The sequence below is a fragment of the Megalops cyprinoides genome, chromosome 2 (genome assembly GCF_013368585.1).
Source record: "Megalops cyprinoides isolate fMegCyp1 chromosome 2, fMegCyp1.pri, whole genome shotgun sequence".
NCBI classification, from domain to species: Eukaryota; Metazoa; Chordata; class Actinopteri; order Elopiformes; family Megalopidae; genus Megalops; species Megalops cyprinoides.
Window position 1 is genome coordinate 7946590 of NC_050584.1, and position 112995 is coordinate 8059584.

Here is a 112995-nt window from a genome sequence, read left to right on the forward strand (position 1 = left end):
TTCCATGGCTGCATGTCACACAAGGAGATTCATACAGTACAATCAGAAAGTATTCAGACCCCTTTACTTTTTTCACCTTTTATGTTGCAGCCTTATGCTAAAATCATTTAAATTCATTTTTTTCCCTCATCAATCTACACTCAATACCCCATAATGACTATTTAGAAATGGTCATTTTAGAAATTTTTGAAAATGTATTAAAAATAAAAAACTGAAATATCACATTGACATAAGTATTGAGACCCTTAACTCAGTACTTAGTTGAAGCACTTTGGCAGCGATTACAGCCTTCAAGTCTTCTTGGATATGATGCGACAAGCTTTACACAACTGGATTTGGGGATTTTCTGCCATTCTTCTCTGCAAATCCTCTCACGCTCTGTCAGGTTGGATGGAGACAGTTGGTGGACAGCCATTTTCAGGTTTCTCCAGAGATGTTCAGTTGGGTTCAAGTCCAGGCTCTGGCTGGGCCACTCAGGGATATTCACAGACTTGTCCATAAGCCACTCCTGCATTGTCTTGGCTGTGTGCTTAGGGTCATTGTCCTGTTGGAATGTCCACCTTTGGCCCAGTCTGAGGTCCTGACCGCTCTGGAGCAGGTTTTCATTAAGGATATCTCTGTACTCTGTATCTCCGTTCACCTTTTTTATTGTTAATAAATTTGCACAAATGTCTAAAATCCTGTGTTCACTTTGTCATTATGGGGTATTGAGTGTAGACTGATGAGGGGAAAAAGTGAACTTAAACAATTTTAGCTGCAACATAACAAAATGTGAAAAAAAGTGAAGGGGTCTAATACTTTCTGAATGCACTGTACATTAGAAACAATTCACTGGTGGATTTCTGATGGAACGGTGGTAAATAAAAGCTGCTTACATCCAGAGTGGTTTACATGTACAAAGCAACAACATGCACATTATTCAACATGTAAGTGAAATGCAATATCTCACAGCATTAACTCACTGATCTCACAATTGGTATACATATCAGCTATGGTCTCTGGATCTGCCCACACTTATTTTTGTGGCTCTTGGTCCCTTGCCACACACAGCCATGCCTATTATGTTTGTAAGACGTGATTTTTATGAACCTTTCACAATGTTGATTTATCAGGCTCAGTTGGCTAATGTTTTGTTTTACAGCATCTAGATGTGTGTGAAATACGTTTTGTTAATCAAGGTTATAAGTAATGTCTATTGTGGCTGCCAAGTGTGTTTTTACATGTTAGTGTATGCCAGGTGCATTATGTCTTTCATGTGATATTTGTCATTCTCATCAGCGATGGAGGGTAGATGTGTGCAGTCTGCTTATCACAGTTATTGGTCCATGGGCAAACCCAGCCCCGCCCAATATGGTACTGCTGTTATATCTAGATATGTATAATTTAATTTACATTACATTACATTTCTAAACAAAATTATTCTTTTTATTTCATCAGCATTCACTCATTTAACCAATACTTTCATATTCTTAAACACTATCATTAGGCCGTATTTGAAAGCTTTGCGGCTGCCTGCAAACTCAATTTGAATTCTGAATTATGTGACCTTTGACTTGCACTAAAACAAATGCTGGCTTAAATCATTACATCTTGGGAGGTAATTGAACAGTTGCTTCTACCAGGAACGTTAAAAGCCTAATTTCATAATAATTTTTGATGCTTTTTCTTAGGAATGGACTTTCTTTCTGACTCCGGGAAGCTTAATGCTGTAGGTGGGTATGAAATGTTTGTTTGCTTGTAACAGAGGTCAATTCATTATACTGCACATTTCAAACTAATGCCATGTTGCCTGTGTAGTTGGGTGTTACTGTTGCTACATTTACATGTACATCATAAAAAGGAAGAGATTTAGATTTTCAAGCCCAGATGAGATGCACATTAGACAATGAATCACCCTAACATTAAAGGTTTTTAATGTAAACTAGTGGGTCAATATCATATTTGGGGCATTTTCTTATCCTGTTTGTTTGGTAGTTAAACTGATTTGAAAGTACATTCACCAGTGACACAATTGCACCAAAGTACAAATCAAAACAGAGAAATCAAGATAAGATGGCTGTTTGAATGTGTACTTTGTTTGAGATTCTTGGATCGTGAAAGCAGGCACAATCAAATTCACTGAAACTGACCACCTCAAATTCCACACTAAAATTAAATCTTAAAATGATGGCTTGTGGCTATTTCGGTAAGTGCGGCCCTGTGCACGGCGCTCATACAAGATTATGTGTGTCTGTGACAGTGATGCAGCTGAGCGTCACCGAGAGCCAGCTTTGTATCAGTGTGGAGGCCAGCACTGTCCGACTGCCACCAGCCACGGTGAGCACGGCTGCACCACACACACGCCGAACATACAGGCCTGCCTACAGGGATAAACTGTGCTACACCACAATTAATCAACTTATGAAAGTCATTTGCTTCCCTCACTGAAATGAAACGCAATGACACTATTCATTTGTTTGTTTGTTTTTTTTTGTAAAAATCTATCATATGATGTCCATGCAGACTTTCACAGTTATGACACGTAAAAAAGAAATTAAACATGCGTCATCAGTCCTCCCCATTCGAGAGAGGAGACTAAGCTGCGTGGCATAAACAAAACATGCAACTTGATTAATTAATTTGACAGTACGTTCTTGCTCTCTGATTGTGATATTGATGGCTGTGTTTGTCTCTGGTCAGCTGGAAGACCTTGACGTGGCTCCGAATGTTGTGAGGAACTTCTACAGTCACAGGGATGCAGTGATTAATACCCTCTCGTTGCCCACTAACTGGTGCTACATTCTGCCAAGGTGCCCCCATTGACACCACTCTCGCTAGCCACCGATCATTATTGCTCTGGGTGCTACAGTGCATAAGTCAAGCGTCGTGAGTGTGTGGGTGTGGAGGGGAAGTGTGAAGACATTGATATTGTGTAAAAGGAAAATATACACCTCGCTGTGTCTTTTCTTTTTGTTGATGTGCTTAAAGTTAACTTCATTTCACTGTCCACAGTATGAAAAGGGGTCAGATCATTAACATCAGTCACCAGATGTCCCCTGAGTGCCCCTTCCAGTCCTACACTGACATGCAGAAGCATTGGAGCAGCCTGGTACAGTACGCTTACATTCAGCAGAGCCGTAACAGACATAGATGTGACGGCACTGTTATAACTCTGCGCTGGGACAGGGACAGCGTCAGTCTAATAAATGCCTGAGCATGGCAGTAAAACACACTTTATTCTCCTTTTTTAAACACAAACGTACATGCACTGCATTTATAAGACCTCATTGGGTATCAAAATTTCAGGTCTTTCAACCATAAATTGCAATAAATGCGTAAATCGGTCTACACTACAAACTCCAGCGTACCCCGATGGCAGCTGCTTAACAGATCAGATGGATGCGTCGTCATTGTTTATCGAAACCTTAAGGGTGGGAAAGGTGGCATCTGCTTTGGATGAAATGTTCAAATCCGACGTCTGATCCCACCAACAATCAAGACTTCAAACCAAAGGAAGAGGAGAACAGAGAACTTTTCACAGCCTCCCTCTGTGTTTCAGTATGGGTACCGGCTCCCCCCGCTGGAGGAGCAGGATGTGATCTACTGCAGCGTGTACTTCAGACCCGTGGGAGAGAGGCTCTTCACATATCCTTTAGCGTGTCTGCTGATACAGGCGTCACAGAGAGGCAGATTCTCGATTAGGAGAAAGGCTGCTGATACAGCACCGCGCAGTGCCCTTCTAAAACAGCGGAAGCGCAATTCTGTCTTTTTCACGCACTAATGTAATGGAGACCGGGTCCACATATTAGAGAAAATCTAAATCCTTACCCTAGTACTTGGTCTAAAAATCTAAAATGACTTGCATTTTTGACTATACTGCTGAGTAATTGTGAAGGATTGTTGTGCAGGATGGGCCAATAACCCCAACAGCTTTTTCATTATGCATATTGACCTTTTGATGTTTAGATGCATTTTGAACGTGACCCTTACTTGAATACAGTGTGTGATGTTTAATGAAAAACTTATACCAAAGTTATGAAAACTGTTCACATTCTACAGTCATTACATTGTGTTGATTGTGTCACCAGAAGCAAACTTTGACTTCACCTGTATACATAGTAGCACACTGTCCATGTAACTGCCAGTAGTGTACAGCATCCTTGGGTCTGGGTTCTAGTTTCTAGTTTTGCTAGTAGAAAATGTGCTTTTTGCAAAACAGTACAATATTTTAGTTAATTTCTTGTTTATCCACCCATGAAGTGACCAATGAAATAAAAGAAACCAGAATTTTTGATCAAAGATATTAATATAACTCATGGGGAGTGGATGATGTATGTGAAATAGAGGAGGGACACCTAGTGGCTAAAGTGAGAGTGGCCCAGAGTCTACAGTTTCAGACTAACACAGTCAGTCTCCTCAGAATGTGGTTTTCATTATGAGAGAAAGAGCAGAAATGTTGTGAGGTCTCTTAAGGGGCTGATTTTCTCTCTAAGAACTAAGATGTGTTTGTATGAGAAAGACTCTGCAGACTCAGAGTGGATTAAATTACGATTTGTATGTAAGTTTAGATGGAGTGGTGCATGTACATAGCAAGAGGAAGTTTGATCATGTATTAGAAAAATGACTGAGGTTATTTAGAAGGACAGTTTTCCCCTGACGGTTTCTCGCCCCTTGAACCATATTCTAAGATATACCTACTTAATTTCTGGATGGCTAGCTAGCTGGGAATGATAGATGGATAGGTAGATAAGTAGGTTGATTGATTTGGTCATTCACTAAAAATGTCTTGTATAGATTATAAGAACAGACATGTTACAGATTCAAATAACAGCCCTATCTCAGGTCCTTAACCCCTGTTTAGGTATCCCCTGAGCTGCATCAGGACTCAGCCTGTTCAGTGCTTTCACAGAGTTGACCTGCAGGGGGCACTAAGTTCCTTCCTCTTAGATGTGAAGGGGACACTCCAGAGTGTCTGTGGCTTCCCTGTCCGCATGACCAGCAAGCCCTGCTACTCAACTGTCAGCCTCATCACCCCTGGCTCACAGGTACAGCACACACACACACACACACACACAGACACACACACACACACACAGTAAAGTAAAGTACAAAAAAACCAAGGCGCACAGAGATGGCTGCACTGTACTATGTCCGATCAGGTGAGGGAACAAGTGAAAACATTCTTGTTTGGATGATCTGGTTCTTTGGTTGAAAGTAAGGAGCCATATATTCTGTAGTTATATCTGTCAATGTTGAAGATTAGATGTGTTATTCACCATCTATATTCTGTAGTTATATCTGTCAATGTTGAAGATTAGATGTGTTATTCACCATCTATATTCTGTAGTTATATCTGTCAATGTTGAAGATTAGATGTGTTATTCACCATCTATATTCTGTAGTTATATCTGTCAATGTTGAAGATTAGATGTGTTGTTCACCATCTGCAAACTCTGAGTAAACACTAATAGAGCTAAACAGTAGTTTCATATTCTACTTTTTCATCGTAAAATTAACAGATACTTTTGTATTGCAGCTATGCATTTCAGACCCTTATAATTATTATATATATTATATATTACATATATTATTATATATTATATAATTATGTCATTGCTAGATCACAATGTTGACATTCCACAAGAACATATGAAACAGGGCAGCTAAACAGTAGACTCATAATCTGCTGTGCTATTGTACAATTAGCAGATGAATGAGCAGATACTCATATGCTTTTGTTTTTGTGGAGAAAGAGCGCTTCGCCCTCCTCTTGGCTGTGTGACATATGAGCAGGGTGGCTTTGGAGGATTTCTCAGAGAGTTCCCAACTTTCTGAATACAGGCTGTTCTCCTCTTAAACACTTAAGTGATTTATCTCCCTAATCTTGGTTAACAGAAATGAATTTCCAAGTGAAACAACCCTAGACGTTACATTAGGTCATTTCCTGCCATCTATTACAGTATACAGCTGGGAAAGCACTCTGCCAAAGTGAAGAGTATTTTATTTATATTGGATCTTGAGGACAGCTACGTTTTGAAGATTCAACAAATGAAGTGCCATATGATTGAACGATAAATTGCCTCTGCTCTTGAGCTCTTGCACAGATGTCTAAAAATAATTTTGTGCCATTCATCCTTGTATGTTGCTTTTGCAGACTTTGATAACATAAATTAAGAAAAAGACGAGGATACGCATGTTTTGCATGAAGAAGTAATCTGTTCATTCAGACGGCCAAATGTTGCGAGTTGATGGCATCTGCTTTTTATATAAATAATTGGTTTCTCTTATTCTCCCGATAGCTCATTGAATCAGTGTCTACTCTGAAAATGTGCAATTGTGTAAAACTCTGGTATTGCTTATTTCAGACCTGTCACCAAAAGAGGTTTTGTGTGTTTCTCCTGACATTGTTGTGTATTCCTGTCTTGTACCCATTATTGTGGTTGTAAGGGTTCCAGTAACAGGCCAGTGAATCTGACCGCCAAATCCGTGTGCAGGCCTGTGTTGACGCAGCTGCCCCGCAGCTTCCCCCAGAACCGCTCGCTGGGGGGGGCTGTGCTGGAACGCTGTGTCAGCCAGCCCGTGGAGCCGAGCGGGGGCAGTGAGTACAGCGGGGAAGGGGAGGCGGACCAGCCTGCTGGGGCTGCCACAGGGCCACCCCTCGCTAATGCCACGAAGAGAAGCAGGCCTTCCCCCACCCCTGGCTCCACGCTCCATAGGATCGTGCCCTCTTTCAAAAGCAAGGCGCTCCCTCGACGCGGCAGCATCACCAAAACGCTAGCGGAAAGGCAGCGGACCCACCTGCGGAGCCTGCCTCACGATCCAACGCCCCGACCTCGCCCCGCCTCTCAGCCCAAAACAGAGAATCCCCCACGCCGACAGGAGGGAAGCAAGCGCCCTGCGAGAGCGTGGGGGCTCAGCGGGACTCTCACACAGCCCACGGCCCTCAGGCCAGAGACCTCCTCACAGACGCCCAGCGGCGCAGGAGTGAGTTAGGACATGGGGATCGCTGGGATTCCTGTCATACTGTGCCACCGATCACTCTGTTTCTGGTGGACATCGTCATGCTCTGGGTCTCACTACGTGCTCACTTTACACCTAGAAAAATTTTAATTGATGTTTCAAAAAAATATATTCTCGGTATTTATTTATTATCTACTGTATAAATATTAACTGCTCTACCTTAAATAATTTAGAATTTGTTATGAAACATTTCATTTGATGTAATTTCTTCTATATGTGTATATACTTGTATATATAAAACATACATGTAGTAGAAATGCAAGAGAACGTACAAGCCAAGTAAAATATGTCCTTTATTAGCAAGGAAGCAGAATGCCTTGTCTCTGCTGGGCTTTGTATATAAAGCAATAAATACCACAAGGTCACTTTATTTACGTTAGTGTTGTGTAAGTATAAACCATTTCTACAATCTCATGCCATTTTGACGTCTCTCAACTCTCTATAACTACTGTTAATGGAGTCAAACTTTTGTTTATTTTCAGGGAGACTGGTTTGAGTCTAAACTGAAGAAATCAAAGGTCAATGCTCTGGAAGTGGATGTGGAGAAGTATGCACGAAGCAATCAGGTACTGGAACTCGCTTTGCCAGGCCACTTCTCAGTGGGGGTTGTTGTAGTGATACACAACACTGTATATTGGCAATATTGGTCTTTATGGTTCACTTTGTGCAATGCTGAATGTGATTTAGGTCCCCTTAGATGCTGATGTGTTGGGTGACTCATAAGTCAGTGCTTATCTTGAACATCAGTGTTTAAAAAAACAGCTTCGCGGGGCCATCCTTGGACATTATGTTATCATCTCTCCTAAATCATCTTGTTTTGGAAAAAAAAAACAGTACATTTTGGATCTTCAAGGTCAACATGCCCAACCCATGCTTTAGGGCATAATATATCAGATGGACAATCTGGTGCGCAAATAAATTTGTTTTCCCACTGCATTTATTGATGACATCTATTGTACGGCAGGAATGTGTTTGTGGGTAAAAGATTTATTGAGGCACCCTGGATCATTTCTGTGATAGTAAATAAAAACAAGCCCTGACAGATTTACGTTTATGTCAAAACAACTTAAAAAGCAATTTATGAACCGCTCACGTAAGCATTGAGCACAGTGACGCTGTTAAAATGATCTCTGATCACGACAGCCATAAAACTAAAGAGTCAAAAGAAACATTGAAATTACTTGGCGTGTGTGGGCAACATATCAAACTGTTCATGAGTCCATTTAAGGTAAACTTTATAAACGTCTACCAACCTTTCTTAGTGCAAGAAGCCATCAATATAGTAACCGCTTCAAAAACATACTGTCTCAATGTCTTCTTAACGATGGTTTCATTAAAACTATGGACAGATTGCCTGTCCATAACACAGTGTCCTGAAAATAATATCCATATAATAATGACTGCCAAGGTCAGGAGCAACTGCTGCTGTACCATTTTAGAGATGATCAAATGAATTACTTCCAAGGTAACCTCTAAGACCCCTAGGTTACCTCTAAGATTCTTTTGGGTCATCACAACCTTTCTGGTGTCAGAACAGACATTAACCTCAAGGTGACTTAATCTTTCACCCTTGGTTCATTTATTGTTCACTATAAAGTCCACTTATCTTTTCTACAGAAATTCAGTACAGAACACTGACTGAACCCATTCACTTTGTTTTCTAATACTATAATGTGTGCCTAACATAACAATTTTGGTGTTGTTTGAAATCTCAGGACAGTTCAGTAATCAGTTTGCCACGGGTTTGCGAAAGCTAGCAGCTCCTAAAACAAACGGAAACCGAAAGGAGCACGAATTAGTTTTGATTCGTTGACGCAGCTGATCAATTGATTGATGGATTACACCTCCACTCCTGTATCCAGTTGCTGAAGATCAATGCAGCAACCCTGCAGGCCTGGCTGAAGAGGCGGGGCGTCCCTGTCCGTTCGAAGGACAAGAAGGAGGAGCTGGTCACAAAGGTCATGCAGTGCCTAAGTGAACTGTAATCAGACTACGTCAGTTATATCTGACGAAGGAGGTGTTGAGTAATGTATTCCAATGGTAAATGTTAAGTGTTTATTGTTGTGTATAATGAGCTGCTTTGTGCCAAACCTTCAGACTAAAGCAACAGTTCTCTTGAGGTAAACGGAACTGCATTTAATTTATACAGTGCAGCAGTTTTGTGAAGTTTTATGAATACAGCTTTATTTGATTGTTTCACTTTTGTTGTTTGTGTGCTTTATTACAATCTCATTTGACAATTTGAGTTGCACTAAATACTGTTATTCTGTATCTTAATAAAGAATAATGAAATATTTGTTTGTCTTTCAGTATCTTTACGGTCAAACTGCCTGGAGTAAAGTAGCTACATTAAAATATATGACTTAATTTGTATTTGATAAATGATTTGTACTATAGAGCACAACTGAATTTTATGCATTGTGAATAGTACTGTAAGTTTCTGTTACTCACCACTTAAAGGAATCATGGCGCAAGAATTATTTATAGAACAGGGTGAGTGGAATTCTCCTCAGAGTCCCTCTCGGAGAGGTAAATTTTGCGTCCACTGTGCAGAACTGCCGGTGAAAGTGAGACGTAAGCACGTTTTATACCCTTATGTGGGTGTCAGAGCTAGTTTTAATGATACCCCTGACTAAATTGAATGTAAAATGAGAGCTATTTGAGTGAAATGTAAATGAGTTATGGCATCTTTGATCGCAGATGGCAGCAGCCAAACTGCAGAGCTTTCGATCTTTCAAAGGCAAGAGATACATTGCTCATTTTTTTTTTTTTTTCCTTGCAGTTTATGTAGGGAAAAACTTAATGACCCGAAAGAATCTGAAATGCAAGGTCCTTGCAAGGGTAAGAATCTCTTTTTCCTCTCATGGCTATTTAGCATTCTTGGAGGTAGAATGCGCCATGCATCAAAGTTTTTAATGTGAACCAGACTCTTGTGTTGAATTTTTTTTTTTTCTTGTTCTTATGGGTAACTGTTATTCATTAGCCTGAGAGGCTCAGCTACACGCAGTACCCCTGGTGCGCATTCTGCTTATGACAGCACTGCCTGTGTTACTGTTGTAAGCTGGATTTGCGGTTGCTTGCAGTAGTTGCTTGTGTCTCCCATTTGACACAGGGGGTAGCGAGTGAGGAGCCCAGGGTATATATTTGTATTCTGGTGTTATTCTTAGTCGTTACATAAACAGCAGCAGGGTCTGTAAAAGGGCCAGTACGATGCCGGGTGAGACTTCTGTGTTTGTGCAGATGCAGTTGGATGTCCCTTTGTTTTGCACACATCTTATGTGTACACGTTCTGTCATAAGGGCTCGCACAGTTGAAAATGTTTATTAAACATTGAAAATGTTATCACGAAAATATATTGGAATGAATTCACAAAGCCGGCTTGGGGTGGCGAGGCGCAGACTGTTGCCTATTAAAGGGTTTAACAGCGTGCCGCTTCTTAGTCTCCAGACGTCACCCGCAAGTCCCGCTGACTGATTTACAGCTACGGGACACCTTCTCTTACTGTAATTACAATCGGCATCGGCTTTGTGTTCGGCTGTTTCCATAACGATGTGTGTTTTTATTAAGCTGGAGCGTTAGCGCTGTGGGACTTATTTTGGTGACTCTGTTTTTGGAAGCGGCTGTGTAGTCAGGGAGGGGGGAGCATGAATGAGTAACGCGGCTCTTGAGGCAGCGAGAGTGTTTAGAGGTGCTTAGAAGTGCTCTCCGAGAATGTCTTGTCTCGAGGTTCTGTCACCTGGGGGCACGGTCGGGAATTCCAGTGGTGGAGGCAGGCTGCGTCATGCGCTGGCCTGTCGCACCGAACAGCGGCGTTGCTGCTCTGTTTACCTGACCTCTGACCCCGCAGGGCACGGAAAAACAGTCCTTTCCAGACGAACAGGGGGATAATGGGTTACCGCGGTGTTAAAGTTTATCAGACACATTGCCGGTCCACTGAGTTTTCACCATAAATGGAGCTTGCTTTTAATTGCACGTTGTAGTTACAACTTCAGTTTACTGCATTACATTACGTTATCGGCATTTGGCAGACACTTATCCAGAGGGACTGACATGGGTTACGATTTTTACATGCTTTCCATTTTTACAGCTGGATATTTACTCAGGCAATTCTGGGTTAAGTACATTGCCCAAGGGAACAGCAACAATGCCCCAGGGGGAAAACGAACCAGCAATCATTCAGTTACGAGCCTTGCTCCTTACCAATATGGTACACTGCCGGCCTGAAATAGCAGCCTTGTTAAGCATTATCATACATTATTTTCATATAGGAGATGTTCTCATCCGGACCAACTTACATAGGTTACATTTTTACGTTATCCATTTATACAGCTGGATATTTACTATTTATTACATGAACGTATGCTCAATTTTATGCTCCATCTAAAGTATGACAGGGGTGAATATCAAGAGGCAAAACTTTAATTTCAGTTTTTTTTCTGCTTTCACTTTTTTGCATGCAACAGAAAAATTTTAAAATATTCCCAACGATGCCCAACTTCATTTAGATCATATGATGAGAAGAATAGCTGGACAGTGTACACAGACAGGGATATTGTTTTGAAATTAAAATCTATTACAGAGGCATTCTTACATGGGTGTTATTTTCCCTCAATGCCTCATACAGTTGGATTGTTGTCAGTCTCAATTTACCGTAGGCACATGTTACAAAGGGATGACAAATGGTGTGGCAATCTGGACTAGTTTTATGTGATATAACTTCAGGGAGAGCAGCTTGGACCTCAATACCATTGGGCTCTCCAGCCTTTGCATGAAGCAGTAGTTGTATGTGTGAAATCAAACAAGATTAAAAAAAATATATAGTCTTCCTGATCATTAGAGTAAGAATATTTTGCACAGATACAGGAAGTTTTCCTGCTTCAGTAACACTGGCAGTTTGTCCAGATATAATACTGTACAACAGCAGCTTTATAATGTCTTCTTAGGCATGGAAAGAGACATCAAGTTCCAACATGCTGGAACATTGATCTGGTGTTATTAGAATTGATGACAGCATTTTCTGTAACGACTCAGGCAAGGACTCAGTCGCAGACCAAGAGAACTTCAGGTTCCAGGCGGGTTTATTAATGACGACAGGCAAGTTGCGAAACAAAAGCAGGCAGGGTCGAAAACCGGAAGGCAGTCCGCGGACAAAAACAGGGTCGGTAACAGAAGCAGGCAGGGTCAGGAACTGGGCAGGCAAATGATCAGGCAACGGGACAAGACGGCAGGCAGAAAACGAAGACGAAGGGCAGGCAGAGTCAAACACGGAGAAATCAGAAAAACTACAGGAACGAAACAGGTATGAAAAACGCTGAGTCAAACTGGCAAACAAGACAGGAACAAGCAGGGTAGAAATAGGGCTGGGCTGATGAGGAGATGGGATGCAGGTGAGCAGGCAGGCAGGTGAAGGTAATGGGGCAATCAGGTGGGCGGGGACCAGGCGGGGAGCGGGGCGGGGCTGGAACACAAGGAAAAACAAAAAGCACATGGACAGGGAGAAACAAAAACACCACAGCTAGGGGGGTGGAGTCCTGACATTTTCATGATTGATTGTTGATTATGGGTCCCTACAATCCATTACTGCTCTGTCCTTTTTTCTTCGACATTCATTCTTCTCTTGTATTTTTTCTTTCAGTCTTACCATTTAGACTAGTTGGATTTTAATCTACTATACTCAGAGAATCAGTGAATGACAAGTGTAGATTCATGTTGTGGGAGCACATATCCATTGTTTCTCAAATGTAATAAACAATGAGGACTTGTGTAACACATAGTACAAATTAACTTTCTGGCTAAGATACATCATTAATTTCTTCCTTCCTATTTAAATACATCATTAAACACTTGCAGGAAATCAGAATGGAGGATTGTGGCCATTTATTCCATCAGGCCAGCCAGAAAGCTGGCCTTCTTACAGATTTTAGGTAGGTGTTCTTTTTTGGCCATTGCAAATTCAGTGGGCAGTGAATTGTATGATCTATGACCTATGACCTATTTATATTACGATGGCCAAAATACTGTAAGTGCTGTGCAACCAAAGTCAGATTTACTGAGAGCAAAACACCTGTGTTGAGAATACAATGTGAAATGACAGTGACAATGTAGAAATGTGTCACTTCTTGAACAAGATTGACAGAGAATAATAAATTATGACCCCTCTAATTTCCAAGAATTTCCTCATTGGGTGGGTTTTGAATGGAGACTTTGTGGATTCTGGCCCAAAACATTACTTCACCTGATTATGTCTGGTAAAATATGTAGGAAAAAATCTGGGTGTTGTTAAGTTGAATCATGGGGAGGAATCCGCCTGAGCCGAGAAAGTTTTGGCTCACTGTATTGTAAGACAATGGACAGCGGATTTTCACACATGAGGGAATCAGATGCATTCAGCCAAGCCTTATCAGGACTACTTTCCTTTCAAAACGCTAGGGATCCACCGTGATTCGGATGCACTAACAGACTCGTTGCGGTGATGATTGCCAAAGTGATATGAACTCCATTGAAATTACCTCAGCGCTATTCCTTTGTGTATGTCTGTTTGTATTTCAGATATGGGAGTGTCTCTTTTTACTGGAGTTCATAAATTTTGCTAAAGCCTCATTTCTGTCTCCTGACAGGCCAGTCTCTTTTGGCTCCAGATAATTCAACAGAAAACAAAATCCTTTATGAAAACATTGTGCTTATTGCAGAGTTGATTTCTGTTGCTTTGTACTTTTAAAAAACAATATTCTCAGAATATTGTTTTGATGACCATCCAATGAAACCAACCCTTATTGATCCAATGTGTTAGGCAGTCTGAGATCAATGGAGATAATTTTACTGGGTGAGCTACAAGTCTGTGGGTTGCATTTTGCCTAAAAGACAATCCAGATCTCTACTGCAGTTGTTTACAGTAATCCATATATATGTATATATATACACACTAGACACTAGATCGTTTCTTCATGTTACAGTTGTGGTTAACATCTCCATATTATTCTCTTCACTTTTTTCAGCTGTTTTCTTTGAAATATTCTCAATTCAGAATGGTACCTACCACTGTTTCTTGATGTGATGTTGCAATAGGATATGTGTGTAACTCTTGAAATGAGGTGTCAAAAATAAATTTGTATGAATTTTTTTTTCCTAAATGTTGTCATGCATTTGACATGATAACAAAAGATGAAATGACCTAAAAGCATGAAATTTCTTTTTTTTTTTTCTCAAATATGTGCAATATGTAACATTTTAATACTACCTAAAGCACTCAGAGCAACAGTTGGGCAAGTGGAACGAGCAAGTGGAGTCCTGTTGAAGTGTCCTTGGCACAATAGGTGGACTGTGTCTCAGCAGTTCAAAGTGAATGCTTCCTTTGTCTGACTTCAGTCTGCTTCAACTTTGCCTTTCAGTCACAAGATGGATTGAAAAAATGAATGAGAACTGAAGGAAGAAAGTGTGTGTGTGTGTGTGTGTCTGTGTGTGTGTGTGTGTCTGTGTGCCAGTGGTTTTATGTCTGTGTCTCTGTTTGTCTTGGTTTTCATGATTTTATGAGTGTGTGCCACATTGTTTTCTGTGACTTGGTTTCTACAACAATAAAAAGTATTTCAGTATTAACCAATGGGCACAAATAGTTCCGTCTGCTACTCATAAGCAAAGCAAAGCAAACCGTATGTAGTCCCCCTGATCATCATTAGAGTAAATTATTTTGCACTGATGCAGGGAATTTTCCTGCTTCAGTAACACAACGGTAGTTTGTCCAGACATTATCACTGAACAACAACAGCTTTATAACCTGTTATTACTCCCTGAAAGGCCAGGAAAGAGATGTCAACTTTCAAGATGCTGGAATATTCATCAGGTGTCATCCCTTGATCATTTTAGCTGTGTTAAAGGTCAATGACCTGACATACTCTGTAACCTTGATTGAGAGTGTAACTATTGATTAATGTCTAATGCAATAAAGTGGAAGGTCGAAATGTCACAATGTTTGAAATGTGGAAAATCAGTGTTGGGATCAGTTTGACACATGTGAGCTTGCATACTGATAAATGCATTCAAGTACTCCATTGCTAACAGATGTCTGAAAATGGCTCCTGTAAGCACAATGCGTTAATTTAATAGAAATTATTTTCACGTTATGTTCCTTTAGTGTAATTTTCCTTATTTTTAATATCTGGTGCACCAATTGCTCTTCTTTAATGAGCTGGCTTTGAGAGAGCTGAAAGTATATATTACAGTCAACATTTTCTTTTGAAGCTGAATCGAAACTGTTGTACCCCAAAATATCTTCCTTGCATTGATTCTGTTTCTTACCCTCTCTGAGATGACTTGCCAGGAGGAACATGTGGTTTAGCTGTGTTTGCATAAGAAACAAACCTCCTGAAATGTCAGTGTCAGCAGTGGAATGGGCAGATATGTCTGAGCAAAACTGAAATAGGTATCAGCCCAAGAAATCTGTCTATGCTTCCCTAATTAATAACCTCTCCTTCTTCTTTCCTGTTTTAGCAATGTTTCTATGCCAATAGACATGCACGAAAGGGTAATTGTTATGCTCTATACTTTTTCTGTGATGTGCTGTTATTTTGGCACTATGGTTCAGATTTATACCTACTTTATGTAATTATGGCTGCTCTGTACATACCATACTGTTCTTCTTGCTCTTGTGGTATGTATTTGATATATCAAGTATCAAGTTATATTAGCCATGAGTTACGTCTAAAGCAATGATAAATACAATTAATGCTAAAGCAATAATAAATAGAGACTTGATATTCTCCGTTGTATGGCAGGATTTAGAGGATGCTGTGCTGGGCAAAGGAAGCTACAGATGAAGTGCTGTGGTGTTATGAGCGGAGCTGCAGCATCACAGTATCACTGAGCCCACAGGCCTAAGAGTGGCTCTCAGGTGAGGTCACTGTAGCCTAGGGTTGTGACCCCTGCCTCCTGCCAGCACCTTTACCTCCTCAGTTGCAGCTATTCTGATGGCAGCCTAGCTGCACGGTGCTCTGTGGCATGACATGGCTTGCTTTCCTAATTGGGCGACGTCCCCTGGTGTGATCTCATCTCCCCTACCCACACATCCCCTTACAGGGGGTGAATGGAACAGCTCCCACCTCCCGAAATTAAGCATTGCAGGCTAGGGATTTGCGCGGAGATGCCTCCCATCACAACTCAGCCTGTCACTTGCGGATCTGTACTGTGAAAAATACCATCACACGCATTTTGGAGCTGAGGTCCTGGGAATAGTTCACAGCCCCGCGAACCGTCTGACCTTTAAAATCTGCTTCAGACCTCAGAGCTCAGAACATCGAAAGACAGATAAGAAACAGCTCTTGGCTCAGCGCAAAGAGAGGGTGACACCTCTGGCACCCCAACAAGCTCCATCCTCACGAGCCACTGTCTGCCCCTCTGTATCAGGTAATAGGCTGATCTGCTCCAAAAGGCGTTTTTAAAGATATAGGAAAAGAGAGAGACATACCGCATGATTTATTAAAGCATTTTTTCCAAATTAGATCCCAGGGCCATTTGTTTTAATCAAGCCGCGTCTACCCTCTGTCATGACTAAGGGCCTTGTATTCCAACTGCGCTTCGGGGCACTCAGACGGAATCTCATCCATAACCCCCCCCCTTCTCACAGCGTCTCAGACAGCACTGTCAGCTGAAGTGCTCTCCCGTCTGCATTTCCATCTACGTCTGATAGAAGCACGGGGTTCAAGTTTCTCCTGCCACGAACCATTTAGCCTGTGGTCTGATGGTGGGAGAATAACAATGCCTAGGGATGGTTACAGCCAGAGAATAGGGAAAAAGTTTTTTAGATCTAAGTTTTTATTAGGTCGGGTGAAGGCGGCTCCTGTGCTATTTGCCAGCTGTGAGTCACGAAACTGGATTAACTTATTTTGGTCTTTAATTGTTCGAAATAGCTGTTCAGTACATGAATAATGTGCATTATTCATATTCATATGGAATCAAACAAATAAAGCTTTTTACTGTTAGTCTAGAGATCTTGGAAAAAGTCTTTGGCTCAGAGCGGGGTTCCTGACTGTGGTATACACAGTAACTGTTTCAGCCTTTGTTTCAACAAAATCTTTATCTGCCTTCCCTCTGACTGTACACGTGGAAACTCGTAAGACAAAAATTGATGGATTTATTTGAAAATCCAGTCCATAAAACCCAGGGCATTACAATAATCTCCTGCTGCATTATGTAGAATGCCTCCGGTTTATTTTCGTTTCCAAGAAAACTGGCATCGACCAATATATGAGAGGTCCTTATCCTCAAATATCTGGTCTTGTTTGAAGAGTGATGGAAGCCAGGCTGTTTTTAATCTGGGGGTATAATGAGGGAACTATCGTTTCAAACCTGTAATTACCTCAGTGATGAAAGACGGTCCTCTCCAGAGGCAGAAGATTTGAAGAAATCATTCAAATGCAAAGCATTTCAGAATTGCATTAATGACAGGACTGATTGGTGGGCGATTAATAGACTCTAAAGCCTGATGCACAGCTGACTGAGTCTTGCTCCATAGCCTTGAAGAGATTAACGAAGAGCGGCAGTGTGGGTAGAGTTTCACTGGTTTGAGCCACAGTGACTTAATGTTATCAACTGAGGTCAGTGGTAACAAAGAAGATTTGGGCTAAGAGCGGGGTTCCTTCATACCCCCCACTCAGATACTGAGAAGAATAGACTGATGTTGCCTTAAGAAGTTGACTAGATTTGTCAAATTTTTACAAGTCACGTTTTAAGGCTGTTGGCTGGATTTAAGCAGCAAGGTTTACTTGACCTTGTGGTTGGCTTGGTTTGTCCAACCACTTCTTTCCAGATCGAAGGTATGGTTGTTATCTGGACCCCAGAGCGGTAGGAAACTCACAGAAAATGTGGGAAGAGGGGCTAATTCTTTTGTTTCAGCAGTTAAAACATATTCTACTCACTTATGTAAAACAAATTCTACGAGAATGTGCAGTACTACATTAAAAGCAAATATTCCACACTTGTTTTTACCATGTTTGACCTCCTCTCTGACCTTATATATTTTGCTCCTATATATTTTTACCCTATATATTTTGCCACGTCTTGTTTTAGGTTTATGCACACAGAGCCACTCACACTATACCTGAATGAATATACCTCACACTACATTTGTGAGGTATATTCATAACAGCAAAATAAAAATGCAAATCTGTGAGCAGGAAAGTTAAAGACCTTTGCTCATCGGTTGCAGTGTGCTGACCATGCAGAGGGCTCCGTTTGCCAAGTCAAAAAGCCCTCAGGCGTACTTGGAGGTGAATGTCGTTGTCCATGGTTACCAGAGCGCCATGCCTCTGCGAAGCACACAGCCTCCCTCTGAAAGCAGTCTTTTGCAAGACATTTCGGAACAGAATCCTCCGTCTGTGGTTGGGGGGGGGGGACTGCCTCATTCAAACTGCAGTCACTCAGCAGTGCATTTAATGTTTGTGTTGGGGGCATGTTTTATGCTAACTTATATTGAATTCACTACTTACAGTGACTTCCAGAAATGACTCTGTTCACTTGAATTGACACCATTCTTTTGTCTGTCATGTTACTTTTTTCTCTTTTTTTTTTCCTGTCATTTACTTTACTAACGCAGTAGGTACAGTATTTCTTCCTACTGCTTGAATCTGCCCGTGAAGTGTTTTCAGTTCCCATGAATGTATTATTTTTGTTTTAGCGTAAGGTTATCTGTTTAATCAGAACAATGCACAGCTGAATGTACAATGTGTCATAAGGTAATTAACACTAACTTAACACTATGATTAACATACTGGAATTAACTGTTTTACTGTTTTCCAAGGCTGTCCATAGTACAGTAAAAAGCATACAGATGTAATTTTCATTTCATTTCATTTTTTCTAAGTTTTGGCATAGTCGAGATCCATCCAAGGATAAAATAAGTTATGAAAGTAAATTTTGCTTCAGAAATTGTAATCAGTCTTTCCAACTGAATGGATTCATTTTGACTCATCTTCACAGCTTTACACATGATCCTATTCTATTAAACATATTCTACTAGAAAATTACATTATTAAGAAATACATAATTATTATTAACAATTATATTGATATATTATTATTCATTAACACATCAAATTGAATGTTGTTTTTACTGTTGTAATCCTATAAAACATTGAAAATTAATGTTAAGTAGAAATCAAAAATGTAAAAAAAAAACTATACAAAAGTTCCACCCTGAGTGCACAAAGCCTTGCTCATGCCTTTGTGGGGTGACATTTCTCCTACACCGCTCCAGTGGGTTGTCCGGGAGACTCACTGTTTACACAATGAGTCAATTGTTGAGAGGGAGACCATCTCCTCAGAATAATAAATCAATTTTCAATTCGATTCTCTCCCCTTTTCTCCCTAGTGATATTTAACACCCTCTGTCTTTGCCAGAAAACACTTGTTTACTTTGCTTGCCTGGGAAGTCTGTGAGCTTTAGTGGCGAATGAACTTCTTTCAGTACATTTTTATATTTAGGCGCCAGTGGAGATCGCAAGGATAGAGGCCATCAAAGGATCTTTGCAATGTTGTGCTGTTTCACTCCTTTTCAAGGGAAGGTCCCCTTAGATTTCTCTTTCAAACGAATACCTTGATGAAATTTTCACGCCTTTTCATTTTTTTTTTTTTAATTTATTTGTAACTTGTTTTATTTTTTTTTTATGCCATCTGCTTTGCACTTTTTTGGGGGGGCATACCACTGCTGAAATACGAGATTCTCTGCCATTTTCTCCCGCTGATTACTATTTCTCTCCACCTGTACTTTTTCTGACTGAAGTTTTTCTAATTGTAGAATCTCTTAAAGTTCTTTTCTCTCCCAACCAGACAGCAAGTGGTTGGGGAAGACCATGAATTCATTACTTAATTCTTGGCACCTGTATTGCATCAATGATAACATGTTCCCATAAGGAAAGATGGCAGATCAATCATATTAATAATTACTGTGTTTTTTAATTACTTTATTTTTCAAGTTGATTCTGCTTGGCACCACATGAGTCACACGGCTGTCAGAATTTACTGACGAGAGTGCTTTGAATGCCTGGTGCAGATGTCACCATTAATGTTAATTACGATCTCATTATTGAAGAAGTTGCCTTTGGTGAACACTCAAATAGCTGTGTGCTATTTATATCCATGGGTGGGATTCCTGTGAATTACAAAGGACAAATTATGGCCTGCACAAACAGAGCGAAGTAACAGCTCTCCCACTTGTGGAAATAGGTGGAAATTGGCACTTGCATCATTTTGAGATACAATACCCTAGCGGTGTTTCAAGTCCATCAGTCAAAATATCATTGGTGAAAATCCAACTCAATTTCAAAGCACTCAGTGTTTTCAATTTTCCAGTATTGGGCATGTTATGACAGTTGTAGTGATGTATCAGAGAGAGTTCCAAATGTGACATCATCATAACATCTTGGCTTGGAAGTAATCAGTAAATCAGTGTCAATCGGCCTTACTTGAGTACCGCTATTAGCATATCAGGAACAGTAACACAGTAATGTTACTGTGTAACAGTAAACGCACTAAATATGGCATGTAAGGCCGAGTGGTACAACCTGGTGGTTGCAGTTACTCATTCTGTGTTCCTTACAAAGGCATGAAACTGAAAATATGCTTTATAATGCACAGCAACTCGATTATTTTAGAATTGTAACATGCTCACTGATAACCACAGGAGAACCAACTGCCGAGAAACTAAAATGTGAAAAACGTTTTTCAGAGGTCTCTGCTTTCCTTTGCATTTAAGTTTGATTTGTTTGGTTCTGCTGTTTCTCTAAAACTCTTCCATGATTTTGTGATGGAAAACCTCTGATGCATACCAAAAACCCACTGCGCAGTTATATCACTTTTTGTGTCCTGGGGTACGAAATACAGCCGTATTGCGTAATGACACGAAGTTGTTTACCGAGATGTCAGCATACTGAATAATTTAACAAAGCTCTCTTTTTGGCCTTTAAAGTACCTCCAATTTACAGGATAGCCCAACCGCGCAGCTGTTGCACATTTTCCCATGAACATTTTTGGGAAGTGATGTGGAATGGTTACGCTCGGGAACTCCAGCTCATTCATCATAGCCTCCCTGCTCTGCGGGAAAAACGAAAGCACATTAGGCAGCCTTCGCTGTCGTCAGGAATCTGCTCCCGCTGATCCAGTGAAACAGACAGAGCACAGCCAGACACCGGGGAGCAAACGGGCCGCAGTCGCTGAGGTATCTGCTCGGTCATAGCTACAGCTGCTCGTTCAATTAATAATCGTCCCAAAGGAATTTTGTTTTTCAGGGCGCCCTTTTGCCCAGCGCTGGTCATTTATGTGTGAAAACTGCCGTGCTCTCTACGTACTCGTTATTCGTGTGACTTACCTCGATGCACCGTTGAGTTCTAACAAGTTGTCCTGGAGGATACTGTCTGCTGAGTGTCAAAATGTAAATGAACCATTGTCGTCCTTGACGTCCTTTCCGAAGTCTGAAGCACGTTAATTCAAGCTGAATCCATCTATTATTCACAGTGAAATGCATGAACTGGAAAGTCACCAAAAAAGGGGAAAAAAAAGAACAATTACGCAGTACAAGTAAAAACTTTAGTACTGTTGGTCCAACTTCCAGCTTCCCTGCAGGATTTCCCAATATTCCTATAATTCTTTTTTTATAGGGAAGGTATTGATTAAGATGTGGCGGTTCCCCACGGGGTCACTGATGTTTACAGCTTGAGTTTGAAGCTTGGCACAATACCAAATGATGAATATTGTCCTTTGGTTTTTATTATTTGTAACTGTAATATTATCAAAGCCAAGCCTTTGATGCTTGGATTGTTCTACTATTTATTACGGTACCTAGCTGTATCTTTTGTAATTAAAAATTGCACAGCTAAGGGCCAGTTGTCAAGAATAACTTACGTCCTTGTGTGTTACAAAATTACAATCACCAATAAATTCAAAGCACATATTTAAATAAATGTTACTCATTCACAAAAAGTAGTAAGTTCTTCCATATATATTTGATATGCATAGTTCACATAAATAATTATAAGCCATTAAATGTAAAAAAAGACCATAACCTGCATGCGGTAACCACAATTACATTTATTATTTATGAGTCACAATGTCAGTCCAGGACAATGCTCTTTGCTGTGTGTAGGTAACAATGGTTTCTTTGAGTTGTGGTATTAATCTTACACAGCACATCAGTACTAAGCTTAAAGCATACATTACATCCCTAAAGCAACCATGCACTGAATGTGCTGTCTGTCCAGGGTCAGAATTAGGTCTGAGTTTATGTCTATAACTCTGTTTAAATACAGAGTTCATGTCAAAGTTAGATAACAGCATGCTATGCTCAGTTGTTATGTATTAAATATGCATTTTATAAACAAGTTGCAGTTTCTTCAGATAATGTGCAGTGGTATAAAAGGTATTCTGTTTGGCCTCATAAATAGGAGGTAATGTTCCAACAGGAATATGTGCAATCTGTAAAGGCCTGTTGAAGAGAAGACCTCTAGGCCAATAAAAAACACTGTACTTACAAGCCAAACCTAATGACTCTTTGGCTCAGCTGAATCCCCTTTCACTCGATTAAGGAGTGGGATGGCTTTGTGAAGGGATTGTTTTCACTGCTGTCTGGAAGGCATATGGCTTTGGAACCTGTGGGTTCAGCTATGAAACATTAAGAAATTGGCAAGGTGTTTTACCAGGGTTGAAGTTCCAACTCCATAATAAAGCCATACAATGCCTGGCATCAAATAAAAGTAAGCATTGTTGAAGATGGGGACATCTTTTAGCAAAATACATGATCATTTCTTGCTTATGGTTATTAGTATGACACTTTGAGTTGTACAGTCTTTGCACAGGCGGCATTACAGTGAATATTTGATGTGTATATTAACTACATTTATTAATTTTATTAGAAAGAACTGTGAGTTCATTTACCCAGCAGTCTTAGCTCTCATTCATTTAAACCTTCTTGTGGTAATTAAGATAAACCTGACAGCAGTAGCCTCCTCCTGTCAGAGTCAGGTCCTGTGTCCCTGTGATCAGAGAGATCCTGTGAGATACAGAGAGACAACCTTTGACCCTGACATAAAAGAGCACAAGGACAACCTGGAAGAGTCTTTTTTTTCCCAGATCTGAAGGGTTATGTGAATCAACAGCAGCAGTCATCAGTAGCAAGTGATCTGTTGAAGTAGAAGGAAGAAAGGAAGGGTGTGCTTAGTGATTTTGGGGCGCATGGCCCACATCTCATTCAGACCCATCTTTCTCCCAGACAGTGATGTCTCCCAGGATGTTTTTCTCCTCTATCACATTACATAAAGGCTAAACAGTTAGCCTGAAATATAGCCCAGGACTGGCAAAAAAAAAATGTTCTGCTGCATCGTTGAGCTCTCCGTTTGCTTCCAAAGTAAACAGGTTACTGAATTCCTCATGAATATGGATTGGTGAAACCGTCTGCTTTTCCTGGACTGGAACTGCCATGAGAAATTCCCAGGCCTGATTAGTGTCCATCTGGACCAGGGTATGTCCCATTTTTAGTCCCACTTGAGGATTGCAGGAATGGAGACCCTCACCAGCCAGTCAGAGCAGTGCTCTGCGTGTAGACCAGATGCAGGAACCAATAGGGGCAGTTCAGTTAATGAAGTTGTACTGTACTAAAGATGCGAGGAAGCTTGAAACACGCAAAGCTTGATGGCTTTAAAGACAGACTTGTAGCTTATCTTAAAATTTCAATATAACTTATGATTGAATTGTTGAATGAATAACACACAAACTAGAGAACCATTGCAGACACCCCCCCCCCCAAACAAATCAGTTTAATTCAAGTTATAATACTTTATAATACTCCCACAGTTCCAAGTGATGTATTGTATATGTAAGAAAGAAAGTACTGTACTATGCAGTATTGTCAGTGGGCACTTCTCTTCTGTCAACAGTCTTTTGTCTTGCCCTGATGGCCCCTGGTCTCCAGGATTAATTGCTACCTGGTTAAACAGCAAAAACAAGCCCCTGTTCAAATGCATCTGTAAATATTTTTCTCAGAAACAATACAAAGTACATGCAGTTCAGTACAACTATGAAGCCATTATCCTTTGCCCAAGGGGACTCTCTCCCTCCCCTCTCTTTCTCTCTCTCTCCCTGTCGTGTGCATGACAGGTATTAATTACATAAGTTGGCTATTTCTAGTGAGGTAAAAATGAACTTTTTTGAATATCCTGGTGAATGACGGGAAAAATGTAAAGATGTAAGCTTCGTAAATCACCCTGGATTAGTTGTCCCAACTGTAAATGATGACTCACAGGTAACCACTGCAGGAATGAAACAAAAAAGGGAGCCTGGAGATACATGGAAGACCCTCCACCAGTTTCTTTCTGTGTGCGGAATTCTAATCTGGGCCAAGATGGTGGTTTGTATCCAGACTGAGTGAGTTTTAGCTACCCCTGTAATGTTGGATTGGGAACATATTTAGGGTAGATTCATCCAGCACTAACAATACACAACTGCATGACCTTGGTGTTGTTGATACTCATCTTGTGACTGGAAGAGTATTATATGATTGTAGTGAATGATTGTGATAATATTCAGAGCTTTTTTAATGTTTATTTTTTTAAATTGCTGTATGCAGATTTTATGTACATGGAGGGAATTTTTTTCAGTGTGAAAACCATGCTAATGTGGATAAACACAACTGCTTCTCCTTGATTTACTTGGGCAGAAAGCCAGCCTGCTGAGATTTGGAAACACCTCTGGATTGCCTCAGGTACAGCTGCCCTATATAACTAAGGCAGGTCACTGGAAACATGTCTTTGAGGAAAAGGTACTGGAGCATGGACTGAATTCAGGTCGGCCCATTGCAATGTCTTGGCAATGTTTGATAGCAGCTCTCAGTCACATTACTTGATCAATTTATACCAAAGAGATCTCTTGTCCTTTTCTGTGAATTAAAAACAAAATGGAGAGAGGTTTAAAGACTTGTTTTGTCTTTCTTTGTAAAATCTTTTCAAAGCTTTCTTGAAAAAAACTCAGCTAATTGAAGAATCAGGTGGATTTTAGCTGTACATTGAATTATTACATTAAACTAGATTATCAAAACTACTGTGAAGATTTTAATCTTGGCATTTGACATTGACTTTCTCCTCCTTCAAATTATGCATTCATTACCTAGCCACCTCATTTGTTAGTACTTTGGCTGGCTCCAAGATTGAAACAAAAGAAAAATATCTTGCTATTACTATACATAGAGAGTTGTTAATGAATTATTTGAATGATAATGTGGTTATGCTTGGTAGCAAATTGAGCAATGAATTCCTAGTACAGTGCATGTTCACTACCACAGCAGGCAAGCACAATCCATTTCTCCCCCCATGGCATTTTTTGCTAATCTAACAATGACATCCGTTCTGTTTTAGTGACAAAAGTACCTATTAGGACTGTCAGACTGCTGTCTGCTGTCTGCTGTCTACTGTCATTGCCTCTGAAATCTGGAGTCTGGTTCAATAAATGCTAAAATGAAAATGAAGTTCTGAATATGACAACACAGTGGCTGCATGGAGGTGGTCTGTGATAGACCTTGGCTATTTGAACGAGCTCTCTAAAAAGCAGCCCTTTGCTTGCACACACACATCATATGGAGCTGCATTAGAAAGTCATTTCAAGTATTATTTGAACTAAAGAATTTGCTGGAAACCAAATCTCATTAAGTATTCCTTTTCATCCTTGGGGCTAGATTATGTGCAAGACCAGACAAATTTGTCTCACTCCAGCTGATCCAGTGCATTAGATTTATTTTCCTCTGTGAGAAATGATGCTAAGCTTTTTGAGTACAGCACTTGATGAAACCCTTCAGATTAATTACATATTCTTTCATTTAGGTGATTTAACTGCCACAGGACAAGTGACCTCTTGCTATGCTGTATTGACATCTGATAGGTCTGATGGCAAAGTATAATTATTGGCCATTACTACCCATTAATACATGTCTGCCTAAGTGTTGAATGTAGTGGCACTGTTGCTTTTATGTCCGGTATGCCTTACATAAAAGGAGCAGACAAAAAAAAAAAAAAAATTCAAATGACTTTTCAGTTGCAGATCTTTTTATGTGGCAAAGATTTTGGAGCATGTTGATTTTAGACTCTCCTTTGGTTCTGGAAAAGGTGCTTGTGTATGCAAACCTAATACACAGCGACTCTTACAATTTTAATAACCTCCTTGGGTGATCATTTCTATATTCTGATAATTAAGCCTCTGTGTATGATTTATTAGTGTTCAATTGTATGAAATTTTCAAAGCCTCTGATCCTGTAACAGATGTATTTTCTCCTCTCAAATGAGTTCATTACACCTCCTGTTTTTATGATAAATAGCAAAAATACAATCAGAGATTCCAGACACTTGTTCCTTTGATTCAAGTTATTTTTTACCAGGCTGTGACCAGTAGGGAATTCATGATGCAAAAAAGCCTTACAAATATAGTGGCAAGACAATATTTTGTTTTGATACAGTGGCTCCTGGTTGCAGATGCTGGTGTTGAGGATGGACACACTCTTTATTCCATGAAAACTTGAAATGAAACAAATCATTCTTTTGTTTTATACTCCCAGACATGCATACGTAAATCAGACAGACAGCCAAATCAACTGGAATGATACATTCCATAAGAGAGTAAAAGAAAATAATAATTTGGTAAAAAGGCCTGCAATTCATGTGTGTTGCAGGGTTGTCAGGGTTCAGTACTTGCTGCAGGGCAAGGTAACATTATTCCACCAGTGTTTTGAACTTTTGACCTTTTGGTCAGGGGTCCAGAATAATTGCTACTATGTGCTGGTGTGCCACAGAGGACAAAATGGGTTGCAAAAATGTCAACATATTATCATAGTGATGTTCATATTCTGTCTTGGGTTCTTAAATCTGTTTCTTCCCAAGAGTAAAAGTCTTTTCACAGACCCAGAGTAAACAACTGTCCAAATGAAAAGTGCCATTACATTCCTTATTGTAGTGCTACTTCCCATTGGCCTGCTTGTGTACTTAGTGAAAAAAAGTTCTCCAGTATTTGTAAAGGATTGTGAGTTCAGATTCTGAATAGAATATTATACAGCTGTAACAGAGGAAATTTCACCCACACTGTATGGCAAATATGGTCCCATTTACATCAGTGCAACATAAACGCAGCTATTTAATGAGTAAGTTAATTCATGTCCTTGTTCTTCATATTTCTTATGAACATGTCTCAGATTTGTATAGTTTGATGTATGCTAATTATTTTGTTTTAACAGATGCATACCCAATAACAAGGCTTTCATGTTAAATACGTCAAACTATTGTACATAGTATGCTCAATGTGTCTTTTCAGTTCAACAATATCTAGATATTCTGCATCAAAGCTAATCCCCTCTCCCCCAATTGGCGTCTAATGTTAGTTCCTTTGGATTCCTCTTTCATATTGCTTACCTGTTCCATTTAATTTTTCTAATATAATATATGTGCTGACATACAGGTTTCATTTACGGGAGTATCCGTTTATATTGCATTTGTGTTGTTGATTTCAGTTGCAAATCTGTCTTCCTAGAATACATCCAAAATTTAAGGAAGTACAGTGCGTGGTAGAGTTAAAATCACATCTTGTGGTCCCCTTGTGGAAAATATAGGCATTTCTTTTTCCAAATGCTAGAATTTGTGGCTTTCTCTATGGGACAGCATTGTGCAAACTGAGGGAGAGGAGTCAGTAAAAAGTAGTGACAGTGGCCTAGCTGATGACCCCAGTGCACAGACTGCAATGTGGTCCCAACAAGAGAATGCCTCTCCCTCAGCGCAGATCAAAATCAGGCTTTGCTGTCTCCGTGGAGACTTTGCACGCAGTGACCTCCAGCAGTTCAGTAAAGAAGGCACAAGGACGTAAATCATGGCCAACAGGCTGAAGTTCAGCAGCAGGTGAAGTGTCGCCATTCCGTGTGACACTGATTGCATGATGTGTTTAGTCTTCCCCCTTGCTCCTTCTGCCAGGGCAGTGTGTTTAGTCTTCCCCTCCGGTCTTGGAAATGAGCTGGAGGCCAGCTGGAATCTGATCTGTGTGTGTGTGTGTGTGTGTGTGTGCGTGTGTGTATGTGTGTGTGTGGTGGGGGTAGAAAATTATCAGGAAGAAACTCTAGAAATGCTAAATTTTGGGGAGGGAGGGCAAATTCTGCCCTGAGATGGGGGAGAGGTGGAGAATCAACGTGACCCCCTCCAGTCTGAGGTGCCCCACCGTGAAGAATGCAACACAGATGCTGATCTCCCGACCATCCCCCCCTGCAAGGTGTTGACACGTTAGGTCAACGGAAAGGTGATCCAACTGTATGCATTGTGGTTTCATGTGATGCAGCACATGTGGATACACCACCGCTGTTCGTCCTGGTTAAAAAATACAGCCTCATTAAACTGACAGATGAACGTAGATGGGATATCAAATGTGCTTGTCAACAGAATACATGGTAACTATAGTCAGTCACCAAAATACTGTTTATTAGTCACAAATGTTTGAAAATGAGATCATATTATCATTTGCAGTACAACATATGAGATTTAGCTGTTTCTTGGACAAAGCTAAAGTTAATGTCTTAGTCTCTTCCTTTTTCAAGGAATGAAATGTTTTTATTGTAGCAACATCTATGAAAAGTAGTATGGTACATATATATGGTTTGCCACCATTCTTCCTCTTCCTTCCATTCCAAACCGCAGACAAAAGAGCCAGTCTGAACTTTAGAACAATGTGTGCTAAAATCTGTTGAAAAGTCCCACTCTTCTGTTACCATGGGAGACTTGTCACAGAGAGCAAATCGGCCCCGCAAGCACAGCGGAGCGAAGCCAAGTCTGTTAGGCGATATTAGAAATTTAGTGCAGTGTGATAACGTCCCTCCGTGTCTCCTTGCCCTGTTCTCCGTCCCGGGCCATCCTGGAGGAGCTGAGTGAGCAGGCTGAGGAGGCGGTGCTGGATGGCCTGGTTAAACTCGGCGTCCTCGCCCCCCGCTGTCTCCGCGCAGTCTTGCACTGCTCGCTGCAGTGATACCTGCAGGGGAAGCCCCGCCCTGGCTCCCAGCAGTGTGGGAGAGAACCAGTGCCTGAAGATTTTGTCACAGATTACCTGAGGAAAGAAGAAGAAGAGTTAATCGTTAAAGGAAAGCCAGTATTATGGTGCGCCTGTGAGAGATGAATAGGACAGCGAAACTTCATAAGCTCTAAAATCGGCAGAGCTATTGTATGGGCCACAGAGTTGAGCTGATTGTAACGTTTTGCTGTGGAGAGTCTCCTGTAAAGTGTTTTGACTGGTTAATACAAGTCAATGATTGGCAGACGGAATGGTGGTTCCTCCCAATAATTGGGCTCATGAAATCGCACTTTCCCATCACTGCATTTTTTTCCATGGCCTTTCTGTGAGTCTCATAAACACTAAACTGTGCTGGCCTAGGTTTTTCCTTGTTAAATTCTGAGTTTCTTCTGAAGAGCTTATGCCATGTAATATTCATGTGTTTTGAAAGCTTGAATTATTTGTTATCACAAAGATTGTGCTGATTATTCACTGTCAAGAGCTGGGTGTCTGAGTCATTTTTGCATCGTTGTCCTTGCAGAACATGAATAAATAGAGATCCGTGAGAAGAGAGTCGTGATAAGAGTTTAAATTTCACACACTTGTGGCATATGCATGTGCACTGATGTTTAAACCACACTTAGTTTAGCCCCGGGGGATTTAGGTCAATGCTAAAAACAAGGCACTGAGAAAAGTGTTGCGGCTTTGCCCTTAGAGGTGAATGAATTAACCACCCTCTGGAAACATATGTGACAAACTTCACGGTTCTTCCCGACTGTGTGTAGGAATTATCAGTTTCTGACATTAAATTGGCATGATATCCTTTAACATAATATGCTAATGTTCAGAGCAAATTCTTGCATGTAATACTGTGAAAGAAATGAATAGCTCCAAGATTCTTGTTAAATTGTGGTGGATCCCTTGGACAAGGGTTGGCAACCTGCAGCCCCCGAGCTGCGTGTGGCTCTTTGACTTCCTCTTTGCAGATCTGAAGCAATCTGTAAAAATGAGCAATTAGCAGTCCTACAAAATTGGTCTAAACAGCCAGTGGGTACATGGCAGTACATCAGGACATTTAGCCCACATACTGTATATATCTGATGTGTAATTATCTGATATCAAGTAACTTTTTCCAAGTAGTAAATTCAAATGTCAGTCCACTGTATTGCCAGCTGCAATCCCTGTCTTAGGATATCACTGTGTGAAAATTTAATTAATTGGGAGATAATAGCATTGGTAAATCATGCAACTTGATGTGATGTACCTCAATATTGCTGTAAATGACAAAATTCATGCAATTGCTTACAGCCATGAAAACAACATTGTACCACTTTCTCCAGGGACATAATTTTGTTATATTCACAGACCTGACATGTCTCAGTCTATACATGACCTCAATTACATAAATATTAAAGTTTTATTATTTTGACTTACGCATAAAATAAGGATGAAAATATTGCACAATGGTGATTGATGTCACCATTTCACAAATTACTTCTTCTCATTCTATCCAATTGCAATTTCTCTGTAATTAGCTTGCACAAGTGGGCTTCATTGTTTTGATGTTACCACTAAGTCAGGCTCAATGAATTATGCATAAGGTCTTTGTAAGTTTAACTGTAACTGATAACTGTAGACCCTGTTGATTTGATAAGGATGATAATTATCATAACCATAACAACAATATTGAGACGCAGTGCTTGTTTCACATGAGAAGCCTACGTAAACAGTAAAATGACATACTGTTTCTCTGTTTCCCTGTTTGCTTCACCACCTACCTGTAGGTTGCTGTTTATTCGTCTCGAGCCGCACTTGTTTTTATTCGTGTCACACTTTGAGATGCAGTCAAAAAAATTACAGTCATCATCGCTGGTGCAGTTCTGCTCCAGAATGTCCCGCATTTTTGGCTCGAAGAAAGCCATGTCTACGTCAATGGCCACAACCTGCAGCAAAAACACGAGGAGAGGAATGGAAACCGGCAAACACACAGTGGAGGGAACTGAAGGAGGACTGTTAGAGTGTAAACGGATCAATATTTAAAACTGGAAGGGCACACTGGGCAGCAATGTATTGCTTATTTGTACATATGGACCTATATACCTGGTCTGCTGTGAAATGTTTTATGAAGAAAAAACGTATACAGAACCTGTCATAAATATAGAAAATAATATAGAAGGTTTAATATAGAATATAGGTTTAATATAGAAAATGAGATAAGTGTTTTAAATATGGATAAGGCCATTATTTTAAAGTCCCTGCGGTTAAATTCAAACCAATGATATCAGGTAACCCAGTTCCAGAATTCATCATGGAGGACTAAATGAAAGTTAGAGGCTTCATTTTTTTTTGTTTGTTTGTGATGCGTGCGATGTGCACTTTGGGTTTAATTGTGGACATGCCAGCAAATTGTTACCATGGATAAGGGCTTTTCTCAATGACATCTACTACTTCTAATTATAATAATGATATAATCAGTCTCATGTATTTCTTAATTGAATTACTGAAGCGTGAAATACAAGCATTCTGTAACATACTAAAATCACGTTTTATTGTGTTAATTCTAGATTCAATACCTCTTTTCAAACGACATTTTTTGACTTAGCTTTGGATACAGGAAAGAGAAAATTAGAGCTCCATTTCCTTCCTCAAAAGTTGTTATCAGTATCATTACAAATGACTTCAAATTATTTTAAATTGGCAATACTGTGAAATAAATTATGCATTCTGTGGGGGCCAAAAGGCATTCTACTCAAACATAAGTTTAAACAAAACAGAGGTTAGGTATATAATCTCATTTCCTTTTAACCTCACACTTAACAGATGTAACAGTCTGTAGTGACAGTGCCAATTAAATATTCTTTAGTCAACCACAAAAGAACCACAGATGTGCTATAGGAAACTCTGAAAAAAGTTTTCATATTTTACAGTCATCACACACAAACACATTTGTAAGGCAGTATAATGCAGTACTATTGTATGAATACGGTTTACCACACAGATGTCAACTGGTACGCACTGTGAAGAAAAATTGGATCATAGTTATCAAATATTTATAGAAATTTTAACTCACTTTGTGTTGGCACCAGTTTACTGTGTATGACACAATGAGGTTGTGAACATTGTATTGAAATGTCAGGGGCTTGTTGCTTCATTTATGAGACCCCTCAGGTCCATTTGGTACAATTACTACATTCTGTGTTAGTGTCTGTACTGAACTGAATTTTTTTCATTTAACTTTTAGGGTACTTTACATACAGGTCAATACAGCACAGGATCAGGATTTCTTTATTTTTGGAAAATGGATAAAATTGCTTTAAACATGTAGATTTACCTCAAGTCAAATTTCCAATTCATTAGTGGAGACCAAACTTTAAGGTGAGTGTACCTATTTACGGATAAATATGAGATGTAACATGACAATGTGCTGTTGTTGGTCCCACACTCATTGCTTCACTCATCGTTCTTTCTTTAAGCTATAAATTCACTCAGCTTTCATGCTTTTCAGCTGCAGTTAACCACTTGCTAAAATTGATCTGCAGAACGAATTTTGATATTTCTCCTCGAAGTGAACATTTTATGAAAGACTGCGTGTTTATCATGGTTGTCTGACTTTCTTTGGAATGTAAAATAACTGTAGGTTAGACACTTGTTAGCCTGTTTCCGTGCATACCCACTGGTACAAAAGTAGATTTTCATTCTTAACAATAAGCCATCTTAGTCCAGCTTAGTATCAGCCCCACCCCCTCACAAAAGATTTCCCACATCAAGCAACACAGTATGCTTAGTTAAATAAGCAAATGTTTAAAATAAACACACATCATGACATGTGTTTTATTTGGGACATTTGGGACATTTATTTTGGGAATGCACAAGATGACCATTTAATAATGTCTAAATCAAAATAAATAAAGACTTCACAGTTCCTCCTCATGGGTTCTCCACACAAAACTAAAATGCTAAAGAGAAGATAATACTTCAAACTAAAACCCAAAATTCCAGTGACTTCATGTCTGTCTGCCTCTTGCTCACTCCCACTCCTGCTTCTGTCTCTGGGGTCACTGTTGGTTTGCCATGACTCCCTTAGTAACAAGGCCTCCATTATGAGAAAATGTCTTTATGTCCATAGTAATTAATGAATATTGAAACTTCTGATAGAAACCTGGGTTTTTGATCTCATTTTTTCCCAAAGGTTAATGTTTTTTGACTTGTAATATAATAATTGCGCCAGATTGCACCAGTATATAATTTCAAAATAAACCATGTTCTGCTTCTACCAGGATCCTCCTGTCGTAATTATGAATAATGAGACCATTCACTGCGCCATTCGTGGTAATTTGTCTGTAATTGTACTTTGCAGTACTTTCTGTAAACCATGCAGAATAAGAGAACCAGCTGGATGAATAAGTGATGATGATTCATTTAAGAGATTATTTTTTTAACAATATGTTCAGAATTCATCTTCAACATGTATGATCTATTTATCTTTACACCTATTATTTACTGCTGTAAAGCTTTTTTCTGTAGTTCGTGAAAAACAAAAACAAAAACAAACTGAAACTAACTGAAACTATGCTGATGAGGGTTAATGATGAATTGGAAAACAGGGAACCACTCGGTCCAGCTCTCACCGTGAGATCCTGCCTGATGGCGAAGTTCTCTGGCTTGATGTCGCAGAGGTGGAGGCGGTGGGAGAAGTCGTTCTCAAAGTGCCGGACCATGTGGAGGAAGCTGAGGGCAATCCTGTGCACCATGTCCCTCTCCGTCACGCCCCCGCGCCCGGGGGAGGGCGGGGCGTCGCCCCCCGGCCCCGGTGGCCCCGGCAGGTCCTCTAGCGAGAAGAGATTCTGGTTCCAGGCGTGGCCAGCGATGAGGTACTCCACGGCGTAGAAGTGGCCACAGGAACCCAGCACCTTCACCACGTGCCGGCTGAGGCCCTGCAGCACCTTGAAGAAGGTGTACTCCTCCTGCTGCAGCAGGGACCAGAGGGAGGCCAGCTCGGCGCGGGAGTACGGCCTCCCGTGCTCCCTCAGCTGCTGGCTCCACAGCCGCGGCACCGTGGCGTTCCTCACCTCCAGTCCCAGCGAGTTCTTGATCTCCAGCGTGGCGTAGAAGACGATGTCCATGGGCGAGAGCTCGGGCGCGTCCTGGTACTCCAGCAGGCTGAAGCTCTCGTAGGAGGAGAAGTTCTCCAGCTTGGACTTGAGCACCACGGGCACGCCGCGCCACTCCGCCTCGATCACCTTCTTGCCGTTCTCATAGTAAAGGCAGCGCTTGTACGCCACTTGTCGGGCCACGCACAGATCCTCGCAGAGGTCCCCTGTCAGGATGCCCTGTCTGTAGTCCTCGCACTGCAACAGACAGGAAAGTGAAAGTATGTGTGTTTTACGTAAACCATGAAACCCCATCCCGTGTATTACGACATATTCGTCTACAATTTACATAGGGTATAAATAACTGTCACTGCACCCACACACACATGCACACACATGTACACCCATACATGCACACAGAAGTTGGACATGATTAATGTTTGCAGAGGATTACATTAAAATCATTTTCAGTAACATTCCAATGTAAACAGCTGTCCTCTTGAGTCCAGAGGGATGGCTAATGGCCTTAACTGTGTAGCATTATCACATTAACAAAACACATGTTTCCCCTTGCACCATCAGTCATGATGTTTTATTAGCAGAGTGCTTCTCTCTTTTTTTCCACTCTCTCTCTGTGTCCCTCTCTCCCTCTCTCTTCTCTCTTTCTCTTGTCTATTCCCTGTGTCACTTTCTACAAATCATGTTGCACAAGCATACCTACAGTGTGGTGATTACACCAGAACTAGAACCTTGCTGATGCAAGCATCTACCAATCTTGGAAAGAGAAGTTTGTTTAACATGTTGAAAATGCATGCAAAAATCAAAAATCAAAGGCAACACTGTATGTCTGATATGGATACATTTCCAGAGCCTGCTATACTTGAGCTGCACTCTGTTAGCCAGGGATGAAGCTTTATGTGAAAAATGCTGTATTCAAAAACTGCTGCCCAAAGACTAACTGTCGCAATCCTATCACTATCTTCAGTTGCACAGTCCTCAGGCCTCCCATCCTGGCCTGCTGAGGTTTTCTCATCATCTCTGCAGCTTAGTCTGTGCTTTCCCTTTTTGCCCTGCTCCCAGACCCAGCCCTCCGCTCTGGCAAAGTCTTTTTTTGAATGTTTGCTCAATTGCTAAATTCCACACATCCGCTATAATTGCCTGGATTTCCTGGACTTGCGTCATGTTTAACAACAGCTGTCTCTAGCTTCTGAATGCATGGGAACACTCATAATATTACATGTACAAAAAGCTCATTTATGATATCACGTAGCATTTTATTAATGTGAGTTACCAGATAAATATCAAGTCTTTATCACCCTAAATAAGACTGATATAAGACAATATGTCTGTGAGGAGAATGAGTTATGATTAATAGCAACAATTTCTCCCATGAAGCAATGGGCTGAGTTGAAAGCTGTGGTCTGAAGGACACTTGTTCCAGAAGAGCCAAAAATTCAAATGATTTTTATAGCCTCCAATCATTCCTGGCTTATATCCTACACTATGTTCATGTGGGATTTTATTGCAAACCAAAGTGCAAAGATTGAGCAAATGACTTTCATGCCTGTTTTGAGAGAAACAGGCATGTTTCTTTTTGAAACTCTTTCAATGTTTGAAGTGTTACAAGAACTGAGTGCACTTGTAGGTGATCTGCAAAGCAACAGAGCACTTGAACTGCTGTAAAGAGTTAGCAAGCTGACATTTCAAGATTGCTTGGGTTTGTGCTTATTCTAAGAAATTCCACAAAAGGTAATGCGGAAGACAAGTTAGTCTTTTGTATCAGATGCGGTAATGTACTTGTGGTCAGTTAGAATCAAAGGCAGTCTTTGTTGGTCAGCCTAGGCTTTGGGTCAGAAACATAGGCACATTCCATATTCTTTTAGCTCAGATGAATTCTGCTTAAAGAGCACACACACACACACACACACACACGCGCACACAAACTCACATTTAGCCTCAATTTACATGTGGTACTTCAGGGGACATTTGGTGAAATAAAGCAGAGTGGGTTTTATGGGTTTCTAATTTTGAGGACGAATATGGTTTAGAATAACACCTCTTGCACAACAGTTCAAAGTGTTGGGTGCCACTGACTAAAACCTGGTCTTATTTCTCTGCTAGTTATGAATGTGTAAGGAAATGCAGCCCCTAAATACGATTAGAACAAAAATGAAGTGCTTGAAAATGACACAGTGGATACCATTCTTAAAATATTCTAGTATACTAGTTTTCCTTTGTAGCTGGACACTTTTGCAGGGAGGATACTGGCAGTGCAGCAAGAGACAATATAATGGTATGTCTACTGCTTGTTGCTCAAAAAAATCTACTGTGTAAGAACTGGTCAGTATAGGCATGCCAGGAATGTCCTGAAATGGTCGTCCACGGTCTTAAATTTCTCGTACACTGGATAAATTAGTGCCTGTTGAAATGCAAAACTAAGAAAGGATCCTTTGTGTCAGACCACTCCGTGGACAATGCCATAAAAATATATATGATTTTCATCACCATTTTTTGCATTTGGCAAATGTGTACCGGACTTATTTTATGTCCCCCAACACCAATGAAAACCACTGCAATAAGCGACTGTTCAAATGCACTCTAATTGTATGGAATGCAAATGTGGAATGGCATGCACAGCATTTTCTCATTTTGTGCTGAAGGAAAAAAATACAATTTAATGCATTCATCCCTATGCAGACAATGGTACACTGAGCATTGTGGGTGGCCTGATTTATAAGTAGAGGCCCCATCATGGTTCAAAGCTGTAGCTTGGAGTAAAGTCAGTCAAAGTCAAGTCAAATCCCTCTGTGATCCTCTCCATGCATATTGTATATTGTAGCGCAAGCTTTAAACATGTGACTCTGTACACAAAAAAGATACCATAAGATCCTACCAAAATCTTAATGAGAGAGGACTTTTCAAGGAGACAATGGACTAACAGACAGTAACCAAGGTGTACTTGTGTAGCCAGACCATAAGAAGGCTCATCTTTGATGTAGGATTAAAAATGGGTCACATGGATTGTATGAATATATATATACGTTAAAACTGTTGGCAAGCATGTGGTGCATGCTGGTAGTACATTTCATGAAACATTAAATTCACAAATTTGTAACAAACAGTAAATCTTTAGCTTAACAATGGGGAGGGTTGAGGCTATAGTTCATTTATATACTAGTATTACATGACTGCAATGCCATTTCCAGTTGGGGATGACAGTTGGAAACATTAATGAGTTCAGTTCTGTCTCTCTTCCCCAGAGGAAAGTCAATTTGACCCATGTTGCCTCAGACCCCCTTTGCAAAATCAGTCTCTCACGCAAAGCAAACCCTGCTTCTGTCACCTGGCTCTCAGAGGGTCCCTGTGGTAAACCACTGTATCTTTCCAAAACATCCCGGTGGAGCCGTGCCTAGGACACACGCAGATGACCCTGTCTGCTTGTCTCCGCTCCTCTTTGTGTGGCTTGTGTTACATTGCTCTGTCAGAGTTACATTCGCAACACGCTGATGCCCTATTCCGCCTGACGCCGGCATCCTCAGAAACATCCAGCTCACTGGGTACCGTTTTGCTCCGACAGCATATAACCATCAGACTGTCACAGACCAGGTGTGAATGTTCACCACCCAAAAAAAAAAAGGAGCCCAAGGGCATCATGACCAAATGGGTGATTGAAAGACGGGCATCTCCTGAAGGCAACAAATTCAGTCATCCATGTTATACAAGCGAGTGTTGTTAATTCTAAGAAACTGATAAGCCAGCAATGTTCCAGTAATAAGGTTTGTGCTCCATGAAAGAGCTGTTCGTTTATTTAGACTTAGTCAGTGTTTACAATATCAGCGTGTCAGGATATTTAAGGAGATCATTCCAATTGTGACACTTTTAAGGTCAGCAGTCTTCACGTATTCCTTTCAGGTTTTACTTTCAAATGCCCGACTTTATGACAGATTAAAGCTTCAGAGACTTGAAGCATGTCAGGATTTAGTCTTTGCATGAACGACTTCATGACTGACTGACTCTGGAGAAATGTTACAATTTAGATCATATGATCCAGAGCTTTGGAGTAGAACAATTTCCTCTTTCGTTGGAAATGTGTCCAATGTGTCTCCTTCAACGCAATGTACTTTTTCAGAGTCAAATATTATAAACTATTGTATGTACCATATCCTGGAGTACTTTTCTCAGATTACAAACAAATCTATGTTATGAAAAACTACTGCAACGTACACTAATTATAGTTTTTATAGTTTGAGGTCCACTTGTGGCAATAACTGAGGTGTTTCATATCTGTATGCCTTTGACTTTGGGTACACATGGTAACTGCATTTACCTTAAGGATTTAATAGTTTAGTCTTCTCAAGTCATAAACATTAACAGACCAACAGTGTTAGGTTGGGTCAATGTCCTCACAGCATACAGAACCCAATGGTGGAGGGCTATATTTTCCCGCTGAAGGATTTTCACAGGCTCGCTATGGCTTGGCAGGCTCAACCACCCATTACGCATTCAGCAGACCTGTCACAAATAGAGTGAGGAATTCCAGCTCCAGCAGGATTTTTCAGGATGTGTGGGTGTACTTTTCCCTCAGCAAAAAATTTGTAATGCACATACCATTGAAATATTATACTTTTGAGATATATGATGTGCATTCAATTTGATCAGTGTTGGCAGCTGAAAACAAATATTGCACGTTTGTGAATTCCCATCAAATTTGAGTAATGTAAAAGGAAACTAAAAGCATGAAAAAGAACAACGCTGACCATATTCTCAGTGAAATAGCACGGTCCCACTAAGCTGAGGGAAACCCCCTCTTGAATCCTCTTAAATGTTACCCAACCTTTGGTTCTTCACTTTGAAATCTTCACTCTCTGTAGTAAGTGAATAGATTAATAAATACATACAGTCGCTGTGCTAGAGCCCTTCAGCAGAAAGCCATTAATGGACGCAGCAAAAAACTTTGTGCCACAGCTCAAGAAGAGGGAACAGCGGCCCAGACCAGAGAACAGCACCGGGTGCTCGCACACAGCTGCCGCAGTCATTAAAACAAGGGCAGGCTTCCTCTCGGCTCCATCTCTTCAAAATTAGGACGTTGATTATGCTCCCAGCAGAACCTCGGCTCTAAATGTGTTTTCGGGTGACACGGGCATGGTGCTCAAATTAAAGCGCCTGTTCTGCTTTCTCCAGCTCACTCTGTAATTAAGGTAAAACGCTCAGCCGCTGTCCTCACCCACACTCTTTGCTCCCGCATGGGTCTCTTTGCACGGCAGGTAGCCCCAGGGCTGCTTTTGTTCAGCAGCACAAAAGGGGCAAAATGGCCGTTACAACGCAAAAAGAAAACGCTTATATGAGGCTACACAATAGACTACAAAGCAGTGAACAAGGTGGTGGAAAAAAATGACTGGTGATATCAAGGGGACAGGTGTGTGGCACATAAATAGTACATAAATCCCCTCTAATCACAATGTGTAGTGGGCACTACACATATATAATGAGTTTTAACTGCACAGAGCTACCACTGTACCACTCTGTACTATTGTACCATTCATTCTGGTGTTTGAACTGAGGTCACAAGTAAGTGAAGATCTAGGTTCACACTTAAACACCCAAGGGCTTAAAAGCAGTGCTGCTTGATTACTACTTATTGTCGTTCTACAAACAGAGTTCAAAGTACAACCATCAAGTTTAAAGTAACATCATGTTCAAAGCGTTACACCACCAGTTGAAATTTACACACAAGCTATTTACATTTTTCATTTCCCTAGAGCGCAGTTGTCTTTATCTGAAGGTATGCTTACTTAACAATTGAGTATCCCTGACAATGTTGACAGGGAAAAAGTGAATCACATTACTTTTTGCTTTTTCTCAAGCTATGTGGGAAGGCAGCTGTTTGTTCTCTCTCTCAAGCTGGCCAGCTGCTTTTCTTCGACCATTAGTATTATGTGTGGGAATTTTAATGGGTTTTAGGGGTTTCAGAGCATATATTAGATAGGAACATCTGTTTTTTTAAAGAATGTATCCTCCACAATATGTTCTGCCCTTCTGGTAAAGATCTGTTAAGGTACATCGGATATAAATTAAAAACAGAGTGGGAAAAACACTGGTGTAATTTTATTATTATTATTATTTATTATTTTGAGTGAAGGTCATTTTGGCAGGTGTTTGACTCTGGGTCTTAGTATCTAATAGCTCTCCAAGCCCTTGACAGACTTTTTTGTTATCCTTTGCCTTGCCACACAGGACACATTTTGTATGTATAGCAGCAGATTTCATTGATTCACTCACACTATGTAACCTGCTGTGTGTGTGTTTGTGTGTGTGTGTGTGTGTGTGTGTGTGTGTGTGTGTGTGTGTGTGTGTGTGTGAGCGTGTGTGTGTGTACCTATGAGAGGGAGAGAGGGAAGTTAACCTTGGATTTACAATCAAAACCTTACTCAAACAAAATTCTAAGGATGAATTTTCACCATATCGCATGTCCCAAAGCAATCATTTTGTATGGTAGGTTTTATGGAAATGTCTTAACTGCAATGATTGTATTCCGAATGTTTCCTTCTAAATCTACGTTGTGTTTCATACACAATGTATATTTCCCTTAAAAGAGGGCTCCTAAATTGAAGAGGAAGTCAAGGTATGTAACCAGGGCAAGGTACTTGCTTTATGGTTATATGTAGAACTAGTGTTAGGGTTAGGATCAGGACTGAAATTAGGGTTAGGCTACGTGTAGGGTTAGAAAAACTGTAAGGGCTATGGACATGGCAATGGTTGTGTTGCGATGACAAGCTGGAACAAGGATCACGATTAGTCTCAGATTTATTTAGGGTTGGAGCTTGGATTAGGGTTAGGTTTCTCATTCCAAATTAGGAAACATAGAATTCCTTGAATTAGAAAACATACTGTGATCTGACCTGCTCTGGACCTGCCACAATTATATAAAGGTAGACTGACACAACTGGAAGCCCTGCTAACCTCATTCTCTGATGACGCTAATGCATGCACTCTGTGATTTTGCACCACACAGAAACTGTACCCAAGGAAGAACTACTTAAGTTTAAATGCTCCAGGCAACACCCTGCTGGTTAAATGTCTTTCACAAGGTGTGAAAATGTATGCAGTTAGAGTCACTTTGGGTGAGGGTGCATGCCAAGCAGATAGTATATTAAAACAGTGCAATTTACCAAGACTGCTCTTGATCCTAGTGGGACCGGATCAAAAAAAAATTTGCTTAAATTCTTCATTCAGACTGAGTTTCAGTTTAATTTAAAATAGAGCCTGGCTGTTCTCATGAAATTGTGAAACGGTTTCACTTTTTACTGGTTCATCACAACAACATTTGTCTGTAACACAAATAGCAAAGCCCACGACGCCAACATTTTATATAATGTTCGTTGCACTCTCGCATATTTTTGTTACTGGCAGACTCACACTGGCAGTTTTTTTCTGTGAAACAGGCAGAGAGGTAAAGGAAAAGGAAGAGGAAAAGTAAAAGGAAAAAACAAGCCCCAGATTTCATTTCGTCCTGCCACAGTAGAAATTACAGCATTCCCCGGCAGTAAATTCCTGGGCAGTTGACCTACGCCGAGGAGGTTTTTAAATGGGCTGAATCTGACAGGGCTCTGCGGTGCCTCCAAGCCAGAGGTTATGTGTGGGAAGGCCCTGCCTGGCTGCAGCTCTGTAGAATCAGGCACATTGCCAACAGGAGTCAGAGACGTACATGAGTCTCAGTTTGCAGTTTGACCTATTTGTCTGTTACATGCAAATTTGTCATCAAAGTACTCCGGAGGATGATCATGCCAACTGGAGTTGCACACAAAAGTTGGCATTAATCCTTTTCGCACTGTGCAGGGGCATGTTGGAAGGAAAATGGATTGGTATCAGTTAAATCAAGTACAAATTCTGGCAAGTGTGGTATAAAATGCCATTGTACACAGATTTCAGCTGGTTCAGTTTGGTCACTCCACATTTTTGTTCACTCAGTATTTCCCCAATCAGTTTTGCACCTGCATCACAGAAATGCAAACCCCAAGGGTTGGGTTGTGTAACCCGCTTGAATCTTTTTTTAATTACTGCACGACCCTGGCTTCTGAATACACTCTCTCTGCATTGTATTTCCTCATGTGGTCCTGATCCCGTGCTTGTGGTTCCTTGCCCAGCCTTTGTTTTTGTCATTCTCCTAATCTTTTCAACCACTGTCTCCAAGATTCAATTGTACCATGTCACCAAACGGATTGCCTGCAATGTTTAGGGATTACTTGCTTTCCTTGCCTTTCTTTCCTCCTTTTCAGTTTTTCTCTCTCTTTCTCTTTTCCGAGTTCTTTCTTTCTATAGTTATCAGACTTTCATGGCTGTTATTGGAAGGAAAAAACATTTTTTCCCTCTCTTAAAATTCTGTAGCTGTTTTTGCGATTCCACATTGGAGGGAGTTCACTGCTTATGAGCAATGGTCTGCACCTGGGTTGTTGATATGTCTGTGCAGTAACTCTTACTGGGTCCTATTGAAATTAAAGTTAAAAATATGAGCCCACTAATCAGAATATAGCTCTTACTTTATTGTTCATGCATGTGAAAGGTAATCACACCCTTATGATACATTACCAGGTATTAAAATCCCAGATCAGTTTACAGTGAAGGCCTGAAATCAGCGCACTAAAATGTCACCCACGAATGAATCTAATGCTGCTTATCTGAACATTGTGCTTTTGTTGTGCTTGTAGTCGCATTGCATGATTTCTGGTTCGAATGCCCTGTTTTCCCTCATATACTCCCTGCCAATTAACCTGCCAGACAGGCACATAAAGATGCTGCCGTTAAACCAAATGCATGCATAACGAGAGGACAGGAGGGGACACTAAAAATGATGCGGTCTCCTCAGTAAATAGCACAGGAGTCGGCTTCTGGAACAACTTGATTAAAGACATAAATCTTCCACCCAGGATTGGAAGGAGAGTATTTCAAGTGGTTTTACTACCTTTGTTACTGATGTATTTTAAATTAAACATCTGAATTCAGCTGAATGTTTTATAAAGTTTTCTGTAGAAGCGCAGAATCATGTTGCTGTTTAGCTCTGTATCTTTAAGTTCCCCTGACAACTATCCGTATTTCAGTCAGTGGAAGCTTAAGCCACTGAAAATAATTTCAGCATGGGATTGTGCAAGAGTGTTAATGTTCCTCTGTAAGCACGTAAGCAGGAGTGTGTTTATACTTCTGTGTGTGTTTGTATCGGTGTTTGGATGGTATAAAATATAAGCGAAAAGAAATATCATGTGAAAGCCCCTACCACTCTCTGGAGAACCTGCTTGCTCTTGTCGTCAGTGCAGAAATCGGAGAAGATGGTCCTGTGCACGAAGACCAGGCCGTTGAGGAACACCCAGAACCCGAACCAGAAGAGAGCAAAGAGGAATGTGGTCCTCCTGCAGATCCGCTGCCCCAGCCACCTGAGGACGCAGCCTCGCCTGGGCGGCCACATCGCCCTGGGAACGGCCACCTCCACCTCTGCTCCTGGCCCTGCTCCGGTGGCCACCCGGGTCACTCAGGAGCACGACGACGCCGGCCTCATGGCAGCCAGCGCGGGCGTCTTTAGGAGAAGTTGCCATCCAGCCTCCAGGAGTTGGGGTGCAGCGGCTCTCTGCTCTTGGAGCAGGCTGTCTCGTCTTTCCTCTCTCCCTCGCTGCTCATGCTTGCTCACACTTGCCTGCTCTTCACACACACATGCACACGCGCGCCCTGTGCCGGCCCACTCCCACCCCTCCTGGCTCCTCCCCTCCCCTTGTCCCTTCCCCTTTTTCCTGAATGGATGTGGTGCGCTGCTGCCGTGCTCTGAGCCCTCAGCCAGTGAGATGGAGAGCTGGAGAAGCTCCTTTTTTCAAACTCTCTCGCTCTCTCTCTCTCCTTCACTCTCTCTCGCACGCATACACACTCGCACACTCACCCCACCACATCGGTCTGTCTCCCGCCCCCTTGAGCTCGCCTCTTTTGGGTTGCCTGGACGGCCCCTTTCTGTTTCCAAGGCAGCAGGTACTCTGGTTTGCCCCGGCACATGTAAGCTGCATCTGAATGACAAAGTTCACTGAGCTTCTTTTTACATTTCCAGCATTTTAAGGCGGCATTGACAAGTGGCATGACTATACTGTTCTGTGCCTGAATGATCTTGTTTGAAAATGTGTTAAATACAATAAAAAAGGTCAAAACATTTTTTTTCAAATATTGACAAATTGATTTGGAAAATTCGGTGAGTCCTAATGGAATAGATTCTGGGTGTTGAACATACACACTGAGTCCAAAAGGACAAACAAAACACTTAAAAATGATGAAGGAGAAACTATGAATAGACAGGCTTTAGGTTTTAGTTCTGGCCTCAGAAGAAGTATTCCATAGAGGAAGGTACTCTGTTTGTGTGAGTGTAAGGGCAACCACTGACTAGAATTCTAATCATTTTCCAAAGAAGAAGCCAGAGGCTTGCCAAGTGCAGTGAATATTTATACATTTTTAAGCACTTCATCCAACTTTAATTCCCAATTACACAAGACCATGTACTTTGTGTAGATATTTGCGAAAGGATGAAACATTCTGCTCTCTGGACTTCTTAATGATATCGACTCATCAGTGCATCTGGAGGTATTGATGGTGTGACACCATTCTCAAATTGCTGAATTAACTGTTGGTGGGGGTAGGGGTTGTCTTGAAATGAAAGTGTTTTCATTTTATTCTAGAGTTAGTTTAAATTCCAGAGGAGTTTTAAAGTAAGGTATTATGAAAGGAAAGTATGAAAAATATAGAGGGAAATACAGAAAACAAGAAATGTGACCATTTTGCAAAAAAGCTGAACATTCAACTCCACAGTTCTGTTGTGGAGAAGCTGTGTAATCCAAGGCGAAACATTATTCCTCAGTGTGAGATGCTTTTTTCAAATACATGAAATATTACAATTTTATTATACAAGATTTTGGATAATGGGAATGTGTCACTGGCAGTGAGCCTTACACACCAGTGCTTTAATATAGCAACGTACTATGTTCCCCACTCCTCAATATAAACACCGTTTGTTCTTTTTGTAATGTTTGAATAGTTAATGTTGTATTTCATGTAATACCATTCTCTGAAGCATATCTACTTTTAAAGTAGCTCTTGTTTGATACAGTCATAACATCGTTGTAACGCCATACCTTACATTTTTGGGCAAATGCTGTCTTTGTTTCAACCTGTTACTTGTTACCAAGTTTAAATTACAATTTGGAGGAATGTGATCACGTAATTAAATCTCTGTTTTCCCCCCTAGAAACGCTGTTGGGAAGTCAGACTAATTCGCATGCTGCTCGTTGTACAGTATCTCAATGTTGTCATCTAGCGGTGTCTATGTGTAATTACATAAGAGGCAACTAGTTCGAACAAAACGTATCCTGTGGATTATTCTGTGGTGTCATATGCATTTTCTATATATATTATATAAACAATACAAAACTACGTATTGAATATAAATCTAAAGGAAGCCGTCTTGTTAACTCTGAATAATACTCTGAATTTTTCAATTGTAGTTGCAATTTCAAACTGTCCCACCATTGCAAAGTAGCCAGAACTTTTTGATGATCAGGAAATCGTTTGCTCTGCTGAAATACGATGAAGTGATTGTTACACAATTATTGAGACTCTGAGAAACCCCTCACAAAATGACCGAGGGGTACAGCCGGAGAATGGGAGGAGATTAGTTTTTTTACTGCGTATGTTAATTTAGGGCCGACGTGATGACGTTATGCACAACAACATGGCTGATGGCAGAAACAATAATATCTCCGCTGTTACAGAGCGAACGGTTATCTCAGATTTAAACTGTGTAGTATTTTAGACCAGGGGGGATACCAGCGTAGATTGTAAATATGGCGCACCGATATCTGTTCCTGACGAGAAGCTGTAGGAATTTATTCAAAAGCATGTTATCACCAAACAACGTCAGAGCGAGCGATGCACGACTGGTGGTATGTTCAGTAGATACAAGTGCACTTCAAGCTAGCCAGCTCATCGGCTGTAGTTTGTGTGGTTAAGTTGTTTACTCGTGCAGTATAAAATTTTGAGTATTTCTACGGCTGTTGACTCTTTTACCATCACTGTCTGATTTTTGTTATAGCTAGCAAGCAGTTCCAGTACCATGAATCGGTGAATAACTAGCAGACTAAAACAGGCCTACGCATGACATATTTCACAGTTCCACAGTTAGCTAGCCAGCTAGTTACACTTTATAAACTGATACTGGATGCATAACTAGGTAGCTAGTTGCGCACATATTAGTCAGCTAATTAGCCTCTACTCGCTAATCGTTTCCATCTCTATGACTTGGTGTATTTATCCATTTTAATTACTTTGCTAGCAGTTAATGTTGTGTGCATTGCCTTGCTGACACGTCCCAGGGCAGTGATAAAGCCGGCAAGCCACTCGCCATTGGCATAACTAATGTCATTACGGCATTGTCTGTCAGTTCTCCATCATTCTGAGAAAATACCCCGACATCTCTCACCCCCTTACATTCTGTGTGTGTGTGTTTTTAGCCTGTAGCGTGGCAAACAATGTCAGTTTTCTCTCCATGTAGACTGTTCTGGTAGGTTCATGAAGTCAGTGTTATATCATTGGAAACTGTAGACACACACAGGTAACACTCACACTCACTGGTCCGGGAGTGTGGTGAGCCTGGTTTGACACTGTTGCTCGTTCAAACTGAATGGATACACTGATGTTTTACTGTGATGGAAATCGCTCTGGATAAGAGCGTCTACTAAATGCATGTAATGTAATGTATTAACTAGGTCGCTACTTAAGTGAGCATGAGTTCCATAAGGGAGTGAGTAATGTAAACTGTAAGTGTTGTTAAGTTTCATAGGGTACCATTTTGATGCCTTACTGGTGGACTGCAACAGTTCCAAACTAGAGCTTCATTAGACTTAGGAAGAACGTGACCTGCTGTAATGTACTACAATAGCTGTATCAATAAAATAATAATGATACAATTACCAATATTTTATAATAATTACAAAATAATAAACTTCATGTCATAAATGGTAATAATCATGACGGTGAATATCTGGCGGATGTCTCAATCAGCAGGTGCATGCATTAAAAGGATGCAACCTGTAAGGTTGATTAATGAAGTCATGGTCCTATATTCTGTTATTACTGGGGCTGCAGTCATTTAGGTGTACATTCTCAGAACAGAGCATTGAGAACTGAGTGCATTGCATGAACTGAATGAAGCCTTCTAGAATCCCTAATTCTGCTGTATAGCAACACAGTTGAAGGGGGGTGAATTGACTTGTCTGGGGGTCGTAGTAAAGTAGTGCAGATGCAACTGCAGCATCATGACTCTTGTCAGCTGTTGTGGTGGCACAGGACCTTTTTATAATGATGTTGCTGAATGATGTGTAGAATGTAGTTTTGTTTGTCTGTTTATTTTTAAAGGTCATGGCACATCCTGACAGTCTGGTTGCCCTCAGCAGGGGAACGATGCTTGCCAGTTTCTTAGGTGCCTACAGAAGATTGTGCTCCAAGCCTCCTAAAGGTATATTTATACACAAAGTGTTTTCTGCCCTGACTCTGTGCTCCTGAAGTGGTCATTGCTGTAGTCAGTTGGTTGACACCTTAAGCATGATATCTTTATAGGAATGGTACTCTACCCAGAAAATACCGTGCTCTATTAGCATTGGACAAGCAGGAGATTAAGAAATGTTTAGTAGTGTCAGTGTTAATTATGAAAAATTGTAACCTTGGTAGACAAATCACAGCGAAAACATACAAGGAAAAATAATATGAAAGATCTCAGTTTTTGGATAAGACTCTCGCAGGCATTGCCGTCTTGGACTTTTCTGGCTGAATCTAAGCCAGGACACAGTAATTGATATTGTTTTGTCAGAAATGAGTCCCTTGTGCTACACAGTCTTGTATTCCTGGCAAGAGTTTTGTTACATCTGTGTCACTGGCACCCAGCCTGACTCATGTGGTCAAACTCTGACCCAGCTTCTGGCAGCGCGATCCAAACACAAGGTACACCCAGAGCAGGGCCAGCAACTATAACTCACTGGCTCTGTGCAACCAGAAAATACAAATATTAAATGATGGATTCCATGCGTGTCAAATCCAGTAATTCTTTAATGCTTGAAGAAACAGCAACAAGCAAAATGATATTGAAAGCAGGCTTGGCGCAGAAATGCAAATAGCCTGTTATGCCAAGTTCAGAGTTTTGGTTACACTTCTCTGGAGATTTCAGCTGCTTTCAGTTGCCAGAGTGGACAGATGAAGAGAGGGACCCAACAGCAGCAACCCACCACCCTTTTTAGGTGACAGGCTAAGGCCTGTGTCCAGTCTTATCACAGTACCTATTATCCTTAAATTAGCATGACACAATTGATAAGTGTAATTTTCAAAGGTATTTTTAGTGACTACCAGGAAAGAGCCCAGATTCACCACAACCGCAATGGATTTTGGCCTTAACATTGCGCAGCAAATTTCAGCAGGTGTCAGGTGTGTTTTTTTATGTCCTTGTTCTCTGCAATAGTTGAAATATTATTACATGTAATAAATGTAAAAAAAAAAAATATAAACACTTTAATTTGTTACTCAAACCTGTGGACAAAGTACCTCACTGTTAAATGTTTAGAGGCTGGTTATGCTGCAGCGTATTATTTGCCACCTGTGATCAGCTGTCAGTCCCAAAGATAATCACAGCTCTGTACACATGATTGAACCAGCTGCTTGTTTTCCTATGCTGGTGCAGTATGTGGATTCCAGGTGGTCCTTGTTTGTTTGTTTGCCTGCCGGTCGGTTTGACCGTGAATATGATAGCTGGCCTAGTTTTCAGTCCTGGCATGAGAACTCCACGAGGTGCCACTGAGCTTGTTTGTTTTGTTTTCTTCTCAGGGTTTGAGAAGTTCTTCCCCAATGACAAGAATGGCGCTAAGAACAGCGAGCCCAAACCAGCCAGTTCAGAAGCTAAAGGTATTTCTGGACACTTTCCACACTCTCCTCAGAGCTTGCAGCGCCCACTCAATCACACTCTGTAGAAACTCCACGGTATCCACAGTCGGACTGTTGCGTTCTGCTGTTGTGTGTGCAAGCCAGTTATTCCCCTTGACCTTTTTACATGGCCATGCTATGTATAGGCAACAGTCTGACAAAGGGGGGCAGAAAATTCTGACTGAGCTTGTATCCCATCCAGATACGATGATAAAAAACAGACATGGGTTTGTGTGTCTGCTGTGTGGCTGTGTTTCACAAAGTCAGTGGAAACTTAAAGAATAGGTTCAGGCCTTTGCTTTTGAAACGGGATGCTTTTCTGGAACTGAAAGGACAAACAAACGGCTGATTGCCCTCTTTTCGGCACAAGAGAGGAAACATCGTGCCACCATAGCCTGAGTGTGAACATCTTCCTTTAACATTTGTGCAGGGTGGGGAAAAGCTACTGAAGCTACTTTCGTGCACAGTGCCTTTCTTGATTTACTGTGCATGTAAAGGGAATCTGACATAACCTTAAAAGTAGGGATTTCTGATATTATGATATCTCTACAATAAAACAAGGTCTGTCTGGAATTGACCTACAAAGGGAATTGATTGGCTGTTGATGTCCTTTTTTTCAGAGGCCAAACCAACCAACGCACAGAGAGCGACTGGAAGATCAGCTGGAGGAGGTGGAGGAGGAGCAGGTGGCAGTGGTGGAGGTGGAGGAAAGAGAGGAGGGAGGAAGGAGGAGTCTACCTGGTGGAGTCGATTGCAAAAGGTGAGAAAAAAACCAAACTGCAGCACCACCAGATCCAAACACGAAGCAAGATATGAATTAATAAATGAAAAAACGCAATGCAATATGACAGTGTAAGTTCTTTGGACATTGAATTTGCACCAATCCAATGTTTAGGGGGAAATTCCATGGGACGATAAGGAGTTCCGTGTGTACTTCCTGGCCAGTGCGGCCTTCTGGGCAGCGGTCACCTACTACTTCCTAATCCACAGTGCTGGTCAGGAGGTCACCTGGAAGGACTTTGTCAACAGCTATCTCTCAAAAGGACTCGTAAGTGTTGAAACCCAATTCAGAGTCTGTCTTCTCCTGTGTTTCTGTTCCACCATTGTGTACTGTGTAATCTGAACCCTTGTAAGAAAGTTGTCAGCAAGCTTTTTTAAAGGCCACTGCAAGTGAGCTACAGTAAGCATTGCCCAGTGTCTCTTTGTGCTCCATGTTTTACTCTGAACTCATGCTGAGGAGCTGATTGGCGCAAAATTGTACTTTTGTGCTGGAAGTCCGTCTGGACAAGAGTGTCTGCTAAATTAATGTAATGTGACATTTCTTGTTTTTTGCTAATTCTATCAGTGTCGTCCATCCATGCCTTGTTAAACTCAAATACCACCTGTGCCCATTTCGTCTGCAGGTGGACCGGCTGGAAGTTGTCAATAAACGCTATGTCAGAGTAATCATCCCCCCTGGAAAGATGCCAGTCAGTGGAGTGAGTTTATTGTGATTCTTTTTTAAAACAGTGGCTTCTTCTAAAACAGAAACACTTTCAAACACTCTTGAACCACTCGTTTTCTGTCTCCACACACTTTCATATCTAATGTATTATTAACACATTAGACTGCTGATCTCCCACAACTGTAATATTACACATTTCATTGCCATTTTAGTGGGGAAAGTAAAATCTGTAGCAATATAAATGACTTTACGTTGACTGAGGATGAGTTCCGTTGTTTGAAGCAGTTGATATCTTACGGTGAATCTCTGCCCGTCATAGCAATATGTGTGGTTCAACATCGGGAGTGTGGACACGTTTGAGCGCAACCTGGAGACGGCGCAGATGGAGGTGGGAATTGAGGGGGAGAACAGGCTGCCCGTGATCTACTCCACAGAGAGCGACGGGTGAGACTTGGGGGGGGGGCGGGGGGGGGGGGGGGGGTTTAGGGTGGGGCCAGATATGGCAAATTTGTGTTTCTTGAGCTGTACGGTGCAGCTGGACACAGCCTCAGAGGCTCTGCTGTACTAAAATGCACGGTATGCGTCAAGCCCTCCAAGAGCACAAGGTGTAGCTTGGTGTTGTGGCCCGCGGGCTTATCGCTTAAGAGCTCTCTTTCAACAAAAAGAAAATGTAGTGGATATGAGTGCCTATACTGTTGTGAACTAATGCACAAAAACGCTGTTAACCCGGATCTTTTTGCATTTACATTTAGTCATTTGTGAGATATTCTTATCCAGAGGTTAGGCTAAGAACAGGGATCATATCAAATCATCAGTAGACAATGCCAAATCTTTTTTAAATCTTTAACCATTTATTTTTTTAATTGGTTTACTTTAACATATTTGTACTGTAAATTCCTAGAGTTCGATGGGCTGATGGCAGGCAACTATATTGTACTGTTTAATTGTTTTCTGTTATCGGTTATGCCAATGAAATTAGTTTTTTCCTTGATATAAGCTGTTTATTAACTGTTCCTCTCACAGCCTTAGGAAACTTGAACGGGGTTTGGTTTTATTTTGGTGTTTGGAGTTTGTCCTCTAGAGGGCACTGTCAGCATATGAAATTCATTGCTTCAAGAACACAGTTTCCATTTGTCACATTAGTGGGTCAGCCTCTCCCTTACAAGGCAATATTTCCACAAGCCCAGTCACGTCTGCTGAAATCCCATAATAGGTAGCAGGTCTGAACCTTAGTCACTGATTACGAGAGCTGAGGGAGGCTTGTCTTTCACAGGCAGTGCAGTTTCAGATGATTGGAAAAGATTTCCACTGCCTCTGTTGCTCTGAAAATCTCTCCAAACTTGATTTCCCCAACTAGTTTTATGAAGCTTTCTGGAAATGCTGACAAAAGGCGGTGCCCCAAGCTAGCATTGACCTTAATGTAAAAACAGGTGTGTCGAGGGTCTTCAGACTTTGCACACATGTGGAGCACTGTAATGCCTGTGTGATTGGAGGGAAGTGTTTATATGTAGAAAGAAGGGGAAGGATAACAAAGGGAACAGTTTGAACGAGTGAGCTGATGGTGGAGGAATTCGCGGAATGTCTCCCCGGTGCAATACAGCTGCCTGGCGTCACTGAGGAGCAATGCGTAGAGCCAGAAAGCGAGGAGGGCTCGCGGTGTGTGACCCTGCTGAAGCTCCGAGCTTTGTGTAGCGCCCGTGTGTCTGGTGTGTTCTCGTCTCGAACGCCCAGTCCTGTTTAGCGGTTTGTAACAGGGTAGCACGTCGGGTGCCGTGCCGAATCCCCACAGGTCCTTCCTGCTGAGCATGCTGCCCACGGTGCTGATCATCGGCTTCCTGCTGTACACGCTGCGCCGGGGCCCCGCGAGGGGCGGGCGGCCCGGGCGGGGCATGGGCGGGCTCTTCAGCGTGGGCGAGACCACCGCCAAGGTGCTGCGCGACGAGGTCGACGTCAAGTTCAAGGACGTGGCGGGCTGCGAGGAGGCCAAGCTGGAGATCATGGAGTTTGTCAACTTCCTCAAGAACCCCAAGCAGTACCAGGACCTGGGGGCTAAAATCCCCAAGGTACGCGGCGTAGAGACACACGCACACACACAAACATACAGGCATGCACACCGCTGAGATGCTTCACCCAGCACAGACAAGTCAAGGGTGAAAATAAAGAGAAGGTAACAGCTCTGCACATCCTCGACATACAGTACTCTATTCCAGCAACTCAGTGTAAAATAAGCAAAAAAAAAAGTGAAACGCCAGCCCCTGTGGGTGACTGACACTCTATAATTGCATAACACAACAGGTGAGAGCTAATTTCCCCAGTGGCTCAAACCTCTCTCTATAAGGGGCCTTCTATCCATCCCAGAGTTGGATTCCTCAGTATTGAATGTGTCTCCCTTAGACTGTCTTCTGCAGCGACCCTTCGCTGGCAGCTCTCTCACCCCTTGCGTCCCCTCTCCTGCACAGGGAGCTATCCTGACGGGGCCCCCTGGCACAGGGAAGACGTTGCTGGCCAAAGCCACCGCCGGGGAAGCCAATGTCCCCTTCATCACCGTCAACGGCTCCGAGTTCCTGGAGATGTTTGTGGGTGTGGGGCCAGCCAGGGTGAGTGATCATGGGGTTTTCTGGTGATGGCCACGTGACTCGTGTAGGATCCAAGAACTAATTTTAACACAGTCAAGGATCTGTCAGCTCGGCCTGCCAGTACGTATGGAGGAGATGGGCATGCTCGAGGAAGCCTCACACTTTGAAAAAGTCAGTTAAACCAGTTAGAACAGCATATGTTTTCTAGCAATAATTCTGCAGTATTTTGCCCTGCACTATATATAATATGCATTGACAATATTCTCAGCTACATTAATGCTTTGATTTGAAAATGCTTAAAGATTGAATCTGTCTCATGCTGTTGATTTAGGATTATTGAATACACTGAAGGTTGTCAGAGTGATATTGTGGTTGAATTCCCTTTGGTCTCTCGGTTGGTTAGGTGAGGGACCTGTTTGTGATGGCCCGCAAGAATGCCCCCTGCATCCTGTTCATCGATGAGATTGACGCAGTGGGCCGCAAACGGGGGCGGGGCAACTTCGGGGGCCAGAGCGAGCAGGAGAACACTCTCAACCAGCTGCTGGTGGAGATGGACGGTGAGAAAGAGAGAGAGAGAGACAGAAAGGGGAGAAGGGCTCAGTGAGGTTTTATAGATGTTACATTTAACTGAAGCAGTAGCGCTCCCTGCTGAAAAGTGAAGCTTCAGCTCTAACTATGCCGTGTCCCATGCAGTTCAGGATTCAGCTGAGCTGACTCCGTTTCTGAATCCTGAGGTCATCGTCAATGTTGTCTGATGGCTGTCCCATATCTCTCTCTCTCTCTGTGTCTCTCTCTCCCTCCCTCCCTCCCTCCTGTTCTACATTGCTACTCTCATCTCTATTTCTCTCAGATATCTGGGGATCTCATGTTCATTTGAAGATGAAAGAAATAAAGATAATTTATTGTGTATACATCTGTGTAATTGCTGAAACCTCCTTCCTAATGGTGCCCTGTGTGTATTATTTTGAGATCTTCATTGCACTTGCAAGAGACATTTTTTACAGCTCTGCATATGGAATGTCTTAGTCTTTTCTCACCTGCACTGTATAATTGTTTCTGACTGTGAGCTTTTTAAAAGAGCATGCATGAATTTAATTCCAATTAAGTTAAACATATAGGACGACGTCAGAAGATTGTATATGTATAAATGAATTTATGTTTAAACAAAGGAGACTGGCAAGCAGCCGTAAGTTGTAATGACATAAACTCCCTCTTCTGCCTCTGTCCTTTCCCCTTCCAGGATTCAACACTACTACCAACGTTGTGGTGCTGGCAGGAACCAACCGACCTGACATCCTGGATCCTGCACTTATGAGGCCCGGTCGCTTCGACAGGCAGATATACATTGGTACAAGCAGTTAATTCACGTTACCGCTGACCCTCGGATTTGTGTTGGTATCACTAACGGCATCGCTGTCACCTGCTCCCTCACAACCTCCTCTCCGTCTTTTAAAGGCCCCCCTGACATCAAGGGTCGGGCCTCCATTTTCAAAGTGCACCTGCGGCCGTTGAAGCTGGACGCAGCCATGGACAAGGATGCACTGGCCCGTAAGATGGCTGCCCTGACCCCCGGGTTTTCAGGTGAGCAGCAGGAGCTCAGAGTCCCTGGATTCTGAACTGCGGGATCTTCTCTCATTGCTCAGTTCACATTTGCATATTGACATTCTTGTAAGTAGGTTTGTCATTACTTCATTTCATTCCCTTGTTCTGTTTGCTCGGTAAAGTTCTTTTTCCTTTCGTTACTGTCAGTCCAGGGAAGAGTGAGGCCAAGTACTTAATGAATTTCAGTGAGGGTAACCTTTTCTTTTTTGTCTTACTCCATTTTATTAACATTAGTTGCAGCCAGACATATACTGTTCATGTAAGAAACCATAAAGTACAATTTTAAGTTTAAATTAATTACTTAACGAATAAAGCGCAGTTCCATTCAGTCTGGACCTGAGCTGCTTTAGGTTTAATCGTTTTCTTTTGGAAAGATATGAGTCACCGAAATGTCAGCTGGAGCAGATAAAGGCTCACGTATGTATCAGTGAGTCCTTAGGCATCGTTCATAGAGTGGTTAATACCTCCTTAAAGTTTGTTCCTTCTTCGCTCCCTCTCCCCCCCCTTTGACCCAAACAAGGTGCTGACATCGCTAACGTGTGTAACGAAGCTGCACTGATAGCAGCAAGACACCTCTCAGACGCCATCAGCCAGAAGCACTTTGAGCAGGCCGTTGAACGGGTGATAGGAGGTACGCACATTAAAGGACAGTGAACAGGATTTTAGTTTCATCTGTACCCCACTGTACAGAAATGTTGAGTGTTGGGGAATTCGGGCCTGTTATTTACGTTACCTGATTTGGGGGGACGTACCTTCTTTCCTTAATAAGCATTTTGTAGAATCTTTTCAGATGGCAGGGCCCGGTGATAGGGTTAAATGCATTTTAAGCTGCTGCGTGCCCTGTGAATGCATAGGTCTTGAGAAGAAGACCCAAGTCCTTCAGCCCGAGGAGAAGAAGACTGTGGCGTACCACGAGGCGGGGCACGCAGTAGCGGGGTGGTACCTGGAACACGCCGACCCCCTGCTGAAGGTGGGCCCCGCACACCCATCGTATTACTCAAAGTTCACCTGTTTTGTCAACTGCATCTCTGTTTCTGGCGGGGTAGTTTGGGGTAACGCATTCTGTCGTTATTGTTTGGTTCTAATGTCTGCTAGATTCTCATTGAGAGAAAACGAGAGACGGTTGTATGAAGCAATTATATCAGGCTCATCCTCGGCTTATTAGATGTTAACCGTAAGGCTTAAAAGCTGGCCTGGGTGTCTGGTTTTTCTCACAGAGCCCCAGGCGGTTTGGTTCAGCAGTGCCTCCAAGGGCACTCGCAGAGAAGTACTGTGTTAACTATTCATGAGTGACTCCTTCAAAAGATAAACAGTTCACAGCTAGTACTTAAACAGAGCAACCCAACCAGTATGGAGACACATATTTGCAACTGAATGTGTTTCCTGTAGCAGCGTCTCAAATATTTACCTTTGCTGATATCTTTTATATACTTTTTTTTTTGAGTAGTGTAAAATTTTGTAATGTCAGAGGCAGAAATGGTCAAGCCCAGTCTTTGGTGGTTGATTTCCTACAGAACTACCTGTAGAACTACCTTTTATCTGTTAAAAGAATATGATGCTCAATAAGGCCAAAAATCCATATAAAATAGTGTAGTGGCCAAGTGAAAATAAATAGAGTAAAAGTCACAGAACTTTTCCATCAGTTCCATCAGGTCTCTTGCTTTGCCTCCCCCCACTCTCACAGGACTGAACACATAGACCAAATTTCACTTGTTGTTTGTTCAGTTGCCATACATAAATCATACTAGTTATCTGTGATTGGCTCTCCCAGGTGTCTATCATCCCACGGGGGAAGGGGCTGGGCTATGCCCAGTACCTGCCCAAAGAGCAGTACCTGTACACAAGGGAGCAGCTGCTGGACCGCATGTGCATGACGCTGGGTGGGCGAGTCTCTGAGGAGATCTTCTTTGGCAGGATCACCACTGGGGCCCAGGATGACCTGAGGAAGGTCACTCAGAGTGCCTATGCTCAGGTAAGAAGAGCACTAAGGATGGAGCCTTCATCTGCTCCAGAGCTAGATACTGTAAGGACCTCTAATTGGTCCATAGGGTCTGTCTTTAAGAATCATTGGCGTTTGAGGCAATTATCTGTTTGTTCTTAACATTTTTTGTTTAATTGTTTTTCCCCCCGCTTTTAGAATATGAAAACACAATTGCTAGGAATGAAGTATTCTTATGATTTTGATAGTTAACATGGAAGATAAATCACTGTATGGAGGTTACAGATGTCTCACTTTTTGGGTACAAATGCATACGAGATATCCACGTTTGTTTTTTCCAGTCCAGAATCAGTTAGTTCTCCCTGACCAGACAGGCTTCCTAAAAGTAATACTGTTTTACGTTCTTGCTCTTTTAATCATTATCTTGGTACTGCTGTAAGCAAACAAAAGTTGGAAGCTGAAATCCAGAGATAAATATTTGCTAACGTTTCCCTTTTCACCAGTTTCTTGTTGTGAAGCCTCTTAATCCTGTTCCTGCCAGTGCTTGCAGTGCACTTCCGTGCTCTGACCCCTGCGCTGTGCTCGTGTCCTCAGATCGTCCAGTTCGGGATGAATGAGAAGGTAGGCCAGGTGTCCTTTGACCTCCCGCGGCAGGGAGAGGTCGTGCTGGAGAAGCCCTACAGCGAGGCCACAGCGCGCCTCATCGACACAGAGGTGCGACACCTCATCGACACAGCCTACAAACGCACCCAGGCCCTGCTCTCGGAGAAGAAAGCCGAGGTGGAGAAGGTAAAAGGATAAGATTCAAATTCACACAACTGTGCAGCAATGTTTCAAATATTATTCAAGGGAACTGTTTCTAGGAGCTTTTACATTCTTCACTACGGCCCAGTTTTTAAAGTGCTTTCCAGGATCAGTACAAGACAGGGAAGGGAAACCCCTGAATAAGAAACACGGAGATAAAACATTTATTCTGTGTTAAATGTCCATGACATTAAGTGCTTTTTAGTCAGATTAATCATGTAGTTTCCTTGGGCTTCGGATGTGCCTGTCATAATGTGACCCCCTCCTCGGCCACAGGTGGCGCTGCGCCTGTTGGAGAAGGAGGTTCTCGACAAAAATGACATGGTGGAGCTCCTGGGGCCGCGGCCCTTTGCCGAGAAGTCGACCTACGAGGAGTTTGTGGAGGGCACTGGCGGTATGGAGGAGGACACCACCCTTCCTGAGGGCCTGAAGGACTGGAACAAGGAGCGTGACAAGGACAAGGAGGAGAGCACTGAGGAGCAGATCGCGAGGCAGATCACCGGTGGCATGCCCTTCTGAGCCCCGCCCCCCACCTCCCCCACCCTAAAGGGCCCGAGTGGTATGGGAGAGGAGTCTGCCTCTCAGCACACTCTCAAAGAGGCCCAGACTCAGGGCACATCGACGCTCAAAGAGATATGGGTGTTGATGCTAGTTCGTTTTCCACAGAGTAAAGGCCAGCAACTGAAAACGGAAGCGACGATATTTAAAATCTTTGGCTACTCTTGACAGGGACTGTGGAAAATGTATGACATATTTGAGGAGAGGAAAAAAGAACCAGGCCATCTACTTATTTATTCTGCTTCTGTGAAGTAGACAAGTTTGTGAATGGAAATGCCAAATGAGTTTAAGCTACTGGTGAAAATATAAGCAGAAGTACTTTGTTCTTAAGAAGGAGAAAGCGAGTATAATATCCTGTCTGTATGGTTCAGTATTGCCTTGCCACCAGCTACTGTATTAATGCAGTGGAATTCAAACTTAAATGATCACATATATGGCTGATTGCAATCATTAATATTCAGAAATTCACAAAATGGTGGGCAATATGTACCTTCCACTGGCAGTATGCTTCAACATCATGTTATGCTTTCAGAAACCAAAATACAGCTACGCTGCTATGCCGAGGTGTGTCATAGATGCAATATAGAACTTGTGTTTTGATTGTTAGGCAACGAAAGTTATTTGAATCCCGTTTCCCTCAGTGCTTCCACCCCGATGCGCACACCCTTACACATGCATGTGTGTGCGCGCCACACCCCAGGTCATTTTCAGTTCAGCGCGGCGATCTGGCGTTTTTAGCGGGCCGCAGACATCCTGACAGGCCGCCCAGGTTCTTAGTCAGCTGACCGCGCAGCTGCACGGTGACTGTGCCACCTGCTGCGCGTGCAACACACTCGGCGCAAGACACGGCAGCTGCCAGTCATTCAAGTCTGCAGTACGTCCTCTGCATTCCCCGCCCAGCTAGGGCTAAAACAAAAGACCCATCTTTTTCTTTCTTTTTTTTTTTTTTTTGGATATCTGTGCGTCATTAGAATGCCAAAGCTAAAGGGTGCGTTACTTACATCACAGTCACCGATGTGTCAAACATTTGATCAGAATCGAAAGGGCCCCATCAACATCAGCTTGTCGGTTTTGCAAACGTTTGTTTATTTTGGGTATGTAACATAATGTGTAAAATGTACATTTGGCTCTACTTTGTAAATGTCTTTGAAGCTTTGTAAATCGTGACAAAAAATATTTAAAAACCTCTGAATGAGCAGTGGTACCATTCCTCGTGTTATTTTCCTCTTACTTCAGTGTTTGACAATAGATCTATTGTTAGTGGGAATATCCTAAGTTCTTCATAGAGTGGCATTTCCCCCATTGTTAATTGAGCAGAGTGCTGAGCACAGAAATCCTTGCTCAGCACCTGCAGTGAATAGCAGGGGGATTTTGTCCCGACAACTGAAACAGTAAGGCCTCACGGGCAGGGGACCAGAACGGATGTGAACAAAGCACTTGGCCTTGGAAATGACTAGCTCTCCTTACACACTGAAACACAAATGAAGTCGTAGTCACAGACAGAAGAATGTAGGCATCTTCTCCCGAGAAATTTTTGACTTCTGACTGTACAGTATCATTGACAGTATAGAATAGAAGGATGTTACTGAGACCAATTGCAGTGCACTTTTCTCAGTTTTAGACACTATAGAACAAGTAGACTTTTACATCATCATAATGTGTTCATTATTATCATTATGCTTTGAAATTCAGGATAGTCATCACGTCCCACAATAGCCCCCTCACCTCACAGTCTGTTCAAAAATGTCAATGTATTTTGAATTTGAATATGTTTACTGGTCATTTTTCTGAACCAGGATTTATTGTGATAACGGTAGTTTAAGAAGTGGTTAATTCATATCAAAGCATGAAGTCTGGCTTACTGTTGCAGGCAAAATGACGAATAATATCATTTGAATTATCACATAGTTTTTGTTGGCCCCTCTTTTGTAGATATAATTCATTGTTTGCCTTATCAATAATTTCTAGTGTAGGTTGTGAGTCTTACAGGTTGGTCTTTCAAAGGCAGGCTTTCTTAAATCTAGAGGATGTGGGAAATGGAAATTTGAATTCATTTTTCCATATCTCAGTGATAATTAAGAAAATTTAGTTATTTACTGCGGTAGGAATAAAACCCAGAATAGTTTTCCTGCCTTTGTAGAGGCTTTATTGCATGTGTTCTTCATTTCGGCCTTAGTCATTAGACATTTTCAGCTTTAAAAAAACCTTCACAGTTTCAAACACACATCATCAAACAACAAAAGAAATCAGTGCATTCTCACAGAAAAAATGCACTTTAAGAACAGAAAACCTAGGACTATGTTTGCTTCACTCATTGACTTCCTCCTCGTCATCCTCGAATGTCTCTTCTCCATCATTGGCAGTGGCCTCCTGGTACTGCTGGTATTCCGACACTAGGTCGTTCATGTTGCTCTCGGCCTCGGTGAACTCCATCTCGTCCATGCCCTCCCCGGTGAACCAGTGGAGGAAGGCCTTGCGACGGAACATGGCAGAGAACTGCTCTGAGATGCGCTTGAACAGCTCCTGGATGGCCGTGCTGTTCCCGATGAAGGTGGAGGCCATCTTGAGGCCGCGGGGAGGGATGTCGCACACGGCCACCTTCACGTTGTTGGGGATCCACTCCACGAAGTAGCTGCTGTTCTTGTTCTGAATGGCCAGCATCTGCTCGTCCACCTCCTTCATAGACATGGGCCCTCGGAAAACGGTGGCTACTGTCAGGTAGCGGCCGTGGCGCGGGTCGCAGGCGGCCATCATGTTCTTGGCGTCGAACATCTGCTGGGTGAGCTCCGGCACCGTGAGCGCACGGTACTGCTGGCTCCCGCGGGCGGTGAGGGGGGCGAAACCCGGCATGAAGAAGTGCAGGCGGGGGAAGGGCACCATGTTGACGGCCAGCTTGCGCAGGTCGGCGTTGAGCTGGCCGGGGAAGCGCAGCGAGGTGGTCACCCCGCTCATAGTGGCCGACACCAGGTGGTTGAGGTCCCCGTAGGTGGGCGTGGTCAGCTTGAGCGTGCGGAAGCAGATGTCGTAGAGCGCCTCGTTGTCGATGCAGTAGGTCTCGTCTGTGTTCTCCACCAGCTGGTGCACGGAGAGCGTGGCGTTGTAGGGCTCCACCACAGTGTCAGACACCTTCGGGGAGGGCATGACGCTGAACGTGTTCATGATGCGGTCGGGGTACTCCTCGCGGATCTTGCTGATGAGCAGGGTGCCCATGCCTGAGCCGGTGCCCCCGCCCAGGGAGTGGGTGAGCTGGAAGCCCTGCAGACAGTCACAGTGCTCACACTCTTTCCTTACCACGTCAAGCACCGAGTCCACCAGCTCTGCTCCCTCCGTGTAGTGGCCTTTGGCCCAGTTGTTCCCTGCACCTGTCTGCCCTGCAAAGGCATCAAACATAAAGAAATGGAAACGTAATATCTAATCTCCCACTCCCTCTGCCCCACCCCTTTAGAGCAATTGCAGGCCATTTATCATGTCCAGTAGCAGTGTGGTGTTGATTTAAGGTCCTGTGATGGTTGTGGGTTTAAATCCTCCTTGCAAAGGCCTCTAATGAATTTTCAAGGAAACCCCAGCTGTCTTAAAGCTGCACTCACACTATTAAAAGAAAAGTGGAGAGTTAAACAGCGAGCATTAACCTAGTGCCATGCTGCTCCTGGCTTTTGAGTAACAGTCTAGGTTAACATGAAGCATTACATTACACTAATTAAACCTAGCTAGTGAATTACTGTTTTTGATTTTTGAAGGACAGATGAAAGATGACATTGTGAGCCTTGATAGCTAACTGGTAAGCTTATGTTAGCTAATATTGCATAATGACATGTTCAGTTAAGAGCCAGCTTATGTGCTTGTTTGCACTGTGGAAAAAACAAGTGTATTTGACCAAATCACTTGTGTTATTATAGTGAACCAGTTGACCGTGTAAAAGTCAATCAGAGCTAGGACCAATTAAAAAGCTATCAACTTGTACAAATTATGAATAATAAATTAAATTGGATTTTCATATTTAAGGAAAAAACACAGCAAGCACTTTGCATAATATTATAATATTCTGCACATGTGGCTATATTAATTCCACTACCATTACCTGCCCAGCTCACATTGTGCAAGAAAGGACTTGTGTTTGAGCCTCTTAGCTCACAGGGTTGGAGCTTATCCTGATGTCTGGGCCATGAAGTGGACAATACCAGACAGGACACCAGCCCATTGCAAGGCTATTAACCAGCCATTCATCCCTTTAAATGCTGACTGCGAAGCAGGGGGGCAGTGGGTATCACTTTTGCAGTTTTTTGTATGATTGAATCCCCAAACTATCCAGGCATGGCAGACATGCTCTTCTAAAGGGTAGCGGTGATTCCCAAATAAGAGAATAATATGACTTACCCATAGACATGGTATGTTTAAATATAAACATTTTCAGAGCTGGCAAGACATTTTAAGATGACCTAGTAACTAGTAATGTGTAGTATAGTAATATAGTATATAATATAGTATATAGTACTAGTAATGTAGTAGTAATGTAGTAAAATCAACATATTATGCATTTAATGTTTCATAAAATTTCTTCCATGAGTACCTTAAGGTTGTCAAACTATCATCAACAATATATACCCAGAGGTTTGAATTGCTATAATGATGCTCAAGAAAACAAGTGTTTGTTGTACTTTCCAGAAAATACAGCCAGGCAACAGACAGGGCATGTCTACAAAGAAGCAACAGCAGATCTTAACTATGGCTAAACAATGGCATGTGTCACTGCTGCTGGAGTTGACCAGTGGATGTGACATCCAGTGTGAAAGATTAAAAAATGGTTGTCAGACTAATTTCTCAAAAAGCTTCAGGTTAATTTCTCGTCCCAGTGAAAAAATTATTCTAGCTCTTGGGAACTTCCACTGGTAATTATGTGCTTTGGGGTTCCCCTCATGGGAACCACAGAAACCTGGAAATGAAATTTACCAATCATTACCACCAGTGTTTTACAAGAGCAACCACACTGTTTTGTGGAAGCTAAGATGCTAACAAAGAGCTAAAAACATGCCTTCAGCACAACAACTTCACAAAGTTTCAAAATAAGCATGCAGTGGGGAACTGATACTGAAACAATGTAAGGTCACATTCTTCTCATATTTTTGACTGGTCATCACTGTCAGCAAATTACAGCTTTGTGCAGCAGCAACAATAAAGGAACTGGCACAGTCCACAAAAAAAAGAAAAAAAAAACATTGGATTGCTTGCATGGCTGATGCAATTCATTCTTACCAAAGATAAAGTTGTCAGGTCTGAAGAGTTGGCCGAAGGGTCCAGAGCGGACGCTATCCATGGTGCCAGGCTCCAGGTCCACCAGAACCGCCCGAGGGACATACTTGTGAGCTGTTATAACGTAAACAACATAAACATAAATGAACAAACAACCAAAAACAGGGGACAATTATTATTTATATATCCAGAAAGCCTGGCAAAAACGTACAGCAAGTGAGCAAACTGTATCAGAGAAAGGTTTGGGTTTAGGACATAATTATGGAGAGAGTGCAGTTGGCTGTAAATGAATGAGAGGCTCTGTTTTAACCCATTATACACAAAGAAATGTATAGCTGTGTTTGTTGTAAATATATTTGAGATTGCAAGGAATTGACTAAAGGAAGGTCATCCCTCTTGATGAAACCTGGGGGAGGGGAAAGGGTAGCAGGAATGGTGATTCATACGCGCTGACACACAAACTTACAGGATGCCTCGTTGTAATACACGTTAATTCTCTCGAGTTGAAGGGCTGAGTCACCGACATAGTTTCCTGCGGGATCAATCCCGTGCTCGTCGCTGATAACTTCCCAGAACTGCCGGAGAACAACAGAAAAGAAAATGTGATATAGTTTCCTAACAGTTTTTGGACATGGACAACTGGCTCTTAATTTGTTGAAGTCCTTGAAAATGTGATTCATCGGCAGTCCCCTCTAAGAATAGGCGTCTGAAGCGTCCAGCTGCTAAAAATTCTTCGGATACTCATGCTAAGCTGCATGCAGTTTTCGCCACTCCCTAAGAGCAATTCAGGGAACCGTTATTCGGTGTTTTACAGAAAAGCAAAATCTGTGCTTTCGGATTATTGTTAGTAAAAATATTAATTATAATATCAGTATATCATATATAGTCATATTCGTAAAGACTGAAATGAACTGGGCTTGAGATATTTTTATTCTTTAAAACTACAAATACATTACATCTGAAGTGATTATTGGAAAAACCTATATGCAATCCCAGCATCAACTTTGTATTTTACCCGCAGAAAAAGTTCATGTGTGTCAATAGGACAAATGACAGTAACAACAAATAAAAAAAAAAAAAAAAAAAAAAACTAAACTAAATCGTATTTCTCAGCTTACCTTGGTGCCGATTTGGTTGCCGCATTGCCCCGCCTGTATATGAACTATTTCCCTCATTATTGTTTATGTGTATGATATTGTTCACCTCCAGAAGATACCGGGCAAAGCGTAAATGCGTCAGTGGTGCCCGACTACTGCTTGAATGAGACGAGAAGAACCGCTAAATTCGTACCCGTCTCCCGTTCAGCTGAGCGTCCACACCCCGAAACATCAGGGCCGGACCTTCAAATGAATGACAGGCCTACTGTGCAATCAGAAACCAGCTCACATATGGCAGCCACTATAAATTTCTGTCTCTCTGGGATTTTTCAAATATTCCGCATCTGCATAAGGAATGGAGGAGAGAGACAGGGGTTTACAGGCGAAAGTGAACTGTTTTCGGCCTGTTGATAAAAAAAAATAATAAATCCGGCAAACATGTTGCATGTGTAATCTAGCTATCTTTAAATTTTGATGTAGAGACGTAAATATGGAAAATTGAGATAGAGAACAACCTCTTCTGTTCACCAGTCCACAGAATATCAGCAAACATATCGTCTGCATCACTTAATTACAGGACTACGCTGTAGTTTTTTCCCAACTGCGCATGGCGTTGACAGCGTTACAGAAGACTGTATATTAGCAGCAACCAGGATAAAAAAAATTTAAGGGTTAAAAAATGAAGGGAAATGTTTTACAGAAAATCCAGCCCCTCATGGCGGGGAGGAGAGGAAGGGAGTTGATGCATCTACAGACGTTACACTGTGCTAATGTTCATGGTGTAGACGTAGCATTCTGCAACAGAATAAACTTGCAGGAGTGGTAGCAGTTTTTGGAAACTGAACTAAAAGTCTTCCCTTCATCAATGCATGGTTGCCCGTAAAGAATAGGGGGCACATTATGACAGCTGCCTTCATCCCTCTTACTCTAATACTCCATATGTGTAGCGTCTGTAGCTTCACTTGTTAACAGAATGTGATTCCTCAAGGTCATTATAACATTAATATTCTTAAAATATTCCTTCAGAAGGAAAACATTTTGTGTAATCTTGAGTTTTGGGTCTACATTTTGTACTTTGCTGTTTCTTACAGAACTTTGGTGAGAGATGGAATACCTCTCCAGTTGTTTAAAACCCATCCAAAACACCACATGAATTAATACATAACATTCATGTTGCAGCAAGCTTCCCTTTTCCACTTAACTGGTGTCTGCTTGATATTAACTATAGGAAAACTCCAAGAGGAACAACTAAACCTTGACTTAATAAAAATACCATCATGGTGTACAAACAGGGGCAGCTAGGATGTTCCTAGGTGATTAAGCAGTGTCAGGAGCATGACTAATGATCTGCAATTACTCACACCCATAATGCACTACTATGGCAAAATGCCTCAGTTTGACCTTCTCTCCTGGGAGGAGGACTCCCATCCCCATAGGGCATTCAGGTTTACATCACCGCAGAGCATGGTGCTGGCCACCTCATCCACAGCGCCACTGGGAACATCGGGGCTTTACACAGGCACCATGCCCCATTGTTTGTGCATTCAGGCCAGCTCTTCAGGGGGATTTCAGTGGCTGGCCACCTACCGCCAGTCATCAGATGATTAGGAGATTAGAGTCAGCAGCAGCCCAACACAAAGAAAGTCCTCTGTTACTCTGTTGAAACAACTGCATTACAGGTTTTAGATGGAATTTTGGGGGCTCTGTGGTTTTATTTATTTCTATGTTCAATGTGGAACCAATTCCATCTACCTTGGGGAAAAAAATCTAGACAGCAAACCAGAAAAAGGTCAGATTAGAGAAAGACCTGTTTGGTCAACAATATTTATTCAGATTTCAGATTCAACTTATAAGAAAGACTATGGGTTGCTCTGTATTCTGTCAAGGTAGAACAAGACGCATTTCATTGTGACACTAACAGATTTTTAATGTAAATACAGGTACAAAAACATTCAAAATGGTCTCAAGCCAGTAGGACCTCAACTTTTATCATCATTCTACTTACATTAGCTGTCAATTTAATGATATGTTCCATGTAAAAAACACAAAGCATACCTACTCCATCATTCCTGTGTAGACATCATACCCAGGCAATTCCAGTTTTATGTACATTTATGTCTCCCTCTTCACCACCATTTAAAGAAATACATAATGACATAATTAGTACATACATTATTCATGGAGCAGAATAAAACAGCATTTATTCCTAGTGCAAGTATATGATCAGTACTCAGGAGGAAAACACTTTAAAACAGCATTTCAAACCCCCTATTTCACTATGGGAACTACACAGGCATTAAAGTCTACATTAACTTGCAGCATACTAAGACTGGCGAGTTTTATCAGAGCTGAGACAGCAACAGAGTTCGGTGTGTAATTCAGCGCTGGGGTCATCTTCCTCCCAGTTGCTGTTCTTCCAAAGTGGTCTTGTAGCAAAAGAACAATTTGTCAGCTGGGCAAATTGTCAGCTTCAGTAATTTTTCAGTGCAACAGGGATGTCAAAGTGAAACAGTTTGTTTGAGGTTTAAATCTTTTACTCAGGGAGAGAGGAGACTGCATTAATTTCCAGTCACCCTCTGTATGTTGCTTTAGACAGTCCTATGTGCTTTGTGGTCAGGGGACTAGGCCTGTCCCAGCCAGGGTCATGATGCCTGACCGTACTAGTACTCATCTTCCCCAATGTACTGCATGACGTAGGAGGAGCCACACAGAAGTATATGGCCTACCACACGTGCCACATACATCAGGCATCGCAACAAGGACCTGAAACAGAGACATGCACAAGAGAGAGAGAGACAGCGGCACTCAGAACTAAAGCAAGTCGTTATCTGAATGAGGAGATACAGTCCATGCAGACTACCGGCATTGAATGTGGATGAGAATTTGTAAAAATTAAAGCATTGGAGCAGTTCCCATATGCATTCTCAGTGCCAGCTGATGTATGTGCATGAAGGTGGTGTGTCATTTTTGGGTTCAGGGGTAAGATGGTCTACAAAATAAATGCCAAAGAAGGATGGTAAGCACAATATTCTCATTTAGCTTGATGCACCTAATGGCTATTCAATCCTGATTTGCAAGAAAACCTACTTGCTCAAGAATGACTACAAAAACTACTTCTCAAAAAAAACATCCTTTTCAAGACCCCTTTTTGAAGTTAGACTTGAATGTTAATAAGCAAGGATTTGTTTCCTACAAAGTGACCAAAACTTAAGCTTAACTGAATTTTGGTCCTATTTACTGGCTTCCATCAGCTAATCTGCTTAGTTTGGAAATGTGTGCTTGTACACTTCAGATAAAATGTATTTTCACACAACTGTAAATTGAAAAAACAATCCTTATTACAAAATCCAAGAAACGTGAGCCTGTTATTATGTCCAAACTGACCAACATGACTGCCAGTTATCAATCAGAGCTGTTAATTTGCATTCTAACCACAAGACAACAGGAACACAGTGTCAATGAGATCAACATGCTACATACCACTTACTACGTACTGCAGAACCTAATGTTCTGTCATCTGTCCTCACACGCTGGGAGCAGTCTGGTACTCACTTCAGGATTTGCTTGGCCTTCATACACTTGATGTCATAGGACATAGTGTAAATCTCATACAGCGAGGCTTGGATGGTTAGGCACCCTATGAAGTCCTTCGGGTTCATTTTGTATAGGTCAAAGGTCAACTTGGCAATTCCACTTTTCTTGGGCCGTCTGAAACTCGGGAGTCCCTATGTACAGGTGGAAAAATATTGAGGGTCTGTAATAAACAAACCTCAATATGATTACAGATTTTTGGACAATTTAGTCAGCATAGAATCAAGTTTTCTATTGCCTATGGCCAGACTGTAGCAATAATGTTGCCAACAGAGTGTAAATATGAAAGAATAAGTGTCTCAGAGACCAAGACTATAGCTGCCATCCCCTGGTACAGACCATCATCCAGTGGTTTCAGTTAAACTACTTTAAATGCTTCACTTCTGCCCTCTTGTGGTAGCTCTGGATTGCAGCTCAGGATTGAGAAATCTTTCTCCCAAGTCTGTAAAATCATTTATGTAGAAACGGGAAACTCCTTTCCCCACAAAATATTTGAAGTCAAAAACTTCAGTGCATCTCTTAATTGACACTTTAGCAACTGACCATGTAGGGAGGACCAACCTGACCAGTCATGCACCACTCAGTTGAATCAGCTTGTTTGTTTCAAATCACCGTACCAGGCAACAATAAGAACACCATGTGCATCAGAGTTTTCAGTTGGATGAGAGGCCACAATAAATGACCACCCAAAAGCACTGCAAGTGAAATATACCAAGGAGGACGGCATACCATGGGGGATGGTATAGCCTACCGCTACCTTGCTCTGCGTCCATATCTGCCCTTTCTCCAGCACCATAAATTGCGTGTTGGCAGGGAGTGACTGGAAGAACGCCTCGGTGTCCACCACCGTACCATCCTCCTCCAGCACCAATGTCAGGAAGTGGCAGGTCAGCAGGAAAGCACTAGCAGTCTCAAAAGGAGAGAGAAAGGGAGGCATTGGTGAATGTGCTGCACCTGCAAATGTCTGGCAAACTCTCACCCAACTAATGACCATGCCTGACGTATTCATGATGACTACTGCCAGGAGAGGGAAGGCAATGCCCGCACAACTGATATCATTCTAATAATTGAATGCTTCACAGAAATCCTCATCAAGGTCAATGGATGTAGCTTATACTTTATATATTTTCTATTTATGTAGTTGGATATTCACTGAAGCCAGACACATTATTTATCTTATTCTAGGGTACAAACTTGTCCTATCTGGCATCCAAACCCAAGCCTTGAATACAAGCCTGGTTCCCTACTGCTATGTCCAATGACTTAGAACATCTGTCCAAAGTTATCAGGCAACAGCAACTCTACAAATGATGGTGCATTTATCATCAACAGTACTGCACTGAAAGGACAACATAGAAAGTCATGATCATTCAGTGGAATAATTAATGAATATGATATTGTTTGGAGAGACATGGAAGGCACAAATACTATAGCTGTTACCAGACACATCAAAAGGCAATAACTAAACATGGGTATCATGTGCACATAAACACAATGATACAACTGCTGAGCTAATTATAGCAATCCAGAAATTCATGTCTGGTGTACTATGCCAATTATATTTCCATTCTGTCTTGTGGCAGATGCTGTCAGTGCAAAGTAAAAAGAATACAAAATGAGCACAAAATGCATCTAATAAAGTTACAGGACAGGACACAACTGACTACATTTGAAAATGCACAGGCAGATTACACAGTGCTAACTAGTACATTAGTACAGTGCAACTAGTGCATACTTCAATAAATACAATAATGCTCTACACATGTATGTGCAACATAATGTAATACTCAATAATACTCAGTGACTTATGCTTGGGAGCCAAGATGCAGTCAGAAGAGGTGGGTCCGCAGTTCATGACAGATGATGGCTGGCAAATTTGGTGTCCTATGGAATGTTAATTTCAAAACACTGGGGTCAAAACAGAGCACATGACCAGGACATGTGATACAAAGCGGAGGGATGTCTAGGTGTCCAGAAGTTGTAGGACAGCAAGACCAATGTTGAGGGTCTAATGATCAATTGAAGATTTTTCTTAACGCAAGATAAATTTTGAATGACGGTTGTTTTGTAGTTAAAACTTATTTCTTAATTATACCCTTAAAGGAATTAAAGCTGGAACTGACACCACCTTGTTTCCCCTGCTTTCACTAGTACATCTGTTACTTGCAGAATGTGATTCATGGTGAAAGTGTGAGCAAAACTTGTTCTATTTAGCCTATACTGTTAAGATGAGAGAAAAAAGAAGCTTCTCTGCCTTTAAGAGTGTTTCTTTCAGTCTCCCCACACAGACTCGGAGTATAATCGTGAAACCAGCATTTTGTGTCCTTGCACATCTTGCACTTCAAAGAAGAGTCCTCAGTCCCCACGAATCGGTCCAGTTTAGTCCAGGGAAGTTGGGCTGATCTGCGGAGGGCTTCATAGAAAGACTCCATTTTTACTGAATCACTGCCTTCACTTCAGTATGTTTCCTCATGTGCAAAATAGTCTGGAGGTCTTATGCTTCACATTCAATCTGTGCATTGCCTGAGCATACACATTATTGGAGTAGGTCAACACTTAATGCCTCATCCTGTACCATGAAGATATTCTGTGATGCTTTTAATCCTTTTTGCATAGCAGGACACCAATGTTTCAGGTTCTACACAGCATTCCCATTCGAAACAAGCTGATGTGCAGAGGACGAATATTAAGCTCCATGTGCACAGATTCATAAATCATTTGAGCAATAGGAAAGAACTCAATTCGCCATCTAACACACCTTCCTTTTAATCTACCCAAATATGACCACAGGAAAACCTACAATGCCACAGAGATGACAGTACATCTACAGGGGGCTCCTTTCCAGGCTGACCTCTACCTTTTCCAGGAGTTCACTCAGTGAGGTGGCTGTCACGCCCCTCCTCCGGCAGCGATTATGGGTGCACACTCTGAAAGGGCGGGGCTGAGGCGATGGCAGGACTTTCCGGGTGAGTGACATGCCCACCGATGACACAGACCTTAGGTGAAAACAGATATTTAAAATTGTTGCTCCCACTAAGGAAACAATCACTACAACCACCATCTTGCACTCAAATCCAAAGGCAGTCTACAGTAATGTGCATGCTGTTCAGAGCATGCTGTTTGTGGTCAGTTATAATGACCACAAAATGAGCACAGTGAACATGCCTGATGCTGATCAAGGTCCACACACAGTCCATGCCAAACGTGCTCACTGAAGCAGAGCTGGGGATAGAAGTAAATAACCACTGCATTAAGATGACTGCGCTAAGTAAAACCATGAACTACTGGACAAATTCCTCCTTCATCTCCCAGAAGAGGATTATGTGTGTAGCACTGAAGTCGAAAGCTATGTGCCTGCTGAAGAGGAGAGAGGTCAAGCAGCACTCTGAGGCAATTCTGTTACACAAGTAACCAATCAAACTGGCAGTAATTTCCATATCGTCATAAATGAAGAGTTGAAGAGTTGAATAGTTGTGCGCACCTGACACAGACATGCAGTGAGCACGTTGAATGTGTCCCTTCTGCTCATTAAGATCATTATTTTTTCGAGCATGAGTCATTACAATGAAACGCAGTTTGGAAAGATGCATTTTGCGGATAATACTTTGCAAAATCGCTGTTTTATTATGCCTAGCATAAGAGTGTCCCTCAAAAAACAATGTGGGTAACTTATACTGCCTTGGCTGTATATTTGTCGTGAACAGAACAATAACCGCTATGGTAGTTATTTGCCCATGTGCAACGCATGTGAAATCGGTTTTAGCCTACACCTCATATCCGTCAACTTTAAGTTCCTCTTGAAACATATATTCTCCTTGAAACCCACTCGCAATTATAGCAACAACTTGATATAACTTTACAATACACATATATGTATGCGTAGATACATCGTTTGCATACGTTTTAATAATCTAATCCATACAATGACTCGGTACCAAGATAAATTACTCTGCTCTGGAGAATAAATAAATAAAAATTCCCACAAGACTACCTTAAAACACTCACCTCATTACAGATGAAGGAACCAGGTTTTTCGCATACTCCATGACTGACTTAATTGTCAAATTGGTTTGCGGGAAAACCAGACAGATGTCCGTTTCGTGAATAAGAAACTGTCTCCTCACAGTAATATTGCGGTAACAAGTGAAACTTTGTCGCAACAACCCTGACGCTTGTACACCGAACACTTGAGCTATAGGGGGAGGAGCGGATAGCAGGCGTCGAAGAAATACGCTGTTTTGTAACATTACTTTGACAAAACTGGTTGTTCAATGGTGACGAAAAATAAAACTGGAATACGACCAGTGCCAACACGAAGAAACAATGCGTAATAGTCTATTTTCCTATTCGCCATGATTTTGCGCACTCGAAATGGTTCCAATAGGTCTATGGAAATACGGGTGAATACCCATTTTGTACAAAGACATCGGCAATCTACGCGTAGTTTACTGTACATAGCGACTTTGAGCAGCGCTTTTAGAAAGGTGTTTTATGTAGTTAACGTTTGAAATCTATGAGCCTCTTGTTGCATTTTACCCCGGATAATAAAATAACTAATTTATGATATCTCTTAGTGGTCTCGTAAAAGATGGACGCGTACTACGCAACATTGCTGTTTCCCCTGTCAGTGCCTGCGCCATGATCATCCTAAATATTTCATCCTAAATAAGGCAAACTTAACTGGAATCCAGTGGTATTTTACAACTTGCAATGCGTTTAGTAGGTACGAAACACTTTCTAAATTGTAATTGCCTATGGCAAAGCAACGTCCTCTACACATAGACCTATTCTTGGATTCTTAATTCCTCACTTGATTGATAACTATCACTCCACCAAGAAATAGGCTACCAGCTTCAATATTTATGAAATTTATGAAATTCCTCGTGTGGAGTACTAGACAAAACTTTAGGCTATACACGGGATACAGTGATCAATTATAATCTAAAATGTGAGATGAGCTTGCCATGTGAACTCAAGTCATGAGAACACAGTAAACACGTTTTAAATAAATAAATAAATAAATAAATAAATAGGCCTAAATAAAGGAGGCTATTTGAGGTTGTAAAACATGGTAACCTTACCCTCTGCATATTATAACTCCCTTTACATTCTCTGAATGGTCTTTTCTTATTACAGTGTGTTTCCAACTTACAATTTGAACAAGTTTTGGTAACAAATTTTATTACTGTATTTTTGATTTTATAATGTATTTATAAAATCAAAAATACATTAAACTGAGTCAAAACATCAGTCATAAAGTATGAAAACATCTATACATTTTAAGTGGAACAATTCTGAAAGGGAATAAGAAGCAATAATGTAATTTTATTTATACACCAAGTGTTTCACAGTTGACTGTGGTTGGGTGTTGAGTGAAATATTACAGAAATATTGCAAGGCTGACACCGAAAAGCACTAAGAACTTTGAGACGGCTTACTAACATTATTTATCACTGTTTACGCTGTTATTTTTATGTGAGTAATCCAGGACAGAGTAAAGGGTATATTTCTCAGTAGCCAGTCTCGTTTCTACTCAGACATGTTGCAGAATTGTCTGAAGAATAATAAAAAAGAAGTTTTGCAGACACAAAAGAAGTACATGGGAGATGTTTTTGTAAACAATTTTGAGTGTCCTAATATGAACGCAATAACATGTTTTCTTGTTTTATTTTAGTGGGCTATTTGAATATATTTTAATGTTATCTAACAGATATACAGAGCACAAGATATGCGAGTACACCAAGCAGCAACTGTATTGCATACACTAAAACACTTTCGAAATGAAGTAGTAATGCAGTTATTATATTGCTAAAATATGAGATTTATGTGTTGTTATTTTCGCTAACTGGATGTGTATCAAAGGTCATCATTAGTCTGGGAACGTCATTAGTGAGGCCGAACAGGCCGTCCTCCAACCAGAAGATAGCGCTACAAGTAGCACGCTCGCCGTAAATATTTGGCGGAAGCAAAAACCTTCTCGAGACTGACGGTTAGGCCAATCCGAAGAGACCGCTTTGGCCAATCGTAGACGAGAGCAGTCAGAAAGGGCGGGACGGTTATTGTAAACAGAGCCGTCACTTTGCCGGATTGACAGTCAGATAACTCGCTTGGCTGCTGTAGCTCTTGAACTTTGTACTACTGACCTCATTGAGATGGCCGTTCCGTTTTGTCTAGTTTCTCCGTGGCGGTTTGTCAGATCTGCCAGGTACGATTTGTAGCTTTCACCTAGTATTTGATATGCATGCATACACAGAAGAAGATTGTATTATAATGTCGCACGTGAACTCTGTTTATCCGAATCAGTCGCCATCTAGCCGGCTTCGGAGGTCGAAATGGAATTGTGCCTTTTGGTCTCCTGCCCTCGTCATCGCCACCAAGCTAGCTAGTTAGGTAAACTGAAATGACTACGTAGTAGGTTCGTTGCCTTTGATTACTTAGTTTCATTCAGCTTACATTTTCAGTTATTACTATTAGCAAGACAGCCGCTTAGCTGGCTGGGAGATGTTGGGGGTAAGTTAGCACGTTAACTACCTAACACTAGCCAGCTAGCCAGGGCACTGACGGAGCTTTCTAACGTTAGGTAATATGGCAAGCTTTTGCAGGTTTTATGGCAAGTGTCTGTAACTGTTAGAGCTAGCTATTTCTTGTGACTGCTGACGTTACTACTGATGACAATAGCAAAGTAGATTTTGTAGCTTCGTCGTTTTAGTCATTTTCATAAAACTAAGCGTCTATGGCAGAATATAGAAGAAAGGTGTCTAAAATAATTATCATCAGTTCGCTAGCAAGCTAACGTTAAAGTTAGAATCCTTTGCTAGCAACAAAGCTCGCTTGCTACCTAGCTGTATTAAATTGTCCCGTAAAGTTGAAAGAAGCGCTGTCACTTTACCCTTTGTATGGCGACCTGTCAAGTGTCAGTCAAGGGCTCCGTATTTTTTGGCAAACCTTGGTAGCTAGATTGTCAAGGTCAGTCAGTTAAATTTTGGTTGATTTTTGAAAGGTCACAATTTGAAGACATTGATTTAAAATAATGTGAAAGTGTCTGTAATTTCTTAAGGCAGTATGCCCAAAAACACGGATCTGAATTCTATCAAATAAACATTGTGACGGATGGGGCGCCAACCTCGTACACCCTGGCATGGATCGACCCTTGTGCTAGTTTCTGTTTTCACTGGCACTAATGCGCGCAGCTACCTTGAAAGGTGTTACTGGCTAGCTCCAGGTTTTGGTTTGAATTGTGTGCAACATTCTTGATTCTTGAAAAAGAAAGCAAATGCTACAGGTGGCAAACCCTTGCTGCGCTTTAGAACGTGAGGTTAGAAATTCCACTTGTGATTAGTCAGTGAGCTGCTTACATGGTACTGCAGAGGTATTAAACCATGTGATGTTTCAAACTGTTGCAGTATGCCAATGAACAATTCCATATGGCTTCTCTTCCCTTTGATCTGATCTGTGGCACATCTTTTAATGGGCAGTTTTTCACTGAATATGTGCGCATAATTAAAATAAGATAACCCAAGAGGTGCCCTTCTGCAGGGTGTGCACAACAGCTTGGTAGCCAATAGGACGATGTGAGAAACAGACATGGTGTGTTTTGTGCCACTGTTACAATATGCTCGAAAGTGGAAGCTATACATTATTTTTGAAGTAAAGGAATGAATGTAGTCACTCATGGCTGGTTTTCATGATTAGACTGGTACATGCTTTCCGGATCCCTGCCCTCCAGCTGCACACCACTGGGTCGGCGATGGGGGCAACAGTAGAGGATTTCAACCATGCCAAGGCCCAGCTCGGCACGCTAAAAAAGGACCCGGGCAATGAGATCAAACTCAAGATCTACGCCCTCTTCAAACAGGTGAAGCCATCTGGAGGCCTTTTCTTTGTCTCAATCATGAGTGTGACTCCGTATTTTTGGGTAGCCTTGGTAGCTGGAACGTCTAATGAAGGGTCTGGTGCCTTACAGACACATCAGGGGTAGTTTAGATGGTGAGAAGTGCAGAAGCATGAGGAACGCTTAGTTAAACAGTGTTTAAGGGTGTGGGTTAGTTTGTGCAATTATTAAACTCCTTTTCCTTCCATCTCCTCTTCCACTTTCTACCCACCTTATCTGTTTCCTTTCCTATTTCCTTTTATCCTTTCCATCTCCCTCTTCTCCTTTTCTGCTTCTCCTTGCCTTGCCTCCCTTTTCTGTCTGTTTGAACAGGCGACGCAGGGACCCTGTAACACCCCCAAGCCGGGCATGCTGGACTTTGTCAACAAGGCCAAGTGGGATGCATGGAAGTCTCTGGGTGATGTGTCACAGGTAGACTGCTCTACTCCACTGAAAAATGTTTGTTGGCTGTGTCCTAATTTGCAGTGAACGGTGTCATGTAGGTTTGCATAGCCATGACTCCCAAGAAACTGCCATTTATTGTGTCATCAAAAAAAAAACACCAAGAAAAGCAGATAAGCACAAATCAGAATCGGAACACATTACGGCAGTAAGGAATATTAACACAACTTTCTTCTCATGGTTCAATTTTTTCGTTGACCTAGGAATGTAGGTAACATCACTTATTTAACAGTAAAAGTAAGTGTTTAGTAATTAATAAAGGACAGCAAATGCAAAAAATAAGTCACTAAGTTACACATGTCAGTGTTGTTTAATACTATCACTATTTGAATCAGAAGGACTGAAGTTCATTACAAGTGTTTTTCCCACCCCTTGGGAGTAAGGGACTGCTTAAGGCTAGCTAACTCTCACAGTGTTGCTGTCTAGTTCCACACGATCCTGTAACCATGACAGCTGTGTGCTGTGCTTGCTTACCCGCCCCTCCCAGGACGAGGCCAGACAACAGTATGTGGACTTGATATCTTCCCTGGTGGCTGCCGAAGGGCCTGCCAAGGTTGCAGCGGAGCCTGCTGGGAGCACCGCCGCCGCCGCCTTCGAGACGCTGCTGGTCACCACGGAGGACAACATCACCACTATCCGCCTTAACAGGCCGCAGAAGAAGAACGCCATCACAATACAAGTGAGAGGCTCTTGCTGCATCGTGCCTCTGTGTCCTGATTTTAGGGGCCCACGCAGTGCCTGCTTTATACTGTAGGCCGATTAATCCCACCATCATTACCACATTACCGTGACCTCACCGTCCTCGCTAAAAAAAGATTTTGAGTGCGTTGTCTGTTGTAATAAGGCCAAAGTTACAAGAACTAAAAAGTTGTGAAACTCTGCTCTCAGACAAGGGTAGGCAGTCTAGTGTGCCAGAGCAGTTCACATTAACAAAAAAATTCAGATCTAGAAGAATGTACTGAACTGCCTTTTAAATCAGGCAGATAATGTGTATAATATGAATTATAGAACAGAGCTCCAGTGAAGACTGGTCTTGCCAAGCTCTTTCTCTGTGGGAATGTGCAATGTTTTATAAGACAGACACACAGATGAAATATGTTTGCATTAAAAAGAAAAAAAGGAAATAAGTTTTTCTTTATGTCTTCCAGATGTACAATGAAATTATTAAGGCTCTGGAGCTTGCAGGGAAAGACGACTCAGTCATCACCGTACTCACAGGTAATGCAGCTGCTGTTGCATTTTGGGGGTTGGTTTTAGTCACCTCATATCTCTTTTTTACTGCGTCATGATTTAGGGGTAGAGGTTCATTTTGGGAGGACTGTTTAAGGTACTTCATGATTTCCTTTCCTTCCATGAAGTCCTTATGATTTTTACCCATAAAGCACATTTGGCCGGTGAAATACGTTGGTATAAATCAAATGACAGTAATAGAGATGTAGAGCAGTTCTCGTCTTTCATCAAGTGATAATTTTAACTAATCAGCTCATTCTGACCCGGGATATACCTCAGAAGGTGTTCGTTGTGGTTGTGTTTCACTGTCTGAGACGTCCTTCTAACGTCTTGTCTTCATCAACTTTATCTGCTTTACTGTTTTTCAAGGCAGTGGAGATTTCTACTCCAGTGGCAATGATTTGAACAACTTCACAAAAATTCCAGAGGGCGGGATTGAGCAAATGGCCAAAGACTCAGGAGAGTTGCTTAGGTAAGCACTGACTATGAGAGCCAAGTGTTTCAACCTCAGGAGAGTTATATCAAATTGAAACAAAACCAGTCCGGCTGGTGATGATAGTGAGTAGTTAAGTAAGTGAGGTGAGTAGTTAAAGTACATGTGTTATTTAGCATTTAACTTTACCAGGCGATCTGGAATGTATAGAGCAGAAATCACAGGTTGAAGTCAGAGGAGTAGATTAGTTAGCACAGTGTTAAACAAGAACAGCGCGGGGTGAAATGGCCCACAAACAGCAAGCATATAGAATGTTGCATTGTTAGAAATACGATGTTAAAAAATTCTTTAGGTCTGCTACCTTAGCTGAAACTTTCGCCTGAACTGCCTTACAAGTGATAATCTTTCAACAGGGGGTTTGTGAAAGCCTTCATCGACTTCCCCAAGCCCTTGATTGCCGTGATCAATGGGCCAGCTGTCGGGGTGTCTGTTACGCTGCTTGGGCTCTTCGATGTGGTGTATGCAACTGAGAAGGTGAAGTGTGACTTGATTTTTCAGAAGAATACACACGCATTTTGTAACCGGATTTGTTGCACTGGGATTATTGTCTAACAGTGCTCTAACACTGGGTGCGCCTCAGTTACTCCAAGGGACTTCTGTTCACAACCAACCAACGGACTCATTTATCATTAAACTGCATTATTTTACTCAACAAGAAGAACGAAGCTTCATGTTTGTGCTACCTGGTATGAAAAACGCTGATAATTAAGTGTTAATGTTTTCAGTGAAGCGCTCCACTAATTGTTTTAAGCGATGTCGGAAAACCAGAGCAGGCCTGCTGGGATTGTTTGCAGGCAGCAGTGCCTGGCCAGCCTGCTCCCAGATATCCAGGTTTCATTCCCCGTCTCTCATGTTCCTCTCTGCAGGCGACGTTCCACACCCCGTTCAGCCAGCTGGGACAGAGTCCAGAGGGCTGCTCCTCATACACCTTTCCCAAAATGATGGGCGTGGCAAAGGTGATATCGCCGTCCTGCTCATTTCTGCTCACAGCTTCTCAAACTCCGCTGAGCGCACAGGTCCTTTGGACTTTGGGACAGGAGTCCACACATCTACACTTGCACTGAAGCACATACAGACGTAATGGTATCATTAGTTACGAAGCACCTTAGCTAGTTATGTCAGCCTGCACTTTGCCTTAAAATAACCAGAGTTTTAAACTAGGGGCATTTACAAAACTATGCTAAATCAGTTGACTGGCGTTGCTTTCTTCACTGACTTTTGTGGGCTACTGTACATACTGTATAGCTTTCCACCCATTGAAGCTTACCTGGGAGTGGGCGAAAATAGAATCGGAGCTTAAACTGTTCATATTGGCAATGAATAAAACTTTATGAACAAACCACTGTTTAACCTCTGTCTTGGGCGTGTACGGTCACACCAGTGTGATTAGCCCTCCTGTGCGTACACTCAGACCGGTGTGATTAGAGCACTAGATTGGAAAAATTCTAGCTAACGTTAGCTTTTGGGAAACAAAGTTAGAAAGTATACCAGTTGCGGCGGTGAAAACTATGAGAAACTTAATAACGCTAATGAAAAGATAATGAACCATGTAAAGTAACGTGTGCTACATAGCAAAAAATAAGTCACGTACGAAAGGGTTAAGGTTGGGGAAATGCTTGGTCCATCGATGCTTCAAATTGTAAAAAGATGGGAAAAATATTAGTACATAAGCGAGTAAGTGCAGAAAAGATAAAATGTGTAATCTGACCCTGTAAGAATTATATTCTAGTTGTGGCTCTTTCATTTTAATTTAAAATGCAGATATCCATGGTGTCCTCTCAATTTACTGAATAGTTCAATTACTTCTAATTGGATGCTTGAAAACCTTCAGTTTCAGTAGCAATGGGTCTTGGGTTGCTCCTGTCTACTTGCTTTCTCTCTGCATACAGCTTTGTGGTTCATGCCACTGTGTGAACGTGTCAGAGCCGCTGTCTAAACCACAGGTTCTCTGTGTCCCAGGCCAGTGAGATGCTGCTCTTCAATAAGAAGCTGACGGCCACCGAGGCGTGCCAGCGGGGCCTGGTCACCGAGGTCTTCCCCGACAGCAGCTTCCAGACGGAGGTGTGGACGAGGCTGAAGGCCTACGCCCAGCTGCCCAGGAATGTATGTGTCCCCTTCTCTGCCAGGCTATAATGATAGGGATTGCTCTTTGTCTGAAAACCGTTCAGATAGCGTAGGTAATGGTAAATGTAAGACAAGGTGCTCCACGTCGTCCGTTGAACCGTATCTTTCTTGTGTAATAGTCTCTCCGCTACATTCAGTACAACAAACCAAACGCTTTCAAAACATCAGTGTATTTGTCTATACCCATTTTTTTTCCCAGTTAATTGAATTAAATCAAACTTGCAATGTGTGGATGCCCACATGGATGCCTATGCTCTTTTAGGAATACTAAGAGATAATAAAAAGTGATTCTGAGAGGAACATATTTAGGCAGCTACCTTTCTCAGTTTTCCACATTAAGTAATGTCACCGTAGCTCACCTTTTAAGATAAGCTGTTGACACTGCTCTCCACAGCAGGTTTTCTAAGGCAGGTTTGTTAATTAACCTGATGCACTGATCCCATTTAGTCTCTTGTAAGAGTTTGTGGGGAGTCCATGTATTTCCAGTTTGCTTAAAATCTGAGAGGCCAAACCACCTGTATTGGATCTCACCACTTTCAGTGCCAGGGGTATTTGTGAATTCAGTAAATCTAATCACTTGCCATGGCTCTGTAATCACTCATTCTAATGTAATCTAATGGTTTAATGCACTCGTTAGCTCTACCAGCTACCTTGCACCTTGTCTGGCCAACCACTGAAACCTGGTCATGCAGCACTTCTGTTATTGTTGACTCCTTATGGTTTTTTGCTTGTGTTGCACTCTTCCTCACTTGTAAGTCGCTTTGGATTAAAGCATATGCCAAATGAACAAATGTAATAAATGTAATGATGTAATGTCGTTCATTCATAAAGGTTTCTCTGTATACCCCTTTCGGCCCTGCAGTCTCTGGCGCTGTCTAAACAGCTGGTGCGCGTGGTGGAGAAAGAACGCCTCCACGCGGTCAACGACCAGGAGGTGGAGCGGCTCGTGGAGCGCTGGCTTTCGGACGAGTGCATGAACGCCATCATGAGTTTCTTCCAGGCCAAGGCCCGGCTGTGAGGCCCCGCCCGGGCCGGGCCCGAGGACCTGCTTCCTGGGGCTCCACACCCTCCCCCACCCTCCAGCCAGACAGTGCAGTGTCTGTGCCCATCCAGAGTGCTAACCTACAGAGAGCCTGCCTTCTAATACTGCAGTGTAAATTTCAGAGTATTTCATAGTCTCAGAACTCTGAAAAGGTTTAGAAATGGTGGTTTTTTAATATTTGAAGAACTCACAGGACTTATTTCTGCGATTCACGCAGATTTTGCCAGTACGTAGGGAATTGGGGTTAATGTTAATGTTGTGTGGGGTGATTTGCTTCAAAGCACAGAACCACTCAAGCCTTCAGCAAGACTTCTGATGTGTTTAACATGAAGATGATCAGTGCCTTTCTCATGTAGTATCTATGTTATTCCAGAGCTGGGCATACCGCTTTGACTGCATGGACTGTTGGTGTGGGGGTCCCACCTCACAGTTAGTGGGAACTGATTTCTGTCTTTTGTTTTAATAAGTCTGACTATTCCTTTTATGTCTTGCCTTGCTGTGTTGTTAACAGATTTCTACCTTATGTACATGATGTACTCATAGGTTGTTCACTCAAGGCTGCATCATCATAAATGCACTGGTAATTATGCATTGAGGATCGGTAGGAGCGTTGTGTGTTTGTTCAGTTATGTCAGTGGATCAGTCCATTCAGTGGCTTTATCACACGTCCTGAAATAAAGCAATGCACTAAAGAACGTTTAATAACCCATGTTAATTCCAATTTCAGTATCATCATTAGTAAATGGCAGTCTTGTCTGTCACCTGAATAAAGATATCAAGTATAATGTCAGCTATGTGTTCTATGAACAAAGGTACTGTATCGGATCTCTTATTTCTTTTCCATGACTGGATGAATGTTTCACATACTGCCAGTTGCAGTAAGGCCAGTTGTTTTATGTAATTACTCAGTAACACTGCGTGAAAATAATATTTCTACATTTTGTTTTAAAAAGAAGATTTCAGGGTATTAAGAACAATTAAAAACTTTATTTCAAATAAGTGTCTTGATGGTGTCTGAGTCCATGTAAAAGTGAAGAGTTGAGTGGCCAAAAAATGGCCACAGACCAGTCTTCATGGGTTTGTCTTTTTTTGGTATCGAGATGCCCCAGCTCACAGATGCATTACACTGTTTTCATATCATATCATAGCGCCAGGCACAGCTTGTTCGTCGTACATATCCATTGATACAGCTCAGTAATTACATGGACGGTTTTGGTTATTCGTCTTGCTGGGGGTACAGCAATGACTCACTCGAGATTTGCACTGACAAGTTTCAGGTTGAAAGCTAGGTTCACTAGGTTAACCACTACTAATCAGTGTAACATCTCAAAGACAACTTAATCTGTCTGTGCATGGGCACCCATCTGTAGTGTTAGGAACTGGTGATCCAAAGCTGTATATTTTGGTGTTTATTTGGAACATTCTTCTAGATATTGTTGAAGAAATTTCTGCTTCATTATACAATTTTGAATGATCATCAAAAGCAGTTAGAGGCCTTAAACACATGATCGTCCCATTAAATGAATCAGGACTATGGTTCAGGAGATTGAACACTGGTATTAATAATGTAAAAATACTTGCAAAATTTTTGATTTTGCCAAAAAAAGTGTTAATGTTTCAACAATGAATTACCCCAACTGGTCACCCAGGGACGTAAACCATTTGAAGTGAAATAAGGGAAGCATTAAATGCTGTTGAGCACACAAATATGTAAGCTGTATTAAGTATGATTTAAAACTATCACCTCTTGATGAGTATCTGGTACAGGGCACACACTATATTGCACAGCAAGCATTGATTAAAATAATAGAGCATCAGGAGCCTATCTTCAATGTTTAAGTAGTGAGCTTGATTTAAATAGGTAAGTTTTTAAGTATTTCATAAAAATAATGAAGCAGTTGCTGTGTTGTTATAAAGATTTCCACTAGAGGGCAAGATATACCAGAAAGTACATGCTGACACAGTCTAAATCATATTCATGTTTATGACTTTATGAACTGAGAAATATGAAATGTTGTAGAAATTGTAGAATTTTGGCACTTTTTTTATCTCCAGGATTTTACTTGTTCTTCAACCCACACGGTAATTTAATTGGCTCAATAATTCAATTATAAAAGACTTGGCTGCAGCACAATCCGCTGAGGCTCTTAAAGTGGTACTCGAGCATGAGTTCCATTGGTCTTTCTGTTAGTGTGTTGGTATGTCTGTCTTTCTCTCTGGATCCAGGCCGAGGTGTTCTTCCTCAATTCCCAAACAGATGCACTAAATTATACATACAGTGCCTTGAAAAGGTATCCTGCCCCCAACCTGTTTTTCACACAAATGGTGTCTACAACCTGAGATTTTGACTAATTAGACAGATTTTTTTTAAATTGTGAATCACTCAAATCTGCAACAGTGCAGCCCAAAAAAAGAAATAAAATTACAAACCACTAAAGAATAAAAAAATCAAGAACTGAAATGTCAACAATTAATATGTAATCTTCCCCCTTGTTTAAGTATTTGGTTGAACTACCTTTATTCACAGCTATTACAGTCATCAGTCTTTTTGGATAAGTCTCTTAATTTTTCACAATGTGATGAAGCAATATTAGCCCATTCCTCCTTGCAAAATTGCTCAAGCTGTACCAGGTTGGTTGAGGAGCGGTGGTGGACAGCAATTTTAAGGTCTTTCCACAGGCCATCAGTTTTCTTCATTTTAAGCCAATCCAGTGTTGCTCTGGCAGTGTGCGGAGATTGGAGATTGTCGACCCATGAACATCATTTTCAGTTGCAGCCACTGACTTCGGCAGCTTGGTTAGCATGACAGTTGGCATCACAGTAGCTTCTCTGACAAGTGCCATTCTTGTTCGGTCACTAAGGCAGTGTGGCTGAAGTTCCATATTTCCTCCACTTCTGTGTGATGGACTGCACTGAGCTCCGAGGTATGTTCAGTGCCTTTGAAATGTTCTTGTATCCTTCCCCAGATTTGTGCTTCTCCACAATTATATCCCTCACTTGTTTTGAATGCTCTTTTCTATTCATTTTGGTTTGTTCAATGAAAAATCCAACCATATTGTCTAAAATTTTGAAAGGTTTTAGATGTTTCTTTTGATTTGTCATGATGTACAATACTGTGTTGAACAGCTGGAAAAACTTAAATATATTTTAAATTTGGAATCTGAGGCAATAAATTGCAAATACAGTATTGGGGGCTGAATACTTTTTCAAGGCACTGTATATATATTTTTTGTGGTGTTGTGGTGGAATGTAGGTTCACCTCACTTGGCATTGGCTCCATTCAGACTCATGAGCTGCAGGGATAGGTAAAAGGTAGAAACATGCTTTCCCCTGTGGCTCTTTACCAGCTATGTCAATAGAGGGGTGTGGTTATTCCCTGAAGCAGGACACAGGGCCACCTGAGTAGCTCAGTCCTTAATGCACTCATTTTAAGCACAAGCTAAGCACTACGGCCCAGGTTAGATCCCAGGCATGTCATCTGCTGACAGTGGCTGGCAGACTACCACAGCAGCAGAACAACTCAGCCTTGGTCCCTTTTCACCTTACCTTTTATCTCTTCTATAATAACAACCAAGCTAAGCCCAAAATGAATGCGCTTGATAGGTACTATACGTAGTCTTTTGGTATTTTATTTTAATTTATAATTTTCACTTTGCAGATATCTTCAGAACTCTTGGAAATGAAGAGATGATCTTCAATGACGAAGGATAATCTTGAAAAATGCCATGAAAAAACATAACATGCGTAACATTAATCACAAATCATTACTGAGACATACTTACATGATGTAGTAGAATGACACATTGCAGGAACTAAGATGACACCTTGAGTAACCGGTGGTGTAACTGGTGGTGACATACCTGTACACTGGAACAGCATGATACCCACTATTTCATGACTTGTGTGAAACACCTTGGTCTCATTAATTTATCATTGTATACATTTGTTCTTCACAGTTTGCATTACAAACTATTCTACTACAAAACATTCATATATTTTCTCAAAGGTGTTGTGGAAAATGTTATACTTGATTCATATTGGATTTATTGGAGTGCTGAACAGTATCTCATGAGCCAAGCTATTTTACTTCCAAAGGTATAAACCCACAGTGAAAGGTTGGATGATCTTCCTGTCAACATCTACTCCATTCTCATTTAATATGGAAGTTTTGAGAAATCAAAAGTCCGTGTCTTGCACCTCTGAATAGACTGAATGGCTTTTACCTGTGCCCATATGTACCCAGTGAAGCTAAGAGAGCTTTGTAGAAATAAATCCTGATAAGGAATGTGCTTCCAAATCCAAATCATTTCAAGGTGTTGAGTAGGAATGTCTCTTCTAAGATCCTCAGACATGAATGGGGCATTGAGAATGTGGGTTTTAGTCAGCGGGGGGAGTTCCAGGTCAACGCGCCACTCGTGAAGATTGTGTTAGATTGTGGCGTATTTTATTTCCCTGGTTTGTAAAGGTGTGCAACATGTTTACCAGTATGAAAAGCATCATTTAATGATTTCTGTTGATATGTGTTACGGTTGAATTTTCTTTGCTTCTTTTTAGTTTATGGCGGGGGGTGGGTGCTTAATCATGGGGACAGTGACCCCACTAGACAGGTACAAGTCATGAGGGTGATGCTCAGTGTGATGGGGAAACAGAAAGTTTGACATTGCTGAAAGTGGATGCTTGCTTTGGCCCTGGTGCAGTTCTGCTCATGATCAGGATGTGGTTGTAGCATTGATCATGTTTAAGCCAATTAACAGTCATGGTTTTGTGTGGTCCACTGTGGTCCAGTTAGAGGAAGACGTACAACAACGAGAGCAGCTGAGCCAGCTTCACAAGAAAAAAACATTATGCATGCACGTAAATTTCTCTGCTGTTGTCTCCCGATGGTAGAATGACCTTCCACACGTCATCCGTTCTGCTGAATTCCTCAATATTTTTAAGAAACATCTGTAGATGCAGCTCTCCCCCACTCACCTGATCACCTGAATCACTACCACCTAAAGCAATTTCTCATGTCCTAAACTCTGTTTTATTAAAAAAAAAACAATTATTGGTTTAATGCATTTGTGTCTCTACCAGCTAGCTTGTACCTTGTCTGACTAACTATTGAAACTTGGTCACACAGCATGTCTAATATTGTAAGTCCATGTATGGCTTTCATTTTGTTGTACTCTGTCTCACTTGTAAATCGCTTTGGATAAAAGCATCTGCCAAATGAATAAATGTAATGTAAAGTAGATGTAAATGTAAATTTAAAACAGTCATTTCATGTCCTACATTTATTTGTTGACCTACTCAAAATATAAAGTGTAGGTGAGCTGTTCTTGCAATTTGCCCATAGGATGGAAATTGTTGTAACGGATTTATCAAAGAAATCAATTTGAAAACTGTTGGGGATGACATTATGTCTCCTGGGTAGTGACAACAAACCATAATGCTCCAAGCTTGGAGGAGAAGTTGCACTAAATTATGATTCACAATTAATGGGTTACATCAAAATATATTTCAATGTGTATCCCACGTTTCTCTCTGTTTGAAAAGAAAAACAGATTCATACAACACAACACTGTGTTATGTTTCTAAGGGAAAATAGATTAGTTTTCATGTCACAGACACAGCACTGCAAACATAGCAACGCATTCCAAAGTCACCACAGCCTTGGTAGAGAAAACAGAGACCAGGAAGCAAAAAAAAAAAAAACCTCAATACCCTCTATCTATGAATGATATTCCTACCATGTATATGTACTGTACTAAATAAACAGCAGGGAGGCCTACAGGTAGATGTGGAGAGTGCTTTCAAATACTTGTGTGGAAAAGCTTCCTGTAGCCTAGAGGTGTCTGATTTGAACGTGTTTATACAATATGACATCTGTGATTGGTGGGTCCCTGGACAGAGCAGTGCTGGCTAATGTACAGCAACAGGAAGAGAGCCTAGGGGAGACATATGCAGTTGTGTAGAGCTGTGCCTCGGATTACTCCAAGGGGTACTGTGTCAGGAGCCTTGACCTGAAGAGCTGTCAGACACCTTGATGACAGGGCATCTCCTTGCGAAAATCCTGCTGGCCCCTGAGTCTGCAGAATCGTCCTTGCCGATAGTCGCACGTCCTTGCTGAAACAACATTGGAGGGAAATGCAAAAAGAAAATGGGTACAGATTGGAACAACCTTATACAGAAAACATGGTAGGGTTTAACTAGGTGACAAAAATGGGGTAGTGCTAGCTAGTTTGCTAATTTTTCTCTTTTCTTAAAAAGCGCACAGGACAAATTATGAAACAGAAATATAATACTCAGGGAAATTATTGGATGGGCATCCCACACATTAGTAATTTGGCTTTGTAGAGCCCACTGACTTTGTATGTTCTTGGTACATTGAACTGCACACCTTCAATGGAGTTCATTTCCAGACAGAATGTTATGCTTTTTGTGACTTGGGATTGTTAAGTGTAGACCTTAAACTTCCTTCACAGCAACATCACCTTCACTCTTGTGTGAATAAAGATGCAATCTGATACACTTATATGCAGACAACCAGATAATTTTTGGCCCACAGTGCACCACAGGAGGAGAAACATGGAACAGAGCAAAGACACAACCCTCACTGATGTCATCTGAGCACTCATAGGTGCCCGATGTGTCTCTAGAGGAGTGCAGTGATGGGACCCTGACCTATGTAACCCAGCCTACCTACGGCACGATGTAGTCTCAGACTTACAACATTGTTGGGCTCAGCCTGAATGCTCGTTTCTGAGTGCCTAATCCCACTGTCCCATTCGGGAGCCCATACCACCTGACTGTCTTCCATAAAACATGTAAATTAGTTTCAGGCTTAATTCAGGCTTAATTTAAATGATTGCCTTAAGGTTAATAAAAAAAGATCATTTGGAGAACAGCCCTGAGCACCCGTTGATATGGCACTGAGAGTGGATGATGATAGCGGAAAAACAATGACCTTACAGGTCGATATCCCTTCACATTCTGCCATGTTATGGTTCGCTGACAGGCAATAGTGAGCTCATGCTGGCTGCATTTATCATGAAGTGCTGGGGGAGGGGGGGGGGGTGGCGCTTAGGCTCTGGACAGCTGCAGGTTATGGACATGAGTGATTCAAAGAGAGGAGATCTCTCCACAGATCAGCTGTTTGTCCTCTTGGATCACTGGTGCTTCACAAATGTCCACGGGCCAGGTGTTCCTCATGTTTGACAGGGAACCCACATGTGTGAGGGTTTTGCATATCTCACCTGTTTGACTAACCTTTCTCTGCCCTACTGAATAGACTGACAGAATTCAGCTGTCGAGAATATCTTTGGAGATAAATCAGACCCAAAAGGTTACAGTATCTTTATCTACCAGTATGCAACAGAGGCATCAGCAGAGGTGGTGTGGATATGAAAGTGTTATTCACCCATGAGTTATGAATACTCGATTGGAGGCTATGTTTCAGTTGTGTACAATATCCAGAGGTAATAGCAAATCTAGAAGTACTGTTTAATAGGCACAACTTCTCATTGTCTCTCTGAAAATATAAATGGACACCCAACCTTTTTGACATGTTCCAATGATAAATGTTACATCCAATGTTAAATCATGAGAATTGTGATTGTAATGTTAACGATGAACATGGAAGAGACAGCAAAATATGTGCAAAAAGCGACTGGCTAATCAGGGCTTTCATTTCCTCTTCTTGGCAGATTTCTCTCTAATTTGTGGGCATCATTCAGTATTAGTGTTGCATTCATTTCACAAAGCCCTTTTTTCACAAATACTGTTGCACTACAACCTCAAAAATAACTGCATTAAGGCTTTAAGATCATAACCTGGGGCATGCACAGCCACTTGCATTAAGCCATTTCCATTACGCTGTGCTTGTGCATCCTTGTCAAAGTTTACAGAATGACTGAAAGGCTATATGCAGGATTAACCTTGTGGTCCCTGAATTATAATGTCAAAGGGCTTCAAGGGCTAAAAAAATCCCCACCTTTCTCTTTAAAGCACTACCGAAACTCTAAGGTTTCACCTTTCCGAAACAGGCAGTGTTCACATTCTGAGGTGAGATTTTTCAGGATGTTAGTTAACCTGTTGTTTGGATTAAGGGCAGGTCAGAAGACCTGTCAGTCACAGTGAAATCTCTACCTCCCACCACTCTTCTCCCCCACAACAATTTCTGTAAACGTAATAGTTGCGATAAACATTAGAGCTCTAGACAGCTGGTAATCTGTTTTAGCAATTAGCATGGTGTAGGTCTCAGAGCATTTGGCCTATAGATACAGTATCTCTGCTACTCAACAAGAGTGAAAATAGGAAAGTCTAGGTCAGGAAGCATCTTAAATAATGAGAGGCACAAAGAAACATGCTTGTTTTTCTATGGTTTCAGTGTTTGTCCCATTTGTGCTTGGTTTTACATGTACCTTTGTATAGTACAGACAACAAAAAATACACCATATGTGCCTTCAGATACATGAAGACTTGACTGTGACTTGACTGACCAAACGATGACAGAAAGACAAGCTGTCAACAATTTGGTCTCATTTGGTTATATACAAACATAATGCTTGTCAATAAACTGCACACGGAGGTTACAGAACTTTATACAGGCAAATACACGTGACGCAGTGTCTCACTGGTCGATATGGGACAATAATTTGCATGTGTTCGGTGATCTGTTCGAGAAGCACCCACCACAGACGGCATTAAGGGTTTCAGAAATACCCCCCGAATGCCTCATAATGGAGAGGCTCCTCTGACAGGGAAGTTATCCAACTCTTATCTCATAACTTTCCTTTCAGCGAGCACATCTTTCACAGCTACGGTTCACCCAGTACCCTTTCCAGACGCTTCATCGAACCAAATGCTGGTATTTCCAGCGGCACCCGGGCAAGCACGATAAGTGTTCGGCTGCATGACGCCACAGAAAGGCCCTCCTGCTCAATTTTGCATGGGCTGTGAATGCGACGACCCCAGGGACCTGGAGCGGGAGTGACACTCGATAAATGAAAGCGGGAGGGGAAGGCAGGACAGCTGGTCCCTGGCCATTTGAATCATCCCTGTTTCAGCAAGTCTGCCCAGCATAATGGACTGGTGTGGTTGTCCCTGCTGAGCACACAGGGCCACCAGCAGCCTCTTACTTCTTTCTGCTGGCAGACACCACACCATTGAAGCACCAGTGGCAGTCTCATGTTCTATTTTCCATTCTGAAATGAGTAGGTGCTACAAGCTTGCACTCGGGGTAGATAATTCCTTGCAAGTGGAGTACATGACACATTGAACCACCTGACTCAGTAATAGATTATATATGTGTTATACTTAGCTGACAAGCAAAGATGAGCTTTATGGTCTGTTTTGTCATGAAGCTTTCTTATGTTCATCTGAATTGGAGGAATTGGCACTCATGATGACAGCCTTAGGGTAAATATCTGAGCATATATGGAACTGTCTTATTTTTATTAACCTGTTTTTTTAAATATATCATGCATATCTGTGGACATTGAAACGAATAAAAATCACCAGAAATTTACAAACTCATGCAAAAACATGCTTTTGCTCAGCTCATACAATCGGCATCACACCTTCAGAAGCTACCCAGGGACACACTCAAATAATCTGTGGAAAGTTGAGTGAGTCAGTTCCTCATCTATCCCTGAGTGCAATACAATGCACGTCAACGATACATTTAGTGAAATCCAGAAGTCCTGCCTTCCAGCCTCGTGCTTCAGGATCTGAATCCACAGCCCCCTCGTTAAGTGTCCTGCGCTGTGACAACCTCTTCACGCTATTGGTCCACCGGTGACAGGCGGCTGTAAAGCCTGTCACCACCACTGATGAATGTGCCGTCCCTGAAGGAAGAAGGTCGACGGGCATCAGCTGCTCTTACCACCAGCACTGGACACTCTGCTGGAGAGGGTTACAATAACACGAGAGGCGGCACCGTGGTGCAATGGTTCGTGAGTCAGGCTTGTAGCCGGAAGGTTGCGCCTCCAGGTCCCACATGGGACTCTGCTGTTATATTCTTGAGCAGGACCAGTTACCTGGAAACTTGTCAGTAAATATCCAGCTGAATAAACAGGTGTGTGGGAATAAAAACATCAACTATGTAAATTGCTTAATAGTGCATCACAAAGAAAAAGGATCTTATTTACGTTGATCATGAAAATGGAATCAGGAATACAGTGCGAAGTGGAGCGAAATCAAATGTAACATACTAGAGCATAGTATGGCGTTACAGCTACCGGTCTCATTAGCTGTGAGAAATTGCAAGAGGTTACGTCAAATAAACATGTATTCAGTATGGGAGCACTGCTTGTTTTAGTGTGAGAAACATCCATCCTTGCATAACTGAAAAAGAAAAAAATGAAGTAAATGAAAACTCTATTAGCCATGCATGTCATCCTTTGTAAGAGAGCAGTTTATGGAATCTGATGTTCTGGAGCTCTGTGCTCCACATTCCTACATGCATTGTGCTCCTCCTGTGTTTGCTGATGAAAATACAACCTGTGTGTTTGTCGATACAGAAACCTTCATACATTTTGTACCTATGACTCACATGTCTTGTGAGGGCATTAACCTTGCCTCGTCTAGGCGGCGCACCGAAAGTGGACTGCATTTCTTTAAGGTGCCAGCTTTTGTTGAGGGGTCCAATTGTTACGTTCAGTGAGAAGGCTTCCCAGGCCTGGGCTGCTAAGCTAAGACCAGGTTGCTGACAGGTTTCTGTGGCCTCATTTTAAAACGGATGCCCTTTAGGCCAAGGGGAAAGCTGTTGGAGATGACCGCGCGCGGGGGTGGAGGGGAAGGAAGACCTGCCGACTCCGGGGCACGAAGCGGCGTCCGGGGATGCACCCGTCACGTATGAGTGATGTTCCCTGGGAGGAATCGCGGCCCGAACCGCTAACGGCGAGACTCTTGAGTTCACATTCAGGGAGCACCGATGGGGCTCTGGGGGAATGATTAGAGCAAGAGGGAAGGGGGGAAGCGGAACTGGAGATAATCAGAGGGCTCCTGAGTCCCACTTGTTGTTGGCTGTCCCGCACAGAGGGCCTGAGCAGTTTTACAGGGAACACTTCAGCAAAGAAGGTTTATTATCTCCTGTGAGTGATTTAGGGGCTTAGGGACCCTCATGCACGAGAAAGGCAACTTCTCCTCTCAGATTTCAGATTTATACCTCCAGTACTGACAAAAAGAAACTTCTCACCCAGCACTGGAGATGGATGCTTTTAAAAATACAACAGCATGCAGCGATATTAATTTATGGCACATAACCTGTCAAGTATTATGTATTCAGATAAATGCGCTGATACTTCATGACAACAAACAGACACTGCAAAGGCCATTTTGAGTTTTGTCTTTGTTTCAGCATGTCAGCTTTGCATTAGCTATATATAAAACTGTACCCAAACTTTTTGTGAAATAAAATGAACGTTCGCATGACCCGCTCAATCTTTTTTTGACATTAGTTGGATGTCAGCCCATATATGTCCTTTGTTGAACTAACTTCTTCTGTTGAAGTCTGCAGTGGTATCATGAAGTATTTTTAAGATATGTTGAATAATTCTTTGGTAAAGTTTTTTTTAGAAAATGTTCTCTGCTAATAAAATTGTCTGAAGAGTCAGCAGAGCAGTATACAACAAAAAGTTCTTGAGACATAAAACATGGGCAAGGCCAGGGATCTTTTTTAATCTTTAGTGATATGACCCCATGCAGAGAGGATTTCGAATTCCAGACAATTCCAAAACTGAAAGAGTAAAAACACATGTGCCCATTGTTTCATTGCCATCAGAATACATGATATATATTATGATATATAGTAATATTTATGTTCTGAGATGGGATGCCCCTCTCTTGCCGTTGTCAAGTTTCTCACACACTGAATGAGCCAAAGAACAATATATCCCCTCTGTTCTTGGCTTTTGGAGCCCAGACAGTTTACTGCTATTATCTTGAGCAAAAAAAAAAAAAAAACACTGACTTGTTGGGAGATATAAAGGGTGATTAAAAAAAGTTTCATAAAGTCACTGTAATCTGGAGAATCTATAAGAAGAAGTTCTACACACTGGCCTAAATGTCCCTCAGCCGCAGAGAAACTATAACATTTCTGGGCTGCATTATACTTCACTGGCATGTTGAGAAGAACTCTATAAATGAACAGGTCATTCAAAACAAACACACATGTTTTAAACCTTTGTCTTATGCAGATGTCTTAGAGCTCTGGACAAATCCATCACCTGAACTTGCTCCCCAGTGTGTGTGTGCAATTGTAAGGAATTGGATTTCCATGAATAATCTTGACCCAATTACCAGGGATTCAAATGTCTGTACATCAGTAATAGAGTGTTGTAAATTCACAGCTAATGCAAATGCATGTGACGGCAAGAGATTAAGACTTGTTTTCTTCTCAAGGTTATCCGAGGCCTTGCAATTTGCACACATTTAGTGTACAGCTATTTTTGTGTGCATAAGAATGTTCTGAACTTGCCACATTGTCACACAGGCTTAAACAAAATGTCAAAAGGTCATAGATTTGTGATGAAAACCATACATTACTGAATCTCAAAGTGCACAAACCACATACAGTACAAGCATTAAAAATAGCATTGCTAAGAAACAGGCTTGTAATGTGACACTAACTGTTTGTTGTAATTTGACTTCAGGATGCTTAGCACAGATTTATTTTGTTATCATTTTTATCAAATAGTCTAATGTTGGTTACCTGCACCTGATATAATAATGTGTGCATTGAGACAGACAGCATGATCTGGAGTGCTTTTGTTAACAAGACACATACCAAGCTACCTAGCAAACAAGAGCTTTCTTTGGCATTTGTCTCATTTGTCTAGACCAAACCAAAAATGTTTTTGCGTAGAACAGCATGTAGCTAAATATAACAGTAGCAAAGAAACACCAAACTGGCAAGACAAGAGTAGCTACTACAAAACCATAAACAATTTACATATTGTTTATGAAAAACTGCCAATCAAAGATGATTGGCTTAGAAATTGTCCTGCCTGTTTGTGTTTCAGTACTGCCCAAGTGTTAAGGCACTCTTGGCTGAGAAACACTGAACAGAGTTGCTGTTCGCTGAATATTATAATGTTTACACTATGCAGAGAGGACAATGGTGAGAAGTAATGTTAAAACACCGGAAGATGGATGTGAAGATGTGTAACTGACTTCTGTGGAATTAAATGAGCTTTGACTTGGGAGAACCACTGGTAGCTTCTATTAGTATACTGGACCATTCACACTACCTGTATGATATAGTGGATCTACATATAGGAATGTATGACACATTGCTATTTGCATCTTCACTTTAAATAAATTCAGTTGCCACTTTTCCTGAAAATACCCATTGCTTTTCTACAGCTCAGCCTTACAGAAGTGGATTGGCAGTACCATTGCCACCTGGCCGGTATTCTTCCAGGCATTCTTATGCGCTTCGACACACCTGATATTTTTGAAAGCAGGATAACGTTTTTTTAAGATATCATACAACATTGAGAGTATTTTAGTTTGCATAATGCATCATTCGAAACACACAGTATTCGACACACATCAAAAGTCATATATTCATAACGTACATTCAAAAGTCATATATTCATGCTATTTGTGATGTATACATATATACATCCAAATGGACTTTCACATAAAGTGCAAAATGAATAATTCGTTTTGTGACATGCACGGTATATTGACTTGGGAATGGCTGGACATTCCTGATCTCTCTCAATAGCCTCTTTCTTGATGTGAATCTGGACTTTGTGGAGATAGAGATTATAAATTGTCGAAAATAAGTGACTGTGGCATTGTTATACATTTTGTAAATGTGGATTTGCCACGAAATTGGGACTGCCTATAATAAAGTGTTGTGCAAAATATAACATAACATGACATAATATGACAAAATATGGTATGACACAAAATATAGGCTTGAGAGCCAGAGCAGCTCATGTGTACATGTACAAGATAGTAGATCTTGGCAAGGAACATGCTGTAACATGATTAAACTGTCCAAGTTACTACAAAGACATACTATTTGGTATGGTACATTGATTTATTAGTGGCGTGCTCAGCACCACAAAAGCAATTCTGCATTTGTTTTCTCACAATGCAATTCCATACTCTTGACCTAATTATTCCGGATTAGAATGTCTGTACATCTGTGCAAAGGACTCCTAGCATCAACATTTCCTTTAATTCCAGAACACTTCAGCCTAGTTCTTCCATCTAGAATGCATTAACCCAATATTTAGCTTCTGATTCAATCTGCTTACTGGAGGGACAAGCAAGAATAACTGACCAAAGACAGCTTCTGTACTTTCAAAACTCCTAATCCGCATTCATTTCCTATCACAACAGCAGCAAGACAGCTTTAACATTTACCAAGGAATTACAGAAAAAAAGTGAAATAGTTTGACTTCGACCTATTGTATGGGCTTACAGTGTCAAATATTTGCATCTAACCTGAAGGGAATGACATGTTTTTGATTAGCAGAAACCAGAATTGTGGCAAACAAAGTGCTGAGTGTTAGTGACTGCAGTCCAGATTTTTAAAGAAACAGAGAGTGCATAATCCCCAACGGAATGTGTTTTAATGACCTACTCACAACCTCTGAAAGCTGAAGAATTACAACATGGTATGTAATTATCTTTTTTAAGGCCACAGATATGCATGAAGAATTTTAGAAAGCCAACCCCCATCAGCAAACTGTTCTGTTAAAAGGTTAAAAGAAAATCCCGTAACAGTAAAGAAAATCCCACGAGCACAAGAACCCCTTTTATTCTGTATGATACTCACAGAACAGGCTGTGGGTATTAAGCCTTTTTCTGCACATGAGAGATGCTTTATTGTGTACAATGATGAAGAGTTCATTGTAAGCCATCAGGGTGCAGCTGTTGCCTCCAAACCTTGGAGTGTAGCAGTATTACAGGTATTGTGCTTAGCTCAGATGTGCTCAAATTTGAGCAAAGGGCTTGGGCATTGTGGTCCAGTCTCCCATGCTTGTCTGGAGCTACTGCAGTAATATCATTAAGGGCAGTGGTGAATCATGTTTCCCATTAATCCGTATCAAATTTACATAGGTCGGTACATCTTAATGACCAAAATATTCTGTTAACACAAACAGGAATATTTCACAAAGGTAATAACTAATTGTAATTTTATAATAACATGTAACTTAACAAAGAGGTGTTGCACAGCCAAAATGCAGGAGTGAGATGAGCCTCTGCTACCAAACTTTAACATTACACCAAGTTAAAATAAGGGAGGATATTTTTGTGATTGAAACTCTACTCACCACTAGGTGGCATTGTAGGGCTCACACAATCAGTACAGCATTCAGCTAAATCATGTCCCATACCTTTAGACCAGTGTTTCTCAATCCTACTCCTGGAGCCCCCCTGTCCTGCATATCTTCTATCTATCTTTGCTCCAAACACACCTGATTGAAATGGCTAACATGCTCTTGATTAAATCAGGTGTGCTCAGCTAATCAAGAGTTCAATCAGGTAGGTAGAGCAGGGAAAGATGGAAAATGTGCAGAGCAGGGGGGCCCCAGGACCAGGATTGAGAATCAGTGCTTTAGACCAGCGTTTCTCAAACCTCTCCTGGAGTACCCCCTGCCCTGCAGGTTTTAGATCTCTCCCTGCTCCAACACAGCTGATTCAAATGATCAGTTTGTTATTAAGCAGCTTCAGGAGTTCATAACGAGTGGATCACTTGAATCAGCTGTGTTGGAGCAGGGAGAGATCTAAAACATGCAGGGCAGGGGGTACTCCAGGAGAGGTTTGAGAAACGCTGCTTTAGACAATAATGTCGCCCTTTGCAACGAAAATAAACATATAATCCAGACAGGTAGGTCACAAATATGTACAGAGTGGATGGAAGTTTCAGATTATTTTTGCCATTAGACCATTTGTCTACGTAATAGATTTCATACAACTCTTGCAATGGTATTGATGGCAAAAACAAACAAAAAAAATCATGTAACACTACCAATTTTACACCTCTACAAAAAGCAGAAAGGTGAAATTAATCAAGGTCCCAAAACATCTCTATAAACAACACACTTCTCTTGAAGGTCTGTTGTGCTCATTTTTAAATGCATAATAATTTTCCTCTTATTAGTTGTAATATTCAAGAAACCATGCATTTTCATAACAATTAACTCTGAATATAACACATATTTATTGTAAAAGTATTTAGCAAGCAATATTAATGGATTGTTATTAACTGGCAATCCATCAATATTGCTTCCTAGAATTCACATATTCAGGATTCTCATCTACTTGGAATAGTGAGTAAATCAACCACTTCCAAATATAGGATTAAACTGTACCTAAGTAACTTTTTCTGTTATAACCATACATCTTATATATGAAACTCTTATGTTGTTTTATTAGGTTGTTAATTTTATTAAGAAATAACAGTGTTTACTATAATTGGGGAATGTTTAATATAATAATTACATATGTTACAAAACATCAGTATATAAAGTACACAAGTGATACTTTTAAACTAATCCAAAATGTTTAAGAAACTTTAAGTAAACAATCTTTTCATAAATTTCCAGTCTTAAAATATCAGAATGTACTGTGGCAAGAACCCAGGATGTAAAATTACTATGTTGTGTGAAAGTGTCATGAATGACAATACGTCATTATGTCGTGACACTGACTCAACAAACCTGCAAATTACCTCACAGCATAACACCACACCACGTGCCCAGAAAGGTAACCCAGCAGGCAATGCATATCTTGTAAAACAATCACTCCAAAACAAGCAGGTACATTGTGGTTGTGTACTTTCTGACTTGTATAGGTGCTCCTCTCATTCTAATAACATTCTAACCTTATGTTACTAGAATATTATTTCTAGTCTCTTTGAAAAATAGCCTCTGCAAACATGACACAAATGTGAGGGTAGACATTTACTCTCCATACACTAAAGTTTTTGTCATATAGTCCTATATCGTGAGCGCACAGCAAGTGTTTGAATGCTCCTGGCCTGGAAGAAAACCCCTTGTGACACTTCCTGAAATAATTTCATCTGTCTGATCAGCCACCTGCTGCCATGGCTCACTCTGTACCCATAAACCCCTGCTCTGCATGGATCCGCCCCCACACGGAAGCTGCTGGGTGGGCAGAGTGGTGACTGAAATCTGAAACACTTACTATATCTTGGACTCAACACTGCAGCTGCTGTTTCTGTGTGTGTGTGTGTGTGTGTGTGTGTGTGTGTGTGTGTTCAAGAGCCAGGGTGGCAGTGTCTGCTTCATAAATAGACCCAAATTAAAGAGGCAGTGAATGCCCAATGAATCAATTCCACATGCAAGCCCGCAGATATGTTTACTGTGGAAACCAGTTGCCGCCCTGCCTCACTGAATGCTGGGACAGAGGAGGTGAGAATGAGATCAGGTCAGTAGGTTGGAGCTGCGTGCTGGGCTCTGAGTAAACGTCCCATTTTTAGAAGCGGTGGAGCAACACTGGGGCAACCTTTATTTTGCTGACTAACTCTTGACTCGTCCACATAAAAGCGGGAGAGACTTCCACTAATCGTGATGTCATTCTTTCAAGTTAGCAACCATCTGCTGGTTGCAGAGTGTTTACAGCGTGAAATTCTACAAATCAGAGAGCCTGAAAGTGAAGTTCTCAGCAGTGCTGTTCTGCTAGTCACCACTGCCTTTTGTTGGATGAAAGCTTTTTGTCAATGTTAATGGTACTCAAGTATGCAGTAAAGTGCTTAAACACAAACATTCAAGAGTAAGAGCAGACAATAAGATAAAACAACATCTTTGAAGTCTGTGGCTTCAGTGTCGATTAGACAAGTTAAAGTGGACAAAATCCCTCCGGCTCCTGCTACTCATACCTCGTCCTGAAGGGCTGTAAATCCAGGCTTTTGTCCCAGCCAGGCACTTAACCCCCAGACTCAACCAAACAATGTCTTCATTTGATCAAGTTAGTTTTTCCTCCCCCAGTTCTTACACCCTGTCTTCCCTGGGCCATGTGTCCATCAAATGGTGTACGGTATTCCCCAATGACAGCGTCAGCTCAAATTTTAAGAGCGCACTGAAACCCATCAGGACAATCTAAGGCACAGAAGCATTGGGAGCACATGGACAGTGAATTCAATGTAGGTCATTCAATGAACGTGTGTTTATATCGAACAAAAATAATGTCAGCACGTTCACCCTTCATGTTGGTGTAGTTTGCTCCTTAGAGTGTTACAGCTTTCAAGACAATTGAGAAAGCGGCTGGAATCTGGCCCTCCAGGACCAGAGCTGAGTAACCCTGCCTGGGGTGCTTTTGGAGAGGAACATAAGAGAATACAGTCAGTAAGAAGACATCTCTTTTATTCACTGAAATGACATTGACAACAAAGAGTTCCCTTGAACACAAAGACTTTAGTAGAGTCACATTGTTTGCAAACGCATACACACACACACACACACACACACACACACACACACACACACACACACACACATTGTCATTTTATAACAGATGCAAACAAAAACACATTAATAAAAATGCCATGCCAGTAAAATATTTTTAGTACACATAATTCTTATTTAATATATCTTTAGGGAAATTAGCTTCTCCAATTAGTAATGCATGTCGGAGATAATTTGCTATTATATCTAGAAAAGGAGAAAGAAAAAGATTAATGCCATTGGTATCAGCCTCTGCTGTACACCATAATAATACTGGGTCACATCCAACATAATGAAGCATTATTGTTTCACATAAAATTACACAATATACCACTCAGACATTTCTGTTTCTCTGTTTAAAGTGTTAACTTTAAAAGGGGATATTAGTGCTCCCTGTGTTCCAAGGCAGAAACTATAGCCCACTTTCCACCATTTCCCCCTGCTGGACATCTGCAATGGAGAGATATCTGAGGCTTGTGTTCTGGATATGCAGGGGACTGCTACCTGCTGGGGAGAGTCTGGCGCTACCCCAAGACTCTGACTGACTCCCCTGGTTGGGCTGCTGTGTGGTGGAAACCTTTAGGTAGAAACGTTGCATTACCAGGACGGCCTCACACCTTGTTAAGCACTCCCAGTGGCATTTAAATTATAAAAACAATTGTGCTTTTGAGCGGCAGCCATACTCTCAATTTCCCCGCACCTTTGTTGACAGACCTCGCTAATGCAGGTTCGCATTTGCGCTGTGTTGTCTTTCCAGTGGCTTTTCATCACAATGTGCTGCACGAGTAGAGAAGCTTTTGTAGAAATAATACCCAAATGCAGTGTAGCTTTAATATACTTCATCCCTGCTACCGTAAACAAAGATTTGGCAGAACAATATGCAGACAAGTCCTTACACAATTGCCTCACATCTGCTAAACTGGTTTTCTCTCCAGGAACAAAAAAAATGCCACATACCTTCAGTGTCAGCTGTCCCCCCCCCCCCATCTGCACCTCTTTCTTTCCATTTCTCTTTTTTTCCTCTTCTGTATCTTTTGTCCGTGGTGTCCTCTGGAGGATCAACGGCCTTGTCCTGAAAGTCAGGTGTGACTCCTACCCTGGAGCCCAACTTGGAGATATGAAATGATGTATTAAAAACATTTACAATAAAACTGTTTGTTTCTATTAACATATTGACTAATTACATTAAGAACATTAAATTTCTGTCATTGCAACATGGGTTATAGTTGTAGTTTTCAGGAAATATTTATAGATAATGAAAAATGTCACACTTGCTGATAGTGTTATTTGAAGTTCTGCATTGCAGAACCCATTGAATGTGGGTCTTGCGCAAAGACTGCTGACTCATCAAAGGTTGTGAGCGCACATCAGCTCCTTAAAATTTATGTTCGCAGACCATCAGTGGCGGTAACATTCATTCATAAGTCAAAACAAGACAAATAATGAGGGAAACAAACCCATTCTGGGTTAAGAGGAATCTCCACTGGTAGAAAGTGCAACTAATTTTAAAGTTTGCCATTTTAAATGCACCTGAATAATTTCCAGGAATCTGAAAAATGAAACAAATTCACAAAAATGGAAGATATTTCCACTTTCAAGTGAAAGTGGTTCGCATTAAAGGAAATAAATAAAGTTTTCAAGCGGCTGTCTAGACATGAGGCGTGCTTTTCTAGGTCAGTTCAAAATGCATTTCTGAAGTGGCGTTAACATGCTTATTTTGAAGTTCCAATGGTAAACTTCTTAAGATCACAGGTCCCACAAAAAGAGCATCTGTTTGAACAATGACTTTTTACAGAAGCCCCAAGCAACACATGCCAAATTACTGATGGCCAGTGGCATCGCTGCCCTGTCCCCATTTTAATTCACATTTAAGGTCTTGTGCTGAGGATCTTCTCTCACTGACTTTCTTTTAGATATAATTCTCAAACTACACTTTATCTGCTCTGGCAGTAAAGAACATTGGTTACAGGACACTCAGGCCTGTGAGAAGATGATGCTCACATCAAACCCCAGGTGAGATGCTACTGTAATACCAGTAAATATGATGCTTCACCTGAACTTCCCCCAATAAAACCCAGCTGAATAAGTAGACACCCACAAAAATTAATTACAAGCAGCCATGAAGTGGCGTCACAGAGCCAGCTGTAATGAGGTCAGACTTGGCACGAGCGCGGAGCGAGCTGTACTATGACGTACACCTCGGCTGACGTCAAACTTTGAACACGTCTTGTCAAAAAGACAAAGACCCATAACAAAAGGAGGCATCTGTTTTTGAGAGTGGCTCCTTTGATGTCCCCTTTTTTATCTATTTTTTAAAAAAAGCCCTTGAAGCAGAGAGCTTTGCTTTGAGATTGACAGGTAGGCTAAAGTTTTGCTCTTGGCCAGAGGCTATGAGAAACACAGGGGCCCCGTGGGCCCATCATAGAGCAAGGCTTCATTAGATCATTGCAGTGCGTCACGGTGCCCGCACATTACTGTTATATAAACCACTCCAGCGCTCAAAAGCGAATTAAGACAGATTGCTGGAAAAAAAAAAAATCCACCTCACAGGAGGTTTGCTGATGCATGAACTACTGTGAATCAGCTTCAGGGAGAGAAAAAAGTAAAGTCAGACTAAGCACACATTCACTTCCAGTTCCTAGTCATGGATCAAGCAGTGGCGGTTCTCCTCCCGTCACTTTTTTCTCTCTTGCTCTCATCTTTCTATTTTCTCTCATTAGCATTTGGGACGAAGCCTGGGGAGAGATGAAGGGAGTCGGTAGGTTACTCGGAGCGAGAACAGAGGCGCTTTCGGGTTTGACTGACAGGGACGCAGGTGAGAGGCTGGGACAGACGCACAGGTGAGTCATCAGGGAGGAGGGAAGGGGGCGGCGGCCCTGCGGCGAGAGAGGGGCGAAGAGCGAGGGATTCCACTCGAGCGTCACTCTCCGTCGGCCTTCGCGTGAGCCCGGCAGTCTGATTCACTGACGGAGGCCAAGCTGTGAGCAGGGAGCCTCGTTTCATCACCTCCTCCCTCCCCTGCCACAGCGCAGCACCGCCCACGGAAACGGAGCGAATCTGACACGAGGACCGATGAGCCACGGCAAACTTTTTTGAGGGGTGAATCTGTCTTGTGTTGTTAGGAACGACTCCGTTCCCGGTTTTCTCATGTTTTCACTCCTTTTACCTCTTACTTCCTCACTCTCAGAACCTTTTCTTTTCAAAAGCCACATCCCTCTTTAACAATTGTGATGTGAACAAGCTAAGCAAACACAATTCTCCTAAGGCAAAGGGCACATCACTTACGATGAAGGGGAACATTTTAGGCTGTGATATGTGAACGTGTGTGTTAGTGTAAGTGAGAACACCACTGCTCCTTGTGATTTTGCCAGCAAAGGCTTATAGCAATGGACAGTTGGCACTGGAGTCTCATGGCCATCTATCTAGTGCAGGTATCCATCCAAACCTGGATAGTCACAAATCACTACACTCTCATTTTCCGAATGGACATTAACCTGTAATGACTGGTTCCCCCTAGAAAAGTTTTGCACTTTAAAGATGCTCAAATTTTGTTTGTCCTCATGTCCTTCGTCAAATACTTTACATCCTTTATGAGGTGACCTATGTAACCCACCTGCAAATTTAGAAAGACTGCCAGGCCCAGAGAACACTTCTTGTTTCATGTGTGATGGAAAGAAGCTCTTATGAAATTGAGAAAGGAATGTCCAAATCTGATAGCAAAGCAGTAACAGCATTTCATGTGGCAGGGGAGTAGGATTTGCATTATTGGAAGTAACCGCTTTTATGAAATATTTGGGAGCAGTTGGAATAATAGAATTTTAATATAATTTAGAAACATGAAAAAATAGAAATGAACTTCAGAGTCTTAACAGGTCACATATATGAAGAAAAAAGAGTTTCTCTGAATACTTCCTACAGTAAATGGAAAGATCCACCCATTCCCCCCATCTACCAGCATCACTGACCTCTTGCAGCTTAGACTCTACCAAAAACAATGAGGCAGGGGAAGTGTGAATGCACCAGAGTTCACAACAGACAAAACGGCCAGACAAACCGGTTACAAAAGTGACACAAGCGCTTCCGTTGTTTGCGGGCTTCGAGCAGACAGCTCGGTCATCCTCCCCACTTCCTTATTCAGAGATGAAGCATTCACTTTCTATCCTGGACCCTCCACTCTGCAGCCCTGAATCACACGTCCCTCTGGGGGAGTTATGCTCCCTACATTGTCTGGGCAGTGTCTGGGCTCCAAGCAGTCACTAAGACCTCAGGCAAGAGGTGAAAAAGAGAACGGATATGAGCATATGTGTGGGTTTTAAGAGGCCGAGTCATGACAAAGCACATGGTTCACTTGTGGTCAGCGTGACGGGGTTGGGGGGGTTAAATTGAACCGGCCCCCCGATCGGGCATCATGTGGGGTGAACAGCCATCGCGCGGCCAGCCAAATCCTCACCTCAGCCTGCCCACCAGTGGGGCAACGGAAAAACATCCCTCCCAGAACTCATCTGTCCCGTGCTCTGTTGAGTACACAATGGGCATTATCTCATTGCAGTGTCTGCCGCTGGCGGCCTGCACTTGAAATTGAATCCACGCTGTTGTGCGCGCCGTGGCAGATGTTCGGCTTGTCTGTCTGAGCAGGATCTCTGCTTGTCAGTCCCAAACTCTGAGAACCATGAGAGGGCATGCAAAAGACATTAGAGGACCACAACTGGTTCCATCAGCGGGGGACTGGGGTCTCGGTGTGCCATGCGGACAGCTAGGCCCACGATTCAACCCTACAGCGGCCCAACCGCTTACTCCACTCACTCTTCTAAGCCTTTGATGTAATGGAAAAGCGAGTCTGAGCAGATGGCCCTACCTGTACACTGGCAATGTCATGTTCCTGTGTGCAGGTTTTGTCTGTGGTGGTCCTGCTCAAGGGTATGATGGCAGTGCCCCATTGGGGGACCGAGCCGGCAATCCTTGGGTTACAATCCTTTCTCCTTGCCACTACATTACAGCACTTTCCATATGATCCTGTAGTCACTTCTTGAACATGTGCCAGTGTGATGTCCCATGATGCAGTGGAATGCAACAGTTTCCAGGTGTCAATCCAACATCCCCAATTCATGACGCACACACAGCCCTTGCAAATGTGCACTCTTGCTAGGAATAAAGGAGAAATGCATGGTCAGTGCATCTCTGGGGGGTACAGTGTCATCTCAGGCTTGCCAATATGGCTCCCTGTTCATCAGGGTGGAGAGCTGGGGTTGTTGATCAGTGATTTATCTCTTTGTCATTCGCTGGTTGTCATTCACTGAAAAAATGCTATGCTTTGATGGACTCTGTCCTCCACCTCTTGCAGAATTCCAGAAAGGGGTGTCTTCAATGAAAACATACTCTGTGAATATTTATTCATCACCTTTGAGTGTTTAGGAAGACTGAAAATGTGCGTAAGTGTACTGCTCATTGTGTCATTGCTTGTCTTTGCCTGCCAGTCATATCCATCTCACCAACCTTCAACCTTCACCAGCCTTCATTCCTTGATGCCATTAGAGTGGAATTGCTGATATAAATTCAATATTTATGGTGAAATAGTGCACTGATATGACAAATTCACAATTTCCGTTCCAGATTTTTAATTTCTCCGCTCCACTTTGAGGATTGTTGGATGAACTGCATCAGGTAAGATGGTAGCTAAACTTAATAATCAATGAGAGAGAAATCCCTCACGGGTCCATAAAGGGAACCTCTGTCTGGAGGCTTGGAAATCAAATTGGACACTGGGACAGCTTTCTGGCTTCTGACAAAGAAAACCGACATTGAGAAAATGCCCCATTAAAATGTATTGATGACTCAATAATACTTCAAACAATGACAAATTACAGGCATCTATAATTCCACAAGCAGCCAGTCCATTTAGGGAAATTCCACACACAAAGGTTTATGATACAACGTGGAACAGAGACATTTCCTTGTTGTGTGCAGACAAAAAAAAAAATCCCTGTCTGGGACTCACTGGCTTTCAGAAAGGGCTTCTAATGGAGTGGAGAGCAGTGCGGTTCAGCTGTGCTCCGTACTGTTACCCACTCAGCGGTGTGGAAACACTGAGCGAAGTCTGTTTGAGTTTCCAGCCCAGCCATTCCTCCGCTGCATCCATGACAGGGTAAACCCCAATGATGTCATCACAAAAGGGCTGGGAGCAGCACAGAGGGGTCAGAGAGAGGGCTGTTATTGAAGTCCGCTTTTAACATCACATACATCGACCCTGCCTTCATATTTTTCTTCATTTTGTTAAAAAAAAAATGGGTGAATTCGGTTACGTCTCTCAAACACCTGAACCCTTATGCTTGTTCACTGTTGCTCTTCAGCTTCAACAGCACACATGATATGAGGTTCAGATTAGGCCTGCAGCAACTGATAGATTGATTTGGCAGATTAACTGACACCAGGGTTACCTGAACATGAAATAAAAATACAAAATATCCACTAACACTAACAACATAATACCAAAACGAAGTATCAACTAAATAATTTCACGGCAGTGAAATTATATCAAACTGCTGGAAAATTCTGCCGATTCCTCTCTTAACTTCATCTGCTTTGCTGCTTTAGGCAATGCACGTGCCTCTGTGGCATTTTGGTATGCCGCCCAAGAGGACAGTTTAATTAGAGTTCGGGGGCTTCTTCTATCACATAGCACAGCATTTCCTGAGGGAATCTGGCCACAGTAGTTGACCAGAATGGTTTGCATATCATTCTTCCACAACAGGATATTTATGAAATATTAATTTCTTAAAAGGTCAGGTCACTTTACACTTCCTCCACCATGCATAGCCACACATTTACACAATACTCCAACATAAGACGATCAGGGAAGCCTGTTCTTTTGCAGCCTGCTTGCAGCAGAGAAGGCTGCAGCAGTGCTGATGAACCCATCCTGAGTCTGGCCTTTCTGGGGGAGCTGGAGCAGCCTTTGTGAAACTTAACGCCAGTATAATACTGTGGGGGGAAAGTGGCACAGGCTGGGCGCTGCACAACAGCCCTGTTTAGAGAGTGCTCATGAGACTGTGGGAGCCACACAGTGGCTGCATTCATACCTGCACAATAAAAGCACAGAAAGCACCTGGGACAAGCCCTGCCCATGAAGGCTTTACCGAGGGATCCTCTCTGAACCTGTGAACCTGAAAACTAATGTTGGCTGAGGTGTCAAAGCCTGAGGAACTCAAGTGTCAAAAAACACACACATGCACAATTTCCACCTCTCGAAGAGATAATCCAGTTAATTTTAGGAAGTCAGGGCATAACTAGTCAAACAGGAGGCATATCTATCCTAAAGACTGCAACCCCCACACCTTCATTGTGTGTGTGTCATTGTGCCCCTCTTCCACAGTGCTCAGGTGGGGAGGTTTAGACTCAATTGCATCTGGAGATGATAACACTTGAACATGCCGGACATCTGGGGAAAGACTTACCATCATGACTAGCCCGTTTATCACAAGCCGGAAAAAAAAAAAACACCAACCTGCACCTGAATTTTATTTTAACGGTCTCCCCTTTGCTCCCTGCAGTGACGGTGAAGAATAGCGTAACCTAATGCCTGTTATATCTCCCCCGGTGTTGGGATGGAACACCCTGGTCATTCCCGGCTGTGTTAGGAGGCCCATCTGTGTTCACGGCTGGCTGGCTGGATGTCTTTTCTGCCGCAAGCAGTTCCTCTTCAGAACCCCCGTGCCAATGTCCCCATTGTGGCGGAGTCTCCTGCTGTACCTGACAGCCACCTTCCCCGCATCCTGCTGAAGCCACACCCATTTGAACAAGCAAGGAACCCCACCGCACCGAAGGACCTGGCGAGAGCATACCTATTATTACCTATTATTCTCCAGAATTCACTGTAACATAAGAACATAACATGTTTAATGACTAGGACATTCAGCCCAGCTTGAGTCGTCATTTTGCCGAGTGCAGAGTGTAGGCCCAAATAGCAATGTGTCACGGCTGGCGGTGTTGAACACTGTAGAGGTGTCCGGTTCCACTACAAATTTAATCGTATTTAAATGTATGAAAAACTTCCCGTATGAAAAGAATTTTCCTTGAACTAATTCCCACTTGTGTCCTCTTGTTCTGCTGTACCTGCACAACCGCTTTTCCGTACACCACACTGTTCCTTGCAACCCACACACTCTGTCTTTCGGGCCTGGTCCAAATTGCCCAACCACCTGTCCTCCTCAGTGTCCCCCCTCAGCAGCAGGGTATCACAGCTGCATCTACTGGCAAGGAGAATCCCCATCCAGCACCAGCAGGCATAAAGCAGCGTGCATTACTTTCCACTACGCCATACATTGATTATTTCCCAATAGAAATGAGGGGAAAGGATTACGGAGGTTCCACCAAGGTTCGGAGGCAGTAAATACGCCCAGAGTGGGCAGTGCTCTACACTCACCTATTAGGTGTTTCATAAAGTTCTGAGACCAGGGGTCACAGCACAGAGCGCAGAGCTGTTTCTCTCTGTGGCTCAAGATCACACAACAATGCAAATGCTGGCAGACATGAGGAGTTTTACATTTACATTTATTCATTTAGCAGACGCTTTTATCCAAAGCGACTTACATAAGTTACAGTTCTTTACAATGTTATCCATTTATACAGCTGGATATTTACTGAGGCAATTGGGGGTTAAGTACCTCGCCCAAGGGTACAGCAGCAGTGTCCCAGCGGGGATCGAACCGGCAACCTTTTCGGTTACGAGTCCTGCTCCTTAACCACTATGCTACACTGCCGTGTACACTGAGAAAATGTTAATTATATGCAGGATAGAATGAGAGAAAAAAAGGAAAGAAAGAAAAATGGTATTTCATGTGACTGATAGTGAATTTTTATGATATTGCCACAAGAGGGAGCTATTGAGTTAAGTGTCCTTAACCGTTGTCCACTACAATTCACTGCGACCAACAGGTCCAGCATAGGGACAAAATTACACCCAGAATAGCAAAATTAATGGAATATTTTACTTCTCACAAGACAGATGTAGTCTTTTCATGTAATAGTGAACAAAAAAACATATGTTCAAGTACAAATCACCCACTTCTTCTTGTTTGTCCCTTTGTACAAACATTGGTTAAAATCTAAATTTAAACTGATTCAATCCTTACAAAAACACGGGACTGTGTGCTGTGCAATCCTTTTCTGACTGGGAAAACTTGCTTGGATCAGAAAGAAAGAATATCTACAATAAAAAATATATTCATGTGTGGAAATCTGAAAGAAAGTCATAGTACTTTTTCCTGATTGTTTTATAGCAAACTTTCCAGGAACTAAACAAGTCTAATAAGACAAGTCTAATAACTCTAATAAGTTTGCAGCCATTTGGAGAAACATTTACAAATATTTCTAAAAATGACATGGATGTGCAATACATAGTAAATATAATAAAGGTGCATTTTGGTATATAGATTGAGGTGTTCTCACAAGCTGTTTCAGCATGGACCCCAAATTAAAACAAATCAAAATACAGCGCAGTATGTGACTGTCAATAAACCTCTGGATCAAGCTAATGCCAAGTTAGTCAAAGTGCCTGTCCTCTTTGGTAAAGCCCCCAGGACAATTTAGGATAGAAGAATGTTGCTTTTACAGACAGGCTTTGTCTCCTGGATGAAAAATCACTTCCTCTTATTCGCTGTGACGGGATTTTTTTTTTTGGGAAACAAGACGACCCCCACAGACCTCCTGTTTTTCCTGTGATGTCAGGTCAAGGAACACATGCACGTCACGGAGAATCCCAGAACCCACCCCCATCCTCAGCTGATCGAAAAAGGAAGACATCCAGCCCGCAACGTCCTGGTCAATCCGTGTGTGGCATGAATGAATCACGGATGAAACAGCACAAACACAGACAGCATCCACCTCTCCTCAGCTACGCACGATTATCCAGCACAGCTCAACAGTTGTGTCACAATAAAATAAAAGTAATTGACAATCACAGTATGGTAAAAGACTGATGTGTCTTTTTTTGATAAACTGCTATGGCTGTTGCTGGTAAACACCTCAAAACCCAAGTGCATTGCCTCATTGTCAGTTCTGCTTGTGACATTAATACAACTGAGTATAGCACAAAAAAGGCGGCAAGGAGTTGCCAAAATGTTTGACTGAGGCTTACAACTGTTAAAACAACATACAGGTTGCCCTTAATAACAAGTGAAATCCTTCTCAACCAGCAGCTCATGAATTCAAATGCGCTATGACTATCTCATAAATCTATCTCATCTCATAAATTCTTCAAGGTACTATCCAACATCCAAGTGTAAATGAATGTAAAAGGCAAAACAAGGGAGAATGAAAAGATTAGGTAGAAGTAAAAAAGAAAGACAACAGCACTGTTACCTATTTCATATGAACATTTAACTATTAAAACTCTAACATTGTTCAATCTAACAGCGATGGGAAAGTTCATGTATCATTTATGGGGTGACTCGCAAAGGAAAAAAAAGGAAAAGTTGGTGAAACACAAATGAGTCAGTAGTGAGATAGTAATAGAGGGATTGGGAGGAAGAGAGAGAGAGGGAGGGAGGGAGGAGGGAGGGAGGGAGGTATAATTACAGTGGGAGAAAGAGGGAGAGGGAGAAGTTCAGACAGAGAGAGAGAGAGAGAGAGAGAGAGAGAGAGAGAGAGAAACTAACCCTGCCCACTTCCACAAAACCATTCAACTCCTGCACAGTGAGCACTGCGAGATCTCTCCTGAGCTCTGCACATCCCTGGGGCACCTCTGCAACCGGCTGCCCTTCTCATACAAACTTTCCAAGGACCAGACAAGAGACCTGCTCTACTCCAGCACAGCCAGACCAGACCAGCAGACCTTCCTTTCCTCCACACAGCTCTTTCTCAGAACTTCTCCTTTAAAAAGGATTATACTTCTTTTCTCAAACTTCTCGACTGGTTTAGCTCACACTTTTCTGGACACGCATACACATCCACACTTTACATATATATTTGTACTCAACTACAAATATATATTGCCAGCATTTTTTGAGGGGTGGGAGAGCCGGTGTTTTTGTTTAGTTTTTGTTACTCTTTTTTTCCTCAAGTGTGTGCGTGTGTGTGAGTTCTTCTTGCTGTCAGTGCTGCTCCACGCTGTCTCCAGCATACCTCTTGTTCAGGATGTCTCCTCTGCCTCTGCTGAGTGGAATGTTGTTGCTGTTCTCTGGGATTTCGGCCGGGGGCTGCACCCCAGCCCCTGTGGGCTCAGAGCTGGCGGCCCAGGGGAACAGCCAGGCGCAGCCGCTCCCCTCGGCAACGGACTGTCCGTCCTGCGCGCTGGCCCGGCTGCAGAAGGACGCGCCGCCGGGGCCGGACGGCCAAACCGACATGGTGGAGGCGGTGAAGCGGCACATCCTCAACATGCTCCACCTACAGGAGCGGCCCAACATCACCCACCCCGTGCCCCGCGCCGCCCTCCTCAACGCCATCAAGAAGCTACACGTGGGCCGCGTGGGCGAGGACGGAAGCGTGGAGATTGAGGACGAGGGCCAGAGCCGGGCGGAGATGAGCGAGCTCGCCGAGCAGACCTCTGAGATCATCACCTTCGCCGAGGCAGGTGGGTGGCCCGGGCGTGATGCGCCAGCACGTGCGCATGCATGTGTGTGTGTACCAGCATTTCAGAGAGGGCTGCATTAGTAAGATGTGGACCGTCACCCAGTTAAACAGGTTTTTAAACCCAATTCTTTCACAGAACAAGCTCTAGAAAGGGGTAGGGGCACTGAGCTTATTTACACCTGCAGAACGTAAAGACCTGTTGACTTGGGAAGTCAGGGGGAAGGGGGGGGGGGGCAGAGCAGCTCGAGCAACACTGCAGTCTTTTCTCTCTTTCTGTGGCTCCCGGTTACCTCCCGCTGCCTCAGAGAATCAGTAATTATCTGTGAAACCCTCGGGCTCTTGGCTTTGGAGTACAGGTTTTCTGAGCACTGCACGGCAGTTAGGAGCAGCCTGCAATGTTCTGAACCAGCAGTGACAGCACAAAAAAAAAAGCTGCTCTTGACAGAGAGCTCTTCTGGATCCAAAAAAAGAGAAGAAAAGAAAACTCATTCAGTTTCTTCCTTTTTTTCCTGGGGGTAGTTTAAAGAGCACCGAGTGTCAGCAAAGTTGAGTGCTCAAAGCTGCTGTCAGTAACCCTGACATGTACTGGGATGTTATTCTATCATGAGCTCTACTCTCTGCGAGAAAAACAGTTTGCAAAAGTGCATCAGAAGTGGCACTAAGTTGGCACACCAGTGATAACCCTATTTCCACTCACAAAAAAACTCACATACAACCAGTGTGTTGATATACGTAGAAAGGAAAGGTTCTGAAAGTAAAACTTTTCGGTGAAAGGATTTCTGCTTAAAATGTTCACACAGTCAGAAGAATCCTTCCTAATACAACACATTTATCTCACACTAAATCAATACCATTGTATGAAGTTACATGAATCATAAGCTCAGTTTGAGAGGCAATCTTTAAAACCTTTAAATGAACAAAATTTATGAGGCAGCAACTGGGAGCTTGTGGCGCCTGGGTTTGGAGAGGGAGTATATTTAAGAAAAGTGCCAGAAACGTGTGTTGCATGGCAGAGTGACACTTGCTCTTAGTTCAAGAGCTCTTCACAGTGTACAGGGAACCCTACATATTAGCAAAATTAGCACAATCTCCCAGTGTTCTGCCCTCATGCAGGCATTCCTCCTTGGAGGATTTTATTGGTAATCGAGTCTTCTCCCTGACATATGATGTCAAGTTTCACGATGCAAAGGCAAATGGCATCTCTCTTTAATTGAAAGACACTACAGAGCCTCTTGCCACAGTAAGAGATTTTAACTTGTTTTTAACACTATTCTCACGTTAGTACAGGTGTTATCCAACAGAATATTAGTAATATTAAAATATTAGTATGCTTGTGTGAGCTTGTGCAATGCGCCTTGTCGAAGCGACCATATGTTTATTATAACCGCTGAAAATCCATATATTTAACGATATGGACAAAGCTACCTAAAGCTTAAACTAAAGTTAGACACGAAAACTAGAAATCTTGCTGAATCCGTGTTAGACGATGACTTGTTGGAATTTCGCAGAACAGGGACAATTAGACTGACTTTGCCACGGTTACATCCGGCTGAATAGTACTTGCGTTCTCATTTGCATACGGCAAAGCAACAGGCGGGTGAGTCTCTACCCCATGCATTCCAGTCCCCAGTCACGCTGCGTCTTACTATATGATGCGGGTCGCTAGCTGGAGATAATGACCACTTTCTTGGATCTCCATGCTGGCTTTCATTATGATTGTATAGCCGCAAAATGGAAAGAACAGCTTGCTCCAATGTGAATCTAAGCAGAAACAAACTCGCTTACCCCACTTTAATTCAAGCAATCTCTGTTCATGCAAGTATACATTAC

At 42.0% G+C, this 112995-nt stretch overlaps 7 protein-coding genes across 8 annotated transcripts in view; 4 read left to right on the forward strand and 3 right to left on the reverse strand.

The window, feature by feature from the left end:
* LOC118795363 (uncharacterized protein C18orf63-like) overlaps positions 1-8984 on the forward strand; it is a 13765-nt gene extending 4781 nt beyond the window's left edge. Inside the window, exons 5-13 of the mRNA XM_036553804.1 lie at positions 1669-1712; positions 2240-2316; positions 2680-2789; positions 2992-3088; positions 3539-3636; positions 4853-5024; positions 6427-6963; positions 7482-7565; positions 8862-8984. Coding sequence (XP_036409697.1) covers positions 1669-1712; positions 2240-2316; positions 2680-2789; positions 2992-3088; positions 3539-3636; positions 4853-5024; positions 6427-6963; positions 7482-7565; positions 8862-8984 — 1342 coding nt within the window. The remainder of the gene's footprint in view (positions 1-1668; positions 1713-2239; positions 2317-2679; positions 2790-2991; positions 3089-3538; positions 3637-4852; positions 5025-6426; positions 6964-7481; positions 7566-8861) is intronic.
* Positions 8985-28543: 19559 nt separating this feature from the next.
* Positions 28544-43932, reverse strand: dipk1c (divergent protein kinase domain 1C). The gene is made up of 4 exons (XM_036522280.1): positions 43392-43932; positions 33662-34381; positions 30812-30976; positions 28544-29090 (listed from the first exon to the last, which is right to left on the reverse strand). Exons 1-4 carry the CDS (start codon positions 43578-43580, stop codon positions 28833-28835), a joined length of 1332 nt encoding a protein of 443 aa, XP_036378173.1. The 5' UTR covers positions 43581-43932; the 3' UTR covers positions 28544-28832.
* Positions 43933-45872: 1940 nt separating this feature from the next.
* Positions 45873-59190, forward strand: LOC118773409 (AFG3-like protein 2). The gene is made up of 17 exons (XM_036522333.1): positions 45873-46083; positions 47555-47654; positions 49010-49087; positions 49726-49865; positions 50001-50153; positions 50509-50583; positions 50869-50993; positions 52339-52612; positions 53009-53146; positions 53529-53682; positions 54366-54473; positions 54581-54706; positions 55248-55358; positions 55582-55697; positions 56499-56699; positions 57261-57455; positions 57747-59190. The coding sequence occupies exons 1-17, from the start codon at positions 45985-45987 to the stop codon at positions 57987-57989; spliced, it is 2436 nt and encodes an 811-aa protein (XP_036378226.1). The 5' UTR covers positions 45873-45984; the 3' UTR covers positions 57990-59190.
* Positions 59191-60289: 1099 nt separating this feature from the next.
* On the reverse strand, positions 60290-64591 carry tubb6 (tubulin, beta 6 class V). The gene is made up of 4 exons (XM_036522434.1): positions 64394-64591; positions 63742-63850; positions 63279-63389; positions 60290-61399 (listed from the first exon to the last, which is right to left on the reverse strand). The coding sequence occupies exons 1-4, from the start codon at positions 64448-64450 to the stop codon at positions 60336-60338; spliced, it is 1341 nt and encodes a 446-aa protein (XP_036378327.1). The 5' UTR covers positions 64451-64591; the 3' UTR covers positions 60290-60335.
* Positions 64592-66258: 1667 nt separating this feature from the next.
* cidea (cell death inducing DFFA like effector a) lies at positions 66259-72149 on the reverse strand. The gene is made up of 5 exons (XM_036522436.1): positions 71969-72149; positions 70821-70959; positions 68721-68873; positions 67925-68097; positions 66259-67135 (listed from the first exon to the last, which is right to left on the reverse strand). The coding sequence occupies exons 1-5, from the start codon at positions 72007-72009 to the stop codon at positions 67033-67035; spliced, it is 609 nt and encodes a 202-aa protein (XP_036378329.1). The 5' UTR covers positions 72010-72149; the 3' UTR covers positions 66259-67032.
* A 1921-nt stretch (positions 72150-74070) lies between these two features.
* eci2 (enoyl-CoA delta isomerase 2) lies at positions 74071-82148 on the forward strand. The gene is made up of 10 exons (XM_036521560.1): positions 74071-74168; positions 75656-75818; positions 76167-76265; positions 76783-76974; positions 77444-77513; positions 77895-77997; positions 78372-78492; positions 78885-78974; positions 79978-80121; positions 81005-82148. Exons 1-10 carry the CDS (start codon positions 74116-74118, stop codon positions 81158-81160), a joined length of 1191 nt encoding a protein of 396 aa, XP_036377453.1. The 5' UTR covers positions 74071-74115; the 3' UTR covers positions 81161-82148.
* Positions 82149-110612: 28464 nt separating this feature from the next.
* Positions 110613-112995, forward strand: part of inhbaa (inhibin subunit beta Aa) — an 11192-nt gene continuing 8809 nt past the window's right edge. For both annotated transcript variants that reach the window (XM_036521332.1, XM_036521331.1), the window contains exon 1: positions 110613-111166. In XM_036521332.1, coding sequence (XP_036377225.1) covers positions 110731-111166 — 436 coding nt within the window. In that variant the 5' untranslated portion in view covers positions 110613-110730. The remainder of the gene's footprint in view (positions 111167-112995) is intronic.

Excerpts from the sequence above, each read along its gene's own strand:
- dipk1c (XM_036522280.1), bottom strand. The coding sequence starts at position 43,580 with ATGTGGCCGCCCAGGCGAGGCTGCGTCCTCAGGTGGCTGGGGCAGCGG. Across the intron at positions 30,977-33,661 it reads CCATCAGGCAGGATCTCACG|GTTGTGGCCATTGACGTAGA; the intron begins GTGAGAGCTGGA and ends TTTTTGCTGCAG. Across the intron at positions 29,091-30,811 it reads GAATAAACAGCAACCTACAG|GTAATCTGTGACAAAATCTT; the intron begins GTAGGTGGTGAA and ends TTCTTTCCTCAG.
- LOC118773409 (XM_036522333.1), top strand. The coding sequence starts at position 45,985 with ATGGCGCACCGATATCTGTTCCTGACGAGAAGCTGTAGGAATTTATTC. Across the intron at positions 46,084-47,554 it reads CGAGCGATGCACGACTGGTG|GTCATGGCACATCCTGACAG; the intron begins GTATGTTCAGTA and ends TTATTTTTAAAG. Across the intron at positions 49,866-50,000 it reads GGTGGAGTCGATTGCAAAAG|GGGGAAATTCCATGGGACGA; the intron begins GTGAGAAAAAAA and ends TCCAATGTTTAG.
- tubb6 (XM_036522434.1), bottom strand. The coding sequence starts at position 64,450 with ATGAGGGAAATAGTTCATATACAGGCGGGGCAATGCGGCAACCAAATC. Across the intron at positions 63,851-64,393 it reads GCAACCAAATCGGCACCAAG|TTCTGGGAAGTTATCAGCGA; the intron begins GTAAGCTGAGAA and ends GTTCTCCGGCAG. Across the intron at positions 61,400-63,278 it reads ACCTGACAACTTTATCTTTG|GGCAGACAGGTGCAGGGAAC; the intron begins GTAAGAATGAAT and ends ATGCCTTTGCAG.
- cidea (XM_036522436.1), bottom strand. The coding sequence starts at position 72,009 with ATGGAGTATGCGAAAAACCTGGTTCCTTCATCTGTAATGAG. Across the intron at positions 70,960-71,968 it reads GTTCCTTCATCTGTAATGAG|GTCTGTGTCATCGGTGGGCA; the intron begins GTGAGTGTTTTA and ends TTTTCACCTAAG. Across the intron at positions 67,136-67,924 it reads AAGGCCAAGCAAATCCTGAA|GTCCTTGTTGCGATGCCTGA; the intron begins GTGAGTACCAGA and ends TCTCTGTTTCAG.
- eci2 (XM_036521560.1), top strand. The coding sequence starts at position 74,116 with ATGGCCGTTCCGTTTTGTCTAGTTTCTCCGTGGCGGTTTGTCAGATCT. Across the intron at positions 74,169-75,655 it reads CGGTTTGTCAGATCTGCCAG|ACTGGTACATGCTTTCCGGA; the intron begins GTACGATTTGTA and ends TTTCATGATTAG. Across the intron at positions 80,122-81,004 it reads ACGCCCAGCTGCCCAGGAAT|TCTCTGGCGCTGTCTAAACA; the intron begins GTATGTGTCCCC and ends TCGGCCCTGCAG.